The following is a 144,179-nucleotide window of genomic DNA, read 5'->3' on the forward strand; positions in this document are numbered from 1 at the left end:
CTTTAAGGGCCCTTCTTAATCCTTTGGTATTCTAATCAGCCTTTTATTCTGATTTTGTCATTATTGTTAATCTTATTTTCCTCCATTGTAAACTGGTAGTGCCCTGCCAGATCCTCATTTATCAATGGCTATTGTTTGTGATGTGGGTGGTTGTCTTGCTGCCAGTCAGGGTGAGGATTAATTTTATAAAACGATCCTAATGATCCACCCTTAGCAAATACTGACAAGTTATGACCACTTTTGCTTCCTTAACCAATTCATAAATGGAAAGTCAGAATAGAGAACTCACCTGAACTCATTGGAAGGATTATGAATTCAAAGCAATCAATGTGGACTTGGTAGAATAGTCAGAAAAATCTACAAGGAAAGACTTGGTCTGTGTTCTGAAAGATAGACCAGGATTGGATTAGGGCATTCTAGGACTTAGTGGTCTATGATCTGAGTCACTTTCATAGCCAACTTTATTTGGTAGGGTGCCATGAAACGCCTCACTCATTCAAGCTATGTCCAAGGTTATGAGGCCCACTGGGCTTCAGTGATGAAGACAGAGTAGAAAATAGAAGAAGCAATTCTAGGTGGAGTTTCCATCCCATATTTTCACTCTGTTTACCGTCTTTTTCTGAGCGGCTGGAGAGTGGCAGATGGGCACCACTTAATTACCTAAGCAGATAGGAAGTGAGAAGGGTGAGCACGGTGTTCGGTTGTCAGGCTAAGTGGCATGTGCTGTTCCCTCCACCTACTGAGCTCAGCTGTGCTCCGCCACTCTGAGCAGGCCCTGGAGTCCTGACCCAACACAACAAATTAATAGCCCAGCTCTTTCATCTATTTTGTAGCTACATTCTTCACACAGCCTGTCAATTAAGATTATATAAATTGAACCTAATTTTCCCACACTGGGACACAGCATTGGATGCAGATGTCTAAAAATCTAGATCAAGCCCTAACTGGTTTGGCTCAGTGGATAGAGCGTTGGCCTGCGGACTGATGGGTCCCAGGTTCGATTCCGGTCAAGGGCATGTACCTTGATTGCGGGCACATCCCAGTAGGGGGTGTGCAGGAGGCAGCTGATCGATGTTTCTAACTCTCTATCTCTCTCCCTTCCTCTCTGTAAAAAATCAATAAAATATATTTTAAAAAAACCAACCAACCAACAAACAAAAAACTTAAAAAAAATCTAGATCAAGTCCAGATTTTCTAGATTTGTGGCTCTCAACATTCTTGTATTTTGTGTGTGTGTGTGTGTGTTTTAAAGATTATAACACTCCGCTACTCCAATTCAACCAGATGTGGCTTTCTTAGTATTTCTTTTTAAAAATTAAATTTTATTTTATTTTTTAATTGGATTTATTGGGTGACACTGGTCAACAAAATGATACAGGTTTCTGGTGCACAATTCTACAATACATATCTGCACACTGTACTGTGTTCACCACCCCAAATCAAGCCGAAGTTAGTGTTCCAGTAATGACTTGAATAGTATCTGTAATCTCATCTGGACTATAAGTTCCATAAAGGCAGGGACTGTCTAATCTATTCTCTGCTGAATCAGCTTGCGATGGAGTACATTGTACACAGCAGGAACTCAACAAACATTTATTGAATCAACGAATAATGAAACATGCGCCCAACCGGTGTGGCTCAATGGGTGAGCATGGACCTATGAACCAGGAGGTCAGGTTCAATTCCCAGTCAGGGCACATACCCAGGCCCCTCTGAAAAAGTTCTGAAATGTACCTCTAGATATCAAATTTTAGAATAATAACATTATCTCAAAGGTAATCTATGTGAACAGGTATAATGATGAGGCAATGAGACAAAGTATTAGGCTCATCTTCCCACCTATTTGTTTTGAGTAGGTCTGGTTCTTTCCCTAGTCCTCTGTTTGCCTGGTCTGTGAAATGGGCGTGAGAGCACCACACCTTCCCACAGGACTATACCTTTGACGTCAGTAAGCTTCATTAGTTTCAGCTTGCCTAATCCAAGAGAACACAGGAGAGGTGGAAAGTGTCTTTTAATTATCTGTCTGCCCACATGCCAGGTGCCACTCACCCAGCTTTCAGACTGAGATTGGCATCAAATAGACTGCCAAGCAAGGAAACATGCAACAATAGGAACAAAGGGCAGAAAAGGAGCTCCAGAGAGGCTGTTGGGTAGGCAGAGGTCTGGTCTGGGACCTGTGTTTCAGGATGGTGGGACAGAGACACCGTGTGCTTGGCAGTTAGGTAGACAGATTCAAATCCCAGATAAGGGTCTTCGCAAATTACTTAAATGTCTGAGCCCTATTGCCATGATTATAACAGGAATAATAATACCAATCTTCTAAGGTTGTTGAAAGAATTAGAGAAGTGTATTTAAACCATATGCTGCACTGTAACAGTAAAAAACTAGTACGTGTTATTGTTTCTGGCACTCTAGGGAAAGAGAGGATAAAGTTTGATAACTCCTGCTGTATGTTCTGGTGAAAGAAAGTAGCCAGTTGTTTCTTTTTATGCTAGAATAAACTATTGTCCATTAATTAGGCTAATAAATAGGTCTGGAAAATGAAAGTTTGCCTCAAAAATTTTGCTTCAAAAAATCCTTTCAAAAATTTGCTTCAAAAAAATACCCAATAGTTTTGTTTTTATGTATTTTTTTTTTGTCCTGAAACATCTTCCTTGTAAACTCACCCTTGGTTATAGCTGAGGTTATTGGAAATTAGTTTAAAAAGAAATATAGTCCGGTTGGTGTGTTCAGTGGTTGAACATCGACCTACGAACAAGGAGGTCATGGTTCAATTACTAGTCAGGACACATGCCCGGGTTGCAGGCTCAAGGCAGCCAATCAATGATTCTTTCTCATCATTGATATTTCTATCTCTCCCTCTCCCTCTTCCTTCCTCCCTGAAATCAATAAAAAAAATTTTTTTAATGTAAAAAAACAAAAAGATATATAAACGTGTCATCCTATGGGTGTCTCCTCCCATCCCAGGTACACCGTCGATGTTGTCCTACTCCGTCCGCATGTCTTCTACTCACACTGACACTGACTATGAACTTAAGCCTGTGATGTCCCCGAGCCAGAAACCTCACATACTGTATTTTCTCCCTTTGAGAGCTCCTCACCGTGAGAAGTCTCTGAGAGCCTCTGTCTTGAGGAAGCCCTAAGATATTCTAGGAGATCATGTAAAGTTCCTGGGAGCAGGAAATGTAGCTGTAGGAATCTGGTAAGCCAAGCTGAGGTGACCCTGGTATAGGGGGAGCTAGCATAGAAACACATTCCAGGGAAAAATAGGACTTTTACAAAAGCCAGCAATAGCGAACTCAAATGCACAGAGGGAGAGTGGAAAAGTCAAGGAGGGAGGGTTTGCCATTGATTTAGTCATCTTACATATTTGCAAGCAACCTTGGGCCTGGTACCTAACCTGTCTTATTTTCCACAGCTTAAAAATGGGGATAATGAATACCTACCTCAAATGTTTATCATGATTAAGATAATATTGGAAAAGCACCTTGCAGATTACCCAGTGCTTAACAGGTACTCAAAAATATCAGTTGCCATCTCCCTTCCACAAATCCTCTTTCTCACATAGTGGTGTGTTGGAGTTGGCTCACTCTAGTGTTGGCTAGGGCCAATTGTATGCACTGCTTCTTGTTCCAGGGACATCATGGTGGTAGCTTGAAATTTGCTACGGCGAAAATATTTACACTATGGAAATTGGCAAATGCTATCAGTCAGGACTTCCTCATCCACTTCCCTCCCTAGAAAGCTGGTTGTGAAACATTTACCAGCAAATTGATTAGGTAATTTAATATCTTTAAGCCTCAGTTTCCTCAACTTTAAATGGGGGAGGGTAAACATATTCTACCCATCTCATGGGGATTTTGTATCAAATAACAGAATGAAAACTAAAAATGACTGAGAGTAGTAATGATTAATATTAATGTTAACTAGAGAAGGTGACAATGGCATTTCTTTCAGGCAAGATCTCTTAAGTTCCAGTTTTTCTGAGCATCCTAAGGGTGTAGAAGACCACAAAGGTCAACATCTCAAGTAGGATAAGGTCAGAATACTCACCTTCTAACCAAATACACTCAGCAAACATGTATACACTAGGCCCCATGCTAGATGCCAAGGATATAACAGTGATGAAGATGGTCTCTGCCTTCAGGGGCCTTACAGTCCAAGGAAAGACGGGCTAGTAAACCAGAATAACAATCCTGAGTGATGCGTGTGATGACAGGGGTGACACAGGTTGCTCTAGGACTCTGCAGTCTAATTCAGTAACTGCTAGCTAAACGTGGCTACTGAATACTTGAAATGTTGGGGGTAGTCCAAATAGAGATGTTGTGTAAATGTAAAACACCAGATTATGAAGACTTAGTATTTTAAAAAGTAAGCGATCTCCTAACTAATTTCATAATATTAGTAACATGTCAAAATATTCATATTTTGGATATATTACTATTTTTTAAATTTTTACCCCCCCCCCGAAATGAAATGCTTAGTACAATATAATTGATGTAGAACGTAAAATAAAAGCATGGAGGCATGGAGCAGACTGACATACCTCAGTGTGGTGTTAGAGGAATGAGAAGAGATAGATCAAAGAACTTATATACTTACTAGAGGCCTGATGCACAAAATTCGTGCAAGAGTAGGCCTTCCTCCCCCCTGCTGCTGGCACTGGCTTCCCTCTGGCACCTGGAACCTGGGCTTCCCTTGAAGCCCTGGCTTCATCCAGAAGGTCGTTCAGAAGGTTGTCTGGAAGGGCGTCCGGTCTAATTAGCACATTATGCTTTTATTATTATAGATATACATAGCCCATGGACACAGGCAATAGGGTAGTGAAGACCTGGGGGGTGGGTAGGGGCTAGGAGGAGGGGAGGGAAGGGGGGAATGGGATATATCTGTAATACTATCAAAATAAAAAATATATTTTTTACATAACAAAATAATACTTTATGTTGTTCATTGTCATACAAATTTCATTAAATACATGAACATGAATGTGTATAGTGGGAGAGGAGATGGAGAATGACATTGAGTGTGGGAGGTGAGGATGACAAAAATATATATGCATAAAATTACATTAAAAAGAGACTTTGAAGGCCCTGGCTGGGTAGCTCAGTTGGGTGGAGCTTTGTCCCAATATGCCTAGGTTTGTGGGTTCGATCTCTGGTCAGGGCACATACAAGAATCAACCAATGAATACATAAGTAAGTGGAACAACACATCAGTGTCTCTCTCTCCCCGCCTTCCCCTCCCACTCTGAAATCAATCAATAAAAAACAAGAGAGACAATGCAGGTAGTGCTGTCAATAATGCACCACAAACTAAGGAGTCTGATTGGTCCTATCAGTCCAATTCTGTCTGCTTGAGACTCTCAGAATATTACTGATGACAAAATAAGATAATGTATGCATAAGGGACTAGCAGGGCAACCACCCATTGCTAATTCTCCTTTTCCTTCTGTCCACCTTAGCACCAGAATTAGAGAGATAATCATTCAAGTGGACTTTAAAAAGTCTCACAAAAGTTTTAGTTTGAGTTATTCTTGCCAAAATCAGGCATGAATAACTGTAAAAGAAATTACTATTTCTTTGTTTAAACTGGCCATTGGTGTAGCTACACTGTAGCCAGATAGAGACCAACTGGGAGTGTAGAGTTTAAAAGGAGAATGTTTCAGTAAGGCAAGGTGTCAAGGCACATATGATTACACACAGAAAAGGCAACTAAAAAATTCCTGGACAAAAATCTGTAAGTCCTGAAATGTGGTCCAAATGATGCCATCTGGTCATAAAATCATGAAGAGGCTGTTGGAACTTTTCCAGCACTATGTTGGACTGTCTTCACAGAGCTGCCCAGGCAAAATTCGGTGACACCAGATCATCAGGAGAGTTTCCAAGGGAAGAAAGCCACTGGAATATTTTCGTTCTTCTTGTCTGATTCATGCACAGCAATTACCAAAGTAAAGAAAATGAGGATTTGCCCTTATCAAACACCAGTCCAAACTATACTTCCTTCTACTGAACACCCCTTCTTTATACCACCACCCATCCAATTCATCGTCATTCTTCAAATCTCATCTTAAGTCCAAGAGAGAGTGGAATGAGAAAGGATGCTGGGTACAGACAAAGCTGGGTTCAAATCTAGACGCAACTACTTATTAGCTGCATGAGTTTGGGCATTGTTTTAGATCTCACTGTGCTGCAATTTTCTGAGTGAAATAGGGAAAGTAATGCCAAACTTTCAAGTTGTGTGAGTGGAAAAATTAGAGTAGCTTTTCAAATCAATATGTATCCCTATCCCCTGTCCCTATTGATCTCTCTCTTCCTGGAACTTCCCCACCACGCATAAGTGCAATCACTTCCTATTGTTGTTGTTAGAGAGAGATAGAAAGGAAGAGAGAGAGAGAGAGAGAGAGAGAGAGAGAGAGAGACATTGATTTGTTGTTCCACTTATTAATGCATTCATTGGTTGATTCTTATATGTGCCCTGACTGGGGATCCAACCCTCAACCTTGGTATTAGGATGATGCACCAACCAACTTAGCTACCCCACCAGGGCAGTAACTTTCTGTCTTGATTGTAATCCCACCTCATGGTGTAAGTCTTATCGCACCAGGAAAAGCTTGGCATAAACTTTCTTTTCCTTCTTTGTTTTATTTTTATTTTTTTTAGTTTTCCTTTCTTTCTTCTTTCTTTCTTTCTTCCTTTCTTTCTTTCTTTCTTTCTTTCTTTCTTTCTTTCTTTCTTTCTTTCTTTCTTTCCTTCCTTCCTTCCTTCCTTCCTTCCTTCCTTCCTTCTTTCTTTCTTTCTTTCTTTCTTTCTTTCTTTCTTTCTTTCCTTTTTTTCTTCTTTCCTTCTTTTCCTTCTTTGGACTTTGCCTTCAACTCATCTCTGCATTTTCTCTCTCCGGTGCCTAAAGAATTGGCCCTTAACCAACCCTTGTAGACGTCCCGACTAGAGTGCTCCCAGCCTTCCTAGAAGCCTCCAGAAAGACCTCTCAGTCAGGTGCAAACTGGACAGGTGTGCAGGAAAGTCTATTACCAGAAAGCGAAGCCATGTGTCACTGCTGGACAACTGCAGTGCCCAGGATAGTGCCAAGTATTTCTGTGTGTGCCCAGAGTCGCCTCGTAGTGCTTACAGAGCCAACCTCCCACAGGCACCAGGGGCCTTTTCCAATGTGGTCCCTCTGTTCTCCTCTTGACTGCCCCCTCCCTGCCTTTCCTTCCTCTTTGCACTCCACAGGGCACCCAGGGGAGCATTTTCTGGGCCTCTGTGCCCTGGGAATCACTAGTATCTCCACCTGCCCAGGGTGGAGCTGAGAAAGGCATTAAATCCTTCAGATTCTTCAGATGGGGGGGCACTTCAGAGCCATAAGCAAACAGTATGCCTTTTGTCAATGTAAAATTTTGCTCAGAGAATAACTACATTGCCTCGCTCTGCTGACAAAGCCTCTATTTCTACATTGCCTTATAGCAAAATACTTCCCATTCATTGACTACTTAAGTCTATGAAATATAAACTCTTATTATCTCTGTTTTACAAATGAGGAAACTGAGGCACACAGGGTTTGAATAACTTGCACAAGGTCTCTATCTATTGCCTGGTCTACTCTATTTCACCACCATACCCGAGAGTTAAATATGGTGGGAGAAAGAGAAATTCACACCCTGCCTCACAAGTTTTAATGTACAGAAATGCTGCCCCAGAAGTCCCTCAGACTTCCCGGTGACTAAATAGGCCAGAGGGAAGTCTCCTGGTCCATCCACATGCCTGGGGGGGATTTGATGGGGTTAGGACTCGGCCAGCAAGGCCACTTCTCCAGGCCTCTCCTGGCCTTCCCTGATCAGCAGGAGCCCGGGAATCTTCATGGGGAAGATGAGCTTCTTCATAGCCAGGTGACCTGGATGTGACCAACCTGAGAAGGCAAGGCCACAGGACTGCGAGAGGCATTAAGAAAACCCCACCTTGTCAGAAGGGAGAGGAACAAAGGAGGACGGGCGTAAGATGAATCCAGCTTGCGTGCATTCCTGGGAGCAGATCCAAAACAATATTCATTAGCTCGGGAGCCTGCTGCACATTACCAAAGTGCCACGAAGATAGAAGAACGGAGGGAGCCCTGCATTTCCCTTAAAATACCCCCTGGAGACCAGTGATAGAAGAAAAAGTCTGACAGTCCTCATCAGACAAGGGTCCTTTAGGTAAAACAAAAGGGAAGGAAATGTTTTCAGCAGCAGAGAGGCTACCTGCACTCATTTGTCTCAATGTTATTTTATTTATTTTAGATTTGTAGAGGATGTTCATTAAAGCTGGGGACAGTGAAACAAGGAAGGGCCTAGGATAGAAGAAGCAGCAGGAGCAGGACTAGGTGGGAAGTGAGCCAGGGCGGGGCTGCTTGGCTCACTGGGAAGGCAGAGAAAAGGGGCCTTGGGGACAGGTTCAGGGGCTGAGCCTGGGATGAGCTGCCACTGCCCATTGCTCCCTGGTTGAAAGTCTCGTGGGGTCCCTTAGAGTTGAGGAGATATGTGCGTGTGGGGGAAAGGAAGGTGGAAGGGGAAGGCATGGGCGTGCTCCTGGGAGGGAGAGCAGGCCTTTTTATGTTTTTAAAGGGGCCCCAGCAAGGGGAAGCCAGATCCTGTGTCTCATGCTCCACAAATACAGCAGTGACTCAACTTCTGCTGCTGCTGCTGCCACAAAGGGAGGGGACAATTTATTTTTCCTACAATAAATCTAAAGTAGATAATCCTCCTTTTCTCCAGATGAAAGGCAACACTTACAGTCAAAAAGATTCTCTTTAAGCGTAACCAATGGACACAGACAGTAGGAGGGCAAGGGCATGTGCTGGGCATGGAGGCGGGGGCGAGCAGTGGGGGTCGGAGGGCGAGCGGCAGGGGAGAGGTCAATGGGGGATAAAGGAGACACACGTAATACTTTAAACAATAAAGAGTTTAAATGTTAAAAAAAATTCTCTTTTGCTAGTTCATTTAAACTCAGGATTTTACATAGGCCTGCAAATATTCACAAATAGGCCAGTTTCATCCTACAGCTCCCAATTGGAAAAATATATGGTTTAATTGGAAAAGGAAGGTATTGACAGCTAGTTCATAGCAAATGCTTAAGCATACGGATGATTTCATGGCTACATAGCCAACCCATTTCCCCAGTGCTCCCTGGGAAAAGAGAGGTTTCCTATTTTCCGGGTGCAGAAGCTGAGTGCCCGGCTTGGTGGAATGTACATAGTGTGTCCTTTCAAGTGCCATGTCACAATGGTCCCCGGGGAACCACTCAGCCAGCTCCAGGGTCACCAACTTCCAAAGCTCTCGGGCCAAAGAACTTTACCCTCTTTAAAAAAAATTATTGCTTGATTTGAGAGAGGGGGGGGGGGGGGGGAAAGAAGCATCAATTTGTTGTTCCACTTACTTATGCATTTACTGGCTGATTCTTGCATGTGCTCTGACAGGGATCGAACCCGCAACCTTTGTGTAATAGAACCGACTGAGCTACCCGGCCAGAGCTTTACCCCTTTTTAATGTAATGCAATTTTCTGTGAAAGGCTTATCACCTTTAAAGGAACTTAAAGTAGTTACATTCTGGCTTTGATATAAAGGCCATTTGTTCCACACATTTAAGTCAATCCAGTTACATTTCAATTTACACAGTTAATATTTGCTGAGTGGCTACTATGAACAAAGCACTACCTACTTGCTTAAGAATAGCCGTTCTCACTCACGGAAGGGAAAATAAGGAGACCTGGAGAGCTTTTCTTTTCTTTCTTTTTAACAGCTTTGTTGAGGTTTGATTTACATATCCATAACATTCACCTGGGTAAAGTATACAATTCAATGATTTATAATAAATTTGCAGAATTGTGTGAACATTGTCACAAGGTGTTAGAACATTTCCATCACCTCGGAGCTTTAAAATAGACTGATGCCCAGGCCTCACCCAGAGCAATTTAGTCAGACTTTTTGGGTGATTTAGGCAGCTTCCGAGTGGTTGTGAAATGCAGGGCGTTGAGAAAGACTGTTGTACAGGACAAGAACACGATGGTACCTGCTTCCTGCGTTTAGAGAACTGAGAGTCTAGTGGTCTCATCCTCGGCACTGTTGACATGTTGAGCTGGATGGTTCCTTCTTGGAAAGGGCCAGCTGCCCTGTGTATTGTAGGAAGCTTAACAGCATTCCTGGGCTCTACCCACTAGATGCCAGTAGCACTGTCCTCCCAAAACTGTAAAGGCCAAAAATATCTCCAGATATTGTTAAATGATCTCTGGGTGGAAGTGGCCCCCTGTTGAAAACCACTGGCCTACAGAGATGATAAGACATGATTACAGATAAGTCGAAAACTTGACAGAGACATCATGATACCATGAGAGATGCAGAAGCAACGCTATAGCCGTTTAAAGAAGGAAACGAGATCTTGTGTTTCAGTGTGACATAGTGGCAAGAAGGTGGGCTTAGAAGCAACAAATGTTAGACTGATTATCTTGGCTCAGCCGCTGGCTGGCTTTATGATCTTGGATAGGTAGCTAAATTCTATGAACCTGTTTTCTCATAGTAATCATTCCGTATGTGTATTTTATACAATTTAGTATTATCTGCCAAAAGATAGGAGTAGAGGTGGTGTGCCAAGTATTAGCACATAGTAGGCACTTGATATAGCCTGACATTGACTGAGCATTTACTTTGCCAGACACTGGGGTAAATGCATTACATAAGATCTCATTTCATTCTCACCACAATCCTATGAAGTAGGTACAATTAGTATTCTCATGTTACAGATGAGGATATGTCTCTAAGCAGAGACTTAGAGAAGTTAAGAAACTTAACCTGGGTCTTGGAGCTTGGTAAAGTGGGAAATTCAAAAGGCAGATCAGTCTGACTTGAAAGCTAGGTCTTTGAGAACCATGCTATATGACCATGCTTCTTAAAGTTGTTCACCATAGGATCACATTATTAAAAATGCACATCTCAGGACCCAGAAGTTCTGGGATAGGATAGTGACTCTGTATTTTCTATGAGTAGCACAGATGATTCCTCTGATTGGCCAAGTTTGGGGATAATTGAGATGGTGTATCTCAGAAATACTGAATAGATGTTAAATAAGAAAGAAAGCCAGCTAAAAATTCTAGTGTGGAAAATTGGGGAAGTGTGTGAGATTTTCATAGAAATCATAAGGAGGAAATAGCATGAGCAAAGGGCATGCTGGGGTGCTGCAATAACAAAAGGTAACATTTATTTTACACTTAAGGGAATGGGTACTGTCCTAAGCATATTCCGTATATCATCTTATTTAATCTTCACAAACAACGTTGTGAGACTGATACTATGATTATCTCATTTACAGATGAAGAAGCTGATTTGGTTGTTTGTTTGTTTTCAATAAATTTGTTGAGAAACTTCTATAAGTTAACCATTAGCTGGACCATCCCTGGCCTGGAATATCTAAATGTGACTATGGTGTACCTCATTCCATGCCTCCTGGGATTTCAAAGCCCACCTTAGGGTAACTATAATTCCAGGCAGCTTCCAGTGTGCTCTGCTCCAAGCTCCTGTTTTTCCTGAGTTCTTTAGCTTTCTGATGACTCACCTGGCAAAATTTTGGGTGCCATCCCTCCTTCCTGCTGAAGCTTTCATCCCAACTATGTGATATAGGATCCACAGAAGACCTAGGGAGACAGAGGGAGGGTTTACATTGCAGAAAAGCAAATATCTTCAAATTGTAGGGGAGGAGGAAACTTTACCCTCAATGTTCTTTCAGCCCATCTGATGATTAAATAGACATGAGGCTGTTATTAGTAAGAGAAAATGACCAAATTCAATTATATATGTACTAGAGGCCTGGTGCACAAAATCCTGCACCTGGGGGAAGGGGGTTCTTTAGCCTGGCCTGTGCCCTCTCGCAGTCCAGGAGCTCTCGGGGGATGCCCGAGGGGAGTGGGCCTAAGCCATTATTCGGACATCCTTAGTGCTGCCGTGGAGGTGGGAGAGGCTTCCGCCACCACCGAGCCCAGCTTCTGGCTGAGCGGCGCTCTCCCTGTGAGTGAATTTAGAAAGCTGTCTCTACTTCCCCATGCTCCTGCATTGAGCACCTGCTCCCTGGTGGTCAGTGCACATCATAGTGACTGGTTGTTCTGCCGTTTGGTCGATTTATATATTAGCCTTTTATTATATAGGATGTTTGGGAATTCTGCATACATGGGAGAGTCAGAGACCCCACATACGTGAGAGGTTCAAAGACAGAAAGGGAAAATGAGCTATATGACCTTCTGAGCTAAGGATCACTTTAGGGCTTTAGAGAGGAGGAGGGTCATTGCAGTTTGTCCTGCCCCATAGATAAGTCAAAAAAGGTTATCTGCGATTATCTCTTATTATAAGCAAGGCCACTAATTCAAATCCTTCTAGGTAGTTAAGGGGAGGGGCAAAAGTTTATATTTTTTTAAGTTTTTGTTTATTGATTTTAGACAGAGAGAGAGAGAGGGAGTGGGGAGAGAGAGAGAGAGAGATCAATTTGTTGGTTCCACTTATTTATACATTCATTGATTGCTTCTTGTATGTTCCCTGACCAGGAATCGAGCCTCCAACCTTGGAGTATGGGGACAATGCTCTAACCAACTGAGCTACCCAGCCAGGGCCCAGAAGTTTATCTTGAGCCTTGGTAGCCTTTAGCTCAAAACAAAGGCATATCAACACAGAGACACATCTTGGGATGACTGGTTTTGAATCCCTAAAAAATCTACAAAGTCCTCTAGCCTTATCACTAACAGCAAATTTCCACTGCCCCAGCCCTGATTTCCAGTCACACCAGCTTCTGTTAGGGGCAAGAATAGAATATTGGGGACTAGCTATGGTTATGGGAAGTATTAATCATGCTGTTAACCATGATTGCCTTGTGTTGGTTAAAGGACATTCTGATCTGACTGGGAGTTGTATGCACCTGGGACCTGGGAGTCAACCTTGGAGTGCGGTCCATTCTCCTGGGGAAAGATTAACAACCTTCTTGCCCAAACAATGGAGTCCCACCCCAGCCTCCTACTTCCCCATGCCATAATCCCTATTTCCCCGTGTAATCTTTGTCTTACCCTATATAAGCAGCTGGCTTATGGGGAGCTGCGGAGCAGGTTTTTGTGGATGACCTGCTGCTCTCCCATACTGCCGGCAGTATTGGAATAAACACCCATATATGATTCAACCCTGTCTCTGCTTAATTGGCTCAAGTAGTGATAAGCAGCACAGATCTATTGATTGTCCAATTACCCTTCCTTTCTTCCTCCTGCTCCTCAAAATCCCCCTTGCTTTCTGGGAAAATATCCAGGTCCCAGCACAGTAGGGGCTCTTTATTTAGCAGAATCCAGTCTTTTCACATCCTTTGCAGAAGGCAACCATGGGGCCCCAGGAGACTTCCAACCAGGGGAGCAGTGGGCAGCCGTAGCTCATCCTAAACCTGTCTCCATGGTGGCTGCTGTCTCCCTGTGTCTTCACATGGTCTTCCTTCTGTACAAGCCTGTGTCCTTATCTCTTTTTATAAGAATACCAGTTCTAATGGATTGGGCCTACCCTAATGCCCTCATTTTACTTTAAATACCCCTTTCAAGGCCCTATCTCCAAATGCAGCCACATTATGAGGTTCTGGGGTTTAGGATTTTAATATATGAATTTGGGGGGGGGGGACACAATTCAGCCCATTAAAAATAACTGAAGTATTTATTTTTATCTCTTAGTAAGTTTCATTAGGGTAGGAGTTATTGCTGTTTTGCTGTTTGCCGTGTACTCAGAACCATCACTAGCACATAGTGGAATCTTTGCAATGAATAGGTAGTAAAAGAATAAAAAAGAAAAAAATAACCTTTCAATAGTTTGGATATGTAATAATGGGGCAGGGTGGTGATGGTGGCAATATATGTAGTGAATTTAGACAGCTGTCTTGAACAAGGGTCAAAACCTCTGATCCTAGCAAGATAAAGCTGCACTTCTCAAACTGTGTCTGTTTCTGCCACCAGGTGTCATCTGAAAGCAGTCAAGTTGGACTTCAGCTTTATCGCTTGGTTGTGTGATCTTGGACTGGCTGCTTGCTTGCCTCCGAAAATTTGTTTCGTCATCTGTAAAATATGGTTAAGGATTCTTGTCTCACAGGATTAATATATTTTTGAAAAGTTCTGGCATACAGTAATCGCTCATACTAAAAGTTTCCAACTCTGAAATTTAAAGTTACCCATGTCTCTGATCTCTGCAGAGATAACATTCCACTCCTTAGCCCTGGCTTCCCCATACTTAGATTCTGTTCTCTGCTTTGCAGATCCCTCTGTCCCAGCCCACACAGCCGGAGAATCTGAAAAAAAAAAAAAAAAAGCGTAATATAAATGAGGGAATGTTTTTTTCTTCAAATGCTTGTAAACAGATATGATTATTTTATTAGGAAAACAGTAATTTAATGCCTTAAAATGCCACTCATTTTTACAATTATTTCTAAGAGAAAAATTGCAGAAAATACCAATTCAGCAACCAATAATGGCATGTTCAACTCTTACTTTTAAAAATAGTGAGCAGCTCGATCTTAAAGACAGAGTTTAACTGATTTGTGGAGCAGACATGTAAGTAGTGTGGGTTTTCAAACACTGTCTATAAAGCAGTTAAAGTATCCATTGTGCTCATCATTTTGAATTTTTTATTTAGCATTAATTTTAGTGCTGTGAAGAGAAATGGCCAACAACCTTGCAAAGTGACACCACATGGCTGATTAATGTAAGGCTTGTAAATATTTTAGATACTTTAGTGAAATGATTATTTTTTTGAGCAAAGTTTGGGTGTTCACGTGGCTTGGGAAGTGACCTCAGGTGCAAGCCAGTTACTTCAATGTAACCTAAGGCATAGTATGTGTAGGATGTCCCAAAATCTGAATACAATTTTAAGCTTTAATTTTTCCAAAAGTATATATGGATGCTGGCCGAGTAGCTCAGTTGGTTAGAGCGTTGTCCCCATAAGCCAAGGTTTTAGGTTTGATCCCTGGTCAGGGCACATACAAGAAGCAACCAATGAATGCATAAAAAAGTGGAACAGCAAATCGATGTTTCTTTCTCCCTTCCTCTCTCTTTCTTCCTCTTTCTCTCTCTCTCTCTCTCTCTCTCTCAAAAGAGTGCATTTGTTACAAATACCACCACCAACAAAAACAATAACAAACCTCCTGAAAGTGTACTATTTCAATTTCTTTACTTTTATTCATTTTCAATAATTGTTTTATTTAAAAAAAATTTTTGTTATGGTCAATGTTTGCTATCTTCATTTAGAGGGAAAAAAATTAAATTAAATATGTGTCATTCCAAAAAATAAAAAAAAGTAGTAATTGTACAAAAATGTTAAAAAATGAAACTTCTAAAATTTTGTCGTAAGTTTGTAACACATATTCTTCTGAAAGTACTAAAGTTTCAAACTGCACTAAGACCTTTGAGATACCCCTTGTAAAACACTATATATAGTAAGTGCTGTGGGGGAATAAAAGTGAAAGATTTAATCAGAAGGAAAAATTTCCTCCTGGATAAAAGGCCCTCCCCCGCCCCCCACCTCTCAGATTAGTTGCTGCAGGCTAGTCATAAAAAGAAAACAACCTTGGGGTGGGAATGGCTGGGGGGGGGGGGGGGGCAACTGGGGAAAAAGGAGACATATGTAAAACTATAGACAATAAAAGGAAAAAAAAACAAAACAACCTTAAAGGCCCTTGAAAGGGTGAGACAGGTTGTATGTGTGTGATAATAAACTGGGGGATGTGTGATAATATTGCCTAAATTTCTATTGTGCAAGTAGTGACTCTGGATCCAGTTTTCTTTTGCCAAGGGAGTTTTCTCTGTCCATTTGTCAGAGGCTTTTAATGCTGCTCTTATAATTTCCAAAAGCTGAAAGAATAGCTCAAGAGAGGTGCTGGTATATCCATTCATCCAAAAATTTTTCTGTAACCAGTAATGTATTATTGTGAAGCAGTCTCTTGTGTATTGGCTAAACAGGTGAGCTATGAAGGCATAAGACTTGAGTTCAGGTTCTGTCTCCTCCAGTGGCTAGGTATGTGACCATAGGCAAGTTACAAAACCTCTAGAAGCCTCAGTCTGCTCATCTGTAAAATGGGGGTGAGGATTCCAATAACCTATGCCTCAAAAGTTTGCTGTGTGGATCAAATGAGATAATGTATGTAAAGGGCTTATATGGTGACTAGTACATAGTAAATGTTTAATACATGTTGCTAACTATTAGTGCTACTCTGACTACAGTGCCCCAAACCCTCTCCGTGCTCCCATTGCAAAAAGAATCAGGTTTCTTTGTTTGAAGTTGGCAAAAGAAGAAAACTACTCTTTTGATTTGCAAAATGCCTGATTGAAAGGCAACAGTCCTCTGGTGTCCAGAAGGCTCTGAATAGCAAAGTAAAATCTTTCTTCTCTAAGACATGAAAGTTTTTCTATGCAAAATAGTTTGGGATTTCCTAGGGACAGACACCTGGTAGATTTGGAGAAGTATAGGGACGCTAAGAAAAAGAAAGATGCAAGAAAGGACTATGCAGAGAGGGCTGACCCAAGAAAGGAGGTGGGACTTTTCAGGAGACAGAGGCTGTGTGTCTCAGGCTCCCTTTAACTGGCAGGTGAACTTTCAGAATAGCAGCATCTAATCTAACTTCCTGTTGTGCCCAGGTTCTTGACCACTACACAGCTCGGCATCCCTCTGCTCGAAATGTAACTTCTGTAGGCCTCCCAGATGGACCCCCAGTTGATAAGTCTTTATTTCCTGTTCTCTACTATGCACTATGCACAGTACACACTATGTTTGCATCTCATATAACAATTATTCAGTCATTCGACAAACATGCATTGCATGGTCTGTGAGCCAAGCTCTAGGTAGGCATTTAGTATAGTGTCAAAAGCTGAACAATTTATATATTGCCAATATGTCTTTTCAATAATATTGCAGCCCTTTGAAGGCAGAAGTCACCTTTATTCACCACTGTACACTCACACTGCCTAGAATAATGCATTCAGCAGCGTCAGTCCTCAGTCAATATTTGCTGAATTGAATGAAACTGAATAGAGGTAAAATCCTCAAATGAGTCTGGACAGATGAGTTCAACTGGTAGAGATTCCAGGTAGGGAAAACGGACTAAACAAAATCACTTAGTAAGAAAATGCATGGTATGCTCTAGCAACAATGAAAAACTCATGTCCTTTATGGCAAAGGGAGTGGTGGATGATGAGGCAGGAAAGAGAGGTTGAGACCATTGTTGTGGAAAAAGCCTTGAATGTCAAATGAAAATTTTATACTTAATTTTTCAGTCAATGGGGAGTCATCAGTCAAGGGTTCCTCAGCAGCTCTCAAATGTAATCAAGGTTGTGATTGATTTTTAAGATGCAGGGAGAAAAGGAGTTGTTGCAATCTTAGAGAAGGCAGGAGCAGGGAACTCAAGATCGTCAAAGGAAGCTTCAGTCCTGGCAAGAAAGACTAGTGCTTCAACCACTGAAATAGAAGGAAAAAAAAAAATAGGAAAGGAAAGATAATGACTCAGACTTGTGAAGAAGGAAGTGGAGGAAGCTTTCATTGCGCAGCCAATGATGTCAAGCTTATCTGGTGGAGATAGAGGATTTGAGGAAAATAGAAGTAAAAGAGAAAAGCATGATTGCTGCTGAGCAGTGAGGATGGAGCTGAGGTAGGACAGCATGGAGTTGTTAGCATGGACAGGACTTGTTTACCAACACTGATGTGAGAAAATGAAGACAAGGTTTCTGCCAAAATACTAGTAACCATAAGGTGAGGATGGCAGGCCACATGGTGAACACTTCTGGGGCAAATGAAGTGACAAAAGGAGGAGAGAGGACAGACTGGGAGAGCAGGGAGAGGGAGCGAGATCAGAAACCATGAGGAGGATACAGGGCAGGCTCAGCAGGGCTGAAGGGGGCGGGGGAAGGACAGGGCATTACCAGAGACCTCGGTTCTTGTCTTCTTGAAGGAAAGATTTTAATAAAGAGGCAGAGTGTAGAAAAGCAAGCAAGAATTTATTGACCAGGGCAAAAACACACTTAAGACAGTGAAACTAGGAAGGGCATAGAAGAAGTAGCAAGAGAGCCTAGGCTGGACTGTTTTGGCTCACTGGGAAGTCAGAGAAAAGGGGGCCTTGGAGACAGGTTCAAGGGGTTAGCCAGGTTCAAGGGGATGAGCTGCCACTGCCCATTGCTCCCCTGGTTGCAAGTCTCCTAGAGTCCCTTGGAGTTTAGAAGATATGTGCCTGAGGGGGGAGAAGAAGAAGAGAGGAAAAGAAATGGCAAGGTCTCACTCCCCTGAGGGAGAGCACACTAGAACCTTCATTTCCAGGGGTTTTAAAGGCTGGGAATTTAAGGGAGGTCTTAGGGGTGGATCACTAGAATATTCATCAGCTTTATGCTGATGTAGCAAAATGGGATTTATTCTCTTAATTTGTCTGCCCTTGGGTGTGGTTGGCAAATGGCCCTTAATTGGATTTCTGTTATCTGTCTCCCTGAGTAGGGTGACTTAAGCTATTTACTCTCTGGTTAGGGAGGAGTGAAAACCATCTACTCTTAAATGCCCTTGGATTAGGGAAGATAGGATTTACTAGGTGGCTGCAAATTGCTGTTTATATAATCTGCTTGTCCTTGAATTTTCCTAGCTTCTTACTATCGAGATTATAAAAAGCAAGCGGCTATAAGGTCTTAATGCCATAACGACCATGGAGCACCTCTCAGTCCCTCCCCCCAGCCCGTGAGCCGCTCCCGGTGGTGGGTTGGGGCTCGAGATTCACCCACAAGCTCTGATCTCAGCAAGGCTGGTGCTGGTGGGTGGGCGGGGCCGTGCGATTTCATGCCCTGGGCTTCTAGTTCTATAATAAGGGTGTTTGGTCTTAGAGCTAGAAATGGCAATATCATGTCTTCCTTGTCTCTGTGCCTTTGCTTGTGTTGCTTTCCCGGCTCAGAAACCCAACCAGTTAATTCCAATACAAATTTCCTCATTTGGGGAATATCCCATCCAACCTTCTCCAAGTAATCAAAACTTCAACAGTCTTCTTCTATACCTGTACAATTCAGGCCACACATATCAGCACTAAATTACAGTCTGATCCTGTAGGCTTTCATGTATGCTCATCTCATCTATCTGATTTTATGGAAACTTCTGGAAAGCAGAGAACTTGCTTGATGTGCTGTCTGCAATCCTGCCTCTTAGTGAAAAGGAAAATGGGGGGCTGGGGGGCGGGGGCTTGCAACCTAGTTCAGTATCTGGTTAAAACTGTAGTCTTACTTCCCCACTCTGACTGACTTGGGCGGAGCTGCGGGGACCCTCAGGGTCCTGGAACTTCAGTCGTAGAAAGGATAATAAAAGATTACTTGATCCACATTTATCATTTTGTACATTGGGAAGCTTAAAAGAAAACTGGAACAAATGTAGAGAAGGGCAGTGACTTCTTCAAATTCACACGGCTGGCTAATGCCGGAGGCAAGCAGAAATCAGGGCTCCCAACCACTACACTTTTCTTGACACTATATTGCATATCAGGTAAGCAATTTTTCTAGCCATCTTAACCCCAAATTCTAATGTGTGTTTGAAGAAATTTCAAACTTTTAAACCTAATGTTTCTTCTCTAAAGTAACTTATGAAAGATTATCATCTCTGAAGGGGACTGGAGAAGAAGAGTTAATTTATCGAGTATATTCTAAGGGACAAGTGCACTGTGGTGAGATTTACATATTGTACCTCAATTATTCCTCATACTATCACCATGAGATAGTTTTTACTGTCTTATAAATGAAGAAACAGAAAAACAAAAAACAAGATAGTAAGGTTCTTGCCTAAACCCACCCACTTAAGTAATACAAGGGAGATTTGCTCCATATCTGGTGGCTCAAGAAACCCATTATCTTTCCATTAAGCTATTAAACGAGGTCTATTTTCTCATCAACTCTCCCATTAAGTGAGAAATGATTCAGGACTCTGAGTGGAAAAAGCTTATGGCAAAATGAAAACATTACAGGTGTGGACTTCTAATGCACGTGGATAACAGGCAGTTCAAGGAGAGTTCCTCTTTTCACAATACTGCAGGTTCTCTCCTGCAAAGGAAAAAAACAATTTAATTACCCCACTGTTCTTGGGAATGAGACAAATATGTCATGCCTTCACAGGACTGGCTATTTTATTTTATATTTTCAAATTATCTCTCTTTTATCATCCAAGAGAAAAGAAAACTCCTGAAATCCTGCCAGCTTTGCAATTCTGTTCCCATTTCATCTTACCTGTGAGTGCCTTGTCACCATGGAGACTTGGTCAAACTCACGCTCATGCGCTTAATCTTGCAATCTATTACTGACTGGCTGATACTCCTTAGGCCAAAGAACAGCAAGTTCTTAAATGAATTCTCCTAAGGAAACAGAGCTGCAGGCCAGTTGTTTAACCCCAGCCTGGGCAATGGCACTTTGGTAACATGCAAGATTAAACGTGTTATTGTTTTCATAACACAACTCGGGATGTTTGAAGTAAGACTTGGAAAATGAAAAGGTATACCAGGTGTGTTAACTATTCCATTGCTTATCAAACTTCCTAAGTTTGTTTCATTCAGCAAATATTTATTGAGCCAGGTAAACATCTTGAATCTCAAGTATGGAGATATAAAGATGATTAAAACACAGACTTTGGCCCCAAAGGACTCAAAGTATGCTCAAGGACACAGAGAGGTAAACGAACTCTAGTATAATGTCATACATGCTATAACAGAGACCAGTGGGGGGAAAACTAGAGGAAGGAACAACGAAGCTATTTCAAATGAGGGTAGAGAAAGTGAAGAAAGGGCATTAGAAAAACTTCTCAGATAAGGTAGCATTTGACTTTGGTCTTAAAGGGTGGATTCGTGAGAAGTCAATAAGCAGAGGAGGGAAAATGAAAAGATAATAACACCTAACTGTTATGCCCAGATTTCAGGATCCCCAAGAAACCATGTCCGATACAAAAGCATAAGAGTCTTTATTCGAGCTAGCTTGGCTCCCCCACCTTGCCGACACAGCAGCAGGAAGCAGAGAGAGAGAGAACTCTGTGTGGAGAGGGGTTTTATAGGGGGTTTGAGTAAGGGGAGGAGAAAGGACTGTGCTCTGCCGATTGGCCAGGAGCAAGTCCGTGTCTTGTTCCTGGGTGTGGCTAGCAGAGGCTTAGACTTCTGGGAAGAAGCTCCTTGCCAAGCAAGTGGCCAAGGTAAGATGGAGCACTTACCCTGGGGCAAGATGGAGGGCGTAGCCCTTACCCTGGGGCAAGGTGGAGGGCCTAGCCCTTACCCTGGGGCAAGGTGGAGGGCCTAGCCCTCGCCCTTCCACTAACAAAAGCCTGGAAGTATGACAGGGACCGGGTAGTTAAGGGACCAGGTAGTTAAGAAACAATGATCTAATAGGATTAGTGTATGTGAACCTACAGTTCGCAAGGATTGGCAGGTAGTGGGGATGGGAAACTAAGCTGGGGATATAGGAAGTCAAGGCTCGAGGTGCCATGTCTGTTTGTTTGACTTTTGGTGAGGGAAGGACACGATCAGATCTGGGTTCTAAAAAGTTCATTTTCCTTAGTGCATGAAGAAGAGATTAAGGATTGAGAAGTCCAGGCAAAAAGAGAGGCACGGCACGGATGCCAACCTTGAAGTTTGTGTAACCATCTATGTAAGCAGCCTAGACCAGAGCAGAGGGGCTATAGAAGAGGAGCCAGGGGAAAAATGATAGGGATAAATTAGAATTGATTAAGACAGAACTAGCAGGTGTTGGTGAGAGATCGAAGGAGAGGAATGATGAATAACTAAGTCCTAGACCAGTGATGGCGAACCTATGACACGCGTGTCAGAGGTGACACCCGAACTCATTTTTTTGGTTGATTTTTCTTTGTTAAATGGCATTTAAATATATAAAATAAATATAAAAAATATAAGTCTTTGTTTTACTATGGTTGCAAATATCAAAAAATTTCTATATGTGACACGGCACCAGAGTTAAGTTAGGGTTTTTCAAAATGCTGACACGCTGAGCTCAAAAGGTTCGCCATCACTGTCCTAGACACTTGTCCTGAAATGTTCCTAGTTTCTTAGTATTCTGTACCACTCTCTCACATCCAGCGATGTGGGAGATGCCCGACATCCAGGAAGATGCTCTGGCTGCTCTGAAGCAGGCTACTCCCTTTCTTTCTACCCATCCACAGGCACAAAGACATTTGGAACTCAACTGAAACATTTTAACACTTTTTTTGGGGGGGGGGGGTAGGGCGGTGTTTCTTATCTCTATGACAATCTGATTCAAAAACTCTGGGTGCTTTCATTAGGAAAATGCACCTGCCCACCCATTTCAAGGATTTCCAGGGCCTCCCGGGGAACATCCATGGAGCCAGCTTGCAGGGCCTTGGGGTTTGGAATCCTTAACCTGAATTTCCTTAGCTGCATTCGTTAGCCCGGAAGTTTTCCAAGTTCAGCCCCCATTAAAATCACCTGGCGAACTTTTAAAATCCCAAATGCCCAGGCCACACACAGTTCCGATTCAATCAGAATCCCTGGGTGGGACCGGGTGTCGGTCTACATACAGTCTATGTTTTAAATTGTCCAGGTGAGTCTAAAACGCAGCCAAGTTTGAGAACCAACTCACTGGCCTCTTTTTGACATGCAGTTGATGTAAGTGCTTATGTTCGATGGCTGTTTTTAATGTTTGGGTCAGAAACAACAGAAAGGCGCCTGTCGCAGATAGCATTTACTCGGAATCACCCTAGAAAAAAGGGCTTGTGGTCCGGGAGTGCATGCCCTCGCAGCGTTTTTCCTTGGGTCCGAAAGCAGCTGCAGTTTTTTCAGCGAACGCCAAGGGGCACCCTCTTCCTCCTGGCTCCACCGGGAAAGGCTTCCCATTTCGGATCCTACAAAGAGACCCTCCTCTTCCCGGGTGACGTCACAAAGGGCCGATCCTCCGCCCCTTCGGCGCCACCACGTGTGTCCCCACGCCCGGCGGCCACCGACTTAGTCCCTCGCTGGCGGGTGCAGGCAGCGGAGGAGGGTGGTTGGCAGTGCCTGGAAGCTTCGCTATGGGAAGTTGTTTCTTTGCTCTCTCGCGCCCAGCCCTCTCCCCTTGTTCTCCGCAGCCGCTCTCGGAGGAGAGCACGGGGAGGCGCCGGTTGCAGCCGAAGCTGTCTCTCCCCGCCCGGGCGGCCGCGCCGCTGGGCAGGTGCTGAACGCCCCAAGAGCCTCCGTCGCCGCCTCCCTCCTCTGCCCAACGGCCCGGCTGCCCGGCTGCCGCAGTGCATATGGGGTGTTGGAGGTAGATGGGCTCCCGGCCGGGGAGACGGCGGTGGATGCGGCGCTGGGCAGAAGCAGCCGCCGATTCCAGCTGCCGGAGAGCCACGCGCTCCCGGCGCCCCTGCAAGCCCCCGGCTCAGCCATGGGCATCTCTGCGAGCCGCAGCACCGTCCCCGACTCCTGCAGCCGCATCGCCGGAGCCACGATGATCGCGAGCTTCCTCCTCCTGGTGAGCGCTCGGGAGGGAGGACCGCGGGCTGCGGCCGCGCGGGAGCAGCAGGCGCTGCTCTCCGGGAGCGGGGCGGGTCCCCGGGCGTGGACTGCGGGGGGCGCGGTGTCCGGCCGGCTGGGTTAGGGGGCTTGCAAGGGAAGGCAACACACCGGAGGGCTCCGATCGATCATTTTGGGGGAGTCGCAGGTCTCAGCTGGGACTAGGGAATGAAGGCGAATTGTTTTCCTTGCAATCGGGCTTCGTTGGAGGAGGCGCTAGAGGTGGCCGCCGTGCTTCCTGCGCATTTCAGGGCTTTTCCCCTACTCGCCCCCCTCATGCTCCACCTTCCCCCCTTCCCCAGCCACCGGCCGCTGCTCTCTCCGAGTGGCGTGGGTCCGCGGCTGCGGTGTGGGGCGCTGAGGGCTGGCGGGGCCGGCGCTTTGTTGCAGCTGCAGTGTCATGTCGGGATGCTACCGCAGTGGGAGCTTGGTACCGGTGCGCGCCGGGCACTGGAGACCGCCGGGTGCACCGCGCCTAGCATTCCCGGCAGGGCGCAAGCCACCCCTCCCCCGCCTCTGCTCCTGGGCTCGGGTGGGTCCCAGTTTCTGCACGCCAAGAACACAGAACCCTTAGACCCACTCTCAGGCGCCCCCAGAGCGCCGGCTCTCAGCCAGCCAGAGAGCTGGCACTTGAGTGGGGTTAAGGGGGAGAGAGAACTACATAAAGGAAGATGGATTTTATCCAGTCTTACCTATTCCTCCTTTACCTGCGGCCAGGCTTCGGGACATAAACTGCATTTAGCTCTAAGGCATGCCCTAATCCTAGCCCTCCATCACTTACTTGGTCGAAGCCTGAAACTACCCTTGACCCAAAACTTATCCCAAACTCCCCCAGATCCCTTCCTTTCTAAATGTTAGAGGGGAGGGGGCGAATTAGGTGGAAGAAAATGCCTTTGAGATCAAACCCTGGAGCCAACATAAGCTTCCCATGACTATCTTTTTGTCTCTGCAGAGAAGATGGAGATTCTTAGCTAACAAACAAACAAAAACAAAAAAACAAAAAGCCTTAAGGCAGGCTTGCTGTCTCCTTCCTGGAAAGGGTTTAATGCCTGGTCAGCCAAGATCTGCTTAGATCCCAGGGCAGTGCAGTTGCTATGGCCTGGAATTCATCCTACAGACACTCTGGTTCCCTGTGGGAGTGTGTGTTTTAAGGGGAAGAGAGAGACTAAAGAAAGTTTGGTGCTGTTAGCATTTATAATGAAGCAAGTACCAGTCTCCCTTCAGAGACTCTTTTCTGCCCATTTATAGTAATGACAAAGTGAAGATTTCTGTGTGAAACAAGTGTGGATAAGGAGCAGGAGGGGGTCCTTTCAAACAGTAAACCTGGATTGACAGTCTTGGTGTGGAGAGAAACCCATCTAAATCCATATTAGTAACCTTACCATCCGTGAAGTTAGCTCTATCCTCCTTCTCCACCTTAGATCTACTATTCTACCCCTCCATACCTCTCTGTCCCACCGACACAATTATTCTCCCCATAGAGTCTACTCCTAGATTAACTCTTAAGTCAATGTAATATTTCATTTATTTTACCTGTTAGTATGAGATAGGTGCTTAAAGTAAGGTCTTGATGTAATCTAAGTATATAGGTTGCTTTAACCGAATGAGAAAGACCCCAGCTCCTTTTCCTAAGTTATTAAACTTAGTATGTAAAGACTTGTAACTGAAGGCCTGAGAATTAAAATTGGCTATCTCTTTAAAAAAATGAAATTTATAGCAGAGCTTAGAAGCAATCTCAAGGTGTTAACTAAAAGAGGAGTCCTTGGTGTCTTGCTAACTATAATAGAAAGGCTCTTACTCAATTCATGGAATGGCCTGGGGTTGATCCCTTTGTCCCTCAGTGTGACTGAGAGGGTGTATCAGAGTTACGAGGGACTGGCTATGCTGTAACCCACAAGCAGGGTGGGGAGCAATATCTTATTTTTTATATCCCCACTCTGCAAGATCCAGTCCTCAGGATAGGTGTTGTTAAGGTATAAAATGATCTTATGCCATCGTTCTAAGGCAGTGACCCTTTAATACAATTCGTCATGTTGTGGTGACCCCCAACCATAAAATGATTTTCGTTGCTACTTCGTAACTGTAATTTTGCTACTGTTATGAATCGTAATGTAAATATCTGATATGCAGGATGTATTTTCATTGTTACAAATTGAACATAATTAAAGCATAGTGATTAATCACAAAAACAATATGTAATTATATATGTGTTTTCCGATGGTCTTAGGCAACCCCTGTGAAAGGGTCGTTTGACCCCCAAAGGGGTCGCGACCCACAGGTTGAGAACTGCTGTTCTAAGGATTATTTATCCCATTGGATTCTTGGCTACAGAAATTGACAGGCACCAGGACCCAGAGCCCAGGTAAACCTGTCAGGTGCTCAGGACGCTCCTGAAGGAAGTGGGAGGTTACTGACCTTACCCATACATTGCAGTTAGATGAAAAAGTAATGAACCCGTAGTCTTAAAAATGGCGGTGGAGTAAGTGGAAGCTACACTGACACTCTCCCAGGACCAAACTGGAAATACAACTAAAATACAGAAGAAGCACCCTGAAAAATCAACTGAAGACTAGCTGCAGAGAACCCTCATAACCAAGGACAAAAAGTGGAGACTGCATGGAGACTGGCAGAAAGCGTGGAGATGCCAAAGGGCTGGCCAGGCTCCCACAGACAGCAGCTGAAGGTCTGGAGAGATATCTCAGCTGTGGGGGGTCCCCACTGAGAACTCTGGGATCTAAAACCCAAGCTGGGCTCCCCAGCCCAGAGAGCCAGAACTGGGAAAGGTGCCCACAAAACATGTGGCTGTGAAAAGCAGCAGGGTTGCTGTCTGCCAGCAAGAGATGGCTGGAAATGCAGGCACCCTCTTAAAGGGCCAAAGCACAAAATTGTGTATGCAGCCACTCACCTTTGGCTCCGCCAGAGGGAGGGCAGAGTGGACTGGAGCTGTGTGAGGAGAGTCCAGGGTTGGGGGCTTTGGAGGGTAGCCACCCTGCTTTTCTATGCTGAGTCATACGCTACAGAGGACATTTTTCTCCGTGGACCTTTGCTATCCAGGTGGTTTTTGCCTGCTGGAAGACCTCTTGCCCCACCCTGTGGTCACTAGCCTGAGGCTAATCCAGCCTGAATACAATCAGACTGCAGGCAGAGGGAGATCTCTGGAGGCTTTGAGACTTTGCCTGATCTCCTTTGGGGCTCTGGGCTAGGAAAAGCAGACACTGGTGCACATCTTGGTCCTTTCCAAAGACACCCAGCCACAGCAGAAGGAACCACAAGCTATGGGTTGCTGCTAGGTCCAAACAGGGTACGCAGGGTCAGTAACAAACAGTGTCTGACATTGTCCTGCTCTAGAGATTGGGAGTTGTAGCAGATCTACCTAATACATTGACACAAACCCAAACAGTCAGCCAAAATGGAAGACCTCTTGCCCCGCCCTGTGGTCATTAGTCTGAGGCTAATTCAGCCTGAATAAGAACTCCCAAATGAAAGCATAAGAGAATTCTCCAGAAGAAAAGCTAAACGAAATGGAGATAAAAAATTTCAGCTATAGAGCTCAGAATAATGATGGCAAAGGTGCTCAACAGCATGAGAAGAGATATAGTAACCATGAAAAAAAGTCAGAAATAAATAATGACATAGCACAAATAAAGAACACATTGGAAGGAATACACAGCAGATTAGGGGAAGTTGAAGATCAGATTAGTGAATTAGAAGACAGTAGGAAAAAAACCCACTCAATCAGAGAACCAAAAATAAAAAACAACTAAATAGGAGGGCAGCTTAAGGGAGCTGTGGACAACAGGAAATGTAACAATATTCACGTAATAGGAGGGAGAGAAGAAAAAGAAAGCAAGGGATAGAGAATGTGATGAAATAATGGCAGAAAACTTCCCTAACCTGGTGAAGGAGAAAGTTAGACAAGTTCAGGAGGCACAGAGAGTCCCAAGCAAGAAGAACCCAAACACACCCACTCCCAGACACATCATAATTAAAATGCCAAAAATTAAAGACAAAGAGAGAAAAGTAATTTGCTAGCTACAAAGGAGCTCCCACAAGGCTGACAGCTGATTTTTCATCAGAAACTCTACAGGCCAGAAGGGAATAGCATGAAGTATTCAATTTAATGAATAGCAAGGATCTGAAACCAAGATTACTATATCTAACAAGGCTATCATTCAAAATAAATGGTGAAATAAAGAGCTTCCCAGACACAAAAGGTTAAGGAGTTTATCACCATCAAATCAGCACTGCAAGAAATGCTAATGGGACTGCTGTAATGAGAAAAAGAAATAGAGAAAAATACCTAGGAATACAGAATTAAAATGGCAATAAATAAGTACCTAATCAATAATAACCTTAAATTTAAATGGGTTAAATGCTCCAAGCAAAACATATAGGGTAGCTGAATGAATAAAAAATATGACCCAATTATATGCTGTCTACAAAAAGCCACCTCAGAGCAAAAGACACACCAGATGAGAGTGAAGTGAAGGGATTAAAAAAATATCCATGCAAATGGAAAAAAAAAAAAGCTCTGGTAGCAATACTCACATCTGACAAAATAGATTTCAAAATGAAGGCCATTGCAAGAGACAACAAAGGTCACTACATAATACTAAAGGGATAGATACAACAAGAGGATACAATCCTGGTAAACATATATGTACCCAATATAGCAGCATAGCAGCACCTAAATATAGAGGGTTTTAAAGGAGAGATCAACAGCAATACAGTCATAGTATAATACTTTAACACCCCCACTGACCTCACTGGATAGATCTTCCAGACAGAAACTTAACAAGGAAACAATGACTCTAAACAATACACTGGATCAGATGAATTTGATTGACATTTATGGAACATTTCACCCCAAAGCTGAAGAATATACATTCTTCTCAAGTGCACATGGATCATTCTCAAAGATAGACCACATGTTAGGACACAAAACAAATCTCTACAAGTTCAAGAAGATTGAAAACATATCAAGCATCTTCTCAAATAACAGTGGAATTAAATTAGAAATCAACTACAGTAAACACAGTCAAAAACATTCAAACACATGGAGGCTAAGCAGCATGTTAAACAATGAATGGGTTATCAAGGAGATCAAGAATTAAATAAAAAACTTCCTGGAAACAAATGGAAATGAACACAACCCCACATCTCTGGGACACAGCAAAAGCAGTCCTGAGAGGGAAGTTCCTCTCAAAAAACCTCAAAAAACAAGAAAAATTAATAATAAACTATTTAACCCTACAACTTAAATAATTAGAAAGAGAACAACAAGAAAAATCCAGAGTAAGTAGAACAGTGATTCTCAGCCTTCCTAATGCTGCCACCCTTTTTTAAAAAAATATATTTTATTGATTTTTTACAGAGAGGAAGGGAGAGAGATAGAGAGTCAGAAACATCGATGAGAGAGAAACATCGATCAGTTGCCTCCTGCACATCCCCCAGTGGGGATGTGCCCGCAACCCAGGCACATGCCCCTGACCAGAATCGAACCCGGGACCCTCTAGTCCGCAGTCCGACGCTCTATCCACTGAGCCAAACCGGTTTCGGCAATGCTGCCACCCTTTAATACAGTTCCTCATGTTGCGGTGACCCCCAAACCTAAAATTATTTTCATTGCTACTTCATAACTGTAATTTTGCTACTGGTATGAATCGTAATGTAAATATCTGATATGCAGGATGTATTTTCATTGTTACAAATTGAACATAATTAAAGCATAGTGATTAATCACAAAAACTATGTAATTATATATGTGTTTTCCGATGGTCTTAGGTGACCCCTGTGAAAGGGTTGTTCAACCCCCAAAGGGGTCGCGACCTACAGGTTGAGAACCGCTGAAGTAGAAGGAATGAAATAATAAAGATTAGAGAAAGAAATAAATGACATAGAAACTTTAAAAAACATTGCAAAAAATCAATGAAACCAAGAGCTGGTTCTTCGAAAAGATAATCAAGATTGGTGAACTGTTAGCCAGACTCATAAAAAAAACAGAGAGGACCGAAATAAAATCAGAAATAAAAGAGGGGAAGTAACAACTGACATCATAGAAAGACAAAGGATTGTAAGACAATATTATGAACAACTATGTGCCAACAAATTGAACAGTCTGGGTGAAATGGACAAATTCCTAGAAGCATACAGTCTTCCAAAACTGAATCAGGAAGAGTCAGAAAACTGGAATAGACTGATAACAACTAATGAAATAGAAGCAGTAACAAACAATCTCCCAGCAAACAAAAATCCTGAACTGAATGGCTTCCCAGGTGAATTTTACCAAACAAAGGAGACCTAACACCCATCCTTCTCAAACTACTCCCAAAAATTAAAGAGGAGGGAAGACTTATAAGCTCTCTTTACAAGGCCAGTATTATCTTAATTCCAAAACCAGATAAAAACACCACAAAGAAAGAGAATTACAGGCCAATATCCCTGATGCACAATCCTCAACAAAATATTAGCAAATGGGATCCACCAATATGTTAAAGAGATCATACACCATGACCAAGTGGGATTTATTTCAGGGATGCAAAGCTGGTACAATATTCACCAATCAATAAATGTGATATAGTCAAACAAATTGAAAGAGAAAACACATGATCATACCAATAGATGCAGAAAAAATATTCAACGCATTCCAACATCCATTTTTGATAAAAACTCAGCAAAGTGGGAATAGAGGGATCATATCTCAATATAATAAAGGCCACATGGGACAAACCTACAGCCAACATCTTACTCAATTGGCAAAAACTAAAACCATTTCCCCTAAGAACAGAAACAAGACAGGGATGTCCACTTTCAACACTCTTATTCAACATGTACTGGAAGTCCTAGCCACAGTGATCAGACAAGAAGAAGAAATAAAAGACATCCAAATTGGAAAGGAGGAAGTAAAACTCATTATTTGCAGATGACATGATATACATAGAAAACCCTGAGGCTCCACCAAAAACCACTAAATTTAATAAATGAATTTGGCAATGTAGTGGCATACAAAATTAACACCCAAAAAACGATGGCTTTTTCATACACCAATAATGAATTCTCAGAAAGAGAAACTAAACCAACAATACCATTTACCATTGCAACAAAAAAATTTAAGATATTTAGGAATAAACTTAACCAAGGAGGTAAAAGACTTGTACTAGGAAAACTACAGGACATTGAAAAAAGACTTGGAGGAAGATATAAACAAGTGGAAAAATATACTGTGTTCATGGATTGGTAGAATTAATATCATTAAAATGTCCATACTACCCAAAGCAATCTATAGATTCAATGCAACCCCTATTAAAATGCCAACAGTATATTTCACAGATCTAGAACAAACACTCCAAAAACTTAATGGAACCATAAAAGACCCCAGATAGTCACAACAATCTGGAGAAAGAAGAATAAGGTCAGAGGATCACAATACCAGATATCAAGTTATACTACAAAGCCACCATAATAAAAATAGCTTGGTACTGGCACAAGAACAGGCATATAGATTAATGGAACAGAACACAGACCCCAGAAATCGACCCAAGCCATTATGCTCAGTTAATATTTGACAAAGGAGGCAAGAACATACAATGGAGTCAAGATACTCTCTTTAATAGATACTGTTGGGAAAATTGGACAGATACATGCCAAATTTGAAACTAGACCAACAAGTTAACACCATACACAAGAATAAACTCAAAATGGATAAAAGACAAATGTAAGTTGTGAAACCATAAAAATCTTAGAAGAAACCATAGGCAGCAAAATCTCAGACATCTCTTGTAGCAATATGTTTATAGATACATCTCCTAGGGCAAAGGAAACTAAGGCGAAAATAAATGGGACTATCCTATCCTATCCTATATAATAAAAGTGTAATATGCAAATTGACCCTAACAGAATGGCTGGTCGCTATGATGCACACTGACCAGCAGGGGGTAGATGTTCAATGCAGTAGCTGCCCCCTGGTGGTCAGTGCGCTCCCACAGGGGGAGCTCTGCTCAGCCACAAGCTGGGCTGATGGCTATGAGCGCAGCAGCGGTGGTGGGAGCCTCTCCTGCCTCTGCAGCAACACTAAGGATGTCCGACAGACAGCTTAGGCCTGATCCCCAGGGGAGTGGGCCTAAGTTGGCAGGTGGACATCCCCCAAGTGGTCCTGGATTGCGAGAGGGCTCAGGCCGGGCTGAGGGACCCCCATCTCACGCCCAAGTGCATGAATTTTCATGCACCGGGCCTCTAGTATCAAAATAAAAAGCTTCTGTACAGCAAAAGAAACCATCAACAAATTGAAAAGGGTGCCCACTGTATGGAAGGACATATTTGGCAATGATACATCTGATAAATGGTTACTATCCAAAATATATAAGGAACTCATACAGCTTTACAAAAGGTAGACAAACAATCCAATTAAAAAATGGGCAAAGGACCTAAATAGACACTTTTTTTTTTCTTTCTTTTTTTTTATTAAATCTTTATTGTTCAGATTACATTTGTTCCTCTTCCCCCCGCCCCCCCCATAACTCCCCTCCTCCCAGTTCCCGCCCCACCCTCCGCCCTCACTCCCCACCCACTGTCCTCATCCATAGGTGCACGATTTTTGTCCAGTCTCTTCCTGCATCTCCCATTCCCCTTTCCCCCCCAAGAATAGTCAGTCCATTCCCTTTCTATGTCCCTGATTCATTATAATCACCAGTTCATTCTGTACATCAGATTATTTATTCACTTGATTCTTAGATTCACTTGTTGATAGATGCATGTTTGTTGTTCACAATTTGTATCTTTACCTTTTTCTTCTTCCTCTTCTTAAAGGATACCGTTCAGCATTTCGTATAATACTGGTTTAGTGGTGATGAACTCCTTTAGCTTTTCCTTATCTGTGAAGCTCTTTATCTGACCTTCAATTCTGAATGATAGCTTTGCTGGATAAAGTTGTAGGTTCTTGGTATTCATCACTTTGAATATTTCTTGCCATTCCCTTCTGGCCTGCAAAGTTTCTATTGAGAAATCAGCTGACAGTCGTATGGGTATTCCCTTGTAGGTAATTGAGTCTCTTTCTCTTGCTGCTTTTAAGATTCTCTCTTTGTCTTTTGCTCTTGGCATTTTAATGATGATGTGTCTTGGTGTGGTCCTCTTTGGATTCCTTTTGTTTGGGGTTCTCTGCGCTTCTTGGACCTGTAAGTCCATTTCTTTCACCAGGTGGGGGAAGGTTTCTGCCATTATTTCTTGAAATAGGTTTTCAATATCTTGCTGTCTCTCATCTTCTGGCACCCCTATAATTCTGATATTTGTACGCTTGAAGCTGTCCCAGAGGCTCCTTACACTATCTTCGTATTTTCGGATTCTTTTTTCATTTTGCTTTTCCGGTTGGGTGTGTTTTGCTTCTTCACATTTCAAATCTTTGACTTGATTCTTGTGCTCCTCTGGTCTGCTATTGGGTGTCTGTATAATATTCTTTATTTCAGTCAGTGTATGCTTACTTTCTAGTTGGTCCTTTATCACAGCATTGAGGGTCTCATTAGTTTTCATGAGGCTCTCATCAAGTCTATTGGCTGCTTCTAGCACATTATTGCAAGCCCTCAAAAGTGCGTTTTTTAGCTCTATATCCTCCATTTCTGTCATGTTTTTTGTCTCCGCATTTTTTATGCTTTCTTGGTGCACCCCCTTGTGGTCTTTGTGCGCAGTCTTGTTCTAGTTGAGCCTTGATTGTTGTAGTTAATACTAGAGGGATTTGACCACCAGGCCGACTGGCTGTGAGAATCAGCTGCGTCTGCCGGCGGGAAAACCTCTGTCCTCTGGAGAGGTGCTAATCTAGCCTTTGCCTGAGGCAATCCGGCAAATGGCTCTGCACAGGGCTTGGGCGGGGCGGGATCAGCAGGGTGGGCGGAGGGAGCAGTTATGGCTGCTTTCAGTCCCGTTCCCAGAAGCTCTGCTTCTCAGAACCCCAGCAAGGGCTGCAAACCTCGGAGAGAAAGCTGCCCTCACGTTTCAACTGATGCCAGACAATCCCGCTTCTCCCGTTTGAGTCTGAGTCCCTAGAGACTTGCCCGGATCTGGAGCTCAGAGTCTGAGACTCCCTCCTGATTAAAAACGACAACCGCACCCTCAGCCACCAGCCTGTTTTGCGCGCGCACTTCGGTACCTTTATATTTTCCACACTGCGCCTCCTCTGAGCCTTGGAATGCTGTTGTCTTTCCTTCTAGTTGAAGAGCCTGTCCTCGGCCAGCCTTCCTGTGGTTCTGGGTGATGTCCGTTCCGTCTTTTAGTTGTATTTTTGAAGTGGTTGTTTGTGGCAGCAATCTCAGGTGTTTACCTATGCCGCCATCTTGGTCTCTCAGTTTCTCAATAGACACTTTTTCAAAGCAGACTTATAGATGGCCAAGAGACATGAAAAAAATGCTCAAAGTCACTGATTATTAGATAGATGCAAATTAAAAGGATAATGAGGTATTGCCTCACACCTGTCAGCATGGTTACCATCAACAAATGACAAATGCTGGCGAGGATGTGGAGAAAAGAGAACTGTAGTACACAGCTGGTAGATATGCAGACTGGTGCAGCCATCTGGAAAACAGTATGGAATTTTCACAAAAAGGTATATATGGAATTGCCATTTGACCCAGTGATCCCACTTTTAGAATACATCCTAAGAGACCCAAAACACCAATCAGAAAGAATGTATGCACCCCTATGTTCATATCAGCACAATTTACAATAGCTAAGATCTGGAAACAGCCCAGGTGCCCATCAGTAGACAAGTTGATAAAAAAGCAGTGGTGCATTTAAACCATGGAATACTGTGCAGCAGGAAAAAAGAAAGATCTCTTACCCTTTGAGACAGCATGGAGGGATCTGAAGAGTATTATACCCAGTGAAATAAGCCAGTCAGGGAAAGACAGGTATCGGATGATCTGATTCATACCTCGAATCTAATGAACAAAATAAACTGAGGATTGTTACTGATGAGATAGTGAGACCTTGGTGTAGAAAAGCAAGCAAGAATTTATTGTTCATAGGAAAAATACTCTTAAGGCAATGAAACAAGGAAGGGCGTAGAAGAAGCAACAGGAGAGCCTAGCCTGGGTAGCTTTGGCTCACTGGAAGTCAGAGACAGGTTCAGGGGGTTAGCCTGGGATGAGCTGTCGCTGCCCATTGCTCCCCTGGTTGCAAGTCTAGTGGGGTTCCTTGGAGTTTAGGAGATGCATTCCTGTGGGGAATGAGAGGGAGAAGGGAATGGCACTGGTAGGCTCCCTGGAGGGAGAGCACCCTGGGATCTTTGTTTTCAGGGGTTTTAAAGGCTGGATATTTAGGGGAGATCTTAGGAGAGGGTCAATAGAATATTCATTAGCTTTATACTGATGTACCAAAATGAGATTTATTCTCTTCATTTGTCTGTCCTTGGTGGGGTTGGCAAATGAACCTTAATTGGGTTTCTGTTACATCTCTCCCTGAGTAGGGTGATTTAGCTATTTACCCTCTGGTTCAGGAGGAGATGTGCATACCATTTACTTGTAGGTATTTTTGGTTTAGGGAGCATAAGATTTCCTAGGTGGCTGCAAACTGCTGTTTAACTATCTTAGTTTCCCTATTCCACTTGTCCTGGAATTTTCCTAGCTTTTTACTATGTTATGACATGATTATATATAAAAAGTATGATGTGTTAGGTGCTTTATATACAGTATTTTATTTACTTTCAACATTTCTGTGGAGCCTGTGCTATTCTCTGTTTTATAGGTGAGAAAATGAGGCGGCAAAAACTTCATTGGTTTGTGCTGGACCACACAGCTCACAAGTGATGGCACTGGGGCTGGACCCCAGGACTGCCTGAACCCCCAGGCCTGTGCCACTCTATTTCATAACTCCAAATTTCTAGATGGTGAAATGTAACAACAAAGAAGGCTCACTGGGGGAAAGTTGAGACTGGTGGTTTGATTTGTTGCAAAACATTAATGAAAATTACATGAGCATCTTTGGAAGGAGATGTTCTTGCCGCTTGCACTTTTGCTTCTGATGAATTGTGTCTGCATGATATTGGAAAGTCAACCATAAACTGAAAGACAAAATATTATGTGTTCCACGCCAAAAGCTTGTGGAGAAGATAAGTGAGACCTTTGGGTTTGTACTAGTGTGAAGGAATGCCCTAGAAGAGCTTGCCTCGTATGAAACAACACACTCAGAGATATCTTTTGCCCTCAGGGAACTGGCTTTGATGGGACGATAGAATGTTGGCAGTGGGCAGTCTGAAGAGAAGGGAGCCATAATTGACAAGGAAATGAGGTCTGAAATTTTGGAAAGCACTATTCTGCCTACATCATGAATTCCAGATAGAGGGACATTTGCTGTAAGAGCCTGTTCAGCTGTGTGCTAGCCTAGAAAGCACCAAGTATTAGCGTTTGTCACGGTCGTTGTGACTAAATGTCTAGCTCCTGACCTTCGTTTATCAAGTTTAATTATCACCATCTTGGCACTTGACTTTGGCTGTTTGACCAGGCAGGCACGGAGTGGTGTGGGGGCTGGGGGCTGAAGTCCTGACTTGGACTTGGTGGCACATTCAGATAGAACTTTGAATCAGAGCTGATATCATATCCAAAAGATTTTCCCCTTTTTGTGTACCTTAACTCCAGAATCCTAGATTGTGAAAACGGGAAGGGAAAGCAACCTGGAGGGGAAAAACCAGCCTAGATTGGGAAAACAACTTATTTTTCATGTCAATAAGCCTACGTTGAACATGTTCTCTGCGAGAGGCAGTGGGAACTGGGGATGAGCAAGGCTTTGGATCTTGTCCGTATGTACATTTTGTATGGTATATAGAGTGTGCATGGCCATTAGTTGTGCTGGATGGATTTCACTCTCTTGAATGGAACCAGCAGATGAATGTACAAAAAACAAAGCACATGATGTGATTGATGCTAAAATCTTTAAAAACCTGAAGTAAATTGGCTGTTAGTCTGCAAGTCAGAGGAAGAAAACTCTGCCAAGTTTCAGAAGGACATAGATTAGCCGCCGCAGGGAAAGTGGCTTCTAGTCAGCAGAAGGGGTGAGGCAGGCCTGGACTGGAATGCGGGACTTGGACTTGCCACAGGGACCTCCATCCCTGTTGTCAAATGTATAAAACGTGATCAACTTGCTTTTTTATCCCAACTGTTTCTAAAGGCATATGGATGAATCTGCCTCGGGTCCAGTCCAAAGGAAAAAAGCAAACCTCCAGTGTAAATAAAATACATAAGCAAACTAAAATCAACAAGAAAAAAAGTTCCTCGTTAATGGAATGTGTACTAACCTAAACTGAGAAAAACCCCGAGACTAAGTAGGCAGAGGTCTACCAGTTGGGTACATTGCATATGTTAGTGTGGTTCAGTCTGGAGTTAAGGATGAAGTCTATCAAATAGCCCGATTTGGTAAGCACGGTTATGCCATGTTTCCCAGGACATTTCGCAGAAGGCCCATCTCTCTGGCCACGTCCTTTTTGGATAAGGGCAAGTAGGTGTGAGCTGCTGGGCCGACTCCAGCAGGTGATGTGTGTACTTTCTGCATCAGAGATCAGAAGGCGGAGACATCACACTTGAACTTTACACTTGATTCAGTCCGTGAAGGTGAGAGGTAAAGCCTCTTTGGAGACTCTGTAGGCAAGTTGCAAGTTGGTGTTGTACTCAGCTGGCCCTTTATAAAGCATGTGAACTATAATTAATTGGCTTAAGTAAACTTTATTAAATTAGTTTTTTTTTTCGTATGGGAAATGGTCAGATACATCATCAGACTTGAACTAAGTGACTTCTCTTTCTTTTTGTTTTTATTTTATTATTTTATTTTTTCCATCACCATCTATCCCCTCCTTCCACCTCCAACCCCTCCACCCCCCTAAGTGACTTTTCATTATGGATACTTCGAAGCTTATAGTCCAGGAAGCAATAATACTCTGCTGGCCCTCTAACCCCAAGCACGTCAGGCAAATTCTGGTGGTGCCAGGTCACTGGCAATTTCCTGGCACATTCAGGTGCTTCTCTTCTATGGCAGGAAGAACCCTGGTGGCCTCACTGCCTCTGGGCATGTGTCCATGACCATTTGGAGCAAACTCGGTCTGGACCGTCAGGCACAGATAAGTCTGTTTGACAGAATGAAAACGAGCCCTCAGAGGAGTCAACAGGGTCCCCAAATTGAATCTCCATTTAGCGCTAGCTGGACGCTGGGCTTTGCGGCTGCTGGAGGAGCAGCTGCTGAGCTCTGATTCTTTAGGAATAGGGGTGAGATCGTGAATAAACACTGGCTTTGCCCCATTGTTTGTATTTGTCAAATAGCGAAAATAAACAGGAATCCTAAATTGGCTTGAATGCTGCCACCTGGCTTTCCTACCACCACCTCCCATTTGCAGCCTGAATCCAAGAGGAGCTGGGCAGAGGTCATAATCTGGGAGGAACCTGGCAGATGTCCGTGTGTGCTGGACTTGGGGCTGAGGGAGGTGGGGCTCACGGGTGTTAGGCTGTTGATTCAGAGTGGTGATCTCACTTTTTCGAGGGGTGGTAAAGGCTGCCGCGAGTGGTTCTTTCTCCCTAGATTCTGGCTATCTAAATTTTTCGTTTTCACATGTCAACATCCTGGTGTTGGAGGTTGACAGATGTTTGCAGTGGTGGGAAAGTTGTGCTCAGAGGGATCTCAGAGGGCAGGCCTGGGCAGGGTGTGGGTGGGTAGTGAGGGCACTGAGAGATAGCTCCATCTTCTTTTTAGAATATTTGAAAATTATGTCTAAGGGTTTGTTTTAAAGAAAAAAAAAAACAGGAGAGGGGGCTTAGGAAGCTAAGTCCTAACAAAGCTCATTATCTGATCTTTCTATAATTTTCCATTTGCTCTTCTGCCACTAGAATTGCCTGGTGGCTCAGTCACTTGGAGCCATTTGCAGAACTGTTTTGGGAGGAGGAAGACGGCTGGAATGGATTTAGGAGAGAGGAGTGAGGCCGTGGGTCCTGGAATCAAAAGAGAGCGGCTGTGGATTCAAGAGGGCTTTAGCACTGAGAACTCAGAGGGGAGGAATATGGTGGCTGTTCCTGTTAATCATTGATGTTGATATTACTAGCTCCTATTCATTGAGTAGTTACTATTGAATAGCTTACCTTTGAATACCTTTTAAAAACGATCTCAGTTAATCTTACACATCCATGGGGTATGTTATTAGCCCCCTTTTACACATAAGGAATGAGATGTAAGAGAGGTTAGAGTGAAGCAGTTGGCAGCTGCTAAACAGAGGACTCAAATCTAGGCCACTGTGGCAGCATACACACGGCCGTTTCTGCCAAGTTGCGGGTAGGGGATGAGTAACCTTAATTTACTGGAATTTTGTTTTCTGTTAAGGGAATGGTTTTACTCGAGAGTTGAACATTCTCTTGCCATCCAAAGAGCACTCCTGCTCTAGGATGGCACTTGGAATTTTAGCCCAAACAGCCGATTATAAAGCATGAACAACCTGTGTGTGTGGGTTGAAAGGGGAGGGCGTGGAGTCATTGGCAAGCATGGTGTGACTGTGACGGGCAGTGGTGCCATGGTAAGGTGGAAAGATACGCTTGCAGACTGAAATGTTATAAATAGGGAATGGATACTTTGCTTTCCTGCTACTTGGGTCATTTTGAAAAATATTTGCTTAGTGAGTAACAGTGTGACCTGGGTTCTGCTTAGCAGTGTGGTTTCTACTCACTTATCCTGAGAAATTGAAGACCTTTTAGGCTTTCTTTGCCGCCAACCTGATTATTTGTATAGGATTAGTGCATGAGTTTGCATCATCGGTTGTTAGCATTTCCTTTGTTAACTATTCAGGTCTCTGAGAAACTGCTTTAACTCCATGATTGTGTGAGGTTTATCAGACTTCCCTGGTAGCTCGCTCCCATAGCAAGCTTTCAAGCATATCACTTCATAGATTGCAGATACTGAGTAGACTAAAGGCAAAGGGTGAGAGGAAATTTAATCACTGATTCTGGGAAAGAGGTTGGAGTTCTGGTCTCCCAAAGAACCTTTGAGACAAGACCATTATCTGATTTCATTCTCAGTGTGGCCAGGTAAGTTTGTTTAATCAGGACTAGGAGAGGCGGGAGGGTTGAGAAAGGGGAAAAAGCTTCAAAGGCAAATGGTGACAGGCTTCCAGAATAATTTAACTGGTTATTAGTCATTCCTTGCTCTTCCCGTAATTCTAGAAGTCCAGGGCTTCTCTCTCTCCTTTTGGGTTTAAATCTTGTGTTAAAACCGGGTCCAGGAAAAATACCAGATCAGACAGGGTTTGAGTGTGCTTCTTGTCTCATTTGGAGTCCTCAGGGCCAAGGCTGCGATTCCATTTCAACTTCTCAAAGACGACAATGTGCTGTTCATCTTTGTGTTTCTGGTTCAGTGCCATGACACCTAGTAGTTAAGCAATAAATGATGAATGAATTCCAGAAGGATCTTGCTCTAAACTAACTTCATTCTAGCCCTAGCTGGTTTGGCTCAGTGGAGAGTGTCCGCCCACGGACTGAAGAGTCCCAAGCTCGATTCTGGTCAAGGGCACGTAACTCGTACCTCAGTTGCAGGCTTGATTCCCGGCTCTGGGCGCGGCTCGTGCTGGAGGCAACCAGTCGATGTGTCTCTCTCATATCATTGTTTCTCTCTGTCTCTACCCGTCTCTTCCACTCTTTCTAAAAGTCAATGGAAAAATATCCTCGGGTGAGGATTAATACAAAATAAAACAACAAAAATTAACTTCATTCTAGACAAGTTAGAGGGCAGTTGGAACTTGAACTATATCTCACTACTGAGAGCTACAAAGCAGACTAGAAGAACGGGTATGGAATTCTCTTTATGCGTCTTCCCAATTAATTTTTGTTCTCTGACTGTATAAACATTTACATCTAGTTAAAACTAATGTGTATGTGTTTGCTTGTGTTCTGCTTTTCTTCATTTACGTATAGCTAAAACTAATGTGTATTTGCTTGTGTAGCTATTTTCTGTTATCTTACAGTGATATATTTCTAGTTTTCATATATTTAACAAATGTTTATATGATGCTTCTGTTAAATGTCGCATTGCTAGACTCTGGGTATGTGATAGTAAAAGGCTATTTATGGTCCTTTCCTCTTGGAGTTCATAGTTTATCAAGGAAGATAAAAGAAGGACAAGCCTTCAAGAACGGAAGGAAGAGTATGTTGGAAAGAGGGAACAGGATGTGGAATGGCCCAGAGGTAAGAAAGAGTCTGCATGTTCAAAGAATAGAAAGAAGGCCGATGTGGTTGGTGCTCAGCAAATAGGGGCAAAGGGCACGTGGATTGAGGTTGAGGTAGTCGGGCCAGATCATACAAGACCTTTTTAAAGGTATGAAAGTGTCAGGCTATCACCCGGAGTACAGTGGGAAGCAGAGTTACAATGTGGCTTGAATTACCGGTAGATTTTTTTAAAGATCACTCTGGCAGCTCCATGGAAAATGGCTTAGAGAGGGAAGCATAGAAGCAAGAGACCGGTTGGAATCTTTCGCTGTGCAGGGGAGAGAGGACCGTTCTGGGTTGGTGTCAGTGATGATGGGGCTTAACAGATAGATTTCAAAGATTTTGGGGAGAGTTTACTGATGATGATATACGGGGGCAAGAGGAGTGGAAGGAAAGCAGTCATTTAGTTGAGTCTGTGGTGGTCTGATTACTTTGAAGGGAAATAAGGGGTAGGAGTGGGTGGGATTGGGGAAACCCAGAGTTTGGATGGGTGTTAGTAAGTTCGAGGTACCCATGATCGTGTCAGTTCAAGCCTTCATGCCTACCGTTTCTAATAGCTGCCTCTCCGGTTGGCGGTGCGTTGAGCCATCCTACTTTTGTTGGACACTTGGATTGATGTCATTGTTCTCCTGCTGCAAGCAAGAAGCACTAATGAGTTGTCTGTGTGCAAACCAACTGCTCTTTTCCTTTTTGGGCTGTTCCCAAAAGTGAGGGGTATTTGAGGTGTATTTCCCAAAGTGGAATTACTGGGTTGCAGGAAACAAGTGAACAGTTTTATGGTTCTTGTTGCATATGCCCAGATTGTCTTTGGAAAGATTGGATTAAAGTGCCACAAGCAACCTATTAATGTGCCTTTTACCCCACAAGCCTGCCAGCATTGGAGCTTATCACTTTAATTTAGTTATGCTGCACAAATTTGCATTCCAGTTTCGAAGGATGTCATAACTTATCCACGTGGTAATTACCTTTACTCATGTTGCCCTCTGTCCCGACTATATTTTTAAAATATACATTTATTGATTTCAGAGAGGAAGGGAGAGAGAGAGATAGAAACATCAATGATGAGAGAGAATTATTGATCGGCTGCCTCCTGCACACCCCACACTGGGGATCGAGCTGGCAACTCTGGCATGTGCCCTGGTCAGGAATCAAACTGTGACCTCCTGGCTCACAGGTCCACGCTCAACCTCTGAGCCATGCCTGCTGGGCTATCCCAACTACTGAGTGAAATTTATGTTAACCTCATTTGCATTAATTCTTTACATTTTCAGTTATAAGTTTTCATTATCTGTGTATGCCATATATTTTTACATTCTAATTTGAATACTATATTTAATAACACCAAAATTAGGTTAATATCCTCAAATCCATTCTATTTGTGTGGAAACTACTCAACTCTGCTTTTGTAGTACTTTGAAGCCTCCTAAGCCATCCTTAAAAGAATGGGCATGGCTGTGTGCCAACAAAACTAAATTTATGGACACTGAAATTTGAATTTCAAATAATTTTCTTGTGTCACGAAAATATTTTTCTTCTTTTGATCCCTCCCCCAGCCCCCAACTATTTAAAATGTAAACAGCATTTTTAGTTTCTGGGCTATAAAAAAGTAGGCAGCTGGCTGGCGCTTGTTCACCCGTGTTTTAGACCCTAGAATCATTAACATCTTGTGGGACTAGATCAAAGAAACTCACTCTGGAAAATGCTTACTGAAATTCTGCCCCATTTGTCTAAAGTGTATTTATTAATAAGTAAATCCTCTCCTCACTTGTGTTCTCTCATTTACTAGATATACTAAGTTTATATATTGTTTTATTATGTTAAGATGGGAGGAAGGAGAGAGAGACATTGATTGGTTGCCTCTCTGAAATCAATAAAAAAATACATTTTTTTTTTAAAAAAAAAGAAGAGCAACCTCAAACTCCAGACCCTCAAGTGTGCAGGCCTATGCTCTAACCACTGAGCATGCTGGCCAGGGCCCAAGTTTATATTTTAAATACGTTTTGAAATGCCCCCGGGTTTGTCTTTTGCCTCATTGTTGTACAATCTGTATTGTTTGTTTTGTAGTATGCTCCAGGCCTAGTAAGGCATATGAGCTTTTTAAATCTGGAGTCTTTGATACATTTCTCAGGAAGTGAATATTTGCATTTTAATTGGGGCATTTAAAAAGATGATCTAATCCCAAGAGAATGAAGTGAAAATATGGTAAAATGATAAATAGAAGGAGTGATAATTAAAATAATTAACATTACGTTGTACTTACTTGTGTTACGCTTTGTCCTCTCTGCTTTACCTGTAGTAACAATTAATTCTGAAAACCATCTTAAGAGAGTAGTTGTTGCTAGTATCTTCATCATACTAATGAGGAAGCAGACAGAGGCTGAGTCCCTTGCCCAGATCCCCCACTAGGACCTGGGAGAATGGGCCTGCTTAGCACACCCCAGGCTAAAATGGGTTTTGTTTATATGTTCATGCTGGAATCGCTGTACTGGCTGGTGTCCTTACTGTTGCCTTGGTTTGTGTAAGGATTCTATAAATTCTCAGCAAGCACAGGAGAGAGTTTCCCCTAAACCTTTACCATTGTCTTGTTAACAAAATGGCTTTTGCACGTAGATGAGGGTCTTATCCTGTAGGAATGTCAATTGCAGCGGGCAGAAGGAGATGAAGGCCTGTGGTCCATGGACCGAATGCTGAGTGCTCACTCCTCTGCATTGCAGGTTCCAGGCAAGACAGCATCTGGGTGAAGCCCTGCCCGTTTTTTTTCCTTTCCCCAGTGTCCCCTAATCTTGCCTCCTTCCAGTCCTAAAGTCAGCACCTTCTAGCGTTGGCTTTCTCTGTATTTGTAGCTTTAATAACAGTGCCTGCCTTTGCCCTAGCAACAGAAGACTTTTAAATCAGAAAGGATAGTAGGGAATAAATGCCAGAGCCAATCCAATTTATATAGCATTCCTGGGAGCAGATCTGTCTGTGTGCTTTGTGGAAGCTCTGCCCTTGGTGCTTTCCTCTTCATCCGTTCTTTTTCTCCCTTCAAATCTAGAGAAATCCCAACAGTCAGAGCCTTGCTATGAGGAATTTAATGTGATGCTCAAAATAAAGTGGTCAGAAATTCTGGGAGTGCCTAGCTCTGCTGGCCCTTTGCCTTTTGATCATCCGTTAGCATGTTTTATAGTTACCATCTCTGGAATAGGTCTTGGTTGCTTTATCTTTGTTATAATATCCACACTAACTGAGGTTTTTCTTAAAATACTAGTTTTATGCAGTATAAATTTTTTTCTATGTTAAACTCAAAGTCTTCCTGCTTGTCCATTATGAGTAGACAAAAGTTTATCACTGCTTTCAGTTTTTTTTTTTCATTAAAAATGGCTGCAATTTGATAGGGAACAAGAATGACATAAGTATGCTATTCTTGTAAACTGCAAGGAAAATTTCCCCCATTTGTTTGAAATGTGCTTTGTTTCCTTTTAATCTACTCAACACGTATTTATAGTGTTCCCATATCCCGTACGGTTTGGGATGGTGCACTGACATTTGCTCAGTTATCCATGATGGTTGGTGAAGTACATGTTCTGGATAAATGAAAATTTCCAAATAACTCAAGTTTAAAGTAGGATAGAACATCAGTAACTTCAGGAAAACAATCTCATGATACTGCTTATAATTTTAAGCATCAAATTAGTGTAATGCTTTTTTTTTTTAAATGAGGAAGTATGTTTTAAATTCGTCATTACATTTGCTTGTCATCTTAAGTACCATGATGTGCATAATGGCTTTTAAGCCAGTTATGATTCTGTGGAAACAGAGTGATATCCTCAGGATCTTTGGAGGTGAAACTATCTGCCCTTACTGAGTGCCAGATGATTTTATCTTTTGAGTTTTTGTGGGTACACAGTGGAGGCTTTTTGGGTTTCTCGCAGTTGCTTCGCTGCTTGTAGTTATTCCTGGTCTGTGAATCCATTCATTCATTTAGTCCACAAACCCTTGTCAGGTATACCATGAACGGGGTACTTGGTAGCCAGTCATGTCAAATAGACTTTATCCTTGTGGCTCAGAGGGGAAGATACCATCCATGGAAAAATTCCTGACTACAGGATTATGGTAGTCTTATAGGGGAAAGCAGGATGAGGGGAAGGCAAGTACGGCATTTCAGGGGATGTCCTATCTCTGTAAAAGATGTTGCATTTCTTTCTAAGTCACGTGATGTGGGAAGCCATTGAGAGTTTTAAGCAGGGGATGAAAATATCAGATGTGGTGTGTGAGTTAGAGTGGGTGTCAGAAAGGCAGCCAGGAACTCAGTATCAATGCTAGATTCTACAAGAAGCCTAAGACTCCTGTCCCTGCATTTTTAGACATTTTTTTTAACCCATCAGTGAAGTCTCAGCAGACTTTTTTTCCTAAAAAGTTCAGATAGTAAATATTCTGAGTTTTCGGGCCATATGGTCTCTATTGCAGTTCTCCAGCCCTGCCATTGGAGCGTGAAAGCAGCCACGTGCAATGGCTAAATGAATGTCTGGGTTCCAGTAAAACCTATTTACAACAAGTGGCGTGCGGGATTTAGTTTGCTGACCCCTGGCTCGGAGGATGCTTTCTTTATCGTTTTGGTGATGCTCATTTTGAGGTGGTTGAGCAAGGGAGGAAATGCCATCTCCGTGGTTGTCCCTGGCCTCGAGCCGCTTGTAATCATTATGGGACGATAAATACATACACTTATGAGGCCATCAGCAAACACAAGACAGTATGTAATTAGGCACCTAAATGACAAACAGAAACAGGAAATGGGGTGAAAAGTTTGCCCATCTGCTTGGGATCTGGGTGACCAGGAAATGTCACGGCTTCAGGGAGAAGGTGGAACTTGACCATCGCCGACACCTCGGAGGCTGGCGTTGAATATAACTTAGTCCAACCTGCTAATTGTACAAGCAAGTAAAACCAGGTCTAACTGATCTTAGGGCAGGGTCTGCACAAGAACCAGGTCTAACTGATCTTAGTCTTCTGTCTTCTAAAGTTTTGCCCAGCGATTCTTTCTACTTCAGATCTGGGCCTCCCCCAGGCTGAAAAACATATATGGTGTTAATGTTAATTCTATATCATATTAATACTAAGTCATATTAGTAGGGAGGAGGAAGAGTGAAGGTTCCAAGATAAGGGTGTACAGAGCCTTCTTTTGTCCCTGAACAAAGTGGTTCTTAAGAGCCTGAGAGCAATGTGGCTGTAGCTGTCATTTGTCGGAAGGAAGGAAGGAAGGAAGGAAGGAAGGAAGGAAGGAAGGAAGGAAGGAAGGAAGGAAGGAAGGAAGGGGAAATGGGTGGGAGTGGGAAGTGAAGGAGGGGAATACAGAATATAGAAAATGCGTGCATACACTGACAAGGACAAGGAGGCAATCTATATGTAACGTGTTCAGTAGGAAGTACCTCTGAAGGAAGGCAGATGCATGCTGCTGAAGAGAACTTGATCATTCTAAAGAATGAAGCTGTCTCTATGTTCTGACATGGAGAGATTTCAGTGATGCAGTATGAGAAGATGAACAAAATCAAATCACAGAACACTATGTATGGCCTGTCTCCTTTAGATGAAGCTGAAGCAGCCAGGTTAAAGTATGGATGCATATGTTGTCTGTAAATGCTCACGAAGGGTCTGGAAAGATGTGCACCCAACTTAACAGTGAGTTTCTCTAGGGATGGGTGGATTTGAGCAGATACTTAAACATTTTATTCTCTCTTGTAGTTGTTAGAATTATTATGAAAATAATGATGAAGTAAGAATAATATTTAAGCAATGAAAGGGCCAGGTTGGGAAAGAGGAGAAGGGAGGGGCTCTGACAGTGAAACCGGGCTGTTTCCAACGTGTTTCTCAGAATCAGAGAAGATTCAAACCAGAGCGCTCGGCCCTTGGTTCAGGGGGCACATCGGAATCACTGGAAAGCTTAAAAACAGAACACATTCCTGGCCCTGTTGCAGACCCACATGATCTCAGGTGATGGGACTGAGGCTGTGAATTTTTGCGAAAGCTGCTTCCCAGGCCATTTTGATGCTGCACTTGAGGCCTGAGGCTTTGGGGAACCTCTGATTTAGTCTCCCCGCTTCTGTAAAGTGAGAGAATGAACTCTCTTGACCAGGTAGAACCCAGCCCTGGGTGTTCACTTCTCAGTGACCATATCTCCTGACTCCAGTGTTTCCCCCAACCGTAGCTTTTAGGTATCACCTAAACTGTGTTTACGTTTTATAGGGAACATTCTTTAATATTGTTTTTGAACTTGACCCCCTTCGTCCCCACTATCCATCGCTTCACCCTTTGAATTGCCTTTGGGAATGATTTTTACGTTATTTTAGTTTTCTTAGAAACCAGAGGGTTGCCACCAGGCTAGTGGGAAAAGCTCCAGTTTTAGATCACCGGTCTTCAGCTGAGGCCTTAGGAAAAGAACTTTTATCCAATGTCTTTAAGAGGAAGGGACATTGCCACCTGTTCCTCTCAGCAGGGTTTCAGCCCCCGGGAACAACTAGTTCCTCCAGCTTTGTAGCTCAGATGGTTTAACTGTTAACTTTGGGATTGAAGGAGCTCTTAGGGGTCCCTCTAGCGCAGAGGGAGTAAATGAATTCCTTCAAATGAATTCTTGCTTGGAAACCCTTAGCAAATTAGTAGATCAGAGCTGCATTGTTTGAGGCAGAGGTGGGGAACTTAGAGTCCTACCTCCTGTTCTTGCCCTGACTCACCGTCCAGGCCCAGGGGCAGCCCTGAGAAATGTGTTCGGTGCTGTGCGATCTGGAGTCCAATTTGGAAACCATGGATGTTTTCCTTGGTTTCTCCTCCCATAGGTAACTATTCCCCATATCCAGCTGCTCTGACCTCTCATGTCTGTTGCCTTCTCCTCCTTCCACGACCTCCACCCCAGTCCACGTCATCCCTCACTTCCTCGTGGCTTTCATCTTCTCAGTGGGTTTTCTCGTCTGCTCTCCTCCCACACCACTTTCTCGGTCCTCTCTGCAGCCAGATAACTTTTTTTTTTATTCACAAATGTGATTATATGCCTCTGTCACCAACCTCCAATATAAACAGACAGTGACTTCTCATTGCATTTTGGATTAGAATCAAACTTTGGAGCCTCTCCAAGTTTAACTATGGCCACTGTGTTGCATCTGGAGGTAGAGCCACACGAGTTTTTTAGTTCCTGAGCTGACCTTCTCTGCTTCAGACTTTTGCTCGGAGACTCCCTCTGCCAAGTCTCCCTCCACTCTCCTGTTCAGACTTAAATTCTGTTTCCATCCTTCAGAGATACTCCAAAACATTTCTCTAGTATCTCTGAGCTACAAAGTGCCTGTTAAACCCCTTCTCACCGGACTCTATTTCTCCTTCTCAGCAGTAATCTCAATCTAATTATGTAATTACTGATGTAATTAGTTGTTTCTGTCTGTCTTCCTTTAGAAGGTAAACACCGTAAAGCCTGGGGTAGAGTTTGAAAGGTTCTTATACACACATAGCAGATCTTCAAGAAACATTTGTCCAGTGCTTTCACAGTACCTAGTCTGTGCACAAGGTTCAGGTCTAGTGTTCAGCCCAGGTGAGACTGCGAGCCCTGTTTTCTGTTCACTGTATTTGTAGGAGCTGCAATTGCCTCTTGTAGCATGGTCCCTTTGTAGAGCCCCATCATCTTAAGTGGGTTACCTAGTCGGGTGCAGTTTAAAGAGCCCAGAGTTTTGTTTAATTAGAAACTTGATCAGTTATTTTAAATGAACAAAGAACTGGAAAATCTACTTAATGAGTGAAGAAAGCGTGTGGGTGCAATGAGGTTTGGAGGTGGGCTCTGTATCCTGCTTGGGGGACCTCCAGTAATTCAGTAATCAGGGGACTCATGCAGAACCTAGTAGTGGCATCCCTCACCTTAGACTTAGAAGCATGTTTACATCTTTCCGACTTCCTGAACACTGCAGTTCTCTACAGTGGCTTTTGCACTTAGAAACTAAATAGGAAGGAACTTGGAGAAGTACAGAGCAGAGCCTCTTTTGCAACCTCTTGGGTTGGGTCCTTATTGTTGGGGAGATTGGGACAAGATTTGTCTTCATGTACTTGGCAGATGGCACTTGGGATCCACAAGATAGTAATGAGTTTTCTTTCCTCAGTCGGATGCATCTACTATGTTCAGAAGAGGGTGGCTGGGCTGATTTTGCAAAAACAAGGAGGGGGAAAAAAAAAGCCAGAAGTAAAAAGGGATGTTACTACAGAATTTATTATCAAGCAGATTGCTTTTCTCCAGAGACCAAGATGAAGTTAAGTCTCTTACCAAGAAAATCAACTACTATCCTTTTTTTGGGAGGTCTTAGGTTAAAGAAAAGATGAGTATATTATTTTAAACTGGAAATTTGTTTTCAATATTGTCATTTAACTGGAGGCAGCTCAGGGACAGGGTAAAGGACTTTAAGGTTGATACTTTTGGTTCAAATAGTTAAATTTGAGGTAGAGGAGAATGGAATCTTGGGTTATGTTTCAAGGTTTTAAGGAAACAGGAACTCTGATCATTTTGAAGAAATTATTGCTTTACTCTCTCGGTTACTGGTACAGAGGTAAATTTAGAAGGAATTTGCCCTGCTGGATAGCTGGTAGTTGAGGTAGCCATTATTTTCTTGACATATAAACTCGCTCCATTTTTTTTTGAGATCAAATTTCTCTTTAAAAAAATATTTTTGTTGATTTCAGAGAGGAAGGGAGAGAGATAGAAACATCAATGATAAGAGAGAATCATTGATCGGCTGACTCCTACTGAGGATCGAGCCCACAACCCTGGCATATGTACTGACCGGAAATTGAACCATGACCTCCTGGTTCATAGGCCGACACTTAATCACTGAGCCATGCCGAATGGGCAACCTCTCTCCATTTTGAAGAATTTGTAGAAGACAGTGAAAACTTTCTTGTTACACCCTCTCAATCTTCATTAATGCAGCAAAGCTCTTTTTAAACATACATCCTTAAACTTACCGAACCCCCTGCCAAAGGACCTCAGGATTTAGTATCACAAATATGCTTTCCTTTTCTCCCAAGTTTTCATTCTGGAAGATAGTATAAAATTCTGTCTGGCTAGGTAAAGTTTCTCTTCTATGAATTAAATTTAAACGTCTGTTAATTCTTTGCTGAGGCCAGCTTTGTGCTTGGGCTCTTAGGTGGCTGCAGGTCCATGCTCTATTGGCCATGGGCTTCAGAGGCTGAACAAATAGGATATGCATCTAAAAGCATCAACTCTGCTGATTAAAGCATATTAAGAATGTCAAGGGCCTAACTCTGTTTTGTAAAACAAACAAAAAACCCCAAACCAGGCAAATGAAACATATAGATTTGCATAGATGAAACATTTGAAAAAACCATGCCATGTCTCTAGGTTAACTCTGAATATCTGGTGCTATAAAAGTAGCAGTTTGAATACATGCCATCCTATTTCTCAATTGTTTTATCCTGGTATCACGATATGGTAACATTGGGTCATGGAAAGGATGATAAACTATTCAGCAAGTTATTTTCTTCTTGCATTAGGATGTTTGCTTTTTTTTTTTTTTTTTTTAAATAACGTTTGACTTCTCTATAGCATTTTAAAAATCCTTACCTGAGGGTATGCTTTTATTGATTTGAGAGAGAGAGAGAGAGAAAGAGAGAGATATCAATGTGAGAAAGATTGATCAGTTGCCTTCTGATCAGGGTTTGACCTTCAGCCTATCAGTGTGTGGGATGATGCTCCAACCAACTGAGCCACACCCGCTAGGTATTTATTTATTTATTTTAAATCCTCACCCGAGGATATTTTCCCATTGATTTTTAGAGAGAGAGTGAAATAGAGAGGGAAAGACAGAGAGAAATATCAATGTGAGAGAAACACATCGATTGGTTGCCTCCTGCACATGCCCTGACCAGGGCCTGGGCCGAGGAGGAGCCTGCAACCGAGGTACATGCCCTTGACTGGACTCGAACCTGGGACCCTTTGGTCTGCAGGCTGACTCTTTATCCACTGAGCCAAACCAGCTAGAGCTATATGGCATTTTTAATACAAGTTACAGAGTGCTTTCATGTCCGTATTCTCAGTTGATTTTTATAATCGAGAGGTATTGTCAGCCTCATTTTACACATGGAAGAAAAGGAAGCTGAGGCAAAGGTCAGGCAAGGATACCAAAGCTTCACAGCTAGTAGGTCAGGTGCTGGGGGGGAGGGGGCGGGATCAGAGTCTTTGTTTCTCTCTTTCTATTCTGCAGCAGCCTACTGTTAGGAGGATACTGTACCCGTCAGATCTTTCCTGGGAATGATAATGGTGGTGGTGGGATTGTTCCATCTTTTATTCTCTGTTCCTTTATAACACCTTCTTGGTTTTTGTTCCTTCCCCTTCCCATTTTATTTCTTTCAGCTTGGATTCCTTAGCACCACCTCTGCTCAGCCAGAACAGAAGGCCTCAAGTCTCATTGGCAGATATCACCACGTTGACCGTGCCACCGGCCAGGTGCTAACCTGTGACAAGTGTCCAGCAGGAACCTATGTATCTGAGCACTGTACCAACACGAGCCTGCGTGTCTGCAGCAGTTGCCCTGTGGGGACCTTTACCAGGCATGAGAATGGCATAGAGAAATGCCATGACTGTAGTCAGCCATGTCCATGGCCAATGATTGAGAAATTACCTTGTACTGCCTTGACTGACCGAGAATGCACTTGCCCACCTGGCATGTTCCAGTTTAATGCTACCTGCGCTCCCCATACGGTGTGTCCTGTGGGCTGGGGTGTGCGGAAGAAAGGGACGGAGACCGAGGATGTGCGGTGTAAGCAGTGTGCTCGGGGTACCTTCTCTGATGTGCCTTCTAGTGTGATGAAATGCAAAGCATACACAGACTGTCTGGCTCAGAACCTGGTGGTGATCAAGCCAGGCACCAAGGTGGCAGACAACGTCTGTGGCACACCCCCGACCTTCTCCAGTACAACCTCACCTTCCCCTGGCACAGCCATCTTTTCACGCCTTGAGCACATGGAATCTCATGAAGTCCCTTCCTCCACGTATGTTTCCCAAGGTAACTTAACCTCATGAGTTGTTTATTTGAGCCCAGCGAAGGTACTGGCAATGGGCCTGTGCCAAGGATGGTTTTGCCATTTTGTATATCCCTTAATGAAGGGGCTTGCGTTTTGTGGCTAATTAAATCTAGCTTCTTTGGGACCTTTTAGAAATATTTCAACCCAGAAGGTTGCACTTAAGGGGATCAGATATCTAAAAACTAGGTCACATCAAGCTAGCAAATAAGAACCTAGTAAAACAAGGACAGTGTGTGGCCTTATGTAAGTCACTGAACTTCTTCTGGTTTTGGTTTCAAACTCGTCAAGTAAATGAGTGATATAGATATTTAAGGTCTCTCTCCGATGAAAAGTTTTCCAACGTGGAGTCAATCCTGGGTAGATACAGCCAGAGGTAAGAAGGAGGGAGAAGGGAAGAAAATACCATGACTTGTGGAGGGGAGGGATGAATATTAGATCAAAGGTGGGGAAAATAAGTTAGAAGCTTCAGGAAACAAGCAAGTTTGTATCACACTGAAGGTAACTAGCTAGCATTCACATCTGGAAAATAATGCATTTTTTTTTTTCCAAATGATTCTAACTTGAGGTTCTTCATCGGGTATCACTGTTTTCCTCAGAATTCCTTTAGAATCTCAGGCAGACTATAAAATTTAGTCTTTATTCTCAAATCCTTTTTGATTGAATTTAATTTTCATCGAGATGATAGCCCACTTGAGTTGTGCTTTCTAGCGTCTTCTCAGGTGCGATTGTACTTGACCTTGATGATGACCCTGTGAGGAGGGCCTTACAGCCGCCATTTTGAAAGGAAGAAACGGACTCACATGACCTGACCAGGTTTTCTCAGGGTCTGATACAGGACAGGTCCTATTTCTTGGAACTCAAAATCTCTGGCTCTCACCACTCATTAATGGAGACAACTTGTGGAAGCTTCTCTGACAGAAGTCCACTAAACAGGCCATGCCCATGGCCAGTGGTTGAGAAATCTAAATCTTTCTTAATCTATTCATAGAAGATACTAAGGAAGGCCTGCCTTATTTTATTCACTGACCTGTCTCACCAAAACTTCCTTTCACTGGTCAAACTTGGATTTGAGTTTGAGCTCTTTTCTTACCTATCCTCAAATTTACCATTGCATTATGACATAGTCAAAAGTTGGGAGAGGAGGTACAAAGGAATTAAAGGACAAAGGAATTAAATTTGAACTAGTTCTCTGAGTAGTCAGAACAGTTGAGAGTTGACTAAAGCTCTGAATATATATATATATGTCTGCTCAGGGTGTAAAGCACAGGAGTAGCTGCTGTGAAGGTCAGATGTTGGATCCCTGAGAATGCCCTTGGTTATGGCACGAGGAAGTAAATGAATTTAGCTGTTACGCTTCATTTTTATCTTCCACGTAAAGGTGCTTTTAAGATCTTTATGAAAATGTGCAGTATAACTTATTTTTAAACTCCAAAGGTCATCTGTTCTTTAATGATCTGCCTGGTGTGGAGATGAGCAGGAAGAGGATGGGGTATATAGATCTCCAAATATAGAAAAACTCATCCTCCTCTTTACTCTTTTTTTTTTTTCTAGGCATGAACTCAACAGAATTCAACTCCTCTGCATCTGTTAGACCAAAGGAACTGAGTGGCATCCACGAAGAGACGGTCCCCAACAACACAAGGTGGGAGGAAGATGTGAACAAGACCCTCCCAAGCCTCCAGGTAGTGGACCACCAGCAAGGCTCCCACCACAGACACATCCTGAAGCTGCTGCCACCCATGGAGGCCACTGGGGGCGAGAAGTCCAGCACGCCCATCAAAGGCATCAAGAGGGGTCATCCCAGACAGAACACGCACAAGCATTTTGACATCAATGAGCATCTGCCCTGGATGATTGTGCTTTTCCTGCTGCTGGTGCTTGTGGTGATAGTGGTGTGCAGTATCCGGAAAAGCTCAAGGACTCTAAAAAAGGGGCCCCGGCAGGATCCCAGCGCCATTGTGGAAAAGGCGGGGCTGAAGAAATCCATTGCCCCAACCCAGAACCGGGAGAAGTGGATCTACTACTGCAATGGCCACGGTGAGCTTTCTTTTCGTCTCCTTGCCTCTCTTTCCCTCGTCCCTGTTGTCTGGAGGAGTGGGAAATGCAACGTTTCTGGAATGTCTTTTGTACACCTAGTGCTATTTGATCTAGATGTGTTAGGAGAAATGAGGTGGTCAGCATTTGATGCATTGTGTTCAGAGAGAATAACCACTCTGCCCTTTTCTCCCCGGGCGCATTTAAAGGGGCATGTTGCAAAATGAGAGGTGTGAGAGGGACGTTTAGGGACTTTGTTCAGCCTTGTCATTGAACATGGGAGGAGATTGAGTTCAGAGAGGTTTGGCTGCATCCTTGACCCAGGCTGGTTGTTTGCTCAGGACAGATGGGACCGACTCCACATCTCCGGACTAGTGGAACCCTCACTTCTTTTTCACTATTGGGCTGCTAAGAAAAGAAAAAAGAACTTGTCTTAAGTTTGCCTTTGAGAACCTCAACCTTGCTTCTAGGTCCCTATACTTTCTGCCCATGTACCTTTCCCCTCCTTATATTTTTAGGATCCCATTTCTATCAGGGTAGGAGGAGCTTTTAGATGGCAGACACTCAAAGCTTAATATGTTGGTGATCATTTGAGGCTGGTCCTCCCCTCTTCTACATAGTAGTAGAAGTGTGTGTTGACACAGGATGGAATATTTGTTTTTCCTTTTTTGAAGGCGAGAAATAGCTTATGGAAGTTGTCCCAGTAGCTGTTTGAGGTGAGAAGGCAGTTTTCAGATGGTGGCAGTAATTTCCCTTTCTATAAATCCTTAAATGAGATTTCGGCCTGCAATTTCGACAATTCCAGTCAGGTGCCTTCTTGCCCCTTAAAGTTAGCCTAATTTTCTAAAAAAGCTGTTTGGCCTTTTCTATTGAGTCTTAAAACTCTGTTTATACCTTTTGTTCCAGCAATTCCATTTTTATTCATCTATTTTAACCAGAAATAATAATAATAATAAAAAGATTTAAACAAAAAGATCTTAAACTTTTAACTAAGCATTATGTATAATAAATTAAAATTGGAAGCAAAGGGACAGTTTTAAGGACATGACTTAAGTAAATGATGGCCTGTCTGTAATATGAAATATGTTGACATTGAAGATTTTATGAATTTTTTGACTGATGACATAGGAAAATGTTTTACACTAGGTTAAAGAAAAGAAAAAACAACCCAGACTACACAATTCATATAATCCCAGTTCCCTTAAAACTATGAAATAGAGACTGAAAGAAAATAGGCCAAAATGACAGTGATATTCTTTAAGTTTGGTGGGATTAATGTGTGGGGTTTTTTTTTCTTCTTTGTTAGTTTTCCTTTCCCCAAATTTTCTAAAATAAGAACATGCTACTTTTATAATCACAAATTTAGAGAAAGTGAAAAAAACAACAACAGTAACTTATTTTGCTTTCCTTTGCTAATTTGTGTGAATGAGCAAATCAAGTGAAAATCAGACTGAGACGAACCCCCTCCTGGGGACAGAGCCTGCCCTGACTTGAAGGAGACTACCCTTTGCTGGCAACCCAGCGGGGGAAGAAAGGTTTCAATCTTCCCCTCCTTTTTAATAAGAATCTTTTTATTTGGACATCATTTCAAAATTACGGAAAAATTGCATGAGTCGTACAAAGAATACCGGTATGCCTGTGCCCAGGTCAACCTGTTGTTAATATTTTGCTCTTTTGCATTTATGTGCTCTCTTTATATTAAAAATAGATTTTACAAATTATAAAATATGTATCATACAGAATAGTTTATTATATTTATTATATGATATAACATATAATATACAATATTTTGTGTACATGCACACATGTACATCCAGAAAATAATTTTTCTGGACTAGATCCTGGCCCTTTGTGCCTACAAACTTCAGTGTGTATTTCCAAACAATAAGGATATTCTCTTTAAAAAAAAAAAAAGTACAGTTTTCAACCTCAAATAAATTTAACATGAATATAATATTGTAACTTACCATCCATATTCCAGTATTCTCAGTCAGTCCATTAAGGGCCTTCATAGATAGCATTCATTTTTTTTTTTTTCTGGTATAGAATCTGGTCCAGGATCAATTATTTTATTAAATTGCTTTTTAAGTGATCAGTCAGACACTTGTTCTGATATGTCTAATTAGTAGAGAATGTCCTGTTGAATTATGTAAGTATTTGAAATTCTCCTCTCCTTATTTACTTCTTTAAAGGAATAACTCCATTTCTTTGGTAGTTGAATTTATGAATTAGGGTTTGGTGCTATCTGTAGTTTCAGGATCCACTGGGGGTCTTGGAATGTATTCTCCATGGAGAAGGGGGAATTACTGTGGCCTCATCCAAGTGTAATTATCTTTTCCAAGAGTTTAACTCCCTCGTGCCCACCCCTCCACCCCCGCCCCACCCGGTTTTTCCATTGGGATGTTCATATTTAGGATGTTTTTCTAAATGAGGTCTATTTTTTCCAAATTTCTGTTCTGAAAGGTTCAACTAAGTAAAATCCCATTACAAAGAGAGGTTCTGTTTAATAAAAACCATTCCAGGTGCTCAGAGAGGCCTCTAGAAACAATATCTTGTTGTTCTGATTACAGTGAGTTCTGGCCAGCAGATAATCCTGTATAAGATCTTTTTCTGGTCCTTGTCCATTTACACTGAATTGTTGGTGAGGATGAGAGTGGGGGTCAAATTGCCTAGCCCAGGGTGCTCTCCATAAGAGGTCATGTAAGACCTCACCTATGCCTGCTCACCTTAAGCAGACCATGCCATGCTCCTGAGTGCCATATAGACCCTCAGCACTCTGACACTAAGCCATTGGTTCCCGTGTTTCTCTACAAGAACCGGTTTGGCTCAGTGCATCGGCCTGTGGACTGAAGGGTTCCAGCTTCGATTCTGGTCAAGGGCATGTACCTCGGTTGCAGGCTCAATCCCAGCCCTGGTCTGGGCGCATGCAGGAGGCAGCCAACCGATGTGTCTTTCACATCGATGTTTTTCTCTCTCTGTCTCTCCCCTTCCTTTCCACTCTTTCTAAAAATCAATGGAAAAATATCCTTGAATGAGGATTAAAAAAAAAAAAAATAACATCTTCATTTGGCTCTACTCACCCCTCTCTGCCTACCAAGGATTTATGGTTTTTAAAGTTGAACTCCACAAAACTGCAATCCTGCTTTCATGGAATCCTGGTGTTGGAGACACCTTATGTGGCTAGGAGGATGGACGACTGAGGGTGCTGTGGTATTTTGTGTGCTTCTTTCCGTCATGAAGTCAGAGCAATTTAATGTTTAGTAAATTGGGATTGGACTCTGGTTTCTTGTAATGTGTCTGTTTCAGCAACAGCCATCAGAAGTCCTTTCAGAATTTTTTTTTCAATTTTGAGAATACATTTATTAAAACTGGAGACAGTGAAAGAAGGCTGGGCCTAGGAGAGAAGAAGCACCAGGAGAGAGCCTAGGTGGGCTGCTTTGGCTCTCTACAGATGTTATAGGAAAGTCAGAGAAAAGAGGCCTTGGAGGTAGGTTTGGGGGTTAGCCCGGGATGAGCTGCCGCCGCCCATTGCTCGCCAGGTTGCAGGTCTCATTGGGTCCCTTAGAGTTTAGGAGACACATGCCTGAGAGGGAAGAAACACATGGGCGGGATCCCAGGAGAGAGAGCCCAGAATTCTTATACACAAATCTTTTATTTATGAGTTTATTACTAGATTCAGGTGAAATTAGGATGTAAATCTATGCTAATGCTCAATTTGTTATGCTTTTGTTGTTTAAGTAATACTTTTATTTCCTTTTGTAGTATAATCCCAACATTATGGGGTAAGTGGGATCCAACATGTTCAATTTTATTTAAAATTAAGATTAATGCGGGTTCACATTAATTGGGAGGTTACATGGAAAACAGTATATTTTGTCTGATCTGTTTCTCACATAAAGCACAAAAGTAAAGATAGTGAAACTTAGTCCACACACAGCTGGCCGTACATTGCACTGAGAAAGTCTCAAATGGTCTCAAAACAGTTACTTCCTTATAATTATGCAAGACATAGAGCTGTGGTCCAGCCCCAGCTGGGAACGGGGATGGCCGAGAACAGAACCAACTGCTGTTCTCTTATTGCTGTTTCTAATACGGGTTCTTCCTAGTAACCTTCCCTTCCTTTCTTCCTCTTCTCCTCTCTCCCTTCCCCACTTCTCTCTCTTCCCCCCTCTCTCCTTTGTCCACCCTTATGACTGACTATTTGGAAAAACTCTGACCTTGGGTCCCAAGCAATCTGTTGCCCTAGGGCAGTGATGGCGAACTTTTTGAGCTCGGCGTGTCAGCATTTTGAAAAACCCTAACTTAACTCTGGTGCCGTGTCACATATAGAAATGTTTTGATATTTGCAACCATAGTAAAACAAAGACTTATATTTTTGATATTTATTTTATATATTTAAATGCCATTTAACAAAGAAAAATCAACGAAAAAAATGAGTTTGGGTGTCACCTCTGACACGCGTGTCATAGGTTCGCCATCACTGCCCTAGGGAGTCTGAAGAGAAGTTTGAAAAGCAGGGGAGGAATGGAAATTGCTCTGAAAATACTTGTGAAGGTAGATCTGCAAGGTGATAGAGGGAGCGAAAAATGGGCAGTATCTCTGCTTGATAGTATTTTCTTTTTCTCTCCGACTTCAGGTTATGAAGAAAAATGGGGTGAGACAAAGGAATTGGATTTATTTAGTTTTAACTGGCTTAGTTCCTAATTAGCACATTCTTAGTCCTGAACCTTAGGGAGACAGTAAGCATTTGACTGGGACAGTAATCCCTCCCGGTGTAGTTACTCCAAGTACACGAGATAGAAAGATAGCATCTCCTTTAAATGAACCGCAAGAGGGGTTGTGAAAGCGGCTGGTGCACTTTCTCCAGCAGAAGCTCTGTACCTGCAGCAGCAAAAGGCCAAAGGTCTCACTCTATAGAACTATATTCTGAGATTCTATTTCTCAATTCCTTCAGTTTGTTCTGTCTTATACCGTTTAACTGTGTGCATGTGGTTTCTCTCCCCGCATTGCTTAGGAGCTCTTAGAAGACAGTGGGTCTTATTGTGTGTCCCCTAGGCTGGGCCAATAGCACAGGGCTCAAGGAGGGGCGGTCCCAAACTGTGCTAGCTTATATGGCTATCACATGAGCTATTACATTTAAAACTAAATTGAACTAAACTTAAAAGTCCAAGTTTCTTGGTTGAATCAGCCACAGCTTCAGTGCTCAATAGCCACATGTTGCTAATAGTTACCATATTGGACAGGACAGGTACAGGCTATTTCCGTCATCGAAAGTCCTGTTGGACAGCACTGGTCCAGAGCACCTGTGACTTATCCACTTATCCTATTCAAGGTTGGATTGTTTTCAAGCCACTGACTTAATTGGGGGAATGGAGGTTGGTGGGGAGACGTATTCAAAAAAGCAACCACGACTCAGAAAGACAGGGTTAATAATACTTTACTAAGTCCTGGGAGGCAGCACACTGCAGTGAAAGATGAGGGCTGATGAGTCAGGTTGGCCTGGGTTTTGAATATCAGCCCTGGCTCTGTAACTGTGCCAGGCTGCTGAACCTCTCCTCAGTTTTGTCATCTGCAGTGTGGACATAACTCTTGTCTATCTCATGGGGTTGTTTGTGAACATTGACTGAGATCATAGGTAACATTGATAAAGCTGTTGGCTCAGCTTCCTTTTCTTTCTCTCTCCCCCCAAGAAGGTCAGGGAGTTAAGCTGTACTGAAGATTTCATCGAGATCAGGGCAGAGGGACAACTATATCTAATTTTCAACCAAGTAGAAATCCATTAAGGATCGTATTTAATGAGCCTTATGGACCAGGAGAAATGGCTACAGAGAAAATATCTGCAACTAGAATTTTGGCCATAAAATGCCTTAAAGGCCAATTGACCAAGTACAAAAGGAACTTGAAAATGACAGTGTGGCACATGGAGTCTGATTCTCAACATTCTAGAGGGTGAAATGAAGGAACTAGGCTCACCTGGCCTGCTCCTGTAGGGTGAGGAGTAGCTGTTGGTGGAAAGGGGTGGAATGGGGCAGTGTTGGCTGGGAGAGGGAAGTTGTGCAAAGGGAAGAACCTTGTGGGCCTGGTTTGCTCAGCTGTACAATGAAGGCCTTCGATTCAAGTATGCCTAATGTCTCCTTCTATTCTGAAAACCTGCCTAAAGTGATGCAAAAATGGAAATGTGAAGTTGAAAACAACCCACAACCCAACCCTTTCCGTTTTATCTCAAGCTTAAAACCCAAAGACAATGTTTATGTACAGACCAGCTGGCTTGGTGGTTGAACCTCTGATTTGCATAACTTTGATACCCTAATCTATATGTAAGGACTGCTCTTAGGGGAAACAATGATGAAGAACCAGGCTATTATTTGCTTAGAGCACTTATCTAAAAGCTTCAGACAACGTCCTTGAGCCAAGTTCTGTTATAGACCTTGAGTTCCTGGTATTATATATTTTATTTCTTCCATCCTGCCCCCTATCCACAACTCACTGCTCAAAGCAAAATAAGACATCAGCTCACCTTACCTAGCAAACAAACAGTGACACATCCCTTCTCATCTGTTGTCTTTAGGTTTTACTCAGTAACCATCTCATTCTCTGTTCCGTCCTTGTGAATCTCAACAACAGGCTCAGGAAAAATGCTTCCTTTCTTCCTGAGTTGTGGTTCCTCTTCAAAGATTGGTCAAGCGTGGGGAGAACTGGTCTTTATTAAGGGTTGTGACGGAAATGCATCTTCCAGGTTCACAACTCTGCAGACTTTGTCCTCTTTCCAGACTAAGTAGTAAGATGCAGTCCAATTGTAGGAGTGGAGTGTGATTATTTTTTGTGTAAATATACAAAAACTTTTGTATGAAAACCCCCAAAACCCCGAGGTTGCTGTGGTAGGTTAGGTGACATATGTTGGGTTTCTGGAAGCTGTGCCCTAGATATATTTGAACAATATCAACATGCTCTTCAATCAGGTTTCAGGAATGATTTAAGAAAACATTTCTTCTGAATGATTAAAACTCCCGTATTCATTATTCAGAAATGAAGAACAAATGAAGTGTGGTAGGAATTGGACAATAAGTAATTCTGAAGTAAAGTTATGGGGTGTTTGCTACTACTGACATAGATCACAAAGTGGTTTGGGGATGCAAAGATGACATACACTGTGATTACTAATATATTTTTCTAACATAAGAAAGATTTCTGTTACCATGAAATATTCATTGTTTACTTTTCTTTAACAAAGACATATACCGTGCTTAGCAAGTGCTATATCTTGTTCTCAGCAATTTATAAAGATTAATGTAATTTTCTTAACTTATGAGGTAGACTGCTATCATTGCCATTTTATAGATGGGGAAACTGAGGCACAAAGAGTAACTTGCCCAAGGTCACACAGCTAGAAAGTGGCAGTACAGTACTTGGGCTCTAGTTTAGCTTTGATTCTTAGAATTTTGACTTATAAAAATCTGAATTTTCATTTTTCCAGGTTAGAAATTTCCAGGTTTCTGTGGTTGATTTTTTGTTGTTGTTGTTTGCCATACTCAATCAAGAAAAATTTATTTTCCTTCGTAACAAACCCCAGTTTGTTCTGAAATGAAGCAACTACAAAATAGTCATCAATAAGAAGTTTTCCTCTGTAGAGGTCGCTCTGATTTCCTACCTTTTTTCTGGGATTGCTTGAAAAGGAAGAATTCTAAATCTAGATATCCAATGGCTAAAGGCCCGGATGGTTATTTTTAAAAAAATAAGGGCTGTTTCAAGTAAGTCAGAGTAGTGGAGCCCTGCTCATCTGAACTCACATCTGTTGAACTTGGGTTTTCTCAGCACCAGGCAGAGCAGCAGCTGCAACCAAAGAAGCCGTCCTCCCTTCACCAGGAGCCTCCTTGACTAAAAATTCCAGACAGTCAGCCTGTCTGAGCCCAAGTTTCCTATGGGAAGTAGACTTGAAGTGTAAACACCAGGAAGCCAGGCTGAAGGGAGTAGATTATTCCCTTTAAGAGGCTGCTGTGTCCCAGCGCTGCACCCCCAGGGCTGTCCCAGCCACAGTTGCTTTACAGCGGAAGGAATAGGCGGGCAGTTTTTACCCACACCCCTCACCCCGTGCCTTTGCCACCTTTGCATCCAGTCATGCCGCTTCCAGCAGACAGCACCTTTCTGTTTAAACCTCTCCGGATGTTTGAGGATTCTAAAGCACACAGAACCGTTGCAGGGGAAAAGCTTCTTGCTGTAGCTTTAAAAGCATCATCTAAAGACAGAGTAGCTGATGTGGCCTTTGGCCTGGGGAGTTGAGGCTGCTGTCCTCCCCAGGCCACACTCACTGATGACTTCTTCCTCTAGGCTTTAGAAGGAAGATATTTATTTTTTAAATGTATGTTTTATAATTTATGGAGCAGCCTTTGAATTTAAGCTATTCCGTTTACTGAAAAATAAATCAGCATTTCCCCCACGCAAGTCTAAAATACAAATAGAAAAAAATAAATCCTTAAACATGAGTGTCCTTCATCCAAATTGGAAAAGAAGAAGTAAAACTGTCCTTATTCGCAGACGACATGATATTATACATAAAAAACCTTAAAGACTCCATCAAAAAACTATTAGACTTAATAAATGAATTTGGCAATGTAGCAGGATACAAAATTAATGCTAAGAAATCTATGGCATTTCTATACACCAATAGTGAACTTACAGAAAGAGAAACTAAAAAAGCAATCCCATTTACCATCGCACCAAAAAAATTAAGATACCTAGGAATAAACTTGACTAAAGAGGTAAAAGACCTCTACTCAGAAAACTACAGGACATTGAAAAAAGAGATAGAGGAAGACATAAACAGATGGAAGAACATACCATGTTCTTGGATTGGTAGAATCAACATCATTAAAATGTCCATACTACCCAAAGCAATCTATAAATTCAACGCACTTCCCATTAAACTACCAACGGCATATTTCACAGATCTAGAATGAACTCTCCAAAAATTCATCTGGAATAAAAAAAGACCCCGAATAGCTGCAGCAATCCTGAGAAAGAAGAACAAAGTAGGTGGGATCTCAATACCAGATACCAAGCTGTATTACAAAGCCACTGTTCTCAAAACTGCCTGGTACTGGCACAAGAACAGACATATAGATCAATGGAATAGAATAGAGAGCCCAGAAATCAACCCGAACCAATATGCTCAATTAATATTTGACGAAGGAGGCAAGAACATACAATGGAGTCAAGACAGTCTCTTCAATAAATGGTGTTGGCCCGGTCAGGTTGAAATGGCCCCGGTGTGGTAGGGACAACCCCGGTCAGGTCGAAACGGCCCCGGTGTGGTAGGGACAACCCCGGTGAGGTTGAAACGGCCCCCGTGAGGTAGGGACGACCCCAGTCAGGTTGAAACGGCCCCGGTGTGGTAGGGACAACCCCGGTCAGGTTGAATCGGCCCCGGTGTGGTAGGGACAACCCCGGTCAGGTTGAAACAGCCCCCGTGAGGTAGGGACGACCCCGGTGAGGTTGAAACGGCCCCCGTGAGGTAGGGACGACCCCGGTGAGGTTGAAACGGCCCCCGTGAGGTAGGGACGACCCCAGTCAGGTCGAAATGGCCCCGGTGTGGTAGGGACAACCCCGGTCAGGTTGAAACGGCCCCCGTGAGGTAGGGACGACCCCGGTGAGGTTGAAACGGCCCCCGTGAGGTAGGGACGACCCCGGTGAGGTTGAAACGGCCCCCGTGAGGTAGGGACGACCCTGGTCAGGTCGAAACGGCCCCGGTGTGGTAGGGACAACCCCGGTCAGGTTGAAACAGCCCCGGTGTGGTAGGGACAACCCCGGTGAGGTTGAAACGGCCCCCGTGAGGTAGGGACGGCCCCGGTGAGGTTGAAACGGCCCCCGTGAGGTAGGGACGACCCCGGTCAGGTCGAAACGGCCCCGGTGTGGTAGGGACAACCCCGGTCAGGTTGAAACAGCCCCGGTGTGGTAGGGACGACCCCGGTCAGGTTGAAATGGCCCCCGTGAGGTAGGGACGGCCCCGGTCAGGTCGAAACGGCCCCGGTGTGGTAGGGACAACCCCGGTCAGGTTGAAACAGCCCCGGTGTGGTAGGGACGACCCCGGTCAGGTTGAAATGGCCCCCGTGAGGTAGGGACGGCCCCGGTCAGGTCGAAACGGCCCCGGTGTGGTAGGGACAACCCCGGTGAGGTTGAAACGGCCCCGGTGTAGTAGGGACAACCCCGGTGAGGTTGAAACGGCCCCCGTGAGGTAGGGACGGCCCCAGTGAGGTTGAAACGGCCCTGGTGAGGCTCAGACGGCCCTGGTGAGGTTGAGACTACTCCAGTGAGGTTGGGACAAATAAAGGGGACCAGTATGGACTGATGAACAGGGGTAGATACAGAAGCAGAGCAACATTGAACAGAATGTTAAACTACAGTGGGAAGCCTGGGGAGGGTTGGGGCGGGGGATTAAGAGACCAACTGAAGGACTTATATGCATGCATATAAGATTAACCAATGGACACAAGACACGGGGCGGGGGGGGCGGGGGGTAGGGGCCGGGGGAATGTCAGCGGGGGGAAAAAAGGAGACATGTAATACTATTTGTAATACTTTAAGAAATAAAAATTATTAAAATATAAAAAAAAATTAAAAAATAAATAAAAAAAATAAATAAATGGTGTTGGGAAAACTGGACAGATACATGCAAAAAAATGAAACTAGACCACCAACTTACACCATACATAAAAATAAACTCAAAATGGATAAAGGACTTAAATGTAAGATGGGAAACCATAAAAATACTAGAGGAATCCAAAGGCAACAAAATCTCAGACATATGCCGAAGCAATTTCTTCACTGATACAGCTCCTAGGGCATTGGAAACTAAAGAAAAAATAAACAAATGGGACTACATCAAAATAAAAAGCTTCTGCATAGCAAAAGAAACCATCAACAAAACAACAAGAAAGCCCACTGCATGGGAGAACATACTTGCCAATGTTATCACTGATAAGGGTTTAATCTCCAACATTTATAGGGAACTCATACAACTTAACAAAAGGAAGATAAACAATCCAATCAAAAAATGGGCAAAGGACCTAAATAGACACTTTTCAAAAGAAGACATTCAGAAAGCCAAGAGACATATGAAAACATGCTCAAAATCACTAATCATCCGAGAAATGCAAATCAAAACAACAATGAGGTACCATCTCACACCTGTCAGAATGGCTATCATCAACAAATCAACAAACGACAAGTGCTGGAGAGGATGTGGAGAAAAAGGAACACTCGTGCACTGCTGGTGGGAATGCAGACTGGTGCAGCCACTGTGGAAGACACTATGGAGTTTCCTCAAAAAACTAAAAATGGAACTTTCATTTGACCCAGTGATCCCACTTCTAGGAATATATCCCAAGAAACCAGAAAACACCAATCAGAAAGGATATATGCACCCCTATGTTCATAGCAGCACAATTCACCATAGCTAAGATCTGGAAATAGCCTAAGTGCCCATCAGTAGATGAGTGGATTAGGAAACTGTGGTACATCTACATGATGGAATACTATGCTGCTGTAAAAAAGAAGGAATTCTTTTTTTAAAAAATTATATTTTATTGATTTTTTTACAGAAAAAAAGGGAGAGAGATAGAGAGTTAGAAACATCGATGAGAGAGAAACATCGATCAGCTGCCTCCTACACATCTCCTCCTGGGGATGTGCCCGCAACCCAGGTACATGCCCTTGACCGGAATCAAACCTGGGACCTTTCAGTCTGCAGGCCGATGCTCTATCCACTGAGCCAAACCGGTTTCGGCAAGAAGGAATTCTTACCATTTGCGACAGCATGGATGGAACTGGAGAGCATTATGCTAAGTGAAATAAGCAAGTCAATGAAAGAAAAATACCACATGATCTCACTCATTTATGGATAATTAAGACCATTATAAACTGATGAGCAAAAATAGATACAGAGGCAGAGCAACATCGAACAGACTGTCAAACTACAGCGGGAAGGTTGGGAGGGTTGGGGGGTGGAGGGGGGGGCTAAGAGATCAACCAAAGGACTTGTATGCATGCATACGAGCATAACCAATGGACACAAGACACTGGGGGGCATGGGAGGCTAGGGGAGGGTCAAGGGGAGAAAAAAAAAAGGAGACAAATGTAATACTCTTTGTAATACTTTAAGCAATAAAACAATTTAAAAAAAACACACGAGTGTCCTTGAATCGACCAGGTCAAGCATTGTGTATGCAGATTTTGCAGAGGATGAGGAATTGCTAGACATCTGTTGATCATTCTTTACGACCGATTGGTTGTAAGCATTGCAATATGTGTTTAGAATTCCACATATTAGGTGTGTTGATGATAATGTTGAGTTTTTTTTTTAAAAAATAGGTGGATTCAAATTTATAAATTAAAAAAATGACTCACTTTGTTTCAGCAAATCTAAGATGCCATTGATTTCGAGACATGCCATTATTTACATAGCACCAAGGAAAAAACCCCACTGCCACCAAGCTGTGGAAAGGCGTTCCTTAGAATATGCCTTGAAAAAAAATATGCCTTGAGATGTCTTAGAATCAGTGAAATTTTAGCCACAATCTTGCCTTTTTTCCCATAGAGTCTGACAATAAGATTTTAACTGTGTTGTTCAGTTCTCAGGTTTCCTCTACCAGGCCCATTGACAGCATTTGGCACCTTCATCCCCTGCTTCCTAAACCCTTTCTTCCTTTGGCCTGCAGGACACTGCATCCTCCTGGTTCTCTCAACTCTCTGGCTGTTGTATTCCTTCTTCATCTCCTTGGCTGGCTCTTCTTTAATCCAGCATGTAAGCCAGTGGTTCTCAACTTTCTGGCCCTTTAAATACAGTTCCTCATGTTGTGACCCAACCATAAAATTATTTTCATTGCTATTTCATAACTGTAATGTTGCTACTGTTATGAATCGTAATGTAAATATCTGATATGCAGGATGGTCTTAGGCGACCCCTGTGAAAGGGTCGTTCGACCACCAAAGGGGTCGCGACCCACAGGTTGAGAACCGCTGATAAGCAGTGGAGAGCCCAGGGCTCAGGACATGCAAACAGCCTCCTTCTTGCCTGCCTGAGAGACCCAGATGTCTAACAGGCACCTCACTCTTTTTATTTTTTTAAATCATTTTTTATTTTCAATTACAGTTGATGTACATCATTATATTAGTTTCAGGTGTACACCCCAGTGACCAGACATTACATAACTTAATAAATGGTCACTCCAATAAGTCTTGCACCCATCCAATGCCACTCTTAGTTATTAGAATATTATCAACTATATTTCCTATGCTGCATTTTATATCCCCCATGACTATTCTATAACAACTAATTTGTACTTCTTAATCCTTTCACCTTTTTCACCCATCCCCCCAACCTCTGGCAACCAACAAAAAGTTCTCTGTGTTTATAAGTCTGTTTCTGTTCTGCTACTTCATTTTGTTTGTAGACTCAATTGTTGATAGATATGTATTTATTGCCATTTTATTGTTCATATTTTTTATCTTCTTCTTAAAAAGACCCTTTAACATCTATATTATAAATCTATATTATAAAAGGCCAGTGGCCGTAACGCTGTAACATCATAATGACCAAACGACTGGTCCCCAGGAGGTGCATTGATGGGTCTCGTGGCTCGGTGGGTCTGGGGTCTCGCGCTGGGCCTCTAGTTTCATATAATAATGGTTTGGTGGTGGTGAAAGCCCCTAGTTTTTTCTTGTCTTGGAAGCTCTTTATCTGTCCATCAATTCTAAATGGTAGCTTTGCAGGATAAAGTAATCTTGGTTGTAGGTCCTTGCTTTTCACCACTTTGAATATTTCTTACCACCCTCTTCTGGTCTGAAAAGTTTTTTTTGAGAAATCAGCTGACAGTCTTATGGGAGCTCCCTTGTAGGTAGTTAACTGCTTTTTTTTTTTTTTTTTTTGCTCTTTTTAAGGTTCGCTATTTGTCTTTAACCTTTTGCATTTTAATTATGATGACAGGCACCTCACTCTTAAGATGTCTAAAACTGAATCCCAAACCATATTTCCACACCAGTTTCCCAATGCACAAAGTGGCTTCTCCAACCTTCTGGTTGCTCAGGCCAAAACCTTAGAATTATCCTTACTCCTTTCCTCTTTCTCACCCCTTATTGGATTTGTTAGCAAGTCCAGTCAGCTCTACTTTCAAAATACATACAGATGTTGATCATCTCCTATCGTTTCCATTCCCACCACTCTGGCCCAAGCCACTATCATCTCCCTTCTGAATCATTGCAATGGCCTCTGAATGGTTGCCCCACTTCTGCCTGTGCCCCTTTAGTTTATTTTTGACACAATAGCCAGAATGATCCTGTTCAAATGCCATTCTCTATTCAAAATCTCCAGTGAGTTTTATTGCATCCAGAGTTGCAGCCTTGATGGCCCAAAGCAATCTATACTCCTCCACCATTTATCTCTCAGCCTGACTCCCACTCTTTTCCTCCTGGCTCACTGGCTCCAGCCTACTTCTCCTGTTCATGCCAACATCCTTCCATCCTTCGCATCTGCTGCTCCCTCTTTCTGGATATCCCTTCTCCCAGATATCAGCATGGCTTCCTCCCTTTCCTCCTTTAACTCTTGATTGGAATGTTCAACGTCAGTGAGGCCTTCTCTTAGATATGGGGTAGAAGACCCTGTATCTAAAATTGAGCCCCGCCCCCTCCACCCTTGTTCCCCCCTCTCAATTTTTCTTCTTAGCACTCCTCACTATCTAACACACTAAATATCTTAGTACTTATTTTCTTGATTCTTCCTGCTTCCCCCAATAGAATGCAGGCCTCATAAGGAAAGGGCTTTGTTGTGCTTTGTCACATCGAAGTGCCTCGATTAGTGTCTGGTGCAAAGCAAGAGCTCACTACACTTTTGTTCACTGAACAGCTTCAAACACTGACTAAGATGAGTTTTGTGTATTTTATTTTCCCCGGTGGAGTGAAATAAAGTATAATTCTTTTTTTTTCTCACAGCGTCGGTGATACCTATTTCTTCCATCTGGAAAATTGTCTGCTGTTTTGATAGTTTGCCATTGGTAAACATTCTGTCCATTAACCTCCGGAGACCTCTGCACAGTGGTTTTTAGTATCTCCTGAGATTCATCAGAGCTTACACTTATTGTCCACTAAACCTTCAACAAGACAGAGATTAATTTTGCTTCAGAAAGCACCTGTTGGGTTTAAAATGAAATCTAAACATTCTCTTCAACTTTTGTACCTCCGCTAGGAAAGCAGTGTTTTTTTAACTCAGGGCAAATCAGTTCCTAGTGTGCTGCATTGGGAGTGATCCCTGTTGCTCTACCATGTTCGAATCATCCTATGATATGCTGGTTACTACAACAACGCATCTACATGTGAGATTGTTGCTTGTGGGAGCACTTACTTTGTTATGAGGCCAGACAGACAATGGCCTGGGTGGCTCATCTCTGCAGGGGCATTTCGGTGCAGTGGGAGAACCCAGGAGAACTCTGCTCCTGCTGAGCTCTGTTCCTGTCATGGACGCAGTGGCCCACCCTCAGTGGGAAGAGGGCACCAGCAGAGGGAGAGGTTGTTGCCCAAGAACTGGATTCCTGTGCCAGGAAGCTCAGGTTCCACCAATTGGTGACCACTCTGTGGGCCTTTCTTGTCATTATTCTAGAGACTAGAGACCTGGCAGAGCCACACAGCAAAGGTGTGATGGTATGTGGCTGCTCAGGTACTTAATGGCTTTCTACAGAAGCTAATGAGATGGTAAATGGTGGGGGCTTTCAGGGAAGAGGGGAGGGATGACAAAAAAGGATCTCATTCATTTATTCATTCATTCATTCAAAGATGTTCATTGTACTTCTTTCATGTGCTAGGCTCTGGGGATAACTAATCAAAGGAGATGTGGGGCAAAAAGTAGTCAGAAAATTACCATTGTACAGAAAGAACATGGATTCTAAGAATGCTAAAGCCAGGCTTCTAAAAACAAGTTATGGAATGAGTCCAGGCCTATACATCAGTCTGTACTTTGCCAGGAGTGATAGGCTTGCTCAAGTGGCCCTGGCCATGGGTATTTTTGCCTTGTGAATTTTAAGACACAAGTAGAGAAAAGATCATGAACTTTGCCATCACGAGATATGGTTTCAAACTCCATGACCTTGGGCAAATGACAACCTCTAAGATTTCAGTGTCCACAGGTTTTTATTCAAATTTCCAAACATGACCTATGTTGTTTTGTACATATGTTGTGTCCATCTTTGCCCTTGGCTCTGTAATTGATAAGTCTGAGGTCACAGCGCATGCCAATGAACAGCATGTCTGTGGGGGGTGGGGGTCAGGGTGGTAAGTAAAAGGGTAGTAGTCTTGAGCTCATGTCTCCTGATACACAGGTGTATGTGTGTGTGTGTGTGTGTGTGTGTGTGTGTGTGTGTGCGCGCGCGCGCACGCAGATAAATAGCACAGGGAGTACTGTGGTGTCGTTTGCACTCAGAGGAGTTTGTTCATTAATTACCTCCATGGGAATTTTCTCATTATTTGTCCCTCTACCTCTTTCCAGAAGAATAATGAGAACTGACATTACATTTAATAAGTTGGGAGATGTAGTGGGAATGCTTTCATCTCTTAAGGTTAAACAACGAGCCTTTGGTACCATGAAAAGGCTTATAAACATATTCATTTTCTTCATGCACCCTTTCTGTGCAGAGCTGGGTCGCACAGCCTGGAGACCAGAGTGCTGCATTGTGGGTTAGATGGCCTTTGTTCCCTCTGGCTCTGTCAGCACTGTCCTTCATACCTCGTTCAGGGAAGGCTTTAATATGGGCTCTTAATAATGGCACTCATTGCAGATATTTGTCTCCAGGAAAGAGCTTTAATACCTTCTCTGATTATAAAGGTCAATTCAGGTTTGTATAAAAAGAGGAGGAACCCTTTTTTTGCATAATGTAGCTCACGTTGAGCTTAAAAAGGAAAGAGCTTCAAATGAGGGTTGTCACCCAGATAGTATCTAATTCAGGGTTTTATAAGGCACTGGAAAATGCCATCTCTTCCGTAATTACCCAGTTGATCACCTCATGCCTTTCTCATGGTGGGTCTGGGCAGGGTCAGCAGCGTGTACTGTTGCGATGCCCTGCATGTGGCAGGGGCAGCGGCAGCATTTTTGCTTTCATTTTGCCTTCTTGTGGATGATGCCCCTCCTTTGCAGTGGTGCCCCTTTTCACGCAGGCTAGTGAGGTTTCGAAAAGCCCAGGAAGCCAGAATTCTGGTGTGTGGCTTCATTGTTCAGCTCTTATGATCTGGTATTAAAGCCTTTGTCTATGTAGAACGCCTCCCACCTTTTAGGTACATTGCCCAGTGAGACTTGCCCATGCAGAAATGGAGGGGACAGGGGAAGGAGAACCAATGTGCAGTGAGGTGCTGTGCTTGATGGTTTTTATACTGGATTCCATAAATATCCTACCCACCCTATGAGATAAGGGGTGTTATTTTCATTTTACTGTTGTGGACACTGAAATCTTAGAGGTTGTCATTTGCCCAAGGTCATGGAGTTTGAAACCATATCTTGTGATGGCAAAGTTCATGATCTTTTCTCTACTTGTGTCTTAAAATTCACAAGGCAAAAATACCCATGGCCAGGGCCACCTGAGCAAGCCTATCACTCCTGGCGAAGTACAGACTGATGTATAGACCTGGACTCCTTCCGTAACTTTAGAAACTTCAGCGATTCCCAGTGTTCCAGGACCCGGCATCATAGAAAAAGCAAAGTTAAGCTTCATTCCTCTGTCTCATAGCACTTACTCCAGTGGGTTGACAGTTTTACTGCTTTTCAACCTAAGAAAAAAGAGACTTTGGAATCACATTTAGCTAAACAAATCAGGTCAATTCAACACATTGACTGTCTCATGTCTAGATGAAAACTCTTAGAACTCTGATGGGACAGATGATCAAACAGAAAGTTGGTCTCTCTTTCATTTACTATTATTTCACATTGAGGTTAGTAATTGGGGTGGAAACTTCCATTGTGTGTGTGTGTGTGTGTGTGTGTGTGTGCACGAATGATTTCTTCTAACAAAATATTATCAAAGTTGTTATGCCATTTGGTAATCTAGGTCTCTTTAACTTTGCTATAGTTTCAGGGGTTGGTGAACTATAGCACCTGCCATATCCATCCCACTACTAGTTTTTGTAAATAAAGTTTTAATTAGAACACAGCCACACTCATTTGTATTGTCTAGGACTGTTCTCACGTTAGCAACTGAGTTGAATTGGGACAGAGATCATATAGTTCTCAAAGTCCAAAATATTTACTGTTGCCCTTTACAGAAAAAGTTTACTGACTTCTTCTTTTAGATCACTATAGTTTTATAGGCAAGAAATACACTTGCTAGCCCCAGAAAAAATGCTCCCAGGATCTGCTTCATCAGTAATAACAGGCCAGGAAGAAGCACATGCACCATGGCCAGCCCTGAGTGCATTCATAGGTTGACTAGATGGCCATGCCCTAGAACAGTGATGGTGAACCTATGACACACGTGTCAGAGGTGACACCCAAACTCATTTTTTTCGTTGATTTTTCTTTGTTAAATGGCATTTAAATATATAAAATAAATATCAAAAATATAAGTCTTTGTTTTACTATGGTTGCAAATATCAAAAAATTTCTATATGTGACACGGCACCAGAGTTAAGTTAGGGTTTTTCAAAATGCTGACACGCCGAGCTCAAAAGGTTCACCACCACTGCCCTAGAACATAATCCCAGTGAATAGTAATGCTCCTCTACAACACTACATTCCCTATTCACCACAATAGAGGTACCACTAACTAGTTGAGTGACCTTGAACTAAACAGTAACCTTTCTACATGAGGTTCCTCATCAATAGTATGTGTATGTATCAAGTATATATAAATACACGTCATATAAGTGTGTTATATATACAGTTTTAAATGGAATAATAAACAAACATCAAATAAAGTAACAATAAAAAGACCCATTTTCTCCCTACCCAGCTTAGAAAATAGAACCTTGTGAATAGCTTTTAAGTTCCTTCTGTGCACCTACCTGGTAAAATTCCCCTCCCTCCCTCCAGAGGTAACTGTCTCAATTTCGTTTTATCATCCCACTGCTTTTCTCTATAGCTGTGTTTAGTTTTGCCTAAAACTTTTTCTGTGTTTCATTGGTGTTACTACATTTTCATGGTGATAAACTCTTTCTGTCTTAAAAGTTCCTAAAGGGCTCTCGGTCCAGCAAACACAGTAACACACAGTGGCTGCTCAATAAATACTCCTGAGATACTCGGCAGACTTTTCTTTTCTCCTTGGTAGTAAGGTGCATCAGACTCATGGGCTAGTTCAGGCTGGTCTCCCTTCACCTGCTGAGGTTGAGTGATTGCGTGTTATGATAAAAGGCTGATATCTCCAGAGGGAGCCACTGTCTCTGCCATCGTTAGATTTATCAACTCCCACAATGGGAGGGGGCAGTGGTGTAGACTTGCTGACCCAGGCCAGTTCACTTGTGCGTTGGCTCCATGTTTTCATAGTAAAAGAATAAGATGAAACCTGATTTATAGGCCTTACATTTAGCTTCCAGGCAATTCAGTTGAAGGAAAATCCCACTGTTATCTATCCTTTGTGTTTTTCTTTTTTTCCTTTATTTTGTGGCTGAAAAAAAAAGTACAAATACTGGGTTTTGGAAGAAGGAACTGTTATTAAACTTAAGCCTTTTCAACTCTGTAATTACTCTATAAAGGCAGTGTATTTGCATCAGAAATGCATTTAGTCTTAAGTTATAGTGCCTAGTAGTATATGGAGCATTTATAATGATGGGGTATTCCAAAAATAAATCAACTCTATAGAAAATGCTAATCAGCTCATCCCCAGGGACCACAGTGACTATCTCCGTTGTGCAAATGAGGAAGTGGACACGACAGTTAGTGGTTTGCCCAAAGCCACACTGTCATGGGCATTATGAAGATTTAAGCAACGGACCCACATACAAGAAAACAGTCATGTTTTCATGTCAGACACGGTGGACCTTAGTCAAACTGACCTAAATTAAGATTCAGGGACTAATAAGCCTTTTGGTGTTTGGCACAATCTGCCACATCAACCGCAGGGAGCTGCCTTACTCCTCACAGGTACCTGTGGGGTTTGTTTTTTTTTTTGAGGATTCTGTTTGCTTGAAATCGAAAGCTCTGTATCTGGCTCAACATTGCTGTGAAAACTGAAAAGCAACCGGTTCAAGTATAGTTTACACTGCCAAAGAAAACAGGGTGAGAAGGACAGTAATGTCTCAATTTGTGGCATTCTACTTTTACAGTTGACAAGAAAGCGGCCTCTGCCATGAACTTTTTTTTCGAAAATCATTTTCAGGAGGTTGATTGAGGGTGTGTATTCAGTCTTCTAAACCGTGTGCCTCAGTAGGATTGCATGGCAGAGGGAGAATTGATATGGGGGAACCACAAAGTCCTCTATTTTCAAAGAAGCTTCTGGAATTAGTATTGCTTTTTTCTTAAGCAAAAATTGATAGCTCAGTTTATAAACATTTCCTCCCAACAACTGATTGGAGCAAAAACATTTCGGTTTTTTCTTGGTTAACCCCTAATTAATTGAAAAAGCCAATTAACCCTAACAGGAAGCTCCTTGATTCTTCTCTTTGCCTTTCTTCACTAGACTTCACTTGGGAACGGGACCCCATTTTGTTTATTGAGTAGCAAATGTTTTTTTTAAATATATTTTTTATTGTTGATAGTATTACAGATATCTCCCATTTCCCTCCCCCCTTTCCCTCTTCCTCTTAGGCCCTATCCGCCCCCATCCCCGTTCCCTCCCCTCTCCCCCCGCCCCAGGTCTTCACTACCCTATTGCCCGTGTCCATGGGCTATGCCTATAAGTAAATAAGCTTTTTGGTTTACTTCTTCTTGTCCCTTCACCCCCCCGCCCCCCATCGAGGTGTGTCAGTCTGTTTCATACCTCCATGCTTCAGGTCTTATTTTGTTGGTCAACTCATTTTGGTCATTAGATTCCACAAATAAGTGAGATCATGTGATATTTGTCTTTCTCAGGTTGGCTTATTTCACTTAGCATAATATTTTCCAGGTCTATCCATGCTGTCCCAAAGCTGATTAGTACATGTTTCTAAGGCATTACTAACCAAAATAGCTCTCGTATCAGGGTGTGTGAATATAGCCTCATTAGAATACATAGTATTAACTCAGAGAACTCACCCACCTGTTGGGTAAACTACCAGAGCCCTTACTGTGAGGTTGCATACACACCCTGTGTATAAATTTGGGCAAAGCTGTTATGCAATTGCAGGGGGAAGGTTCCATAAAGAGGAAGACACCAGAGCATGCTACTCAGGGAAAGCTGCATCTCACAGAGGGTCGGTGCCAACAGCCTATCCTGAGTTTGTAGATTCTGAGATTTGATTTTGGCATTTCATCCTGTATTTCATCAAATGTGGGCACTGCAGACCCACACTGACTGAGTTTCTAAGTGGTTGATAAATCAGAATGACAATTTATAACATTATCCAGTAAACCGGGCTCAGTACCCAACCTAATATTGTAATATTGGGCAAATTGCATAATTTTTCTAAGTGTTTTTTTTTCTTCTTACCTGTAGAATTGGAATGTTAATGCTTTATAAAGATGTTCAGTGAGCTAATGGCTAATGTCTTACTGTACTGCCTGGAAGATAATTGCTATTGTTATTATAATGTCATTTTGGCTGTTGTCTTCATTATAGCTGCAAGTCAACTTAGGAGACTGAATAATAGATCAGAACATTGCTTCTTGAGCATCAATTAGAGCACAAGAAGTGAGAAGTTCTTAAGGAGTGTCCCCATTGGGCTGGAACAGCCGGGTGCATAGTCAGCTGACATAATGGACGCCCTTGCCAGAAGCTTAACACCCTTTATCCACACAGTGCTGGAGGAGCTCCACTGCAGTTTTCATCTATGGCTTATCTTTTTCTAGATTTCTTGAAAAAGTCACCACTTTTTTAGTCTGGGAGCCGCTAATCTATTTGGTTCTGGTTGTTTTTAGCAGTAACAAAGGAACCATTCTGATGACTTTGTTTGGGTTTGGCTTTCAAAACATCTTCTAGGGGCGATTTATTGTACTTTCAGGATTGCTCCTTCTTCTGGTTCCACATTTAGGAATTGAAGTTTGCAGGAGGGTGCCTACCTAGTCCCCAGGATGGGCTGCGGGTGTCAAGTGCTTATAGTAGGCAATGCATTCCTTTGGCATATAGCAATAAGCATGCTTCTTTTATTATTATTTTTAAAAAGTATATATATTTTTATTGATTTCAGAGAGGAAGGGAGAGAGAGACAGAAACATAAATGATGAGAGAGAAACATTAACATCGATTAGCTGCCTCCTGCATGGCCCGGACTGGGATGGAGCCAGCAACCCGGGCATGTGCTCAGACTGGGAATCAAACTGTGACCTGCTGGTTCATAGGTCCACCCTCAGCCCCTGAGTCACACCGGCTGGGCAAACATGCTTCTTTTAGTTCGTTAAAACAGAGCAGCCTTATATAAAGCCCTTCCCTCACATGCTTTTATTATAATTGTTATTATTATTTTATTTTATCTCTGGAATAGGTATTGACATCCTGAAGCTGGTGGCAGCCCAAGTGGGAAGCCAGTGGAAGGACATCTATCAGTTCCTGTGCAATGCCAGCGAGAGGGAGGTGGCCGCTTTCTCCAACGGGTACGCGGCGGACCATGAGCGGGCCTACGCGGCCCTGCAGCACTGGACCATCCGCGGCTCCGAGGCCAGCCTGGCGCAGCTCATCAGCGCCCTGCGCCAGTACCGGCGCAACGACGTGGTAGAGAAGATCCGTGGACTCATGGAAGATACCACCCAGGTAATGTATCCAGGGTCTTCTGTCTTCCCCACTAACCTTTTGGTTCCAGTGCTTCACATTTTGCTAGGAATATGTAATAAGGAAAAATACCTGATAGTAGGTGTTTAGGTATATGTGTATACACACACACACACACACACCCCTACACACCCTCTAGGGCACTGGTTCTCTCTTTTTTAAAAAAAATATTTTCATTGATTTCAGAGAGGAAGGGAGAGATAGAAATAGCAATGATGAGAGAGAATCATTGATCAGCTGCCTCCTGCAGGCCCCACACAGGGGATGGAGCCCCAGACCTGGGCATGTGCCTTGACGGGGACTCGAACCATGACCTTCTGGTTCATAGGACGATGCTCAACCACTGAGCCATGCTGGCCTGGCTAGGGATTTGTTCTCAATGGGTGTTCATGAGACTCATCTGGACATCTTTTTAAAAATTCTGGTACTTTGGTCCCACTGTAGACCAGTCAAGGCAGAATCTCTACGGGGAAATAGGAATCGGTATTTTTCAAAGTCTCCAAGTGATTTTTTTTAAAGCATCTTTTTTTTTAAAGAATTTTTTATTTTTATTTTTTTAAATATATTTTATTTATTTTTTACAGAGAGGAAGGGCGAGGAATAGACAGTTAGAAACATTGATGAGAGAGAAACATCGATCAGCTGCCTCCTGTACACTCCCTACTGGGGATGTGCCCACAACCAAGGTACATGCCCTTGACTGGAATCAAACCTGGTACCCTTGAGTCCACAGGCTGATGCTCTATCCACTGAGCCAAACCAGTTAGGGTGCTCTCCAAGTGATTTTAATGTGCAGTTAAGAATCATTGTCTTTGGGGTAGGTTCTAACGTCCGACTGTGCAGCCGGGTCTACTTCTTGAAAACTTCTGTGATGTGGCCCCCTGAGCATGTCGTGGTGCTGGCAGCAGTCAGTAACACGATTCATCCTCCTCCTTGAGCTTGTTCAAGTCCTTACATCAGATGGGAATGGAGGGGACCCAGGAGTGTGACTTACTTATAGTCTCTGAGCCCTTGGGGGCCCAATGCCCTGCATTTGAATCCTAGCTGTGATAGGTAGTAGCTGGGTGACCAAGGGTTAAGGACTTCAGCTTCCTCTGCTTCTGGTATCTCATTTGTAAGCCAACTTTGTAGGGTTGATTAAGACTAGAAATTAAGTACATAAAATGCCTGACGCATTGAAGGTGTTCTACAAATGGTAGTTATAACCATGATGTAAATCATTTTACTTAGCCTTTCCTATTCATAATGTGCTTCCCTGAAAGGCCATGAATCAAGTACAAATGTGGGTATTGATTTATAGTCCTCACAGACTTCGATTAAAGTTTTGGAGCATATTCCCAAAGTAAGAAAAAATGCTGCCATGGAGACTTGCTAAAGCCCACTTAAAATGTAAAAGACCATTCTGCCTGCAGTATTTTCTAGTGGTCCAAACTTATTACCTGAAACAGCTAGTGAATTAACTCTAATTCACTATAATTCTGCACTAAATTTTATATATCAAGGGGCTCCCTTTTATATATTTAAGAATTGCAAATGCTTTTTATCTTTTCATACCAATAGTCATCAGGTGGATCTTTTATCTAAGTGATTAGATAGAAATTTGTAGCTGCTAATTGACTCTGAAGGTGGTCTTTAAAACTCCTGGCATATTTTTAACTTCTTTGAAATGTGGAATTTTGGAAAAAACTAATTCCTAATAGATGTAGTGTTAAACATTCAAAGGCACACAGCAGTGTCTCGTGACTTTCTGAGGAATGATCTCAATATGCGTGGCCCACAACTAAAACTGGGCTTTAAGCAGCTGGATTTGGGGAAAGCAAAGGGAGGTGTTAAATATCCCATTAAAGAAAACAGCTTTGGTGAATGGAATGGAGGGAATCCAGAGGTGGATATTATTATGTTTCCTTGGAGTGTTGTCTTTAAGGAAGCACTGGCAGGGCACAGGGTAGGTTCTAAGGTCCTTGAAGAAGGCTTTAGATCAGTGGTTCTCAACCTGTGGGTCGCGACCCCTTTGGGGTTCGAACGACCCTTTCACAGGGGTCGCCTAAGACCATCGGAAAACACATATATAATTACATATTGTTTTTGTGATTAATCACTATGCTTTAATTATGTTCAATTTGTAACAATGAAATTGGGGGTCACCACAACATGAGGAACTGTATTAAAGGGTTGCAGCATTAGGAGGGTTGAGAACCACTGCTTTAGATACTTCAGAATAAGTCACATTGTCTCCTTGATGATGCCTACAAGAAAGATAAAATGCAATGGATGCCATGTTAGGACAGGCTAAGTGCAATACTGAATAAGGTAGAAAGATGATCGTGATATATTGTTAAGGGAAAAGGAGGTTACTGAACTGCGTTTCGTATTTCTCATTAGAAAAAGCAAATGTGAGCATGGGGATATATAAAAAAAGGAAAATGAAAATGCATAAAAATGTTAATGTTGTTATTGAACCTAGATGGTAGACTTAGAAGTGATTTTCTTCTTTTTAAATCATTTGCTATAATGAGGAAGATTACTTTTGTGATTTTAAATATTTTTTAGAATGACAACTGAAAGGGCACAAGAGAAAGGATAGGTAGGGCTTGCTTTACTGTGCTAAATTGAGAGAGGGATCATCCTCATTTTAATTTAGGGAGAGCAGTGATTTAGGTGACAGTCAATTCTTCCTTATTAGGACTGCCTGAGGGTTGTGATGTTGGGTCAGATTTGCCAAAAGCTGATTACAACGTGCTTCATTTTTGGTTTCTGCAAATCCATTTCATTTCTCTGTGTACACTCAACAATCACTTAGAATTTGGACCTAGTCTTCGGGGTACTATTTTAGGGGTGGTAGTAGTGATGATGCTAGGGTATTGACTATCACTAGTGACTTTTTTATGTTTCACTGATGATTCCATTGAGTTCCATAGCAGTTTATCGAGCACCTACTTCATTCTAGGCTCTGCCATAGCTGCTAGGAACAGTGGGCCCAAAGTCACCATGCAAGAGAATGCATATCAAGGAGGGTGGTTCATAAGAAAAGCCACTGCATCAGTGAATAAGCAGAACAGTCCCAAGTACCAAACTCTTGCACCTTTTAGTTCTTTTTTTTTTGCTCTATTTCCTCTATAGTACAAAAAAATTCTCATATCTATTTTTTGTTATTTATCTTCTATGAAACAGTGGCATCAAAGCATCTTACAGCTTTCTTTTTGGTGCTAGGATAGCCTACGTGTTATGATGGAGGCTAAGAAGGCAATATTATGCTTCTTGTTCCATATTTTAATAATGCCCATCATTGTCCTGCAGCATTCTGGACTCTAATTTAATAGCTAACGAGCATGGGTCTCTGGCTGCCAGATCTTACTAACTGCACACTATGTAACTGTAGGCTCATAGTTTACCTCTGAGATCTGTTAGAGTCAAACAAGGAATCAGAACCCTGGGGGCATAATTGAGACTGATTCTTCCCATCTTATGATGGATTTGTATTTTTTGCGTATTGTGGTGCTGCTGGGGATTTGAGACTTTGCCCCGGGAGCTAATGGCCTCTTAATGTGTAAAAACTACTGCGCGTGTATGTGCGCTTAAAAATGGTTAATGTTTGCTCCTATTCATGAGGTACCTCCGTTATGTTCCACTCAAAGGATCAGCCCCAGTGTGCTTTTCAGTGATTTCTGTCCAGAACAGCTGGCTCATTGTTAACCATGGGAGCCTATTAGCCATTTTTAAATTAAACACATTCAGAGCCTAACTTTTTCATTAAAAAATTTTTTTTATACTCAAAAATTATATAGTAAAATTCACTTTTTGGTGTACTGTTCTTTGAGTTCTCTCTCTTTATTTTTATACCTGTTTTTTTTTCTTTTGAAGCAGTTTTAGGTTTTAATAAAAATTGAGAAGGTGGTACAGAGATTTCCCACACATTCATAGACTCCTCCATTATCAATATTACTCACCAGAATGACTTTTCTTTCTTTTTTTTTTTTTTTTTTTTTTTTTTTTTTTTTTTTTTTTACCAAAGATGAACCTACATTGACACTTTATAATCATCCAAACCCATAGTTTACCTTAGGGTTCGTTCTTGGTATTGTGCGTTCTGTGGGTTTGGACAAGTGTATAATGACACATATTCATCATTATAATATACAGAATATTTTTACTGCCCCCCAAATCCTCTATGCTCTGCTTATTTATATCTTTCCCCCACCTCACTCCCATCAACCCCTAATCTTTTTACTGTCTCTATAGTTTTGCCTTTTTCAGAATGTCCTATAGTTGGAGTCATACAGTCTGTAGCCTTTTCAGATTGGCTTCTTGCACTTAGTAATAAGCATCTAAGTTTCCTCCATGTCTTTTCATGACTTGGTAGCTCATTTGTTTTTAGCACTGGATAATATTTCACTGTCTGGATGTACCACACTTAATCATTCACCCACTTCACTCTTTTTCTTGGGTATGAGATGCATTTTTATGTACCCTCTTCTTTAAACATCTAAAGTGAACCCAGCCTTTCAGAATTATATCGACTCTTCCCTTTCTAGGACATAAGCATTTAGAAGCAACAGCAAAGCAGTGGGACAATCATGGGAAGTTACTGGGACTTGGCCAAAGCTATCTATTTTTTTAAAAACATTTTTTTATGTTTTTAAATATATACATATTATTGATTCAGAGAGGAAGGGAGAGGGAAAGAGAGATAGAAACATCAGCGATGAGAGAGAATCATTGATTGTTGACCAGAGCTCTTTAAAAAACAAAATGAAACAAAAACCTAGCACACGTTCCAAATTGTATATTATCTTTTTTTCCCTATCCGTTTACTTTGATTTTTTTTCTGTAGCTTTATTTAAAGGAAGTCTTTTGTAAGTAGCATATTTGTAAGGTTTTTAAAAATCTAGTCTGACAGTGTCTGTCATTTTATTAGGGGATTTCAGTGTGGTTATATTTTTAATGTAATTACTCATATTTGGGTTTACATCTGCTCTTGTATTATTTGTTTTGTATTTGTCCTATTTGCCCCCCCCCCCCCCCGCCCCTTCTTTCTTCTCTTCTTTTGGGTTAATCAAGTATTTTTTGTTATTCCACTTTTTCTCTTCTGGTAGCTTGTCAGTTACACATTTTTTACTTTACTCTGTGCGGATACCATGGAGATTACAACATGAAGACTTCAATTATGAGAGACATTTTATAAATGTGCACTTCTTACTGTTTCCAAACAGTATAACAGCCTCAGAAGACTTTAGTCCTGTTTAGTCTTTCTTGCATTATGTGCTTCTTTTTTTGTCATGAATTTTAACGCTGCACATTTCTTAACCCCAAAACACATATTTATATGGTTTCATGTTGATTTACCTGCAGATAAATATTTTCTGCGGTTCTTCATTTCTCCCTGCAGCTGCAGGTTCTACCTGCCATCATTCGTCTTTGGCCTACAGGATACTTCCTGCAGGTTCCCAGCAATAAGTTGCATGATTTGCCCGTTGTCTTTGAAGGATAGTTGCAAAATAGAATTGAAGCTTGACAGTTATTTTCTTTCAGTACTTGCATGCCTGGGTTTATGTTTTCCCTGCTGAACAGCAAAGGAGATGATGTGATTTTATTTTAAAATCTATATTACATAAGAAATGATGTGTGCAATGTTATACCCGGCACTTTGGGCAATGCAAAGACGAATAAGTAAGACAGTCAGTGCCGTCAAGGGTAGTTTGTAGTGGATGGGAGAAATTTTGACAGACCTATATAATTTAAGGGAGTAAATCCACAAGAGTGGGCGGATGGAGTCCTGGATGTACAACTAATCAGCCAGTAAGACTCCCGATCGCAACATCAGCGTGGAGGTGTATGCCAGGTTAAATTCCTGTCTGGCAGCTTCTCACTTTATGGTAAATTCTTTGGTCTCTCTGCCTCAGTTTTTTCCTGAGAAAATGGGGACACGATTAGTGCCTGTCCTGTGAGCTTGTTGTGAGAGTTAGGTATGACCCACAGTCAGCACTTACTGACTATACTATTAATAGTTGCAGTTATTCCCAGGCCCTGGAGGTAAGAGCGATGGAGGAATGTTTTCTGACAGCTCCAACGCATACACATAATAGATCCTTTAAATCCTGCCACGAGGGTCCCTTAGTGTCGGGGAGGGAGGTACTCCCAACTCTAAGGCTGCTTAAAGTGAATGGTGGAGCACAAGGGCGGCCATCTGGTTTCAGTACCCAAGGACTGGACATTCCAGCGCATGGTAAATATTTCTTTCTCCCTGGGCGAATGTTCCTCCGCCGGCAGGGATATTTTCTCTAGTGGAGAAACAAAGGTGATGGTATGTGTGAAGATAGCAGTCTGTGCTTTCAATAGCTGTCAGAAAAGGGAAGCAAAATTGAGCAACTGAATGTCTGGGTTCCCTTTTATGCTTTTTTCTTTTTTTTTTTGAAACGTTGCATATGTAGATAGGCTTAATCAGTGCAAACCCCCCAACTCCCCAAAATACACACACACCTCGGAGGGGGTGAATTTGTTTGCATTTTTATTGATTCAGATTTTTCTGTTTAAAATGGGACTTCAAGTGTTATCAGAATTAAATGAGGTAATAGCCTGCTAAATTGTGGGATGTGGAAAAGTGAGGTATTAAAGTGATGCGTAAGTGGGATTTGAATTCCAGCCTTCCTTTGTTGTTGCCTTTTGAAAAGGGGAAGAAGAAGGAATTTTGTGTACATTTAAAAATGATAATGTTAAAAACAACCACAATAATTTAAAATACAGAGTGTTACCTTAGTTGTCTGCTTTGACCAGAGATTCACAAGTGTAAAGAATTGATCTTATCCCTCCTTCCGTCCTTCCATAAGGTTAGGTAGATAAAAGCCACACTGTAACTTAACAACTAATGGAACTGAAGCCAATGTTGTTGTTATTGACTTATATGTGGTAGAATGATTTGATTATTTCTAAGGGTATCTTATCCTTTCCAGAAACCACATGGAATACATCCCAGAGACAGAGCGCCCCCACCGCGTGCGCCGCCCCCCCCTCCCGCTTCTCTCTCTCTCTCTCTCTCTCTCTCTCTCTCTCGACTACAGTAGACTCTTTGTTGGAGGCTGGGTGGCTTCGCTCTGTAAAATCAGCTGCGAGATTTACAGTGAGAAGAGCACTGGGCATGGTCTTGGCTTCTGCCGCAGAGGGAGCTACAGTTACTGGGCTTTGCTTACACCTGCAGGATGCAGCTGTCCTTACCCAAGACCTGCCCGAGACCAGCCACTCTCAGAAATGTACTGCAGTGAGGACGAGTTGAGGCAAATACCAGCGGTACACTTAACTGTTGGCTTCTTGGCTATTCCAGTTTGTCTTTGTTGTCACTTTGCCAGTTGGTCATCTCTTATAAAATAGGGATTGTTGTCCTAAGGCCTTAAGGTGTTGGCTCAGCTTGCATGGATTTAGCCCCTGCCTTCTGTTGTGGGGCCATGTGAGGTCAGGCTACTTAATTTGTGGGGAACTTCTGGGGTGATGAGGAGACCTTATAAAAGGGTTGCTGACACATAACAGGCCCAGGGACACTGAATGACGCTTGGGTGTAAGGTGGTCATTGTGCATAGAGAAGTGATGTCCGTGAATAAGCCTGTAGAGTTTGAATGACATTTCAGGCTGTACTACTTCTTATCATCTTTTAAGGTTTCATTCAGTTAGTCCACGACCTTTGGTCGAGCACCAGCTGGGGGCCTGGAACCATGTAAAGAAGAAAAGTGGGCCCTGCCTTTCACAGCTCGAGAGCCGAGATGGAGACACGTGTGCAAATGATTATAATTCAGTGGGATAAGCAAATGTTAAATAGAAGTGTGGGTGCACGAGGACATATAAGATAGTATCAGAAAGCAGGAATTACGCCCCCCCCCCCCCCCCCCCCAACACACACACACATAAGAAACAAGAGCAGGTATGCATTAGTTGATTTGAAAGTCATTAAAACAAACAGACTGTGTTTTCAAGACTGTATTTTGGTCTTTTCCCCAAGACGTTCCCATCTGGTTTCTGCCTAGGGAGCCCCCTCTTCCTGCTTTTTCACACGAGGGGCTTCTCAAACCTTTGATTCTGCAAAGAACGTCTGATTTACTCAGAATTTTTTTTTTTTTTTTTTTTTTTTTGCTCAGTTGCAAGCTTTTCAGAAACCATTCACTGATCTTCGATATTAAAAGTATAGGAACAAGGTGCCACTTCATGTCGAGTGCTGGGTTTGCATTTTGAATCTCCAAGAACTAATGGAAGAGACTGACAAATTGAACAGTTTGGTTTTGTTCTTCTGGATTTGGTTTGATCTTGCTTTAGGCACTTACTGTGTGACCTTGAGCAAATCCTATTGTGTCTCCAAGCCTCAGGTTTTTTCGTAGTTGCCTTGTTACTAGTAAGTATCTGGTGAGGACTAGAGATAGTGAGTGTACTAGTATATACAAAGATAGCGAGTGTATATACTAGATATAGTGAACATAAATGCCTCGTCCTGCACTTGACATATAGTAGGGCACAGTGTATCCTATGTTAGAACTTGAATTCCACATTTTTTTTTTTGGACTCAAGAGCAAATAATACCACTCTACTTTCAATAATGCACATTAAGGAGAAAGGGAAGCATTATTTTCTGAGTATCTATTGTGTCCCAAACACCATCTGAGTGCTTTACATCTGTGCTTATCTAGCAAGCTTCATGGTCATGCGAGGTATAGGTAGGTAATGGAATTAAAATGTATTCTGTATTTTGTTGAAGGCCATGCCAGTTGTAAAATGTACCAAATACTGCCATTATATTTCTTTCTAGGCTAAGAAAGAAATAAAAATACTGCCAATTATAGTTGTAAGATACATCCCTATTTCAGAGATGTTAAAATGTGAAAACATATGCATCATAGAATTAATGAAATGTAGTAGTTGAGCTTGAGGTATTCAGGTTACACAAAGAAAAGTTGGGGAAACAGATTTTTGGGGTCTTGCTATCGATGTACTCTCCCTTCCCAACACACACACATATACACATACCTCTTTTTTCCCCCAGTAGCCTTTAAGGATGAAATGGTTTAACACAAGCAATTTATTTAGTAAATATTCATAGAACACCCATTGTATTTTGAGCCCTGTACCAAGCATTGAAGATATTAAATGAAACACACACACACACACACACACCAAAACATAAACACACAATCATCCCTCCAGATGCTGACATTTTTAGAGGAGGGATAGGTTGGTGAGCCAACCTTTAGGATATATCCTGTGAAATTGTTATGTAGATGATTTGAGGTGGGCTTTTATTTTCTTCCGGAGACATGTGCTCAACATCCAGAAAAGGCTGAGTCTATCAGTTGATGACATTTTCAGCCTGTTCTACACACTTCCTGGCTTTCTCAGAAGGTTCATTGGGAAGAAATCAGAATCAATATTGTGAAAAGAGGCGTATTTTCTTCATCAGTTGCCAGTGCTGAAGATCATATTTTCATTTTTTAAAAGCCGAAACATATCTGGATAAAGCTTAGTAGCTTCCACTGTTGGCCTAGCTTCTCCACCCATGGTTGTGAGTTATAGCCCAAGTGCTAATAGTGGGTACACTTGCTGATGAGGAATTGTAGCAGGCTTTATTATATCCCAATTAATTTCAACATTTAAATTGCTTTTCCCTCACTATTTCCTTGAAAGCTATCACTCATGATTTTCCCATGAAAAAATTGTCACAGAGGGAATTTTGATTTCTCCACAGTTGGGCTGTCAGGGAATAAGCTGGAATGACCACTCATTAGAGTGGCTTATCACCCAAAAACTAGTAAGGAAAAAATGGGAATTTTTTATAATTTCAATAGAAGGTAAAGCTCTTCTGAGAGTAATATGAAACGCAGAAACTATACAAGAAAGGTTTAACTACTTCATAACTGTATGAGCTGGGAAACATGCAAATCTAAAGACAAAATAACTGGGAGAAGTTATTTGCAATGAGAGGTTAATTTCCTTGAAAAAATGAAGAGCTTTTATAAATTAATTAAGACACCAACAACTCAAAAGGAAAATGGGCAGTCTGTGAACAAGGTAGTTCACACAAAAGGAAATACTAAAGGCTCTTAAAGGAATACAGATTTTAAGCCTGGTTCCTAATAAGAAAAGTTCGAATCAAAACCTACAGAGATATAATTTTAACCACTCAGACTGGCAAAGAGGGAAAAGTATGGCCTTGAAAATTCTTGTGTTGTGAGGGAACAGAGAAAGAACAGCGTCCACTGATAATGGGTGTGTGCAGTGGCCCAGTCCCCGTGGAGGGCCATCTGGCGTTAGCTACCAGAGTAACTGTCAGTTGACCACTGACATTCCATTTCTAGCAACAGGTCCTGCAAGTGTTCCTTACAACATCATTTGTAATAACAGGAGGCGAAGCAACACAAGTGCCCTCCAATAGAGAGCTGGTTATGTAAGTCATGGAACATCCATGCAGTGAGACAATACGAACTTGTCAAAAAGAGTGACTCAGATCTTTATGTGCTAACCCCAAGAACTGCATTTAAATGGGAAGAGGCAAAGTGTAGAACAATGCGTACACTGTGTCACATATTGTAAAAGAATGTAAAAAAAAAAATGTAAAAAATGAAAAGGAAGAGCTGGGGTGCGGTGGGGTGGGGAATATATGTACCTCTTTACTGGTGTGAGTGTAGAATATTTCTGGAAGTACACAGGGAATTGGTAATGGTGGTTACCACCTGGGAGTGGAACTGAGTAGCTGAGACCTCGAAGCCAGAGGTTGAAGTCAGTGGTTAGCAAGGGAGAAGTCTATTTCTTGGTATCCCCTTTTGAACCTTTGGAATAGTGTACCGCATATAGTGTAATTATGATGACATGAATCCAATGGACCATTTTATGAAATAATGCTAATCTAATCAAATGTGGCAAGTTCAAAACATTTGAGTCACAGATGAGCTCGAGCCTTCTTACGTCAAAGTCGTGCGTTTCCTGTGAACTTTCTATCCTCCGCATTGTCTTATGGCATGCTTTGTGCAACTTTCTTTTTCGTGGTTAGAATTGTCCAAAGGCTTTTTTGTGGAAAGGCTTCCTAATATGTCTCATTCAGTGAAGTTTAGGACACACGAGATCATTTCCAACAGCATGATCTCCTCACGTCTCCATGGGGCTGAGCTCTTAGAGGCGCGGCCGTACGTTCGAATGTGAGTGGACTCTGACTCTGAACCAAGGGAGCCAGCCTGCTTTGTTGAGAGCCAGTGAGTCAGCTCAGGGCCGCAGCCTTACTGTTGATGTCAGCGGCCGGACAGCTTGCAGACACACGCACCAGCAGCTGGGCGGGGCACGCCCTGCCCTCCTTCCTCCAGAGCCGGCTGGTTCTTACCAGCTTTGGCAGCTCTGCACAGCACTCACTATTTGTGTGACTTCCTGTGGTTTCCCCGCCCCGGGCTTCCAGAAGAGGAACAATTCCCTTGCTTAGGGCAAGGATTGGCCACTCACACCTTGACTTAAATGTCGGTGGATGTGTAGCCTTCAGGATTTGTAGCCTTTTGAAATTAACTCTTAGAAGTGATCGGAATTCGCAGATGACCTATACTGTATACACAAGACTAGAGCAGCTACCTTCACCTGCATTTGGGGCACTTAAGGGAGAAACACACCACGGCCAGCTAGGCTGGGCTAAAGTTTAAATATAATCTTAAGTAAGGTTGCAGTTGAAACAAAATCCTTTCATTATCCGATGCTTGGACAGATCTAGGGTGGGTGAGGGGTGTTTTTTTTTTTAAATAACTAACTCCCCAGCGGTTTTGGCAGTTTTCAGTCAAGTTCATCCTGTGAGCCTCTTGAGGGTGGGAGAATTCACTCTGCAGGCTCTGCTCCCCACTCACCTGGGCAGTGCATAGTGTTCATTGGGTTCTGCAACCCCTGTGGTCTGGTGCATCTTGGCATCCACTCTTATTCCAGCATCTACAGTATGATCTCCAATTGTTACCAGAAGGAGGACCTGGCCTTGGTGGGTCTGCCTAGGGCCAGCCAGTAAGTAGTGTGTGGGTTCTTGACTTCGTGCAGGAAAAATTTCACAATGCGAGTCCCGGTGACTGTGAGGGAACATTTATTAAAGCTGGGGAGGTAAAACAAGGAAGGGCTTAGCACAGACCAGTGGTTCCCAACGTGGGGCACATGCCTCACAGGGGGGCAATTTAATTTTTAACAGGGGCAATTCGAGAATGAGTTATTAATAGTGAATTTTTTTGCATTTCTTGTGGTTCTAAGGGCCTCATATACAGTATATAAATATATTTTGTGACATTTACTAGTATACATTTCAGTTCGCTATTATATGTTTTGAAACTTTATTTGCTATCTTTTCATATCACTTCATATTATTATTTTTTAAAACAATTTCTTAGTGATTTCTTCCTCAGTCCTTCAACTGTCCTTTCGTTGTTTTATTTTTCTCTTTCCTGGATGCCATATTCTTTGGAAGTTGCTTAGACCACGTTAATGGCCTTTTAGGCTTCCTCCACGTGAATAGGAGTTCACTTTTTGAATAAGAATCATATGTCACAGGGGAGGCATCAGGACGTTAGAGATGCTTAGGTGGGGCATGGCCAGAAAAAGATTGGGAACCACTGGCGTAGAAGAAGCAACAGGAGAGCCCATGCTAGGCTGCCCTCGCTGTCTGGGAAATCAGAGAAAAGCGACCTGGGATCAGGTCCAGGGGAGCCTGGTATGAGCTGCCAGCTGCTGCTGCCCATTGCTCCCCTGGTTCAAGCCTTGTGGGGTCCTTTAGGGTTTAGAAAATGCATGCCTCTGCGGGGGAGAAGAGGGAAAAGGGGAATAGCGGGCTGCTCCCCAAAGAGAGAACATGAAATGGGTACTTTGTTATGAGGCTTTCTCTCTTTCTCCCAGGCAGGAACCTCAGGTGAGGCTTCAGGGGAGGGTTTCTGCAGAATGTTCGTCAGTTTTCAGGTGTGCTCCTCCAGGGCTGGTCAGTGTCAGTGACTGTCATTGGTCATTGCAGCTGGTCCTGGTGTCACCCACCTGGTTTTGCTGCTTTTCTGGATCTGGAGCTGAAATACAACCGAGGCCTGGATGTTATCTCTAGGAAGGCGACCTTCTGTATCTGCTGTAAATTGTTCTGTCGGTTTGTTCAGCTTATCTGTCTCAGTTTCCCTATTCCACTTATCGTGGCTTACTGGACTGTGTCACAATGACCTCAGGGCGATATAGACAGCGTAAGGTCAACGATGTCTGCCTGCCAATGGATCGTTTTAGATTTAAATGTCAGCCTGTTCCCTACCTATACAATGGAAGCACTCCTTGCTCCCTTTCCTGTGATCTGGGCCAGCAGAAGAAAAAAGAAGGAAAGACAACAAAAGCCTACACAATGAAAAGACGAGGAAAAGTTTGGGGAATTTCTGTCATAAGGTTATTTGGCTCTTAGCCCATGTCTTAAATTTATTTTCCTGAGTTTTAAAAATAAGGCTTACCAAACAAATTTGAAAGCACAGTACAACAACCACCTATAAATGTATCAGCTCGATTCAATAAGTCTTTGCATTTTATCATTTTGCTTTATATATATGTGAGTGTATATTTGTAGTACATATTTTCATTTCCAAGACTTCCTCCAGATTTCTGATAACTGATAACCTAACTCTTTAAAAAAAAAGTTTAAAGATCAGCATCTGTCTATTTTCCTCAACTTTTTTCTTTTTGTTTGCAAAAATTATGCTGAGTAAAAGTGGATTATCCTGGCCCAAATCCCTACTTCTGAGAATTCACTCTCAGAAGAATCTAAAAATCATAGTCTCCTATTGAGACAGGTTGGTAAGCCAGGACAAGTGCGATAGGGAAACTGAGATAGTTAAACCGCCCAACAGTTTACAGCCATTTAATAAACCGAAAAATCCTATCTTCCCTAACCAAGGACACTTAAGAGTAAGTAGTTTACACTCCTCAGCCAGAGGGTAAATAACTTATCACTCTCCTCAGGAGATAACAGAAATCCAGTCAGTGCCATTTGTGTCAACCACACCTGAGGACGGATGAAGTTGGGGGAATAAATCTGATTTTGGTGCATCAGCATAAAGCTGATGAGTATTGTGTTGAGGTCCTCCCCTAAGCAATCATCCTTTAAAACCCCCAGGAATGTTAACCTCTGCCTTTCTCTCTTCTAAGCTTCAAGGGGCTCTTCTATTACCTCTAACTTTCTGAATAAACTTGCTCTTATAATTTGAGTTCCTGGCTCTGAAATCTTTCTTTGCCAAACAAACTCAAGAACCGAGGTCCAATTTCACCAACACCGCCTGTAAAACTGTCATTTAGGATTTTAAAGAAACCTGCCTCGATTTTTATTTTTTTCTTGGGGCGGTGTATTTGGTTTTGTTTGTTTGTTTGTTTGTTTTAAGGGAGAAATCATTGTTTATAGGTATTTCCTTGGTATCAGGGCTGGTAACCCTGATTATCTGAACCCTCATTTATAGCTGGAATCCTGGATTTGGATAACAAAGCATTCCTTATTATCTAATTCTTATAAAAATGGACTGAATAGATTCAGATATCAAGAGATGCTTATAGGGCAAGGAGAATAATGCTTGTTTTTAGTGGAGCTCCATTGCACTTACCTACATAGGAGGTCATGAAATCTCATTTACATGAGCAGCTGGGAAAGCAGGAGAAACAAGCTTTAGCTATTATAATCCTTAAGTAGTTATAGTTATGTATTTACTTGTGTATTAATTCCTTTGAAATAAACCTTTAATAGAAATGGAATTTGTTTTTTTAAACAGTCACTGGTCTGTTGGATCTGAAATATTTTCCAATAGACAACAAAGTTATTGGCTATAGTTGAAGTGATTGGTATTGACAGAATTCTCTCATCTTTGTCTCCAGGCAGTCAACCAGTTGGGGTGTAAGCTCTGCCATTGAGTGACAGATCCTTGCAGACCCTGTCTGACCCCTTCACTCTAGCTAAGGGGCCAGGGCAGCTCCTTACACTCTTTATATTGAGTTATAGGGTTTGTCAATTTCCCTAAATGCAATGTGTGCAGACAGGGAAGTGACAAGGCTCAGAAAAGAGGATTCGTTGAAACTAGACAGACCCGATCTTGAATCCTGGAGCTTTGTGACCTTGATTGGGTTACTTAAACCTCTTAGAGCCTTAGTTTTCTCATCTGTAAAATGGAGCTAATAAAAAGCTACCTTAACAGCAAATGGATTACATATATTTCATGCTGGATCATTTTGCACAGTATTAATAATGGCCTATTTCTTAATGGTCCTTTGGATCTGTGTAACAAGCTGGTCAACTTAGATGGAATAGCAATTTGATTTCATTGAATTTAGCAAATAGGCTTTTAAAACCCGTTTTTAAAGTGATGGAAACTTTTCTAAGTGTTAGATGAGGTCTGGAGGAAAAGTTTAGTTGAAAGGGTGACTTTTGACTCTAAGAAGCTTTCCTCTTGAGTCTGTCAGGCATATCTGGCTGCAGAGAGGACAAGGGGTGTCTCCTGGAATCCAAATGGGCAGTGCCAGAAGCCAGGGGGTTAAGTTGAATCATTTTAGCAGATTGGTAAGGAGCACCCAGGCTGGGTAATTACTGCTTCATTTCAGGGGGTTACTGAGGCATCAAAGTTGTTAATTAGTTTTATGAAAACAGATTGTACATCCACAGGGAGACTGTAATTGGGTAGTAATTGAAATTAACTTGGAGGTAAACCTTAGTTGAGTGAACCAGTTGGCGGTAACTTGGAAGGAGAAAGGGATTTGGGGTGGGGGTTGGGATGGGAGTAGAGAATGAAATAGCAATAGGAAGACAATAAATGACATAATTTGAACAGAGGTGACCTTGTCTAGACTTTTTTGTTTAGAAACAGGGAAACAGGTCTGCAGAAGGAAATGGTTTTTCTAAGATCACACCTTCCCTTGCAATGATATTCCAGGATTTTCATGACTTTGATTTTTAAAAGTTAACTGTGGGGAAAATGAAATGCATGCTGAAAAGGTAGCTCTGAGGCCAGAGTTCTGGGCACATTCCTGTTGGTAGAATATATTCAGGAATGCTGCTAGCTCTTAGGAGAGAAGAAAAGTGCTCTCAAAATCTTGTTTCATGTATATACCGCCCTTTTCTTGGATAAAGCTTGGAAGGACTTTCCTTTACCATTCCCAGCTCCACCCTCCCAAGGGGCTAGTGAAACACTTGACCTTCCATTTCCTAGCATCTTAGGGAAGGCCAGGCAACCAAGTGGTCTTTTGGTTTGATATGAAAAGAGGAGACTTTAGCTCCAGCTTCAGTTTCTGGTTGTGATTTGGTGGAGCACCCAGAGTGAGCACTCAGTTTGGGGGCTCTGGTTGAGGTAGGAGAGAGGGTTGTAAGGACACAGCTGGAAATGGCTCATTCCAGTACAACGCGAGTACAAGTAAAATCCTTGTTCTCGTAAACATGGCTACCAGCCCCCATAGCCCAGAGGTGTTCAAGCTCACACATTTCAGTCAATACCCCGTGTACTAACCGATTTGGGTGGCTCTGGAAATCAAAGGAAGATGGTCAGGTCAGCGGTGGAGCTCCTCTACGCGTGACTCAGCTGTTGAGTCAGGGGAACCATTTATCTCTTCCCATTTCAGGTTGGACTAATAACTGCAGTCTCTGGAAGGACTAAGTGTACTTCCATGGAAAGAAACTAATCAGGAGGACATTTGGGGCTCATTTGGCCAAAATATAGTACATGCTCTTGAAGTTTCCACAATAGAACCATCTGTTTTGGGCTGGCTCTTTCTTTATTATCCCTGCCCCCTCCCCTTTTGGTCTGTCTTACTGTCTCTACCTCATTTCTCAATTGAGCCTTCCAAGTTAGCATGATTACCTCATGGCTATAAAACATGGCTAAGAACCGAACTTTTCACATTTCTCCAAAGGGGCTTCAGATATCTGGTGGATACATTTCCTTCATTGGCCAAGTTTTCCCAGGGGCCTTTCTTTTACATCTTAATATCTGCCTGACTGCAAGAGGTTTTTGTGTGTTTTTTTTGTGTGTGGGGGGGGCGGGGGGGTGTTGCCCTTTTGTGCCCATGAACATTTAACAAAAGTATAGAGAGGAGCTCAGCCAAGTAGATGCTCTTCCAGCTACCCTGTTTCTTGGCTACCGATATAAATAAAAGAGGCTGCGGCCACAACATTTTCAAGTTAGCAGAAGGAAAATATACTTATCAGTGGTGACTGCTTTCAAAAATAACAGTTATTGTTTTCTTAATTATAAAGTTAATATGTCCCTGCAGAGAATTTGGAAAGTTCAAAGAAGCATAAGGAATAAATTAAGTTACTCATTTTGTGCATGTTTTGAAAAGTTTACACTCAAAGCTTTTGTAAGAAAAGACCCTCTTCTGTGGAAAGCTGGCTTTCTTATTTAGAATATCTGTCTTCTCTTTCAGTTTCTAAATCTTATTATAAGTGTTCCTCAGTTGCTATAAACTCCATATTGAACCAAGGACTTTCTGAATTAATAAAATAAAGAATTCATTTATTCCAAATATCCTGATGACTGAATTTCTGATGAGAGCTCCCACAGGTAACACAGTGCTTGAGTTACATGCTGTGTTGCAAACCAATTTGGGGGGATATTGTAAATATTAAAGTAAAGAGGAAAAAAGTAAGTTTCTAGGATCAATTTTTTTTTCTTAGAGTGAAAAAATGCATATAACTTTAGAGAAATCTCGAATGCAACCAGCTACTGTGTATCCTTAGTAGAATAGATTTTCTAGAAAGATGATTGTCATGGTCTCTGGCTTTAGTGGTAGATGTTAGCTTAGCTCCAGTGTGGTGTTGTTAAAACAATTCCTAGGGGCATTTTCATATTCACTTGACTCATTCCTAATTACAGGAGAGCATCACATCAGCATTCTGTCTTCCCAAGTTATGTTGGAAATCACATGATTAGTCCTTTGGCAAAAGTAGGGGGAGGGGGTTAAATATTTAAAGATTTGAACTGAGTTCAGGAAATAGGTGGGTGGACATCTTATTTCTTAGCCTGTTATCATGTGATTTGTGTGTGGGAATTGCTTTTTAAGCAAGAATAGTGCACTATATTGACTGACCATGTTGTCCAATGTAATGTCCCTGAGAACCAGAGTGTAGACAAGTGCTCTTTGTCTGAGTGAATGAAAACCGTGTATTGGCATGAATGGCCATGTGCATTTGCAGGGAGCAGGGGCACATGCCAGGGCCTATTGAAAGAAAATGTTAAAAGCATATACATAAAACTTATCTGTGGATCAGACGGAGGCTGCTGGGAATGCGTGTTTTCCAAGTCTTAAACTTGCACTGGGAGCAAAAGTGAGGTGTGGGTGGTTGTACAGAGGAAAAATGCTCTTGGAACAACATTAGACGTGAGGTAATCAGTGGTCTTCAGAATCTGCAGTCCCCTGCAAGAATTTCTTAGGCCTTAAAGGTTGTAAAAGAGGTAGTTGTGTTTGCTTTGTGCGTTTTACAACTATTCAACGTGATGCTTTGAAAGGAGGGTCAATGTCTTCTTGGCTGAGGAACTTGAAGTTGACTTGTGTGAGTGAAGACATGAGGGTTCTAATGAGTAGTGATTAACAGCTCTGGGAAGAGTGCTCATCCCTGAACCCTGCCCTGTGTGACCTGCTCCCAGATTTTCATCCATGCCAGAAGAGCCAATCCTATATAATAAAAAGCTAATATGCAAATCTACTGAACAGCTGAACAACATGTTGCTATGACACAGACGCTCAATGAAGGAGCTGAGAGCACTCATGACTGGCTGGCGAGTGCAGCAGTGGTGGCGGGAGCCTCTCCTGCCTCCGCTGCAGTGCTAAGAATGTCCATCAGTCAGACATCCCCTAAGGATTCCTGGACTGTGAGAGGGCGCAGGCTCGGCTGAGGAACTGCCTCCCAGCCCACCCCCCCACCCCACAAGTGCATGAATCTCATGCACTGGGCCTCTAGTGAAAAGATAAAGTCAATGGACTAGAAAATACCACAAGTACCTGCCAGAGTTCTGAAGTATAGTGTCAAATGACAGGGCTGTGTAGAGATGGCAGGCAGACCTGAGGTGAACACTGATTTTCTCCCAGTAGCTGTGTGACCTTATTTCACCTGTAAAATGGGGGTGATAACACTGTCACTTCCCCCATCTCCACTATACACCGGGTACAGCCTTGATTCTACCTCACCTGGCCAAAGTTGCAGCATGCTGTCATCCTACTTTGATTCTTGTCTGCACACCAGCCCGGGTGGCCATGAAGCTCACTCTCCATCAGAAACCATCTCGTGTTTGCTTTTTGTTATTGTCTCTCTGGTGCCCACTACAGAAGGCAAGCTTCATGCTCATGCTTCGGGTGCTCTGTTCTCGTTCTTTCAAACAATTTTAATTTCTGAGCTAGTTTGAAATGGAAATCAGGAAACCTAGAATCTAGACTTAGTGCTGGCACTTACTGGTTGGGAGTCCTTAATTTAAGTCACTTCTGGAGGCCTTGGTTTCCTTACTTGTAAAGAGGTGTAATTAGTTTGCTAGGGCTTCCATAAGAAAGTAGCACAGACTGGGAAGCTTAAACAACAGAAATGTATTTCCTCACAATTTTGAAGGCTAGGCCTTTGAGATCAAGGTGTCCCCAGGGTTGGTGTCTTCTGAGGCTTCTCTCGGAGAAGATGTCGTCTCTCCCCTGTGTCTTCACATCATCTTCCCTCTGTGTGTGTCTGTGCCTTCTTATAAGGACAACAGTCATACTGGATTAGCACCCAATTGTACCTCAATTATCTCCTTAAGATTTTCTTAAAATTTTATTGTTTTGAGAGAAAAAGAGAGAGATTGATTTATTGTTCTACTTATTTATTTATTCCCTGGTTGATTCTCGTATGTGCCCTGACTGGGGATTGAACTCACAACCTGGGCATAGGACAGTGCTCTAACCAACTGAGAGCCACCTGGCCAGGGCTCACTTACTTCTTCAAAGGCTCTATCTCTGAATACAGCCATATTCTGAGATACGGGGTGTTACAGCTTCAACATATGAATTGGAGATGGAGGGACATAATTCAAACCATATCAGAGAGGAGTATACCAGTTATTATCTAAGACCTTTTCTAGCTCTACAAAATTACATTGTAAGTTGGAGATCTTCCCCTTTGTTCCCTGTCCAGTTCTACTCCTATGAGGTGACAGCTCGATATATATGCTTCCGGATTTTTAATGCTCATACATATTCTTATGTATATTTTTGAAGGGTTTAAAAGTCTGTGTGGTCCTGGCCTGTGTAGCTTAGTTGGTTGAGCATCATCCCAGGCACTGAAAGGTTGCCGGTTCGATTCCTGGTCAGGGCACATGCCTGGGTTTTGAGCTCTATCTAGTAGGAGTGTGCAGATGGCAACCGATTGATGTTCCTCTCTCACATCAATGTTGCTCGCTCTCTCCTTTCCTCTCTCTCTAAAAAATCAATAAAATTTTTTTTCAAGTGTTGTGTATGGTGAGTTTGTGTGTGTTTAACAATAATATGATGTTAGTAAGGACTGTCAATGGGAGACTTTATAAAATATTAAATGAGACAGAAAAGCATCTGAGAACATTTTAATTTCATTTTCTTTCTCTATGACTTTTAAGTATATAATTAAACACATTCTTTTTGTTGTTCCCTCCCACAGCTGGACGCCGACAAACTGGCTCTCCCGATGAGCCCCAGCCCACTTAGTCCGAGCCCCATCCCCAGCCCCAACCCGAAACTTGAGAATTCCACCCTCCTGACCGTGGAGCCCTCCCCGCTGGAGAAGAGCAAGGGCTTCTTCGTGGACGAGTCCGAGCCCCTTCTTCGCTGCGACTCCACATCCAGTGGCTCCTCTGCCCTGAGCAGGACGGGCTCCTTTATTACCAAAGGTACAGCCATGAAGCCTTCCCCATAAGAGCCCTCAGGACGCCTCCCTGCCACTTCCACGGTCCTAGAGAACCTGTCCCAGCAACGTGAGAAGGCCGGCCCGGGAGGAATCATGTCGTTAGCCAGTGGGGATCCACGTGGAAACTCTTGATAGCCCTGGCTGTCTGTCTGAGAGCCTGTGCTCCTGGAGTGTCCGTCACCCTTGAGCCTCATGATGCTATCAAATGTGTGTTTCAGAAAAGGTCTGATTAAATGTAGTCTGACAGGTTTTCTGAAAATTATTTACCAGGCTTGCAGAACCCACGGATTTAAAGCATTAGCCTCTCTTGAGTGACTGAAGTATAGGTTTTAATGACTCGAATTAAAATTCACTGTTAAGCTTAGTTGTAAATAACAATATTTTAAGCATTGTGGGTTGGTACTTTTGGTACATAATTTGCCACTTTCAGTTTTTTAATAGCAGGGTTAGGAATTAACATGCACACTATATCGATGACAGATATTTTGTTAGGAATTTCCTAGTTTGTTTAATTCCAGTTATATTTTAGTGAAGGGTTATATTTTATGTTCTATTTTATAATTTATAAAATATGTTCTTTTTTATATACTAATATTTTAAATACTTTACATATTTATATTTATCTATTTTATACTTTGTGTTATATTTTAGAGAAAGCTTTTTAAAAAAATATTTTTATTGATTTTAGAGAGGAAGGGAAAGGGAGAGAGAGAGAGAAAAATATAAATGATGAGAGAGAATCATTGATTGGCTGCCTCCTGCATGCCCCTACTGGGGATTGAGCCCACAACCTAGGCATGTGCCCTGACCAGGAATCTAACCATGACATCCTGGTTCATAGATCGACATTCAGCCACTGAGCCCTGCCAGCCAGGTGAGAAAGATTTTTATAATAACTAGTGGCCCGGTGCACAGATTTGTGCACATTGAAAGGGAATCTGGTGTGGCTGAACCAGATTTAGGCCCAACAAGGCCCCAGAAACAAGCTAACCCATGGGCGATTCCGTGAGGAATCGGGCTCCCTCCTCCTTCCTCTCTGGGCCTGGGGTGTGGGTGAACCAAATTCGGGGCTGACAGGGCCCCAGCAGCAACCTAACCTACCTGTCGGAGCGTCTGTCCCTTGGTGGTCATTACGCATCATAGCTACTGGTGAACGGACACTTAGGCTTTTATATATATAGAGATAAGTTATAGTTCCTCACACCATTGTAAGGCATGACCCAAAAAGCATTATTTTCTCATGTGTGTATTTTTACTCTTAGCAGTTCAGTTTTAAAATATGGCATCATAAGTAGACAGTCATATAATTAGATTACATTGACTTGGAATAAACAGAGGGGGGAAAGGTGGGTTGAGGTCTTTTGTTTAGTGAGCAAACTACTGATGGGGAAAATAGTAAAATATTTGGGGGGGGGTAGTTTTTCAGATTTTTTAAAAGGTATTACAGTATTTTCCTTCTGAGTTTTAGAAGAATTTAGAAGTCATTTAGGGTTAGGCAAAGATCCTGTTAAAAGACAAGCACATCAACAACCCATTGAAGCAGATCTTTGTCTGATCTTTATTAGGCAAATATTATTTTGTTTTCTTACATGCAATGCAAGTAAGAACTCCTGTGTTGTTCAAAATGTGCCAGAAGTTCCCTCACTCACCTTGGGGTGGTAGGTTGGGGATAGCCTGGGGGGAGAGTAGCTGTCACTCCTAGCTGTCCTCCCTGGCCCCCAGCACAGTCCCTTTACCGCTGTCCTCTTCTCTTCCCTGTGCAGAAAAGAAGGACACGGTTTTGCGACAGGTACGCCTGGACCCCTGTGACTTGCAGCCTATTTTTGATGACATGCTCCACATTCTGAATCCTGAGGAGCTGCGTGTGATTGAAGAGATTCCTCAGGCTGAGGACAAGCTGGACCGGCTATTTGAGATTATTGGCGTCAAGAGCCAGGAAGCCAGCCAGACCCTCCTAGACTCTGTTTATAGCCATCTTCCCGACCTGTTGTAGGACGCAGGGGAGACTGCACTCTGGAAATTACTCATCTTAGTGTCAGGGTGGTTGGTTTTCTTGTTGTTGTTGCTTTTGGTATGTGTATGTGTATGTGTGTGTGTGTGTGTGTGTGTGTGTGTGTGTGTGTGTGTAACAGTAAGTATATGGCCAGTCTTTTGAGTTCTTTCCTTTTTTTGTTTTTCCCCCCCTTCTGGGAAGTTAGTTTATAAACCTTTTCAAGATATAACTGTTGCAAAATACCCACCACTAAAGTTTTTTAGGTTCCATATTTTCTCTGTTTTGCTTTCTTATGTATTTTCCAAGTTGTTCTGCGCACTTTACGTTCACTTCATGTAGCACAAATGCATTGTGACTGCTCCAGCGCACCGGACTGTGAGCCTCTTCAGCAGTGTGATGGCGCCCTGTGAATTCTGTCAGCGGTCTGCGTGTCTCAACATCCACATCTATGTTTTTTATTCTTACCATTTTTTTATGATTGTCACTTGCGAATTTTCTTAAGGGTGAAGGACATGTAAGACCCTGTCGAGTTACTGTAATTCAATGAGATGTTGCGTTGTCTTTTTCATATGCCTTGTTGTGTTGTTCATACTCATGGCCGAAACTTGACCACACCGTTGCCAATTGTCTGGTTTTCACCAGGACACCATGTAGAATGCTTGATTACTTGTCCTCCTCTAATGCGCTCTGGGCTGGAGACGTGAAATCCTCAAGCCACCAGGACCTGCTATTTAAGTGGCTTAATAATTGGACCACCAAAGAACTTGAACTTCATCTTTTCGGGGTCAAGCTGTCCGGGAACATATTGCTGCACTTTGGAAGGTCACAACTGAGTGTCAGGGCACCTTTTCCATAGGGAATTTGCCCCGCTTTGCTTTCAAGGTGTTTTTTTTTTTTTTAATCCACACGTAGTTGACAGGTCCAGTTTGTCCTGGATCAAGGCCTTGGTCTCGGTGGGATTCCTGCATCATTCAATCACGTCAAAAGTGGCTGCAGCTGTAAGAGCTCTTGTCTGATATATTTGCACCTCTGCTTCCATTTATAAACATACTCTCTAATGCTCAGTTGTCAGATTCTAAATCAAAGGTGATGTGGACTCCCTTTGTGTGGGAGGGGTTTGCGGATAGTGGTGAGGGACTGATATCAGAAAAATGCCTTCAAGTGTACTAATTTATTAATAAATATTAGGTGTTTGTTACCTGAGTAGTCTGAGTATATTGAATCCTTGCCTTGTACATGTGCTCACCTTATAACTCTTTGGTTCATCTCTTGGGAAAGTATTTAGGTTATAAAAACCTCAGCCTTTCTATTCTGTAAATCATGCAAATTAGCAAAAGTTTGTGTCTGGAAAAGTCCCTGGAGATTCACAGAGGAGGATTACCGAGCACTAAGTGGCCGAGCATTTCCTCGTCTTTCGCTGTGTAAACCTGAGGCTCCTGATTTTGAGATTGTTACCTATGTTAAGAATTGAGGATTTAGGGGTGGAGAGGTACAAATGGTGAGGCCTTGGAGTATATTCGTCTTACTCATTTCCATCTAGGAAACGTATCACTCATGGGGTCTATACAAGGTCATTGGCTTCTGTATGAAATCACATTGCCCCGAGTAACATCTTTCTTGGCAGTAAGGCTGGGAGAAATCTTATGGTACGATATATTACATTTCATTGCATTTATTATATTTTATCACAGCTTATCTTGGGAACCCTGGCTCAACAATTCCAGTGCCTAGAATCAGCAATTTTGAGTTCTTCTTTCCATGAGAAACTGGAAGTAGATACTCTGTCTGAACACTATGACCCGTGTCAGGGATACGACAGGGTATTTTTGTGTCATCCACTTCCACATGGGTGTTTCTAGGGAACTATCCTGGTATTTGGTTTAACTGGTTCTCAGGCTATGTTTCCCCTCTTCTTGTGGACAGAAGACAAGAATTCACACACAAAAAAGCAAACTAGCCCTGGCCAGTGTGGCTCAGCTTGTTAGACCATCATTCTGAGTACCAAAAGGTTGTGGGTTCAATTCCCGGTCAGGGCACATACCCAGGTTGCGGATTTGATCCCTAGTTGGGGTGCATGAGGGAGGCAACAGGTCTGTTTCTCTCTTGTGTTGATGTTTTTTGCTCTCGCTCCCTCGTCCTCTCTCTTAAAAAAAGAAAAAAAAGAAAAAGGTTTTTTAAAAAAAGCAAACTAGAATGGTTCATAGATGGTAGTGGAGGAGAAAGATTTTTTATTACAAAAGATTTCAGGACGGCCACTTATTGTGAGGGTGGAAAACAATGAATGGATGCAAAAATATTACAGTTATTTGGTGTGAATTATTCAAAGCTTGGGGATGCTCTTAACCAGTGATTCTCAACCTTCCTAATGCTGTGACCCTTTAATACAGTTCCTCATGTTGTGGTGACCCCCAACCATAAAATTATTTTCATTGCTACTTCATAACTAATTTTGCTACTGTTATGAATGGTAATGTAAATATCTGATATGCAGGATGTATTTTCATTGTTTGTGACTCACAGGTTGAGAACCGCTGAGTCTTAACCATTTGCATAGCTTTGTACTTTACAAAGGGCTTTTTACATTATCTTATTGAATCCTTACAACTGGCCTATGATAGGAACTATTATTGTACCTATACTACAGTGAAAAGTAGGCTTACAAAGGCTAAGGCGCTTGCGTAAGGCCCTTCAGATTCAGACTTGAATCTGAATCCAAGACTGTTTATCCAGGACTAGTAACCAGAACTCGGTCGGGCTGAAACAGTGGGTAAAGATCAAGTGATGAGATGTTCTTGGGTTATAAGTAAAGTCCTGGACGTAATGTTCAATGCATAATTGTGAAAGTATTGGTGGTGTCTCTTGAAGACCCAGGGGAAAGGGATATAGCAGTTGTGGTTAAACAAGGTTAATATTAAGTTACCATGATACAGAGCTTTTCTAAAAACAAAACATAAAGCGACCTCCTGCTGCATGATTGAAAATACAATATTCTGATCCGAGTTGATAGTCTCCTTTCTATATTACATTGCTCACGTTGGAGGTTTCCTCTGGTTTGAGCTGTGTAATTTGAGGGGTGTGCTGAACTGGAAGGTTTCCAGTGTGGGGTGGGGGGTGGGAGTAACCAGAAGAGCAAGAAACAGAATCAGGAGCAAACGCTGGGGCGTCGAAGCCTGATGATCACCCGGGCAAGAGAAAGACTCGTCCGTATTATGAAGGGCTAAGGAAGAGACGGTTTTTCTTTAGAGCAGAGGTTCTCAACCTTGGCTGCACATTAGCATCACCTGGGAATCTTTTTAAAATCCTGATTTCTGGGCCCCATCCTCTGGAAATTCTGTTTCTTTGTTATGGGGTGGAGCCACAACATTAGTAACAAAGAAACAGAATTTCTGGAGGATGAGGCCCAGAAATCAGGATTTTAAAGATTCCCAGGTGATTCTAATGTGCAGCCAAGGTTGAGAACCACTGCTTTAGAGAGACCACTGTTTCCTCGGGGATGATTTAGGTTAAATGCAGAGGAGCTTTTAAGCCAGGGGTCCTCAAACTACGGCCCGCGGGCCACATCCAAATGCAAATATTGTATTTGTTCCCGTTTTGTTTTTTTACTTCAAAATAAGATATGTGCAGTGTGCATAGGAATTTGTTCATAGTTTTTTTTTAAACTATTGTCCGGCCCTCCAACGAGGGACAGTGAACTGGCCCCCTGTTTAAAAAGTTTGAAGACCTCTGTTTTAAGCAATTAGATTAGGCTGCTTTGCAAAGGAGAGAATGACTCCTACCCTGGGGACAGGTTGGGCGTGCTTCGTGGCTCTCCACCTTCCTGTAGATAAGAATCACCTGGGCATGAGCAGTCTGTGAAGGCAGGCCCAGAGTTTTTCCCCCCACTGTTTCAAACGCTCTTATTTCTTTTTTAAAATTTTTAAGTATAATTTACATTCAATATTTTTTTTAGTTTCAGGTGTACAGCATAGTAGTTAAGGCCACTCTGCTGAGCTCCTTAAACTTGAATGAGCAAATGAAACACCTGGGGATCTTGTTAAAGTGCAGATTCTGTGTCAGTTGTTGGGGGTCGGGTGCCTGGTGATGTGGATGTTGCTGGTCTCCAGATCACACTGAGTGGCCTGAGATTATGCCTCGCTTTCACGCAGAGTAGCGCTAATAATGGAGATTACACTAATTCCACAGGAGGGAAGTAAACAATTTCTGTTGATCCAAAGAGATTTCGAGGCAGGCAACCCAGGTCGAAATCTACAGCAGAAGCACTCAGTCCTGACTGCACATTGGGATGAGCAGGGGAGCTTTAGGAACCCAATGCGTAGGCTGTACCCCAGACCAATTACATCAGAATCTCAGGGGGTGGGACCCAGGCATCTGCATTTTTAAACTCCTCAGGCCCTAGCAGGTTTGGCTCAGTGGGTAGAGTGTCCGTTCACAGGCTGAAGGGTCCCAGGTTGGATTCTGGTCAAGGACAGGTGCCTGGGTTACAGGCTTGATCCCTGGCCCTACTCAGGGCGTGTGCAGGAGGCAACCAACCAATGTGTCTCTTTCACTTCAATGTTTCTCTCCGTCTTTCCCCCTCCATTCCACTCTAAAAATCAATGGAAAAATACCTTCGGATGAGGATTAACAAAACAAAAAAAGTTCCTCAGGAGGTCCCAAAGTAGAGTTGGTTTGAGAACCAGCGCTTCTCAAGCCTCACCCCAGATCGCATGGATAAATCTTACAGGGATAAATCTGCCATTGTGATTTTCCTATAGACAGCCCTGCTCAGCTCTGTAGACTTGCTGTAGGGCCCATAACCTTACTGTAAAAGCTTATGGAACTGTTAAGAGTTGATACAATACCAAGCATGGATGGGGCAACATTCTAAAGCTTACATTGTATTGATAAAATCTGCAACTAATCAATTTGTGGTTTTGAGCATAATGTATAATATATGATTAGTCAAGAACATTTGGGAAGTGATGTTATTTATATTTCTATATATATTTGATTGAAGTTTTCTCAATAGTCAAAGCAATGAAGTAACCTGCAATGAGTCATAAAACTGCACTGACTGTATCAGAGAATCTCAGATTTGTAGCACTTGAGTTATTAGAGCATCCATCTCGTTGTACAGTCCTGTGGGTACAACAGGTACAACATCGTACAGTCCTGTGGGTACATCTTGAGCTTTGGAGAAGGGCAAGTGTGATCTCTTGTTTAGCAGAATTGAGGGTCTTACCTTCGGAAGGAGCTTGGATGTCATCTAGAAAGCCTGTAGATTTTAGGTGCAAAGTCAGGCTGTATCTGCCTGTTAATAACAGAGCCACCAGCTTTAGTCCCCACCAGCACTCCTTCGTAATTCCAAGATAATCCCTTTTTGCTTCTTTTCTTGAAAATAAGTAGAAAATAAAATTAATCATGTGCGCAGGAATTATTAGAATTAGAAATCTGAAAAAGTTTTTACATAGTCTATTTGACTTCCAAGTAGCTGCATATGTGAAACATGTTTGGATGCTGGAGTCTTGTTATTTCCAAAACATAGATATTCATACAATATATAGGATATAAGAAACACATTAATGTTCCTCTCTAGGGAGAGGAACAGGTTGGCCAGGAGACAGGAAGAGGAGAAGAAGGACACGTTTTTATCATTATTTGTCTTTGGATCCTTTTTTTTTTTTTTCAAAGTTTTTATTTATTTTAGAGAGGAAAGGAGAGGGAGAGAGAGAGAAAAACATCAACCATGAGAGAGAATCATTGACCTGCTGCCTCCTGCACGCCCCCTACTGGGAATGGAACTCACAACTTGGCATGTGCCCTGACGGAATCAAGCAGTGACCTCCTGGTTCATAGGTCGACACTCAACACTGAGCTACACCAGCTGGGCAATTTGTTCTTTGGAGCCTTGTAAGTTTTGTACCATCTTGTGTGTATTGTTTAATTTAAAAAAAACTTATATATTAATATTAGTTTTAGAATATTTCTATGGCGTGCAGTGAATCTACACACCTCAAAACCAAGGTAAGAGTTACATGGACCAGACTTAAAATGTTAGTAATAGCTTTGTGAGGAGCATTTTAGTACAATCTGCAGAGAATCAGCCTCTTGTCCTGCTGTGACACTCCACCCCCCAACCTCTTTATGATTTTAGATCCTCTCCTGGACTTGGCCGAAACAAACATTAGAGTGAGGCAAAATTCAAATGGAGACAATTCAAGCTTAGAATTTCAGAGAGGAGCATAGCAGCTATTTTCTGGCCAATCTTTTAATATTTCTCAGCACAGAAATTGCTTATAATTAAAATCTTCATGAGAAAAAAGGTCAAAGATTTCTTAAGAGTCTTTTAGTAGTTCTTCATCTCTCCAAAGGACATTGCTGACATCGTCTTGTTTTGTTCACCTACTGCTTTGTACGGAGCAAAATGCTAAGCAGAAAATCTCGTGGGGATGGAGGAAGAGGCAAAGCAATAGCTCATTTGCAATAGTCATGATAGTTGTTTCTCATTCTCTCAGGAAGCCAATTTCACACCAGGTTTGGGTTTATTTTGCTTAAATAAGTGTACCTGACATCAGAAATATTCATTTTATTACTCCACCCATCCATCCATGAAACATTTAACCACCTACCATGGGCCAGGAACTATGGAAATACAGAGGAGAATTCCATACAACGTTGTAACTACCAACAGGAACAGGCCATTTGTACCTTCAGCACCTGGAATAGTGCCTGGAACACGGTAGGTGCTCAGTCACTATATGTTGAATAAATGAAGGCATGCAGGTTCCAAACTCGGGTTCACAGCTCCATAAGGGGACCAGATGTATGGACATTATAATCAAATGTGTCTACATAAAATGATGGAAACACTAAAAAGGACCTTAAGAGAGTCAAACAAAAAATGAATCAAGGAAAATATTGCAAAGTTCCATAGTGTCAGCCCTCCTTCGTATTCATTTCAAGAAAAATTGTGTCAAAAGCAACACACTAACAATTGGTGTTCCATGCATTTCAAAGCTTTGGGGAGTGAGGTAGGTTGAAAAGGGGGAAAACCATAAGGAAAATATAGGTATGGTGAAGAATTACTATAAAAGCAAGAAGTTCATATCATTTATACATTGACTCCTTCACCATTTCTCAGGTGTACTGTAAACCATCTTGACCAGGCATAAGGCCAATCATGTGACTGTTTGTATATATCACATATTTATAGAATAGAGTGTATATATCCCTTCATGGAACTCCTCCTCCTATAAAGTATTCAAAGCCCTTGACACTATTCATCTTTAACCTTAACCTGAATCTTTTTTAAAATGTTTTTTTTTTTTATTGATTTTAGGAGAGAGGAAGGGAAAGGGAGAGAGGAAGAGAGAAACATTGATCAGTTGCTGTTGGGGTCCAGCCCCAGCGGTCCAGGTGTTCCCAAAAGTGTGGACAGAATTGGAGAAGAATGAAGGAATGACACGGAGGCAGTGTTCAGATCATCAGCCTAGCCAGGTTCTCTCTTTATTGTCCTGTTACATCTGTATTTATACCATTTGATCCTATAAGCATGCCTCTATAATCACATCGTGGTATGTTTTGGGTAACCTTCTACAGTTCCTTGTTTTATTTCCATAGTTTCTTATCTGACCTTTGCCAAAAATCCTGTCTTTATCTAGTTCTGTTGATTTTAATCTTGTCTAGGTTAATCTCTGAGTTCCTTATAAGGGCTATTCCAAGGTCACTGCTCTACTGATAAGCTACAAGGAAGTGACTGAAGGAGATTATCCTACCCAGTAAAGATTATGTCCTCTCAGCCTCGCTGCTTGCCTTCCCTGGGACTGCCCTGTGTCAGTGGGTCTCCAGGGGTATAGGCTTTGGTGCTTTTCCTGGTGGGCAGACCCCTGGGGATGTGGGCCCAACAAGTCCCAAATTTATTGCTAACAGTCTTAGTCCAAGTTCTTCAGAGGTAGTACATGGTATTTCTGTAACACTAGGGGGTTTTACTGATTTATTCTCTTCCTTAGTCCTGTTAATCCCTAACTCCAGGGAAAAATCCTCAGCTGGGGAAACAACCTTTCTCGGAGAGGTGGTCCTGTTTAAAACACATAGCACTAAGAGGGGGAGCAAACATATGCCATATACGCCAGGTCCCTTGAAACATAAGCTGTGCAGATGTTTCTTCCCTGCAGCGACTGTGTCAAGCAGCAAGGGTGGACTGGCTTCTGGCAAGCTGCCCCCTGCACATCCCCTATTGAGGACCAAACCCACTACCTAGGCACGTGCCCTGTCAGGGAATCGAACCAGTGACATTTTGGTGTACGAGACAACACTCAACTAACTGAGCCACACCAGCCAATCTTATGATGTAGGAACCATTATTATTTCCATTCTACTGCTGAAGAAACTGAGACAGATAGATTGTGACTTTCCCAAAGTCACATAACGAGTATGTAGTGGAATCAGGAAGACCAGCTATAGAATGGAGTCAGCCAGGCATGGCTCTGAATGGCAAATAAGGTGGACTCAATTCCTGTCTTCCTAGAGCCTTTCATCTGGACTCCACCAAAGTTGAATTGTTTTTGTTTCAGTTTTGGCTTTCTCCTTATTAAGCAAGAAAAGTAAAATAACTTTTTAAAAATATATATATTTTATTGATTTTTTACAGAGAGGAAGGAAGTGGGATAGAGAGTTAGAAACATTGATGAGAGAGAAGCATCGATCAGCTGCCTCCTGCACACTCCCTACTAGGGATGTGCCTGCAACCAAGGTACATGCCCTTGACCGGAATCGAACCTGGGACCCTCAAGTCCGCAGGCCGATGCTCTATCCACTGAGCCAAACCGGTTAGGGCAAAATAACTTTTCTTGAAATAATTTAAGACATACAAGAAATTTCAAAAGCAGTGCAGAGAATTTCTATCTACCCTTCACCTAGCTTCCCTAAGGATAACTTCTTGTGTAGCCATAAACATTACCCAAATCTGGAAACTGACCATGTTATTAACTAAACTACAGACCTTACTCAGTTCACACCAATTTTTACATGCACTTTTATAATTATTTCTTTTTGGTGTATAGCACTATGACATTTTATCATGTGTAGATTCCTGTAACCACCATCATAATCAGAATACAGAACTGTTTCATCACCACAAAGACACTTCTTCCTGTTAACCTTTATATGCTTTCCCACCACCTTACACCCTGGCAACTGTTCTCCATCCCTGCAGTGGTGGAGTTATTTATCTGTCACTTGGAGAGTATTATATAAATGGAATCATACAGTATGTAACCTGCTGAGATTGGTTTTTTCTTACTCAGCATAATTACCTTGAGACCTAACCAAATTGTAGAATATATCAACAGTTTGTTGTTGTTGTTTTTTAACTGCTGAGGAGTATCCATGATAAGGATGCATCACAGTTTAACCATTCACACACTGACGGACATTGGGACTGCCACAAGTAAAGCTGCTATGATGATCGCTTACATACAGGTTTTTATGTGCACATATGTTTTCCATTACTTTAGGGCAAATATCCAGGTGTATGATTGCTCGGTAGTATAGTGAATACATGTTAATATATGCTTAACTTCATAGGAAACTATCAAACTGTTTTCACAGTGGTAGTACCGTTGTATGTTCAAGAGCATCCTTGCTAGTCCTTAATATTGTTGTATTTTATTTTTATTAAAAATATATTACTTATAATGTTGTTAAAACATTTTTATTTTAGTCATTCTAATATGTAAACTTGAATTTATAAAGTTTTGAACAAATGCAAGAATTTAAAATTGAAAGTCCTATTTTTCTAACGCTTTTAATTACTACGATTATATTCTTTTTCTTTTTTAAAAATTTTATTTTATTGTAGCAAGAATATTTAAATGTGATCTACCTCTTAACAATTTTAAAGCATACAGTACAGTATAATTGACTACAGATACAAAGATATGCAGCATATGTTTAGAAGTAATTCACCTTGCATAACTGAAATTTATGCCCATTGATGAATAATTCTCCATTTTTTCTCTCTCTCTAGCCTGTGGCAACCGTTATTCTACTTTTTTATTCTATAAATTTGATTATTTTAAATAGCTTATGAGAATGGAATTATGCAATATTTATCTTTCAAGGACTGGCTTGTTTCACTTAGCATAATGTCCTGAAGATTCATCCATGTTGTCAGAATTTTCTTTTTATAAGTGTGAACAATATTCCATTATGTGTATATACCAGATCTTCCTTATCCATTTATCTGTCAGTTGATATTTAGGCTGTTTCCATATGTTGGCTGTTATGAATAATACTACAATGAACATGGAAATGCTAATATCTCTTTGAGATCCTGATTTCAATTCTTTTGAATGCATAACCAGAAGTGGAATTGCTGGGTCATATGATAATTCTATTTTTAATTTTTTGAGGAACCTCCATTTTGTTTTCCACAGTGGCTGCACCAATTTTCATTTCCACCAACAGTGTACAAGGGTCCCCTTTTCTCTACATTGTCAACAACAGTTGTTATTTTTTAACTTTTTAACTTTTTGATCCTAACAGGTGTGTGGTAATATCTCACTGTGGTTTTGATTTGCATTTCTTTGAAGATTAGTGATGTTTAACATCTTTTTATATATCTGTTGGCCATTTGTATGTCTTCTGAAATGTCTATGCAACCTTTTAGCCCGTTTTTAAGTTGGGTTATTCAGTTGTTTGTTTTGTTTTTGCTACTGAGCTGTAGGGGTTCCTTATATATCTTGGAAATTAACCCCTTATGAGATATATGATTTTCAAGTATTTCCTCCCATTCCATTCACTCTGTTGATTACTTTCTTTGTGGTGTAGAAGCTTTTCAGTTTGGTGGATACCACTTATGTATTTTTGCTTTGATGTCTGTGCTTTTGGTGTCATATCAATAAGATGATTGCCAAGACCAAAGTCAAGAAGCTTTCCCTCTATGTTTTCTTCCAGGAGTTTTATAGTTTCTGGTTTTATGGTTAAACCTTTGATCCATTTAGAGTTGATTGTTGTGTATAGTGTAAGATAAGGATTCTATTTCATTGTGATATAGAATCAAGACAAGTCTTGATGCTCCTGCTCTATGTAGGTTCTAATTAGAGGGAAATTTGTTCAGCTGGCTCCAGGTCAGCATCAAAGAAAAGAGCTTAAATCACTCAGTATTTCCCACGTGGTGTTCCAGGGAACTTCTAGTGACATGTAGACTATTACACAGAAAAACTTCTGTAGGCCAACACATTTTTAAAAAGCGATATACTCTGCCCCTTTCCCACCATCCCTTTAATATTATAATGCTCATCAGTAGCATATTAAAGGACTCTGAAAGTCCTATAATGAAGCTTCCCAAATTCACATGATCATGAAATAAACATATATATGTATATATGTACTTTAAAAATTTTTTTTCATTTTTTAAAAATTTTTTTATTGCTTAAAATATTACAAAGAGTAGTACATTTGTCTCCCCCCCCCTCCCCTTTACAAATTTCTATTGTCTCATAGAATAGTACTTTTCTACAGAGGTGAGTCTAGAGGACTCTGAGGTAGATCATAACATTGTGACATCCTAGAAAGGACACTGGGTTGGGGTCAGAAGTCCTGGGCCCCCACCTACTGTTGGTTACGGCTAGAAAGGTCTGAGTACCTCCGAGCCAACCATCAGAGTAAGGTAATATCCCAGTGGCTCAAGAGGCCCTGAGAGTTCCAGGGAAGCAAGAAGTGCAAGACAGACACTGTTACCAAGGTCAGGTCAAACTTTGGGTCAGAGACCAGTGTCCAGACATATAAGGAAGAAAATCAACTAGTGATAATGCGGTGCTGATAACTGAGGCAAGGCTTTGGCATAGCCAGACATTTCACTTTCACTTTCTCCTTGGCCAGGAACCAAGTCCAGAGTCATAGGTGAGGCTTCAGGTCTGGCAGGGGCTGGGACAGACTCTGGAACTGTGGGAGTACGAGTCCAGGTGAGCTGTTAAGTCAAGATAGAGACTGAAGGTCCATATGAGAGCCCAGCTGGGAGATGTATGATGGTGGGGTTCCAGAGGGTATGGGTCCCAGGGATCTAGAAGTTGTAGGTCACAAGGATAATTTTCAAGGCCTTATGGTTTAAAATTCAGTGGTAGCTCCAAGCAGGGGTAGTGTGGGAGATCAGCCAACGTCCACAGAGTAGGATGTTGTTATGAAGAAAGCTAGCAGCCTCTGAATGATTGGAAATAGACCCCACTAGTGATGGTCTGTGAGTGGGGGGATTAAAGACAAGGATTATCAGCTGTAAGTATCCAAGAAACAGCCTATCTTCTCTAAGATCAGATCTATCCCTGGAGTTGGAGGCATAATTGAGCTAATAGATGAAGGTGAGAGGTGGATGGATGGCAGCCGAGCAAGACAGTACAATCAGGTCATAGAAAACCATGGACTACAGCTTGACTGGTGTGGCTCAGTGATTGAGCATCGACCCATGAACCAGGAGGTCAGGATTCCTGGTCAGGGCACTTGCATGGGTTTCAGGCTCGATCCCCAGTAGAAGGTGTGCAGGAGGCAGCCAATGGATAATTCATCATTGATGCTTCTATCTCTCTCTCTTCCTCTCTCTGAAATAAATTATATATATATATATCCCTAGCCAGTTTGGCTCAGTGGATAGAGCATCAGCCCCATGGACTGAAGGGTCCCAGGTTCAATTCTGGTCAAGGGCACATACATCGGTTGCAGACTTGGTTGGGCACATGCAGGAGGCAACCAATTGATATGTCTCTCTCACATTGATGTTTCTCTCTCTGTCTCTCCCCCTCCCACTCTCTCTCTAAAAAAAAAAAAAAAAAAAAATCAATGGAAAAATATCCTCAGGTGAGGATTAACAAAACCAATTAAAAACATAAAGTGGGTTTCTTAAAATAAATAAATAAATACATTATTTATGGAAAACCACGGACTACAAATGAGAAAAACAGGTGAGTGAGCCCCTGACTCAGATGGAGAGAGCTTATGGGTGAAAGCAAGGTCACGTCTTGATGCAGGGGGACTGATCTGTCCTGGAATAAGATTCTTGATGAAATCCAAATCTAAATCTCGTCAGTATGAAACTAGATCTCGATCTTGTCAAACTCTTCCCAACATCATCTACACTGGTCACCAAGTCATGTCCCTGAAGTCTGGATAACTTTTATTTTAGAAAAAAAGTTAGACATTTAGGAGCTCCAGATAGCTGTGGCCCAAGGACCAGAGCATTATGCAAATGCGAGGAACATTAGAGGTCATTTAATCACACTTCTCACTCCAAAGCTCTGTTGCATACTTTATTGCAATTCAAATTCATGACCCCTGGAACTTAAAAAAACATCCTCCCTCCAGCCCTGGGGCTCTGAAACCAGTCAAGTGCAAAGTGTAAAATTTTCAACTGCCAAACAAATTGGGGCAGCAGTGATAGCCAGAGGAGATAATGCCGTGGCCATGTTTATCTGCACCACTCCAACTCAGCCGCCAACTGGCAACTCTGGGTTTCATTTTGAGATATGCAAATCTAGCTCAAAGTCTCAGCTACATGATTAAGCAGCTCTTATGCCATGAAGTGAACATTTCCAAATGTATTTCCCCAGGCACAGGTGCATTGCTGCTACAATCAACCTAGTGAAAACAATAACCCGAATAAAAATGATTTATCTGCATTCCCATCCTTCCATTCCCATTAGCATTTGTTTTGTCTCACCAAGTGAAACAAATATATAAAAATAATAAGGTCTGGCCTAGTTTCTGTTTTGAGAACATTTTCTGGGAAAACAAATGTTTGCAAACTAAATAAATGTGCGTGCCTTGGATAATATTGCTAATCTGACATATTCCTATATCAAGGAACAATCTTTGGTGGAGGCACCAGTCCTTAGTAAACTATAGAAGAAAATGGTAGATTTTGGAGGATATGTTCTCATAGGAGACGCTGTAGAACTTGGAAGTGCTGCCATGAATGCCGGTGCTTGGAGAGGCATCACCTGTCTACAGGATTCCTCCTCCCACCAGCTCTACTCCAACTGGGCCCCCTGACACCCTCAGTTCAATCTGTACTGTCTTCCAAGATCTGGACTATGCTTAATTCTGTATTTTCAATCTTTATTACCACCCCCTTCTCCTTTATCCATCACATTTCTTGGTCCAGCCACATGGTACATTTTGCAGTTCCTCAACGAGGCCCCAAATTTCCATCCCAGACGCTTGCCAGGCTGCTTCCTCGGCCTAGAATGCATTTGTTGCACCCTCAACTACTTCCCACCTCCTCCTTCAGTGGCGAGTTCATTCTTACTCTTCAAGGATCAGCTGCACTCACCATGTTCCTGCCAGCTCTTAGCCTCCAGTGTCTGCTAAGTGTTTTCACCTCATTTTTTAAAATCATTTTTTATTTTTCAATTACAGTTGACATGCAATATTATATTAGTGCATACCCCAGTGACTAGACATTACATAACTTACTAAGTGGTCATCCTGATAAATTTCATACCCATCTGACACCATACATAGTTATTAGCATGTTACTGTCCAGCTGGTGTGACTCAGTGGTTGAGTGTCACCTATGAACCAGGAAGTCATGGTTCGATTCCCCGTCAGGACACATGCCCAGGTTGTGGGCTTGGTCCCCAGTAGGGGGCGTGCAGGAGGCAGCCAATCAATGACTCCCTCTCATCACTGATGTTTCTCTCACTCTCCTTTCCTCTCTGAAATCAATAAAATATATATTTAAAAATGAATATTATTGACTATATTCCCTATGCTGTACTTTACATCCCCATGACTATTCTGTAATAACCAATTTGTACTTTTTAAAAAATTATATTTTTATTGATTTCATCAATGATGAGAGAGAATCATTGATTGGCTGCCTCCTGCACTCCCCCTACTGGGGATCGAGCCTGCAATCCAGGCATATGCCCTTAACTGGAATCGAACCTGGGACCCTTCAGTCCACAGGCCGATGCTCTGTCCACTGAGCCAAACCAGCCAGGATAACTTGTACTTCTTAATCCCTTTACCTTTTCACCCATCCACCCAAACTCCCTCCCATCTGGCAACCGTCAAAATGTTCTCTGTAACTATGAGTCTGTTTCTGGTCTGCTTGCTTGTTTATTTTATGTTTTTATTTTTTAAATTCAATTGTTGGTAGATATGTTTTATTGCCATTTTATTGTTCATGTTTTTGATCTTTTTCTTTCCTTGTTTTTCTTAAATAAAACCCTTTAACATTTCATGTAATACTGATTTGGTGGTGATGAACTCCTTTAGCTTTTTCCTGTCTGTGAAGCTCTTTACATGTCTTTTGATTCTAAATGATAGCTTTGCTTGGTAGAGTAATCTTGGTTGTAGGTCCTTGCTCTTCATCATTTTAAATAATTCGTGCCACTCCCTTCGGGCCTGCAAAGTATGTTTCATTTTAAAAAATATATATATATTTTATTGATTTTTTACAGAGAGGAAGGGAGAGGGATAGAGAGTTAGAAACATCAATGAGAGAGAAACATCGATCAGCTGCCTCCTGCACACCTCCTACTGGGGATGTGTCCGCAACCAAGGTACACAAATCGAACCTGGGACCTTTCAGTCCGCAGGCCGACGCTCTATCCACTGAGCCAAACCGGTTAGGGCTCTGTTTCATTTTTAGTTTGTCTACTTAAATGCTAGGAGCTGGGCCAGTAAATGTTGATGGGATTGATAAAAGGAAGTTATTAGGAAGTCAAGAAATTGGCTAGGGAGGAAGGCAGGGCATGAAGAAGGGAGGGAGATAGGAAGGTAAGCCAGATGTCCCACGGAGCACTACAATACACAGCATTAAATGTAATAAGATGTCTCTTGCTTGTCAGGTGTTTCTGATCCATAGGAGTTGATAAGGCAAACCCAAGTGAGAACATTAAAGCTGAAATTACAGGGCAACAGATTCAACAGCAATGATAAAGAATAGACTGTATAAAGGTAAAGTGGAAAAGCAATGAAAATGGAGAAGAATTAGTCGCTTTCTGTCCATCCTAGGAACTGGGTGTCTTGCTTTCCTTTCTGCCATGTCCCTTCCCTTGTTTTAGGGTAAATAACATTTATGTAAAATGCATGTGTCTCTTCTCCCTTTTTTTTTTCTGTTTGAAGTATCCTCATCATGAAATGATATAGTTTTTTTTTGGATTTGCTTCAAAATAGTTTGGGTGTCAGCAGGGAGTGGGTGGGATATACATGAAATAAGCTTGGCTATGACTTGATTATTGTTGAATCTGGGCGATGGCTACCCTAGGGCTTATTAAGCTTTTCTACTTTTGTGTAAATTATTTTTAATATAAAATGCAAAATAAATACTGCAGGAATCATGAGTTCTGTTCTGGTTAAATAATTTACCAGGCTAAATTAAATACTAACTGAATGCTTGTATATGCCTTCATCAAAAATTAATGCACATGTGAAATGTGTCAGGTTCTTGACAAGGCATAAGGTATTTACTGTGATAAATGAAACTATCCCTATATTTCCTGCTTATTCCTCAACCTGAACCCAGTTGTCCTGGACCCTGACCCTGATTCCTTTGGGGAGAGATGGTCATCTATGGCCCCACACCTGGCTAGCAAGAGCCATCTTACTGAATTTATGTTGTATATTGTAGTGTTCCATGGGACATCTCACTTACCTTCCTGCTTCCCTTTCTTCTTAGTGTCCTGCCTTCTTGCCTAACCAATCTCTCTTTTTATAAAATATATTTTTATTTATTTCAGAGAAGAAAGGAGATCGAGAGAGTGATAGAAACATCAATGCTGAGAAAGAATCATTCATTGATTGGCTGCCTCCTGCACACCCCCAACCAGGGATCAAGCCCACAACTCAGGCATGTGCCCTTGATTGGAATCGAACCCGGGACCCTTCAGTCCACAGGCTGATGCTCTATCCACTGTGCCAAACGGGCTAGGGCCCTAACCAATCTCTTAACTTCCTAACTTCCTTTTATTAATCCCATCAACATTTACTGGGCATAGCTTTTCTCATTGCATGCCACTAAATATGGGGACACTTACCATGCCATATCCCTTATATGATTTCACTCATCTACTATCTTTAGATAGGAAATTACAACACAGAGAGGCTAAATAACTTGTCTAATTCACACAGCAAGTTAGGGATAGATTGAAGATCACATCTTAGGGCATCAGACTCCAAAGCCAATTCAGTTAATCACTAAGAAACACCCAAGTCAACCCAAGTGCCTTGTTTTCTTCATCCATTTCATTTGTTCTGATACCATCCCACTCTCAAATGCTGGGAACACGTTTTTTTAGGGAAAAATTTCTCACTCTCCTCCCATTTAGAGGTTAATTTGTTCTCTCTCTTTACTGTATACCTGAGGCTGAATTGCTTTAGGCTAAATATGATTACTCTTAGTCCCCAGATATACTTTTTCACAAAGCTGTATTAGTTTTGGTTCTGAAGTCTTTGAAATTGCCAATTAAAAGTTGTGGTGATATAATGGCAAAGGAAAAGGAAGAGAAGGAAGTAGGCGAGTCTGCTGCTCTCTTAAGAAATTACTGATGCCCCTTTCTCTTCTGGAGATAGCTCATCAAAGAAATAGAGAAGACTAATGACCACAATAGCTAATAGTTAGTGAGCACCCAATGGATTCTAATGCTGAGCACTTTACATTACGCTTCTTAACTTTTAGAACAACCCAGTGGGGGAGGCACCATTGTCTTCATTCTGCAGAAGAGGAACTGCAATAAGAAGGACTTGCCTCAGATCATGCAGCTGGTGGGCCTCCGAGGAGAGATTTGCACCAGGGCTGCTGTGGACAGCTGTGCAGGCTGGGAACACCTCTTTCTAAAGGACGCAAGTGTGCCTATGGGCTAGCGGTGGCCCAGTGTGAACCCAGGGCCAGCCGATTCCAGAGTCGGCGCATTGAATCTTGATTTTGCTGCCCGAGCATAAGCCTGGGCTTTCTACAGAGCACACGCCGCTCAATCCCTGATGTGCACTGGGCTGTTACAATGACATTTTGAGAGATCAGTGTGGATTGGTAACGGAGAATTCATGGAAGAAAGTGAGCCCGAGCCACACCTTGGTGGGTAGGAGATTATTTTCAGGCAGAGGGAGAAGACAGGATTTCCTGGGGAAGAAGAAGGGAAAAAAGGCACCAGAGTTAGGACTGAGCATAGAGGGTGCAGGGAAGAGTGAGGAGGCAGTTCTGATGAATTCAGGAGCGTGCATGAGGAGAGGGGTCTAAGGATGGGAGTGAGGCAGGACTGGACTGGGGTGCCTCGTATGGGGAAGAACAGTTTAGACAAGAAGCAGGAGGTGATGTGGACCCAGGAGAGCGATCTAATCCAGGGAGGGGTAAGATGAAAGCATTTTTCAGGATTAGGCTGGCTGAGGCACAAGATGTCTTGGTCTTAGACAGGTTCAGACCAATGGTTGATCAGCAATCTCACAGGAACGACCATGTCCTGAGGTTGGGCCCAGCTTTGGTTCCAAGGTGCAGTTATGGCGGCCTCCTTCAGTAAGACTGGAATTACCTAGGGAACCTGTCTGCCTCTGGGGCTCATCCTAACACCAGCTTTGCTCTATGCTAAGGGAATGTAAACCAAAGGGCTCAGGAGGCTGGATTTTCTGAGGTGCCTCCCAGAACCTGCCTGGTCTGGCTTTCCTCCCCTGCTGCGAGGAGAAACGCTTTGTTAAACTTGGCCAGGGGCCTTGGCAGTCACACGTCCATGGCTGACTCCTTGGCTCACCTTGGCTTCTCTTTGGCGCACCTCATCGGCCCCTCCTCTGGGTGCCCTCTCTCCCACCTGTTCATACATCACACTTACTTAAACCCTCCCCACCCTCTCTGGCTGTGAGGAGAAAGTCTGCTGCCAGTCCCAGCGTCAAGGCTTGGAAAGACACTATGTGCTGCCAAGTCTCGGATGGCAACTTAACGAGAGGGCGAGCCTGGTTGCGGCTGCTCTCTCACCGGCGGTGATTTATAGGTAACAAAGGAGGCTCCCCGGGCACTGGTGCCCCGCCTCACCACACGTCAGGAGCAGGACTTGAGTTGCGGCTCTTGCTCAGCCATAGCCTGGTCCAAGCTCTGCGCCATCTCCAGGCCTCACTTCTCTACTGGTGCCATGGGGCGTGGGCTTCTTGCTCTCTTACTCCTTTCCAGCTCTGCCTTCAGGGTCCCTGAGGACCTTCCCATTCTCAGTGTGAGTTCTGGTTCTAACCAGACTGTGGGTGCCCAGTGAGGGCACAGGAAAGCCATGGCCAAGTAGGAACCACTCCTGCAAATAATAGTCACACACATTGCTCACACACATACCTCACACACACACACACCTCACACACTCACAATTTTGCTTCCTGTGACTCTGATCTCTCTCTCCAGAGAGGATGAATTTGAATTACATTCCCCCCTCCACAACCCCCTGAAGCTTCAGTGAATATATTACCTGTGTCCTTGTCACTAAAATCCTCCTGCACGCATTAAGGCTCTGGGTTGAGACAAAGCCAAGGGAAATTCTACATGTTTAATGTGCTTGTATTCCTAAGTCACACATGTCCTGGTTCCTCTGCTCTGCCCCATTCCTTGAATTTCCAGACCCTCTTCTCAGCTATTCGTGCCTCACAACAGCAGAGTCACCCGGAGATGGGTACACGGGTGCCCCAGGCCCTTGGTGCTGTCCCAGAGCAGCGCAGGCTAGGGTTTCAGCGGGAAGGATCTCGGTCTGGTGAAAGGAGTGAGGTAACCCACCCTACAGAGAGGTTTAGGTGGAAACTCCCCCTGATGGGAGAGGTTTTCAGTGCCACAGACTCTTCAGGAAGCTGAGGAGCTGATGGGTCCAGGGAAGGTTTCCAGGGGGAAAGGATTGGGAGGATTTGGGTGAGTGGGTGGACACTCGGAGACTTCTCAGGAGAACATGGGCCAACATGCATGTGAGAAAGAGGAGGGCCACAAGCCTGGACCGGCCTGTTTGAGGCAGTTTCGTGGGCAGTGGTGTTGGAGAGAGAGAAGGAGGCATGAGTCAAGGACACTGGGAATGAGCTGAGCAGCTGGCTCCTGGAAAGGGGGAGGGGAGCAGGGCGTGTGTGTGTGTGTGCGTGCGCGTGTGTGTGTGTGTGTGTGTGTGAGAGAGAGAGAGAAAGAGAGAGAACACACTGAGGGGGGAGGGGAGAAGACAGAGTGGTGTCTTACTGTTGTGCTCAGTAAAGGTTAGTGCTTAATAAATGCTGCTGCATGGAACTGAAGGAGAGAGCAGAAATCAAGAGCTGAACTGGGACTACCACGCTTTCCCTTGCTTGTTGGTGGACTCTCCACCAACCAAATCAACACCCTCTAGTCACCTCTGCAGCCACTGAAATGCTGGCAAAATGAGGGAGCAGCTTGGAAATCAGTTTCTTTGGGGATAATTCTGCTCTTTCTTGTCCTTCGATTCAGTTGCTCTTTCTAGTCTTGGATTTATTAACATTGCTTCACACTGAGGCTATACAAAGTACCCATACCCCTGGGTCCACCAGCAGGGACTCTTGAGAGTATGATTGGTCCCATATTACTAATAAACTGTTGTCATTACTAAAGTCACACAAAGGTCTCCCGAGTTTGAGCCAGCACTGCCATGTCGGTGGTGAATAGAAGGTGACATATCCCAGCTTTCTCAAGGAGCTGAGCTTTTACTCCTGTTAAACAAGCAACCAATTAATCAAATAAGTATTAATTGAATGTCTATTATGGCATTCAGTGTTTGGGATTCTAACTCTAACTTGAACTTGGACTTGCCCTTACTCCAGAATCACTTGGTTTCCCCTAACTCCTTTTATTTCTTCCTTTGGAAACCGAAGAAATAGCTCTGGCCTAGGTGCTCATGGGGCAAGTAGGGAACTTGGATAATTAAGAAACAGTACAGAAAATTCTTTCAGTTATTGAGTTCTCCAGTGATTTTGGACTACATGGGCATTTTTCCTCTCATGTAAAGACATGAAATATTTCACACCAATAGAAAAGAATCCAGTTTGTCAGATATTAACATTTAGCTGTAGTTGCCTCGGGGTTTTGTTTTTTTAAAGAAATGTAGCATTGCACTTGAATACCAGTTCTATCCTGTGTCATAGGGATTAGTTGGCTACCTTCATGTTTTGTGTTTAAAAGGTGGGGCTTTGGGGCCCTGGCCAGGTAGCTCAGTTGGTCAGAGCATTGTCCAGATATGCCAAGGTTGCGGGTTCAATTCCCTGTCAGGGCACATACAAGAAGCAACCAATGAATGCATATATAAGTGGAACAACAAAGTGATGTCTCTCTTTCTCTCTGTGTCTGTCTTTCTCCCTTTCTCTCTCGCTCTCTCTCTCTCTTCCTAAAAAATAAATAAATAAATAAATAAATAAATAAAAAATGAAGTGATAAATAAAAAATGTTAAAGGTTGGGCTTTGGGAGGGGGGAGGTGACAAAAGCTCCAGATTCTGTTGCAGAATAATTTTGAAAAATGCTTAATAGACATTCTAAAATATTTTAAAACTGAAGTTTATCAATTGTACAAATTAGAGTTTAAGTTGATCTTAATGTCCTCAGCTACTAAAATGTTTGAACATTTTTCAAAGTCCTTCTGTCTACGATGTAATAAATTCATCCATCAGTCTATTGTCCTTGCCCTCTTCAAATCAGCCATATCCAAATGACCATTAGACATTTAGAATTTAAGAATATGACTTATCCTTTTGGTTTCAATCCTTAGAAAACCAAAAGTTCAATGTCCTTTTTCTGTTTTGGCTTGCTTTAACAATTTCCTAGGTTGTTCTTTGGAAAAGGGAGATATGTGTGAATAGTTAACTCAACCTCATTAATGAGTTGCTACTTGAATGCTTTGAGCTTAAAAAGTTGAGTGGGAGAAAACAAGAAAAATGTAGTGCCATAATTCCTAAATGCACAAGTGGAAACTTGTTTGGATTCTGATTTAAACAAATTAACTACCAAAAGAAAAACTTAAGGCAATCAGAAAGATTTCAAAATTGACTGGATAGTGGATGTTATGGAATTACTGTAACTTTTTTTAGATATCATAATGGCATTTTGGTGATATGTTTTAAAGTCTATCTATTAGAGATACATATTAAAGTATTTGCAGGTGCAATGACATGACGTTTGAGATTTGCTCTACATACATAAAATTATTTCAAAGGTATGATGAGAGTAGTAGTAGATAAAACAAATGGCAACATGCTATTAATTATTGAAGCTGAGTGATGCATACTTAGTGATTCATTACACTCATTATTTTTATGTATGCTTGAAAAATTCCATAATAAAGTCAAAAAGTAAAAACAAAACAAAACAAACAAACAAAAAAAGTTGAGTGGATTGTTTCACTTAAATCAGAAAGTTGGTTTGTAGAGTATTCATTTATATCCAGAATCAAACTGGTAATGATTTTTTAGAATTTAGAATATGTAAAGTATGTGAATAATAGTGGAAATATTTTGAGAGGTTAAAGATGAATCTAGCAAGACTTAAGATATCTTATTATCATCTTACTTATTTTACTTAAAAAAAATATTTTTATTGATTTCAGAGAGGAAGGGAGAGGTAGTAGAGAGAGAGAGGAACATCAATGATGAGAGAGAATCATTGATCGGCTGCCTTCTGCACGCCCCCTACAAGGGCAACCCAGGCATGTGCCCTTGACTGGAATTGAACCAGAGACCCTTCAGTCTGCAGGCTGATGCTCTATCCACAGAGCCAAACCGGCTAGGGCTACTTATTTTATTTTTTTAATTTCTTGAGTGAATGAATGAATTGATTGTTCAGGTGACATCAATAAATCTGGGTTGGATAGCATAGGATGTACTAGTATATACGTGATGATGAAAAATATTGGGGAGAGAATCTTGGCTTTCAAGCTAAAAAGTTTTAACTCCATCTTATACACAAAGTTGACACTTGGAAGAGATCCGAGTCAGAGAATGATGTGTCCTACCATTAGTCTAGTAGTCCATTCTGTTAACTGATGCAGTGTGTCCCCTAAGGGGAGGCGTGTGGGATAACCTGGTTGAGCAACTATAAGAACAGAAAGATGATTACTGATTGGAGAGGCATGGTGACCAAAGGCATGTTGGGGTTGACCAAAGAGAGGAAGTCATTGGAAGTCACTCTCAACATTCTCTTCTATATCATCACCATTCACTAGGAGAAAGGAGACAGAAGGAGAGCCAGGTTTAGAAGGAAGACAGTGTTGATTTTTTTCTTATAGAGGCAGGGTATCTTGGAGACATTGCAAAGATACATTTGGAAATTACAGGCTGTAGTTCAGAGTAGTTTTGAGCAAGATATGTGGGGCTGAGAGACCTTTGAAAAGAGATAATGGTTGAAGACGTGGCAGTCACCAGGGAGAGAAGAGAAAGGAAAAAGAGATAAGTGCTGCATGTAAGGGGACCTTGAAATCCCACCTTTTTTGTAGAGAAACACAAAACCAGCAAAGGACAAATGAAGAGATTTTTCAAGAAGGAAAAGGCAGTCACACGCAAATGTTGTGGCCAGAGTCTTCAGCATGTGGAAGACTACTAGATAGCAGGGCAAAGATGAAGATGATAATCTGACATGGATTTCAAAACAGGAGAAGGCCCAGCTGGTGTGGCTCAGTGGTTGAGCATCGACCCTTGCACCAGGAGATCACTAGTTCAATTCTCAATCAGGCATGTGCCCGGATTGCAGGCTCGATCCCCAGTGGGGTATGTGAAGGAGGCAGCCAATTGGTGTTTCTCTTTCATCAATGTTTCTATCTTTCTCCCTTCCTCTCTGAAATCAATAAAAACATACATACATATATTTAAAAAGCACAAACAGGAGAGGTTGTTGAGTTTAGGAGGAAAAAAGTAATGCAAATCGATCTGGATGCAATTGGAGTAGAGGGTAGTGAGATATGTCCCTTTCCTGACTTTGAGATATAGGAGAAATGAGGAAGGATGGAAACTCTACCAAGAGGGTGAACAGCTGGTTAGAGGGAAAGTTAGCTTTTCAGTAGTGGAAGGAAATGGAAGGGGGAGGAAAAAGTGCAAGTATTCAGGCCAAAGGTCCAAAGTGTAAAGGAATTTATTGACAATGGAATGAGAGTTCCTGAGGGTACAGTAATAAGGTTTAACCAGTCAATCAATTCTCATCGAGTCAGGTAAGCCTAGCATTACAGTGCATCTCATCCACTATCTGCCACAGCAATGTAAATTATGTGCCTGTTAACTTTTATCATAGTTAATTATGTGTTTCATAAAGATGACCCTTAATCAGTTATGAACATTCCTGATTTTTGTTCTTTTGAAAACTCCTATTATTTTTTCAATGAGCTAATCATCATCTTATCTTCATTCTAAATGATATTCATGAAATCACTAGTTCATATGTATATTTTATACACTGTGAATTAAATGCATACTGTTAAAATACAAAAATTTATATGAGTATGGAATCTGATACCTGACAACTTGAGATTTGACTTACTAGCTGTGTGACTGTGGGAAACTTACTAAAACTCTCTGTGCTTCCGTTTTCTCTTATGTACACTGAAGATGCTGCTGGACTTTCTAGCGACTATGATCTCCTTCTCTCAAACTTTTTAGTAGCTTTTTTTTCTATTTTATTTTCTATAGAACTTATTTGTTCCTTGTCATATACTACCTTCACTATTTTTCACTCCAGAAAAATTACTGAGCACTTACTATGTGCCAGTCCCTTTCAAGAAACCTGTAGCCCACTTCACAAGGAGCTGACAGTCTGGCAAATTGATCACTATGGCAGACAGTGCCTTTAGCATAAACCTCAAAGGGTAGCTCTACTAGAGTTGTTATGCTTGAATTCAGTCTCAGAGAATGAGAGAGAATCAATTGCATAGGATGTAGGCAGAGGGAGCCAACTATGGATTGGAAAGCACTGAGGTTGGAGGGCACAGTGCGTTCAGAAAACTCTCAGTGGTTACCAATGGTTGGAGCATAGGGAAAGGAGGAAGATCAGAACAAACAGGTTTGGATTATGGGTTTTGGGGTTCAATCTCACTTTTATTGAACTAACCATGGACACTCAGCTACATTATTTGACCAGGCTGAGGCTTGATGTCTCCCCTTAGAAAATGGGGTTGATAAAATCAGCCTTGCAGAGTCATGAGGGTTGAAATGAGGTCAAGTAAGAAATGGGCCTCACACAGTGCCTGACACATATATAACAAACACTCAGTGAAAAAGAGTGATGATGATATTTGGGGTTTCAACATGCTAAATCCCAGCTCCCTGAAGAACATCTTGTAGATAAAACATCTCCCCAAATAGACAAAGGCATCTTAGACTGTGTCCCTTACAGCAATTATCAAGAGCTATACTTTTAACATAGAAACCCTCACAACATTCTTATTTGGATGTGCTCACTTCATAGGACCTGGACTATCATTGCCTGGTTAAAACTTCAAAACTCACCTGGATTCATTAACAAGAAAGAAACCACTTGGATTTGGGCAACTGGAGATTGGGGAAGAGTGAGAAGCAGCAGGGAAGGGTGAGGAATACTCCTAGTGCCCCAAGGAGCGATGAGGTGCCTTTTTCAGCAGTCTTTCTTCTCTGGCTGGGACTTATCGGAGCAGCAAGATCTTGGTTCACATTTCAAATCTCAGCCCAAAGTGTTTCAAGAAAAGTACTCTCTCAGGAGCCTGGCAGATAAAGGAAAAACAGATACAATGCTTCATATCAGTGGGTTGGGTGGTGGTTGTCCTTCTCCCTGTGTGGGGAAAGTTTCTGTTCTCATCTAGAAAGTCTTCAAGCTCTGAGTGAGCCCTTGTGGTTGAAGAAGTCATGAACTTCAAAAGCAGTGCATCGTGGTCTTTGATGTTTGTTGAATGGAAATTGGTGAATTAGAAGGAGTCCCGTTTCCAGTTCAAGCTCAGGGCAGGTCTTGGACTTTAAATCACAAGGGTTGAAAGTCTTCTGGAATCTATGGACTGCCTGATTAATGAGATAATAATCAAAAGGGAATTTTCAGAGGGGATTTCAAAGTTTTGACTATAAACAGTGAGAAGCCTTTAGCTGAGTGTGAACTTTCCTTTGACTCCTGGCCTGCACTTTGCCTTTAGGATAAACACAAGTTACTTCTGTGACTTATCTCTGAAGTACAAAGGGTCTTCATTGCCTGAAGTCTAGAAAAGAGAAAGTGGTGCATGCTCTTTATAATATCCAGGAGCTGTATTTCAACATATAATGAGCTGATCTATGTTCATTTTATTTTGTATATTAATAATATACACCCTAAGGCCAAATCAATACTAATCAACAATATTTAATTATGAAGTAGATTCAGATTGAGATCTAACTGACCATTACTGGATATCTATAACAAACTAGGACATTTCATACATGTCATCATATTTAATCATATTAATCTTTATAACAAATTAGTGAGATAGGTATCACAAATCTTGTTCTAGAATGAAGAAACTGAGATTCAAGGTCACTTAGCTAATATTTTACTCAAACTGTAACCACAAGAAAACACTTTCAAAAATATTGTTTTCATGTAGTGAAACTCATGTATTCATGAACAAATGCAGAAAAACTTATAAACAGCATATTTTTAAAATTCTAAGTTAAAGTTAGTGAGATGAACTGTAAACTAGTTGAGGCCTTAGCTCTGTCTTGTCTTGTCTCCCCCATCCCCAATACCCCCCAGATTTCAGCATGAACAGAGATATAATAAATGCTTGTGGAACAACATGAGCAAATAATAATGATTTCCTGGAGCCTTGGATACATTTGCAGGAAGTAGTAGAATTCAAGAACTGGAAAGGATCTTAGAACCGTCTATACAGTGCTTCTCAAACTTTAACCTGCAGCATCAGAATCCTACTTCCCAACCTTACAGAGTTTCCAGTTCATAAGACCTGGAATGGGCCTAAGCATGTGTGCTTCTAACAATTTCTTAGGTGTGGCTAATGTTGCTGATCTAGGGAGCACACTTTGAAAATCACTGATCAACAGCAACAATAACTAACATTTATTAAGAGCTTAGTATGTGTCAGGCACTGTACTAAGTGCCTTATTCATATTAGGTCATTTAATCCTTATGATAAGTGTAAGGTTGGTGACATTATTAGAATCCCTATTCTATTTCTAAGAAAAATGAGAGACAGAGAAGTTAAGAATTTTGCCCAGCTTCACCTATGTACCCACTGATGGAACCAGGGTTATGAACTCAGGCAGTCTGATGCTAGATCTGGCACTCTCACACCAAGTCAGAGGACCTTATGGAGCAAAGGGCCCCTTGCATCAATCCAGACAAGGAGATGAAAGTTCACAAGAAGAAGTGACTCACGCACTCAATGAATTGGAAGGAGAGTGTGAATGAAGGCTTCCTAACTCAGAATCTTTTAGTCTGACTTCTTTTGACATTGAGCAGTAGGAGTAGCCCAGGGTTCTAGTCCCTCTTCCAGTTTGGATTTCTAAGGCCATCACCTTCCCATCAGTTTGAGTGGAACAGATGTCCTTGCCATGTTTTGATATCCTAATAGTTTCCCCTGTTTACCCACTACTTCATCTGACTAAGGGAGGTGGTGGTTACCATGGAGGAGAGAGTAGGGAGTGATGAGGCTGGAGGCTAAGCCCCAGAAAAGAAAGGGGTTAATCAGATCGATGAATGGTTAAAGAGGGGGTGGGAGGAAATGTGTCCCTGTGTCTTGGCAGGTCTTCGGTTATGTCTCAGCTGATACTTAGAAAATCCAGCTCGTAGGGACTTCAGGTCACTGTACCTTGACCTCTCAAGTCTCCCAGGGATGCTGGGAAGAAAAATTAAGAAAGTTTGGCTAGTAGAAGATTGGGCCTGGAGGGCTCAGAAGATCCAAAATTCAGCTCCCCAGAGGCTCTATCCTTAGATATGCTATGCACATCGCCCCAGAGTGTGTCCTTTCCTGGGCCAGCTATCGGACAAATGCTCACAAAGAGAGGCAGCACACTGCAGTGGACAGAGCACTGGCTTTGGCCCAAGCCCACTGACAGATTCATGAACTTGCACAGGACTGCTATCTTCCTCATCTGAAAAAGGGAGGGAGGTAAGCAGGATAATGGCCTAACCCCAGATCACCCTGATCCCTGGGACCCATGAATATGTTACCTGGTAAAAAGGGGTCTGCAGTTGTGATTAGGGGTCTTGAGTCAGGTAGATTATCTTATAGTATCCAGGTGGGTTCAATGTGAGTCCTTATAAGTGAAAGGGAGAGGTAGGAGAGTCATAGCAGGAGAAGGTGATGTGCCCGCCGACGCAGAAGTCAGGTTGCTGTCATTGAAGATGGAAGGGGATCTCCAGCCTAGGAATACAGGGGTCTCTCTAAATTGGAGAAGGCAAGGAGCTGATTCTCCCCTAGAGCTTCCAGAAGGAGCACAGCCCTGCCAACACCTTGATTTCAGCCCCGTAAGACCCATTTTGGACTTCTGTCTGCCAGAAATGTAAGATAATATTTGTGTTATTTTTAAGCCACTAAGTGTGTGAAAATTTGTTACAGTAGCAGTAGGAAACTATAGGAGGCAAATAATAACTGCCCTGTCTACTTCTTAGAGCTGCTGTGAGAGCCAAATGAGATAATTTATGTAGTTCCACTTCCAAAACTGTAACCCACTATCTAAATACAAGGCCGTCATTATAACTGAGACAGGAAGTATGGATTGATAAGTGTAGTGGTGTGCTGGTAAATATTTAGTAGCCAGTTCTTGGGACCAAAATGGGGTGGGAAGACCCCTGATTTGTAGCATTTACCTATTTCCATGATATAAATATTTCCACCATGGACCATGTCAAGCTACAATGTGAAGTCACTGAATCAGAAGTTGGGAAAAGATACACAAATCAGGTCTCTCCATGCAACACATCACCCCAAGAAGCTCAAACCCAGTCTCATCACAAAACATTACAGTGATTCTCAACATAATCCCCACATAGGAAGGCCAGAATATTAATGTGTGCCCAGAGATAATACGAGTAAAATAACCTTTCAAAATCTGCATTGAGTTTGAGTTCATAATTTTTAGAATGAGAGTATATGTTGTTCTCTGCCTTGCATAAAGACCGGTCAAGGAGGGAAGGTTGTAGTAGTCAAAAGGTAAACACTTACATTTATAAGTTCTGGGGATGAAATATATAGCATGATAACTATAGTTAGTAATACTGTGTTGTATATTTAAAGATTGCTAAGAGAGACCTTTAAAATTATCATCATAAAAAAAAGTAACTGTGTAACCACTTGTTGTGGTCATCATTTCACAATTTATACATTTATCAAATTATTATGTTGTGCAGTTTGGACTAATACAATATTATATGTCAATTATCCTATATAATAAAGATGTAATATATAAATGGTTGTTACGTCATGAAGCTAACAACCGACTGCATAACAACCGGATCATGGATCAGCAGAAGGGTAGGGCAGCGAGCTACAAGTGGGCAGTGGAGAGCTACATGAGGGGGCAGGGCAGCAAGCTATGGGGGAGGCGGGGGGGGGGGGTAGGGGAGCGGGGAAGCTACAGGAGGGCAGGGCAGCGGGCAGAGAGCTACTGGAGGGTGGCAGAGAGCTACTGGTGCATGGATTTGTGGGCAGGGCTACTAGTATCTCAATAAAACTAAAGAAGAAAAAAAAAGGAGTGAATTAAGTGCTTTCATAGCCTCAGGAAGAATTCAAGTTTGTTTAAAGAAGAGTCACCTAAATGCAAGAACTGTCCCTATTAGGACAAGTTTCTATAGAGAAAACAAATCCGGGACATGGGAAATAGGTTCTCTTAAATGTGGCTCCTTGCATGGGGCAGCAGGGAGTTCCACGCAGTAGCTATAGATCATACCTGTACTGTGTTCCAGTGCTGGGCTCATGAAAAGGTGTTACGACAAGCAGACATGGTCCCCATCCTCAAAGAGTTCATGGTAGAGTCCAGTATTTCTTAGATATCAGTCATTTGTGTCTCATACTTATGTCTTCTGCATAATAGATCAACTATACTTATACTTAAGTAACATACTTTTCAAGTTGAAAAATTTAAATATAAAGTACCAGAATTTGATTTGGCTGGATATACAAGAAAACCAACTGCTGTGGCCTAACCAGTCTTGGGAATTATTTTTCATGTAATAAAGAGGCTACAGTTAAGATATGCAGCATAAGGGCAGCTGCTCAAGGAAACAGCCTCTTTGTTCCTTTTCTACCATCCTTAGCATCTTCATTGTCCAAAATATCTGTACCTTATCCAGCCATTTCATCTAGTTTTTCGGGAAGATGGATGGTGGTGCTGGAGAGGGCGATGGAGGAGAATTGAAGGGAAAAAGTTATCTACCAGTGTCTGATCCTTTTTATCAGGAAAATAATAGTTTTCCCCAAATTCCTGTCCAATTGACTTTTGCTTACATTTCATTGGCCAGACTTGGCCACATGCCACCCTAGCTGTAAGAGAGTCTGAGGAGATAACTATTTTTAACTAGTAACATGGCTAAGAATAAAACTTGGGTTCTATGAATAAAATAAGAGGATGAGATAGTCTAGACAACTAGCAAAAATCTATCACAACATCTATTTTCTCAATCTTACTTAAGAAATATCTATACAGTCATGTACCTATTGGACCAGTTGAGCTAATGCATGTTAAAATGTAAAACAAAAATTAAAACACAAAATGCATAGCCATAAAGACTTTAAATATCTAACTTTGGAAATAGGACTGTCACTACCAGTGTTTTTCTGGAGTGTTTAATGGGGATGTAGAATTTGTGGAAGTCCCTCCTTAGGCCACAGGGCTTACTCAGGCTCCAGTGAGAGATGATTTCCATAGACTCTGGGTTATAGGATCGGGAAGCAGGCATTAAAAAAAAAAAAGCTTATATTTTTTTTAATTGAGGTATAATCTATACTAATAAAAGGGTAATATGCTAATTAGACTGGATAGACCCAATGTCTTCTGGATGTCCTTCTGGACAAAGCCACGCTGGCAGGGGCCGAGGCAGAGGCAGTTAGGGGTGATCAGGCCAGCAGGGGAGAGCAGTTAGGGGTCTCAGGCAGGCAGGCAGAGGGGTTAGAGGTGATCAGGTAGGCAGGCAGGCAGAGGGGTTAGAGGTGATCAGGCAGGCAGGCAGAGGTGGTTTGGGCAATCAGGCAGGCAGGCAGAGTGGTTAGGAGTGATCAGGCAGGCAGGCAGAATGGTTAGGGGCAATTAGGCAGGCAGGCAGTGAGTGGTTAGGAGCCAGTGGTTCCGGATTGCAAGAGGGATGTCTGATTGCTGGTTTAGTTGGACATACCCAAATGGGTCCCGGATTGGAGAGGGTGCAGGCCGGGCTGAGGGACCCCCCCTTCCCCTCACCTGTACATGAATTTCATGCACTTGGCCTCTAGTATACAATAAATGCATAGATCTTAAGTGTACTATTTGATGAGTTTTAACAAATGTATACTGTCTGAAACCAACATCCCAATCAAGACATGACTCTTCATCACCCTGGAAAATTACATTGTGCTATTTCCTAGTCAATCATTCTTCCACTTTGGGGGGTTGGGGTGGGAGGGTGGAGGTGGGGGAAGGCATTACTCTGCTTTATATCCCCATAAATTAGTTATATGGTATCTTTGAGCCACATTCAGTGTGGTCAAGTTAAAAATTGTTTTAAGTGATCTTACTCATAACTACAGAATAAATTTGTCCACTTTTCAAAGATACATAGTACCTGCCAATGACAGATACAAACAAAAGTTGCTTTGGTTGTGTCTTTTCTCTGGCCAGAAGAGGTCTCATTTAATGCCCTGACTAAAGGGCTCTCCTTCCCCAGGGCATATCATTCACAAAGCTCTTCAATATTGAGGTCATGGGTATGATTATACATGGACCCTAACTCCCTCTGGAGATTCAGATGGATGTGTAAACTGGGTGATCTGTGTGGTGAGTGATTTGCTCTTCAGGATGAGGCACTCTGGAGATACATAGCCCCGGGGGAATCAGGTGCTCTCCAGTGAGTCATTGGTAACAGACAATGCACGTTTATCCACTTTGACTGCCCCGGCCCCTCCCGCCCCCACTCCAAAGTCTCAACCAACCTGACCAACCTCACCCTCCACAGGAGGAACAACTGGGTGAGAAGACACATTTTTGCAAACAAGATAAGGTCAGAATGACTGTTGCCATGACCCAGCCACTCATCAGGAAAGCATTTTCAGAATCAGCACAATCATGGGTGAAGTTGTTAAGCTGCTTTTCTCTTTGTTGGCATCTTACAATGGAGATGCACACTTTTGAAACTTTTTTGGTAAAAACAAGAACAAAATGGATGCTTGGAACACTGATAACTAGTTGAAGCCAAATGCATCTCTGGCCAATAAAATGCCACAGCTTCTTTGGTTCTGTCACACTGTTACATATGCTAGGGATGTGCACACAGGGTGTGGGCTTGGGGTGGTGAGGAAAGCAGCTGGCCAACTGACCAGCTTTGTGACCCCTACCACCCTCCTCACCTTCAGTCCCAAACGTTTCTGGAGCCCCTCTGTGAGTTCTGGCTTGGGCATGTCGTGTCCTCTAGAGGTGGTATCTTTCCTCATTATTTTAAGTTGTTCTTAATTAAGCCCAGAAGACTCATCCTGGCATTCTAGTCCCTGGACAGTTTGTTCCCAAACAACTGTTGTCACTGGCTTCTACCCTGTGTAGACCTCATTCTTCTGTAATTAGTACAATTTGGTAGGCATGGACTCTGGAGACAGAAAAAGCTGGGTTCTAATTCAGCTCAATTCATTGTTCTTAGCTAGATTAGCTATAACTTTACTTTTCCCCACCCCCACGTCCTTGCTCACACCATTACGGTGGCCTGAAATGCCACCTTTCTCCTTCACATACAGGCAAATTCTACTTGCCTTCTAAGGTCAAGTGCAAATAACACCTGTTAGCCCTTCCTAACTACACAACTAGGTGTGATCTTTTCTTATGCGTCATCTCAGTATTCCATCTGTTTGTCGTTTTTCATATCTTGGTTTTTGTTTTTAAATATGTTTTCACTGATGAGAGAGAGAGAGAGAGAGAGAGAGAGAGAGAGAAACATCTATCGGCTGCCTCCTGCACACTCTCTACTGGGGATCAAGCCTGCAACTTGGGCATGTGTCCCAAATTACGGGGAATCGAACCAGGAAACTCTTGGCTCATGGGTTGATGCTCAACTTCAGCAGGGCTATCTTGGTTTTAATTATTCCTAGAACTCACTCTCAGAATTTCTACCTTGAATCTCTATCATAAAACCTATTACACAGTAGGGATGCCAGATAAAATACAGGACACCCAGTTAAGTTTGAATTTCAGATAAACAATACGCAAATTTATTTATTTATTTATTTCACTTTTTAAAAATTGTCTTATTGCTTAAAGTATTACAAAGAGTATTACATATGTCTCCTTTTTCCCCCGCCCTTGACAATCCCCTGGCCTCCCCTACCCGCCAGTGTCTATGTCCATTGGTTATGCTTATATGCATGCATACAAGTCCTTTGGTTGATCTCTTACTGCCCCACCCCGCCCGCCCCCCAACCCTCCCCGGCCTTCCCGCTGTAGTTTGAGTCTGTTCGAGGCAGCTCTGTCTCTGTATCTATTTTTGTTCATAAGTTTATTATGGTCTTTATTATCCATAAATGAGTGAGATCATGTGGTATTTTTCCTTCATTGACTGGTTTATTTCACTTAGCATAATGCTCTCCAGTTCCATCCATGCTGTTGCAAATGGTAAGAATTCCTTCTTTTTTACAGCAGCATAGTATTCCATCGTGTAGATGTACCACAGTTTCTAATCCATTCATCTGCTGATGGGCACTTAGGCTGTTTCCAGATCTTAGCTATGGTGAATTGTGCTGCTATGAACATAGGGGTGCATATATCCTTTCTGATTGGTGTTTCTGTTTTCTTGGGATATATTCCTAGAAGTGGGGTCATGGGGTCAAATGGGAGTTCCATCTTTAGTTTTTGTTTCTGTTTTTTTAAAAAATATTTTTTATTGATTTTTTACAGAGAGGAAGGGAGAGGGATAGAGAGCCAGAAGCATCGATGAGAGAGAAACATCGATCAGCCGACTCCTGCACACCCTCTACTGGGGATGTGCCAGCAACCAAGGTAAATGCCCTTGACCGGAATCGAACCTGGGACCCTTCAGTCCGCAGGCCGATGCTCTATCCACTGAGCCAAACCGGCTATGGCATCCATCTTTAGTTTTTTGAGGAAACTTCATACTGTCTTTCATAGTGGCTGCACCAGTCTGCATTCCCACCAGCAGTGCATGAGTGTTCCTTTTTCTCCACATCTTCTCCAGCACTTGTGGTTTGTTGATTTGCTGATGATAGCCATTCTGACAGGTGTGAGATGGTACCTCATTGTTGTTTTGATTTGCATTTCTCGAATAATTAGTGACTTTGAGCATGTTTTCATATGTCTTTTGGCTTTCTGAATGTCCTCTTTTGAAAAGTGTTTATTTAGGTCCTTTGCCCAATTTTTGATTGAATTGTTTATCTTCCGTTTGTTAAGTTGTATGAGTTCCCTATAAATGTTGGAGATTAAACCCTTATTGGTGATAACATTGGCAAATATGTTCTCCCATGCAGTGGGCTTTCTTGTTGTTTTGTTGATGGTTTCTTTTGCTATGCAGAAGCTTTTTATTTTGATGTAGTCCCATTTGTTTATTTTCTCTTTAGTTTCCAATGCCCTAGGAGCTGTATCGGTGAAGAAATTTCTTCGGCATATGTCTGAGATTTTGTTGCCTTTGGATTCCTCTAGTATTTTTATGGTTTCCCATCTTACATTTAAGTCCTTTATCCATTTTGAGTTTATTTTTGTGTATGGTGTAAGTTGGTGGTCTAGTTTCATTTTCTTGCATGTATCTGTCCAATTTTCCCAACACCATTTATTGAAGAGACTGTCTTGACTCCATTGTATGTTCTTGCCTCCTTTGTCAAATATTCATTGAGCATATTGGTTCGGGCCGATTTCTGGGCTCTCTATTCTATTCCATTGATCTATATGTCTGTTCTTGTGCCAGTACCAGGCAGTTTTGAGAACAGTGGCTTTGTAATACAGCTTGATATCTGGTATTGGGATCCCACCTACTTTGTTCTTTCTCAGGATCGCTGCAGCTATTCGGGGTCTTTTTTTATTCCAGATGAATTTTTGGAGAGTTCATTCTAGATCTGTGAAATATGCCGTTGGTATTTTAATGGGAAGTGCGTTGAATTTATAGATTGCTTTGGGTAGTATGGACATTTTAATGATGTTGATTCTACCAATCCAAGAACATGGTATGTTCTTCCATCTGTTTATGTCTTCCTCTATCTCTTTTTTCAACGTCCTGTAGTTTTCTGAGTAGAGGTCTTTTACCTCTTTAGTCAAGTTTATTCCTAGGTATCTTAATTTTTTTGGTGCGATGGTAAATGGGATTGTTTTTTTAGTCTCTCTTTCTGTAAGTTCATTATTGGTGTATAGAAATGCCATAGATTTCTTGGCGTTAATTTTGTATCCTGCTACATTGCCAAATTCACTTATTAAGTCTCATAGTTTTTTGATGGAGTCTTTAGGTTTTTTATGTATAATATCATGTCATCTGCGAATAAGGACAGTTTTACTTCTTTTCCAATTTGGATGCCTTTTATTTCTTCTTCTTGTCTAATTGCAATGGCTAATACTTCCAGGACTATGTCGAACAGGAGTGGTGAGAGTGGGCATCCCTGACTTGTTCCTGTTCTTAGGAGAAATGGTGTTAGTTTTTGTCTATTGAGTATGATGTTGGCTGTGGGTTTGTCATATATGGCTTTTATTATGTTGAGGTATGATCCTTCTATTCCCACCTTTCTGAGAGTTTTTATCAAAAATGGGTGTTGGATTTTGTCAAATGCTTTTTCTGCATCAATTGATATGACTATGTGGTTTTTTTCTTTCAATTTGTTTATGTGATGTATCACGTTTATTGATTTGCAGATATTGTACCATCCTTGCATCCCTGGGATAAATCCTACTTGGTCGTGGTGCATGATCTTTCTGATGTACTGCTGGATCCGATTTGCTAAGATTTTGTTGAGGATTTTGGCATCTATGTTCATGAGGGATATTGGCCTGTAATACCTGGTATTAGGGTGATGCTAGCTTCATAGAATGAGCTTGGAAGTCTTCCTTCCTCTTGAATTTTTTGTAGTAGTCTGAGGAGGATAGGTTTTAGTTCTTCCTTGAATGGTTGGTAAAACTCCCCTGTGAAGCCATCTGGTCCTGGGCTTTTGTTTGCTGGAAGCTTTTTGATGACTGCTTCAATTTCTTCCATAGTTATTGGCCTATTGAGATTTTTAGATTCTTCCTGATTGAGTTTTGGAATGTTGTATTTTTCTAGGAATTTGTCCATTTCCTCCAGGTTGTCTAGTTTGTTGGAGTAGAGCTGTCCATAGTATTGTTTAAGAATCAATTGTATTTCTGTGGGGTCTGTTGTTATTTTGCCTCTATCATTTCTGATTTTGTTTATTTGAGTCCTCTCTCTGCTTCTTGGTGAGCCTGGCTAGAGGCTCATCAATCTTGTTTATCCTTTCAAAGAACCAGCTCTTGGTTTCATTGATTTTCTGTATTGTTTTTTTGGTCTCTATGTCATTTATTTCTGCTCTAATCTTTATTATCTCCTTCCTTCTGCGCACTCTGGGCTTTTCTTGTTGCTCTCTTTCTAATTCTTTGAGATGTTGAGTTAGATGATTTACTACCATTTTTTCTTGTTTTTTGAGATAGGCCTGTAGAGCTATAAACTTCCCTCTCAGGACTGCTTTCATTGTATCCCATAGGTTTTGGATTGTTGTGTTTTCATTGTCATTAGTTTCCAGGATGTTTTTAATTTCTTCTTTGATCTCATTGGTAACCCAATCAATAGTTAATAACTTGCTATTCAGCTTCCAAGTGTTTGAGTATTTTGGGTTGTTTTTATTGTAGTTTATTTCTTTTTTTTTTTTTTTTCCTTCCTTCTGCTCTCTTTTTTTTTTTTATCTTTATTGTTCAGATTATTACATTTGTTCCTCTTTTTTCCCCCCATAACTCCCCTCCTTCCAGCTCCCACCCCACCCTCCACCCTCACTCCCCACCCGCTGAGTTCATCCATAGGTGCATGATTTTTGTCCAGTCACTTCCCGCATCTCCCACACCCCTTTTCCCCTAAGAATAGTCAGTCCATTCCCTTTCTATGTCCCTGATTCATTATAATCACCAGTTCATTCTGTACATCAGGTTATTTATTCACTTGATTCTTAGATTCATTTGTTGATAGATGCATATTTGTTGTTCCTAATTTGTATCTTTACCTTTTTCTTCTTCTTCCTCTTCTTAAAGGATACCTTTCAGCATTTCATATAATACTGGTTTGGTGGTGATGAACTCCTTTAGCTTTTCCTTATCTGTGAAGCTCTTTATCTGACCTTCAATTCTGAATGATAGCTTTGCTGGATAAAGTAAGCTTGGTTGTAGGTTCTTGGTATTCAGCACTTTGAATATTTCTTGCCATTCCCTTCTGGCCTGCAAAGTTTCTGTTGAGAAATCAGCTGACAGTCGTATGGGTATTCCCTTGTAGGTAATTGAGCCTCTTTCTCTTGCTGCTTTTAAGATTTTCTCTTTGTCTTTTGCTCTTGGCATTTTAATGATGATGTGTCTTGGTGTGGTCCTCTTTGGATTCCTTTTGTTTGGGGTTCTCTGCGCTTCTTGGACCTGTAAGTCCATTTCTTTCTCCAGGTGGGGGAAGTTTTCTGCCATTATTTCTTGAAATAGGTTTTCAGTATCTTGCTGTCTCTCATCTTCTGGCACTCCGATAATTCTGATATTAGACCGCTTAAAGCTGTCCCAGAGGCTCCTTACACTATCTTCACACTTTCGGATTCTTTTTTCATTTTGCTTTTCCAATTGGGTGTTTTTTGTCGAATCTTTGTTTTGATTCTTGTGCTCCTCTGGTCTGCTATTGGGTATAATATTCTTTATTTCAGTCCGTGTATGCTTACTTTCTAATTTCTTTATCGTAGCATCGAGGGTCTCATTAGTTTTCGTGAGGCTCTGCACAAATTTATGGCAAGCCCTCAAAATTGCGATTCTTAGCTCCATATCTTCCATTTCTGTCATGTTTTTTTGTCTCCGCATCTTATATGCTTTCTTGGTGCCCCCCCTTGTGGTCTCTGTGCGCAGTCTTGTTCTAGCCAAGCCTTAATTGTTGTAGTTAACACTAGAGGGATTTGACCTCCAGGCCGACTGGCTGTAGGAATCAGCTGTGGGAAACGTCTGTCTTCTGGGGAGGCGTTATTCCAGCCTTTGCCTGAGGCGGTCGGCAAATGGTTGTGCGCAGGGCCTGGGCGGGGCGGGCTCAACAGGGCGGGGGGAGGGAGCAGCTATGGCTGCTCTCAGTCCGTCCCCAGGGGCTCTGCCTCTCGGTCCCAACAACCACTGCAAACCTCGGAGGGGCCGTAGCCAGACAGTCCCGCTTCTCCCGTTTGAGTCTGGGTCCCTAGAGACTCGCCCGGATCTGTAGCCCAGAGTCTGAGACTCCCTCCTGATTGAAAACGACAACCGCGCCCTCAGCCGCCAGCCCGCTTTGCGCGCGCACCCTCACCACCGCACCGCCGTACCTTTAAATTTTCCACACTGCGCCTCCGCTGAGCGTCGGAATGCTGTTGTTTTTGCTTCTAGTTGAAGAGACTCTCCTCAGCCAGCCTTCCCGTGGTTCTGGTTGATGTCCGCTCCGACTTTTAGTTGTATTTTTGAAGTGGTTGTCCACGGCGGCAGTCTCCGGTGTTTACCTACGCCGCCATATTCCGCCCACTATTGTAGTTTATTTCTAATATTATGCCATTGTGGTCTGAGAAGATGCTTGGTATGATTTCAATCTTCTTGAATTTGGGGAGACTTTGTTTGTGACCCAATATGTGGTCTATTTTTGAAGATGTCCCATGAGCACTTGAGAAGAACGTATATTCCGTGGCTTTGGGGTGAAATGTTCTGAAGATGTCAGTTACGTCTATCTGATCTAGTGAGTCATTTAGGATTGCTGTTTCTTTGCCGATTTTTTTGTCTAGAGGATTTATCCAGTGATGTCAGTGGTATATTAAAGTCCCATACTATGATTGTATTGTTGTCAATCTCTCCCTTGATATCTTCCAGGAGTTTTTTTTTATGTATTTGGGTGCTCCTGCATTGGGTGCATATATGTTTATCAGGGTTATATCCTCTTGTTGTATTGATCCCTTTAGTATTATGAAGTGGCCTTCCTTATCTCTTGTTATGGCCTTCACTTTGAGGTCTATTTTGTCTGATATAAGTATTGTTACCCCAGCTTTTTTTTCATTTCCATTTGCCTGAAAGATATTTTTCCATCCCTTCACTTTCAGTCTGTGTGAGTCCCTTCTTCTGAGGTGGGTCTCTTGTAGACAGCAAATATATGGGTCATGTTTTTTTTATCCATTCAGCCACTTGATGTCTTTTGATTGGAGCATTTAGTCCATTTATGTTTAAAGTTATTATTGAAAGGTACTTGTTTGTAGCTATTTCTATTTTTTGTGCCTGTTTTCTTTCTTAGCTTTTTATTTCTTCTTTTTACACCAGTCCCTTTAGCATTTCTTGCATTGCTGGCTTGGTGGTGATAAATTCCCTTAGCCTTTTTTTGTCTGTGAAGCTTCTTATTTCCCCTTCAATTTTGAATGATAGTCTTGCTAGATAGAGTATTCTTGGATTCAATCCTTTGCTTTGCATCACTTTGTAAATTTCCATCCATTCTTTTCTGGCCTAATGTGTTTCTGTTGAGAAGTCATTTGATAATCTAATGGGAGATCCCTTGTATGTAACTTTCTGTCTCTCTCTTGCAGCTTTTAAGATTCTTTCTTTGTCCTGAACATTTGCCATGGTAATTATGATGTGTCTTGGTGTGGGTCTTTTCGGGTTCATCTTGTTTGGGACTCTCTGTGCTTGTGTGACTTTTTTCTTCCCCACCTCAGGGAATTTTTCTGATATTATTTCTTCAAATAGGTTTTCTAACCCTTGTTCCTCTTTCTGTTGTTCTGGCACCCCTATTATTCGTATGTTGTCCCATAGCTCCCTTAGGCTCTCCTCCTGTCTTTTAATTTTTTTCTCCAATTGCAGTTCAGTTTGCGTGTGTTTTGCTTCCCTGTCTTCTAATTCGCTAATTCGGTCCTCCGCTTCTCCCAGTCTACTGTTGAAACTTTCAACGGTGTTTTTTTTATTGCAGCTATATCACTCTTCATTTCATCTTGGTTCTTACATAAGTTATTGATTTTTTTCATCCATTTCTTTTTGATCCTTACATAAGTTGTTGATTTTTTCATCCGTTTCTTCTTGATTCTTGCATAAGTTGTTGATTTTTTTCCTCCATCCGGTTTATGCATTCTAGGACCCTTAATCTGAATTATTTTTCTGTCATGTTGCATGCCTCTGTTTCACTTAGCTGCTTTTCTGGTGAGTCCTCCTTTTCTTTCCTTTGGGGGTTTTCTTTGTCTACCCATGTTTGATCTCACCGACATATGTAGATGTTGAGTCGTTCAGGGGCTGCTCCTTGGGTGGCAGTGGCTCCTCGGGCTGTGGTTGCTCCTCGGGCAGTTGTGGTAGCAGCTGCTCCTCAGTTGGCAGCAGCTCCTCTGATGGGTGCTGTTTACAGCTGTGGTGGTTCCTCTGGCTGGTGGGGGGAGGCGTCACACACAGCTGCTGTTCCTCAGACAGAGGGTATGCTGATCACAAGGCTGCTCTTCCTTGGATGGGGGCGGGCTACACACGCAGCTGCTACTCCTTGAACTGGGGTGGACTGCTCTCATGGCTGCTGTTCCTTGAATGGGGGCTGGCTGCATGCTGCTGCTGTTCCTCTGATGTGGTGGGCTGCTTGTGGGACTACTGCTTCTTGGACTTGGACAGGTTGATTGCAAGTCTGCTGCTCCTCGGATGGGGGTGGGCTGCTTGCACGGCTGCTGCTCTTTGGACGGGATTGAGCTGCACACATGGCTGCTCCTCCTCGGATGGCGATGGGCCACTCACCTGGCTGCTGCTTGTCAGACGGGTGCAGGCTGTGTGTGGCTCTGCTCCTCGGACCGGTGCGTGCTGCATGGGGCTGCCACTCCTCGGACGTGGGCAGTCTGCTTGTGTGGCTGCTGCTGCTCCTCGAAAGGGGATGGGCTGCTCACAGAACTGCTGCTCCTCGGATGGGGGAGGGCTGCTCACACAGCTGCTGTTCCTCAGATTGGGCAGGCAGCTCGTGTGGCTGCTGCTGCTTGGACTAGGGCAAGATGCTTGCGCAGCTGCTGTTCCTCGGACTAGTGCAGGGTGCAGGCTGTGCACAGCTGCTGCTCCTCGGGTGGGGGCAGGCTGTGCAGGGCTGCCGCTCTTCAGACATAGGTAGACTGCTTGTGCGGCTACTGCTCCTTGGACAGGTCAGACTGCTCGCATGGTTGCTGCTGCTTGGACGGGGATGCGGGCCGTTCCCACAGCTGCTGCTCCTTGGACAGGGGCAGGCCAGATGAGGCTGCTGCTCTTAGGCCTGAGGCTGGCTGCTCACGGGGCTGATGCTCCTTGGACAAGAGCGTGCTGCTCGCATGTCTGCTGCTCATGTGGTTGAAAAAATAATGTGAAAAGAAGTAGGAAATAAAGCAACAAACAAAAAAAGGAGAACAAAGAAAAAAGCACAAAAAAAGAGAGCAACAAACAAAAAAGAGACAACAAAGAACAAAGCAAAAAAAAAGCTAACAAAATAATAATAAAAAAATAAAAATGAAAAATTGAAATGTCATTCCTTTGGCTGGCTTAAGATCCTAGTTTTCTGGAATGTCTGTGATTATTTTTTTTTCTTTTCTGTTGCTGGGACTGAAAGCCCCTCTATAGGCCAGACCCTGTTAACTCCCAGGGACTAATTTAATCCTTCATCCCATTCAGGGTGGAATCTGGGTGTGGCTGTATTCCTTGCCTGGGGCCTGGAGGGAGGAGTTATATCCTCAGGAGAAAATGGCTGCCCAAGTCCTGGGCTCAGGCGTGACTCAGCACTCAATTTGCTGCCACCTCTCCTGGACCCCCTTCTCTCCCCAGCCTCTCCCCAGATTCCACTCGTCCACACCTTCTCCAGCTGTTCAGCACGGGTGAGTGTCTTTATCCGAAATGTCCTATGAACAGTGTTCAGTGAAAACAAACAAACAAATGCCAGCCGCAGAAACGGAGAAGACTGAGTTTCTGTAAGCTCCTCTCCTACCGGCACTGCATGGTCTGGTCAGTGCTTCAGGCTGCCCCCTTTAGGCTCAGTCCTCCGTAATTACGGAACCCAGATCTCAAATCCCCCAGCACCAACAGTCCTGCGGATCGCCTTTCCACAGTCAGGGGCTGTGCCTGTCCCAAGGGATGCGGCTGGGTGCCGCGCGTTCTCCCTCTGACCCTCTGGGCTCAGAGGTCTGGCAAACTTTCCTGCCCAGATCCCTGGTTTTTACCTTTCCAGGGGAACTCTGCCCTTCCTGGCTGCAAACTGTCTCACCAGCTGAGTATATTTCGCCAATTCGGGGTAGGTGTTATTAGTTTCAGCTGCTCATTCTATTTGCTCCAGGACAAGCCTTGGGACACATCTGCCTATTCCGTCGCCATCTTCTAATCCCTATGTAAATTTATTTAGTACTAGTACTAGTATGGTCCAGATATTGAATGGGAGATACTTATTCTGAAATGTTTCTGTCATTTATCTGAAATTTAACTGAGCACTCAGATTTTGTGTGTGTGTGTGTGTGTGTGTGTGTGTGTGTAACAAGGGAATAAATAAGTGATTTTGGCATCTCCTAATTATCCAGGCACTGTTGGATGGATGGCCATTAGAAAAATCACTCAAATTGGACACGTATTTATTGTTACTAGTCTATATGCAAATAATACCCTCCCTGACTTTAATTGTGCCTCAGTGCTGTATTAGACACTATGTTAGATACTTGGCTTACATTGTCCCATGGAATACTCACAAGAGTTCTATGAGGTAGGTGTTCTCATCTCATTTTGTGGATGAGGAAATGGAATGGGGAGATTAGTAAATTGCTCTAAGGCCACAAGACTGGTAACTTGTAACTGCAATTCAAACCCACTGTCCTGACCTCAGCCCTCAGGCTCTTTCTCCAATGCCAGTGTTCTTCACCTTGGCTGCACATCAGAACCAACCCAGAGAGCTTTTCCAATGTTCTGATCTCTGGATCCCATCCCCGGAGATTCTGATTTAATTATTTTTACAATCATTGCAATTATATTGCTCTCCTATTTACTAGGACATAGACCAAAAGGATCAAATACAATCTAATTTGATTTCCCATAGTCCCTACTTATGGAACTTGGGCCATAAACCTTTCCTGTGATTCATACTCAGGATTGTTTGTCTCATTTGCTGTGATTAAGCCCAGGTATATATGTCCCTTGTATAACCAAAGCAGTGTGGATACAACTGCTCAGAAGTACCAAAGTAGAAACAACGCATGCCCTGCTCTCCTGCTGTCTGAAAAGAGTTCTTGGATTTTGTTGTTGTTTTGTTTTTGGTTTTAATATATATTTATTGATTTCAGAGAGGAAGGGAGAGGGAGAGAGAGATAAAAACATCAATGATGAGAGAGAATCATTGATCGACTGCTTCCTGCACACGCCCTACCAGGGATCGAGCCCACAACCCTGGCATATGCCCTTGACCAGAATTGAACCCAGGACCCTTTGGTCTGTAGGCCAACTAGGGCTAGGGCTGAATCAGCTAGGGCTGAAAAGGGTTCTTTAAAAAAAATGTCTTGGTGACTTTCCCCCCAAGTTTGTTTTCTTTGGGAATCTTATGTTACTCAGTTTTCAAAGACTTGTTTCTTCTTTAATGATCTTTACACAGTAGACTACATCACCTTTCTCTAGCCAGGATGGGGCAGGGGAAGGCTATATGATTTGTTGTCTTTGATCAATTCAATTTTTGTTTGTTTGTTTGTTTGTTTCCATCTCAGTGTAAGAATTTTGAGGATTGTATTCTCACTTTTTTGACTTTACAACACCCAAGAAAGTTCCCCACAAGAAAATTGTCATGTGCCGTTAATGATTGACTTTTGCAGTTGGTCTTTATTTTAATACCATTGGCCTACTTATTAGGACTGTGATCTTTGACCAATTTTATTATGGGGAATTTCAGTGTTTCTCATTGTTAAATGAGGCATAATAAAATATTCCACTCATGATTTCCGTGAAAATTCATTTGCTAAACAAAACTGGTATGTTTATGTGTTTAATATGTCTCCTCTAGTAAAACTGTAAGCTCTTCTGGGCACAAGTCTGTTTTGATTACCACTGTGTATCTGGTGCCTAGAATTGTGGTGGGAGTTAGTAGGTGCTTAGTAAATATTGCTGTAATGTTGACTGTGGAGTGGGTTTGGGAGGCAGACATGCCATGTTCTGAGCTTCTGCTGTGTCTTTGTGACCTTGAGCAAGTTGTTTAACTTTTCTGACTCTTCATTCCTACATTTTTAAATTAATAACAATTATTATTATAATTACCATATGGTTATTGTGAAGATTAAATGATATGTACATATATGTAAATTAATTCAGTGTCTGACACATAGAAGATCCTTCCCAGTGCTAATAAAGATGATGATGCTACCTAGAAATATTGATTTACACAATGATATTATTGGGAACCAGAAATATATTCCAAAATT

At 42.2% G+C, this 144,179-nt stretch overlaps 1 protein-coding gene across 1 annotated transcript; it reads left to right on the forward strand.

Moving 5' to 3' along the window:
• The first annotated feature begins 22,988 nt into the window (after positions 1-22,988).
• On the forward strand, positions 22,989-100,722 carry TNFRSF21 (TNF receptor superfamily member 21). The gene is made up of 6 exons (XM_070418451.1): positions 22,989-23,484; positions 51,105-51,756; positions 53,327-53,812; positions 76,385-76,650; positions 97,286-97,514; positions 99,295-100,722. Exons 1-6 carry the CDS (start codon positions 23,398-23,400, stop codon positions 99,522-99,524), a joined length of 1,950 nt encoding a protein of 649 aa, XP_070274552.1. The 5' UTR covers positions 22,989-23,397; the 3' UTR covers positions 99,525-100,722.
• The last annotated feature ends 43,457 nt before the right edge of the window (positions 100,723-144,179 follow it).

The sequence above is a fragment of the Myotis yumanensis genome, unplaced genomic scaffold (genome assembly GCF_028538775.1).
Source record: "Myotis yumanensis isolate MYYU_CA2020_CCGP unplaced genomic scaffold, mMyoYum1.0.hap1 SCAF_6, whole genome shotgun sequence".
Lineage (NCBI taxonomy): Eukaryota > Metazoa > Chordata > Mammalia > Chiroptera > Vespertilionidae > Myotis > Myotis yumanensis.

Coding starts and splice junctions, on each gene's coding strand:
- TNFRSF21 (XM_070418451.1), top strand. CDS start 23,398: ATGGGCATCTCTGCGAGCCGCAGCACCGTCCCCGACTCCTGCAGCCGC. Junction 53,813..76,384: donor CTACTACTGCAATGGCCACG/GTGAGCTTTCTT, acceptor TCTCTGGAATAG/GTATTGACATCCTGAAGCTG. Junction 76,651..97,285: donor TCATGGAAGATACCACCCAG/GTAATGTATCCA, acceptor TCCCTCCCACAG/CTGGACGCCGACAAACTGGC.